The following is a 112217-nucleotide window of genomic DNA, read 5'->3' as shown; positions in this document are numbered from 1 at the left end:
CAGATTACTTCGCTTCAATCGCAAACAATGACCAAAGCGTTATTCAAAAAATACATTATTTCAATCAACTTTTATTGGTTTTCGGCTCATTCTCTTGGTTAGTATTAGTTTTTTATTTCGAAAAATGCGTATTTAAAAAATTCACCAAGTTTGAGAAACTAAAGAAGAGCACAGCAAGCCTCTCCTGCATCTAGATTTACTATTGATTTGTTTATAAGTATGTGTCTATGTCAAGTTTCTGTTGAATTTACACATGCCAAAAATGTATGTTTTTTTTCCTTGAAACGCATGGAAAAAAGTACATAGTTCAAAGAAAAAAATTTATTAACTTTAGTTCTTCGTGTATCGCATCAAAAATATATTTCACCCTTTCCTTTCACTTTTTCGAGACAAGATTTCAAGAATAGACTTTGTAAAAAGCAATAAACTAATGTTAGGGAAAATTTTATTAATACTTCCGCTCCCACAAAATTCCTTGCTAATAAAATATTTGATTTTTTTACCACAAATGAGGTATTTCCAAATTTAAAGTAATTTTACCCATAAGGTGTTTGATAATTCAGAACGCATAAACATAAGTTCATAAATTCAATTACCTAGAATAATTATTCTTTGTGAAGAATATGAATTGAATGTAGGTATATATGATATTATATAACACATTAAGCCGTGTTTACAAGACTGGATTACCTAAAAGTTGAAGCACATTATATTATATTAATACAGTCTTTATGATTAAAAAGCCCCTTAATCTAACTTATTCTCTTACAACGATAAAATTAATTTGAGCGAATTAACTTGGCAATTTACTTAAGTGATAAAAATTAGTGGTAATGCTTTCTATAGGGAAAGAGAAAATTGAGACTTGTAAAGTCCCAAGTGACCAATCTGAGTTTTCTGTTAAGCTTGTGCTGGGTTTCTTTCTTTAAATTACGGAATATTTAATCCATTCGGTTACAATTTAAAAATTTGTATCGTGTAAAGTAGGTAAATGTATTTTAAAATGATAATAATAGTTATAAAGTTATTTAAAAAAAAAAAAAAATGCAGTTGTTATTCATAAAACGACTTCATTCATAAAAAAAAGTATTTATAAATACATAAATTCACGAAATTTACAATTGTGAGTGGATTAATTAATATGATCTTGAAATTTCCCAGCGCGTTATGTAACCCTATAATTTTTAGTCATATCTGACAAACTTTTGTTCTGAGGAAGTTTTGGATTTTTGACCTATTCATCAGCAACTATCTTTAAAGTTTTTATAAAAACTGAGGAATCTTTTATGAGATCAAGTATTTTTTTTCAATTAGGAGCAATTTTATGGCATTCATTCATCCACGATCTACATGTTCGTTCATCGACAATCAACGTATACCCTCAGATAAACCATATATAAAATTTTTTTTATGGATTCGTGGACGTTATCATAATTCGAAAAACTTGCTTTGCTTATGAAGATTTGTTATAAACAATTGGTGGTGCCACATTTAGAAATTCCGCCTTTCTAAATTGGGGGATATATTCCGAATTGCTTCTCAGTTTTATACTCCTTAAATTTAATTACCTAAATATACGGATAAAAAATTTGGCAAACTTTGGGATCGCTTACTTCCAAAAATTATCAGTTTAACACTGGTAAAAAATAAATGCAATCCATGCGATATATGGTGCGCTTATTTATGTATACACGCAATGTATCTCCGATAAAAACGCTGAAGTAAAAATGGGATTATTTATGTACTTTAATTTGCTTCAGTTTTATTGAATCAACGTTCTAACTATACGTATATTATTATCCATATAATAATTATATGGACGTGATAATTGTTAGAATAATTTTGTGGTAAACATTTTCTGAAAAATTTTCAAAAAAAAAGAAATATTTTTCCTTATAATTGAACGAAAAAACATAAAAACAGCTAAAAAACTAAGTAAGTGATTATTAAAATCTAAAAATTTATTCGTAGAACTGATCATGTTTAAAATTTTGCTTAATAATGTTAGACTTGAAATAACTTTCAAGTCTACAGTGAATGAAGCCGTTCGGGATCCATTATATTCAAGGCCAGATTATTATAAATGCAACATAGGTTAGATTATCTTATTCATTCAAAGGGGTCCTAATTTTATGTTGATTGAAATTGTGTAACATATGGAATCGTAAATTTTTGAGAAAATATATGTATTTAATATATAGTCAATCGCTTGTCCATTTTCAACAAAAATGGGATAGAGAAATAGAGAAATAACTTTGTACTTAAAAAATACTTTAAGTAAAAAAAATTGTCTTGTGCTCCATATATGCCATATTAAAATACAAAGGGAGTTCTGACTCTCTGGCTATATTATCCATAATTGAGTACTCCTAGTTTTATAAGGCTGAGTCAGGAAGAAAATTATTTTATACTACTAATTAATTCATAGGAGATAGGACTAGGAAAACAAATAAATTAATTTAAATAAATTGAACGTTTCGTCATTTATTTATGACTTCCTCACCAACCAATATTATAATCAATAATGATTTAACAATCATAAAGTGTTAATTATAATTAAGACATAAAATTAGGTTAAAAATGGATACGAAAAATACTTTAAAAAATATTTTTAACGTTTGTCTGCTTGTCAGTTTGCCTGTCGAAAAAACTTTGGCACGATTTTTAACCCTAATCCCGTGATCCAATCGAGCTGAAATTTTGCAGGCAGACTAAAAAATTTAAAAAATAGAGTTAGTGCTCTAAGACTTAAAATGAAATTTTGGATAGCCGTTTCGAAAAATGTTCATTTTAAGCATATAGACTTCTTTTAATTGAACAAGAACTCAATTTTCCCTATTTTTATAATGTTTAGGCAGGCAAACAGAGAATTGCTACAAATAAAGGAGTTTTTAAATTTTCCTGAACCTTTTTTTCCTTTGATCAATGTTACAATATTTCTTACTATTTCAAACTTTACATCATACGTAGGTGACTAAGCTTGTATCCATTGTATTCTTTGAGTAGAATGTAAACAAATATTTTTGAGAAATTCCCCTGAATTTTCTTAATTCATAATGTTCTGTTATTACTAAAGTACTAAAATTATAATTTCAAGTAGAATAGAAAAACCATCAAATCCATTTATTTCCTATGAAATAATCTCAAAAGTACTTAAACGTTTGTATTTTAAGCACGTAAATGAAAATGTATTTATTATACAAGTACATAATCGAAATTCATTTTTAAGAATTTACCAAGCATAATTACTTATAAAGGATGGAACAAAGTAAAGACTAATTACGAAAAAAATGTAAAAAAAGTCTGTGTCGATTTTTCCAAACTATTTTCGTAGCGTCTTAAAATAGGTACACTCAAGAAAACTACTTATATAGGGTATTTTAATTGATCGCTATCTCATAATAAACAAAGAAGTTCATATAAACATATGTAAAAGAATTATTTATTACCAAGATACAGGAGGTTAAAAATTTATTTATCTAAAGTCAGATGTTAATTAAGTTCGAAATTAAGTAGCCGTGGTCTGAAAGGCTTTCAAACAAGAATCGAATATTGTTACTTTTCTGTTCAGCTGATTAAGAATCTGTCAATTAGTAATAAATATACAGCTTAAGTGTCCAATATTTTATAATTATGGGAGACAATACTAAGTGTTTCATTTATGGGGGTGGAATAAAGATATGGGGAAATGATGCTGTACACTGCTGTATCACTTTTTATTTTGGCACACAAAATTATTTTCTTTTCTATGACAAGATCTCGCCCGGATAGGCACCGTAAATTCAGCCACGAGCAAGTCGTTACTGAGTGACTGAGTAGTTATGGAAAACCTCAGAAACGAGTAGCATGGCAAAAAGGTACATATAGTAGTTTTAAATTGAAGGAGTGAAATTAGAAAGATTTTTCCCAATTTACTCTAGTCTACAATAAGATTTTCTTTTGATTTTGGAGTATATCATGAGTATCATGACTGTTTCTAGAAGTTAGTACAATAATGAGTGAATAAAATATTTGTATCGACAAAATTGTGTCATTTTTACTTTGGATTTCCACATTAGTATTAAAACGAGTGATTTTTGGGATAGGACCCCCAAATTTGATGTTGTGCGGGGCCCTGTATATTGTACTCTAGGTACTTTATCTAACCTTGTATTTCTTAAAAATTTTTCTGATCAGAATTTTTGGTAATATACGATTTGCCTTAATATATAATTTAAGAGATCCAGGGATCACATATATTAACAGACCTGGGCTTAGAGACACAGGGCCCTTAGACACTTAACATTTGGTGTACCCCAATGTCGTTGTGATTTTGGATATTAAGCGAATTAAATCCACTAGTACACAATATATAATTTTGATACGACTTTAATCAGTTTAATAAACATCACAATAATGCAGCCTTTGTCACCACTAGGATCCCTGGGCTGGCTGGGTTCCTAGGTCGGGACGTGTTAGGCCTAGGCGAAACCGGCGTTGTAGTTTCATAAAAATTATCTACAAAAAATTTTTCTTAGACCCAGTGGCGTAGCTCGCCTCGGAGGGGCCATGTATCAAAATTAGTTTGAGAGCCCAAATTAAGGATAAAGATTTCTCACAAATGAAACAGTAAATGCTTGCATTAAATTAAATTAAATATTTATTGATTATAAGTTATCACTTTCTCCAAGGAATTGAGCTAGACAAACAATTCAAATGAAATATATACTTTTTTTATCCTTTTTTAGGCAAATTGATTTATTAAATCATAGCTGAAGATGATTTCAGTTTTTCTAAAATTTCTACTTCTATAGACAATAGTGACAAGTCTAGTATCCTTTCCTGTCCCATCGAAGTCTTTAGGTAATTTCTTATCAGTTTTAATTTTGAAAAACTTCTTTCAGCTGTTGCGGTTGTATCTTGGAAGGGTCAAGAATAGAAAGCATGCTGTTATTACCTCCGGAAACCGGATGCATGGCTATTGAATTTTATCAGCAATAATTCCATGACTTCCTTAATGGAATGAATTTTTTGAATTTCAGATTTTAAGCATGTTTTCAGAGCAATTAATTGTTCATAACATTTTGCTTACACACGTTAGGGGTCTCTGTGGTCCGGGGCCCAATATTATTGATATGGCTGACACGGCGGTAGCTACGCCCCTGCTTAGACCATTATTACTGTTCGCGGACTCTATTTTTGTAATGACATGAAAATTGAATGATAGCCAAACGACAAAAAGCAAAAGTATTGAAAGATAATGAAATTTCTTTTATATCAAGCATATCGTGTATAAAGACCTTTATAAAAACGCATACTACAACTAGTATAAGAAAAAGACATATAAAAAAAACCTTGACCTCTACTCCATTGATGGTAATACTAATACTGCACTGTATAACAGGTAAAGTATATTTTTATATTAATATATAAAATAAAGTATTAATAAAAATATGTGTGTGCAGAGTTACATACTCGTATATTAAATAGTTAACTTTGAAGGTGTTCCTCATTTTAATTTCTATCCTATAACAGTTACAACAACAGTGATTTAAAAACTTTTAAAAAAATATACACTAACTACCATGTGCTATTGTTCTGCGATATTGTTGTGGACTTTATTGTTAAAAATTAACTATAAATATAAATAATATTTTATTTAACGATTGTGAAAACGAACAAGAAAGTTAACTATTGTGATTAGAGTTTATTGGTTGCAATGATCATAATATTAACATACTTAATTTCTTGATTTGTGATTTTATTATTTTTCTTTATTGTGTGACAAAGTTATTTTGTTTATGTAATATTGTAATAAATATTTTAAGGTTTGTTTTCAATTTGATTATTTTTTATTTTTAACTGTATTAAAAATTATTTTGAGAGATGTTTTGATATGAATCGAATATTGTTCTCGTACTATTATTACCTACTTTTAAGTGAAAGGGCTTAAGATAGTTTGACATTCTTCATTTAGCTGGGTCAATCAAAAATAATAGAAATTCAACCTTTAATTTTAATAATTAAATAAGTTGAAAATATAATTAGAATAAGATTTATATTTGCAACAAAAATTTGTGTACATGTAGTCCTTAGATACCAAGGCAATACTAGACAAGGGCAGGTTTGAGAGAGCTTTCAAAGTACACAGCCGCGCATAGTTTTTAATTGTGCTATCAAATAAAAATTAATGATAATTCGTAGGTATTTTTTATGTATTCTTAAAAGAGAAATTAATTAAATATAAGCAAAAATGCGGATAAAATGTTTTTTATGCTTGTTTTTTTGTTAATTTTTTTAAATACAATAACAAACACATAAATTTTAAACTGGTCAATTGCGTAATCCAAAATTTGATTAATGAACTTTGTCGCTATATATTCCGGCTGACTTTTTTAAGTTGACATATGCTTGAAACTCGAACAATAACTTTTAATGATAATAATGCTTCAAACGATAAATGTTGGATGTGTAGGCGTACATCTTACGCAGACATTAAACTTTACCTAGGTTTTCAAGCTATGAACACTTAAAATTAGAATTTATTGATTAAAAAAAGTTATATTTTTTGTTCGAAACATTTTTCCGATAAACGTACAGTTTAGGCGAACCGTAAAGTTTTCCGCAAACCGTACAGTTTAAAAACGAACTGAAATGTTTTACCCAAAATGATTTTTTTTGTATCAAAATTGCTATTTCTATGAAGTTATTTCTGTTTCTATAATTGTTTCTGTGAAGTCTAGGCATTATTCGAAAAAAAATTTTCACTTTTGAAACATTTTTGTTCAAATTGAGTGAACAAACGTAAAAAAGGATAGATTTTTGGTATCAATTACTGTCTAAACTATTCGGTTTACAAAAAAATGTTACAAACAAAAAATGTTAACGTATTTATAAAGAACAACTTTCTATTTTAAAGCGTTCATTTTATATTTGTCAGTTATAAATCAGAGTGTCTCTTTAATTGAATTAATTGAACTTGAAAACTTAGATCGAATCCGATGTCGGTATAAGATGCGTGCCTTTGAAACTAACATGTTTCGTTTCAAGCATTTTCCTCAAATAAATTTATTTATCGAGTTTCAAGCATATGTCAGCATAAAAACACACCCTGTATATGTGTGCAATGTTTTGCCCAGCTTTTGATCTCAAGTCAGCTAAATTACAATTTTTGGGCCAGATTTGCAGCTACCCACACTTGCCTCCCTCGGTACGCATATGATGCCTACACAATGCAGATTCATGATATTAAGAAAAGGTGTACCTATAGCAAAAAGTTTATAAGGGGAAAAAATAAAAAATTCATTGAATTAATTTGACTTCCTCATATTCTAAAAGAAATAATAAGAAATGGAAACTTTCATGTGTTATTGAAATTTTATAATTTACCAAAATTAATCTGTTTGTAATTAATCACAAATTAGCTAATTACATTGTCGTTTGTTAATGTGTTAAATCTTTTAAAATACCAATAAAAAATTATATTTTAATTATCATTTTAAAAATGACCTCATTTGAAAATTTATAATTGAATGTTTATTTTTTGGATTACGAATTACGTAGATAACTTGTTAAAGAGTTTTCCATTAAGAGTATTTCGGCCGCAGCTTCGCCGGTAGTGCTGAACCTATAGATCGGACTCGATAGCATATGAACGACGTTATTTGTGTTTAGGAGAAAGTGGTCTATAATGATCCCTTAGGGTAAAATGATCCCTCGTTGTTTTAAGTTAACCATTAAAGCCATCTACTATATTTATCGATAGATGGCTTCCACGAGATCAAGTTAATCGTTCATAGCAAAAATATTAATTTTATTGCTGAAGATCTATCTATGGTAACACAAATTCCAACGTAAAATTTCTTTTTTTGTGTTAGTAGTGAGTTAGTTCGCCGGCTGGTTGTTTTATTCTTGGCCTCTGTTGTCTCTTAATAATATTATAACTAATTTTGATAGCCGTATAGTAAATTTTAAGATCAGTTTTTATGACGATATTCAAATATGTCGTTACGTTAGTTATATTGGGAAAAATGTCCCCCCATAATGTGGCGGACTTTGAATGTGTTGATTTAGATGATTTTACTAGTGATATTTGTTTTCAAACTAATCGTTCATGCAATGTAAAAGATTGTAAATGAAAAAAAATGTAAAAGATACAATTAAGATTTTATGTGTACTGTTTGGTAAAGAATGCAATGGGATCATACTGTCAAAGAAGCAAAAGATTTTAATAATATCTCATATAAAACTTTTAAATTTAAGTTTAAAACTGGGAAACTCTTCATGGAAAACTCTTATAACTAATCATCATCGATATTTAGGTTTATACTCAGTTTGTAGAGTCGTAAAAAAGAATATAAATATTAATAAATCATCAGCTATGTGAGAGTAATAATATTAAATTAAGGGAAAGTATTGTGTCTTGAATTAAAATTTACAATTGTGTTTTTTTTAAAGTCTTTTTTCAAAACATCACAATGCATTTATATTTTTTTGTCGAACTCAATTTAAAAAACGATGGATACATACATGTAAGCCATGGTACAATACCATAATTATACCAAGGACACAAGGTAATGTACCTAGGGTCACCCCCACCGATTATACCTGAAGGCCCTTTCTTCAACATGTAATCGTTATAGCTCATTCTAGGGAAGAGTATCATATTATGTAGGTGATGAAACAAAGGAAACTGTGCAGGATTCTTTATAGGCTACTCCTAGTAGCGTCCTGCAACAGCTTTAGTATTTTATTGAATGGGGGTGAATGAGACTTCTTTAATCCATTTATACTTTGGGACTTCATTAAAATAGTATACTACGTTGGTAGATTCAAGCTTCTAAAAATTATATTTTAGTACCAATTCGAAAACAAAACTAAATTACCAACCAGTTTTCAGTCTGCCTGAATTCTTATAAAATCTCAAAGAATATGTTTTCCCTCTTTTCAATACAAATGTTGTCTAGTAAATAGCAAAATCTATCGAGAAACTACAGAAAGATTCATGGTACATTGTACTCTAGGCACTACATCCTACCCTATTGGAAGGGATATTGTTAACCGTTATGCTATCTTATATAGCAAGTTTATTGTTGCACTAACTGTAATAATGTAATTCGTATTTTTTACTTTGTCAAACACTATTTTTGGAATGATTACGAAACATTTACATTTATTCAATTACTTAAAATTGTTTAAAACAAATTTTATAATGGTTTATTTTTAAAATTAACGGCCAATACAAATAAATAAATAGCTGAAAAAGCGAATTTCGTAGGATTTTAGAATAACATATGATTTTTAGTTAGTCAAGGAAGAATATTTGTTCAAATCTTCTATAAATATATAGGAGACTTTCTATAGATATAGATAGTCACTCATCACGATATCTCTGGAACTATAAGACCTAGAGACTTGAAATTTGGCAGGAATATTCCTTTTGCCAAGTAGAGGTCAGCTAAGAACGGATTTTACGAAATTCCACCCACAAAGGGGGTTGCGGGGATGTTCATGAATAAAAAATTCATATTTTTCAATTATGGCTTTTAATAGTTCAAAACTTGGTCAGAATGTTTTAAATTACATTTAGAAATTTTTTTAACCTTCGGAGGGTAGAAAGGTCTAGCGAGAAAGTGGGAAGGAAATATCGAATATTTACAAATATACCTAAGTGGGGTATCAAATAAAAGAGCATGACGTGTACATTACAAAACTGTTATCCAACGCAAGGAAATGTGGAGGGAGGGGTGCAAGTGGGGATGTTGCCCAGCAAAGCGGGTAGTTCCCAGCTAGTATTTAATAAATTTCGATCTTTTGCCTCAATTTCCTAGATAAATTTTTGTATTATATAAAATATATTGACATAGGAAATTGGGACAAAAATCGAAATTTATTTCGAAATATTCTAGAGTTCTCATTTATTATCTTTGATAATACATATTTACTAGTATACAATGACATTTCGAATGCCAGTTTTCGAGATATTGAAATTTTAGTGATTCTACTTGCTCTAGCTTTCGTTGCCATCTAATACACGGAGTTGCTTTACGAAATTTTCAGATTTGCAATACGAAATAACGCTGAAATCAAATAAAAAAATCTATAATTATTGATATCGATGGTAAAGGGTACAATATTTGCCCCTTTCATTTGCTCTCTTCAGTAAATGATTAAATAGAGATTTCAATTTTTGGAAACAGCTTCGATTTTAACTATTTTGAAACTAGTGATACGAATTGCGTGATAGAATCTAGTATCAGAAATCGATTAGCAAAAGGATTGCAATAGGCAACAGGGTTGATACAAAGAAATGATATTGTAAAAGAAATATGGGAATTTTTCTCTTTTTATAAAGAAGAATCAGCCAATCGAATACTGCAAAGCGAAGCCCTCAAAAGTATTGGCATAAAGGGCGACTAGGCTTAAGTAAAAATAAGATTCTGGGTCCGAAAAACGAAAACGAATTTTCCTACATATTCTTTTAAGAATCTGAAGTTATTGATAAAATTGGAATAGCGTTTATTGAATAAATCAAAAGTAAAATAAAGTGTTTGAAAATATTTCGTATATCGTTTCAGAAATAAACTTTTCGAAATGTTTAATTAATTAACGATAAAATCTTTTATTTCAGCTGTATCGATTAATTTAAATAAAATTCTTAGACGATATTTATGTATTTAGACAATAATTTAATTTACAATTTACAGCAAACAAAAATAATTGATATTATGATGGTAATTGAAGGCAGTTAATATTGTTGCGAATGCTTTTCATATCTAATTATACTGCTATAGACTTTACACAATCACAAAAAATTAGACAAAATATGTTAATATGATTAGAAACTTACATATTTACATAAATAATATAATTTTTTTTTACCATTTTTTATTATATATTATTAAAATTGAAGAATCGCTATTTAATACATATTTCAAAAATCACGCGAAGTTATTGGCTTATCAGAAGCGAATTATCCTATAGCACACTGTATGCACAAGGGTGTGAGCGGCATCAAAACAAAGGCGCTATTCTATTCAAATAAGGCATATCTTCGAAAATTTGAAGGAAAAAAATTAGGAAGAAATATCTAAAGTTATACAGCTTATTAATAATCAATTCATTATAAGTTAATTTTTTTATATAAAAACTAACGTTTATCCGTGGCTTCGTTCACGTGTTTACACAAATGATCTATTTAAAATATTTAGACAATCTTGTAGTTTATAATAATACCCTAAAAATTTAAGGTTACCGGTGGTATAAATACAAAATTTTAATTTAATTATGAGTTCATAGAATCCATCATGAACAGAGGCGACTATAGTTATAGTAGTGATGATTGAAGAGCGATATTATCAAATTTATAAGCAGCACTTGCACACAATATATTATATACTTTTGTAGTTGCGTGGTATTGTAAAACCAAAAATAACTCATTAATTGACTACAAAGCATGTATTTGGTTTATATGTATGTACCGTGGAATAAACCAAAACTTTTTACAATACCGTAGTTTTACAATAACCTTAAAAGTAGGAAAATTGTGCATTGGTAAAATATAGAGTATATTTTTTTTTATTATCCGATATTGGGAAATATAAAAAACGCTATGAATTTAATATTAAAATAAAATTTAAAAAAAAAATTGTGTTCGTATGCGGCTTTTGTATATTTTCATGCATAAATAACCTTCGAATATTCACTATGCGTAATAAAAATATCATTACGTTGAACAATTCGCAACCATCAATGATAATAATAATAATAAAATTTATAATACTAGGTATTTTAATATAATTAATGTTTTTTGTTATTAACAATCATATTTATCATAATTTTAGTTTTTAAATAAACCACACTGGTTGTGTTATTTATCATAAGGCACGATAAAATGAAAAGAAAATCCTTGATTAATTGATGAAATAGGGAGTATTTTTTTTAAATATTTTTAATTCGTAGTTTACACCCTTATAACATAGTAAAAAAATATAAATACTGTTTAAAAATGCTGTAATTTAGTGTAAAAAAATATTTAAAATAGAGAATAATTTTGATGACGTATTAATACTCTCTGTTGATGACGTATTAATATTTGACCTGTCAATCGGTGACAGTTCAATGTATTGTTTACTACAGGTGTAATACCCACGTATGTAGTAATTATAGTATATATCTATGGTAATACAATACAAAATATAAGTAATTAATACCATACAGTGTGTCAGCAAGTCTGACAAGCAACATACTTTGACGTCACGTCCGTTTTAAAATTATTTTTCAGAAATTTCCGTTTCAGAAATTTCAATTTCTCTCACTGAATTTGTTCTTTTATTAATTTATTTTGAGTATTAGTAATTTATTTTATTTGCAAAGTATTTATAACTCGATTAATATTTAATGTATTTGGTCAAATCATTATCAAAATCGGGAAAAAGTAAATGATCTTTGAATTTGTTCTTAGTAATTTTCGATTTCAACACTTAGTTTTAAAGTTTATTCTCCAGAAATTCTAAAAATGTAAAATTTAACGTCTACCAAACGGAGAATGCAAGGAAATCCAAGAATTGACTCTTATTTTTCATAAATTTAGGGCGATGATATAAAATGATAGAGTTTGTGTGTCATGAAGCTAAAAAATTTGCTTTGATACCTGTTGTATCAGCTTAGCTTATGTTGATTTTCTTATCTCCAATGATTTATTACACTATCTGTATCTGTATGAATAAGTGAATTTTTATTTAAATACATTCGATTATAAGAATCATTTTACTAATATGTTTTTAATAGGAAAATGTTTCTAATTACAACTTAAACATGGAAAAATTTGAATATCAAATTTAGCGTATCTGAAATTTTTATCAAGTTTTAGCTAATGACTTAGTCCAATATCATATTTAAAAAAAATCAAGTCTTTAATTTAAAGAATTAAAGTTCCAAAGCTACTATTGTTCTTATATATATTGCTTTATAGTTCCAAAGCTACTAATAATAACTCCCAATAATTATATAATACTCTTGAATAAATTTAAAGATATTGGTTTGTAGAACTAGTTCTTTATATTTCCTCGAGGCTTGTAGTTTACTGAAAAAACATTAAAAAATGAATGTTTTGCTAAAATAGAATTTAAAAAAAAAAAAAAAAAAAAAATTGATTTAATAAAAGTTTATCTTATATCTACAATAACACTTTTCCATATGAATAAATTGCATTTGATAAGCAACTGGATAACCTTGAAAATCAAAAAACTATTTTTTTTTTTGTATTAAAAAAATATCTATGTTTGGACCCCACAGGTACAGACTACTTCCTATAACCTTTTGGTTAAAATTGTCACCAATATAAAGAAAACAAATGCTTCAATTGCATTGAAAACATCTAAACTAATTGCTTGTTGTAAAATTGTGCGTCTGAAGTAAATCCTACAACCTAAAACCTACAATAACTGCAAAGAGACAACTTTAAGCATACTTAAAAGCAGTACCTACACTTATATCCTAGGTGAACTTAATGCCCTTCTATGTGAACTTAATGCACACATCTTTCGCCGAACATTCCTCGCTTCGGTCTAGGACTTTCTAACTTCGATTATTCAACCAAATCACTATTCTTTCGATTAATACTTTAAATATTATTATCGACATTTAACGATAATAAATTTTCGGTATTAGATACCTTATATAAATAATTCAAATGCAAAATATTTATTTATATAGTATGTTTCTTTGTAAATAAGTCTTATAATTTATATTTCGATACATTCACTTATTAGACTTTTATTATCGAGACTAGTGTCATTAATACCCGGTTTTTCAAAACTTAGGGTATGGATATTGAGCTAGCATACATTTTTTGTGTAGGCGTAGTAAAACAATTCTGAGAAAGGGTGGTATTGAAGGATCTGTGTTTTTTTTATTTCTTGGCCCAGCAAAATTTGCAAATAAGTTAAAAAATTGTATGAAAGTTTTGTATCAGAAAAGAACTTTGTGCAAAAGTAACACCGCTGCTACGAGAAGGCATTGTCGATGAAATTGTACAGAAAAGTCGAAGATAAGGCAGGATTGAGATAATTGTGTCAATACTCGAAATTTGTGAAAAAAAATTTAGCAGTAGTGCAAAGGGAATGGTGAATCAAAAGAAGAACTTTGTGTTCATAACCGCTGGAGTTACTATAAGAAATTATGACAACTACTGTCATAGAATTCAATTGCGCTCATGTCTGACTTTAAAAAACTTCGTAAAGACAATCAAAAGCAAAGGCGTAGGGAATTGTTCTCCGCTGATTTAAAATAAAACACTATGTAAACTTAAAAACACTTTTAAATATTGCAATATTAGACCTTGAGCTCATAATGAAGCGAAATTTCTATCCATATTTTATGTTTCATTTAAAGGTTTGATAAAGAAAAGTTTGGTAATAATGAAAAATGAGTTTTTAATTGTGGCTTAATTTCGAATTTATGGAATTCGAGTTTTTGGATTTCCGTGGTTTTGATTGTCGATACGATTGAAAAATGGAAATTTTTTTATAATTGCAATCCACTTTTCAATCCTGTCGACAGTTTCAAACTTCCTGCAAGTTTTGCATGTATTGATTGTGCTGTCAATGGTTTTATTAAATATATGCCAACGACAGGCAACAAAAATCGAACAGCAAATAAATTGAAGAACTTGAATTCCACAATTTCGATAGCAGAGCCACGATAGCAAATTTATTTCAAGTTACACAAGTGTTTGCTGATTTTTTGGCACTCTCTGATCAACAGATTAACCATGACTCTAGTACCGTTGAAATTTGATTTGTGTGTATGTTATCGTAGGTGATTCGATTTACGTGTAATTTGTCGCTGGTGATATATCGTGGATGAAATAATTTGCGTGTGGATTGTTATCGGATGAGTTGTTACGCAGCCGAAATGTATTTTCGTTATGGGTTCACGGTCTATATATGCTGTTACCTTTAAGTAAAATTTATTGTATCTTATAATTAAAAGTACACGTTGCATTCTGCGCATGTGTTGGAAATAAATTAGCGAAGATAAAAAATTATACAATAGGTGGTATATGATGTATACTTATATTAATATTATTATTATTTTTTATTATTGTATTGATAACGAATTTGTAATGTTGTTTTGTCGAAAAGTATATCAACAATAAAAATAATTAAATAAAAATTATGTGAATAATAAAAATGATTCATTTTAAAATAATAATTGTTGTTAGTTTTGAATTAAATCGTATCAATCAGTAATGCAAGTGGAATTTATGAAAAAACAATATTTTTTATCAATTTATCTATACCTAAAATTAAAATTATATTATTTTGGTTTTTAATACAAAGTGATTTAAAAAAATGAATTTAAAACAATCACAAAGTGTTGATTCTGATGTAAGTATTAGTTTGGAGTTTTAACGTTTGTATTAATTTAGTGAGATTTCCGACATTTAAAAGGAAGTCTCCGTTTTTAAAAATTTTTGGTCCGGAAATTTGGGAATTTTCCATTTTTTATAAATCCCTATGTTATAATTATGGCTTTTTCAAATGACATTAAAAAACGGAGAACAAATTTATTAGCATTATACTCTATACTATTAGTTTTATTTTTGCCTCTCGAACTAAAAAAAAGGGGTGTTATAAGTTTGACCGGTTTGTGTCTGTGTGTGTGTCTGTCTGTGGCGAATAAAACGAATGAACCGATTTTAATTTTTTTTGTCTCGTTTGAAAATTGAACAGAGAGTGACAATTTCACTTGTCATATTTTACTTCGAAGGATTATTTCAACACCAACATTGTTAATTGGCTAAAGCCGATCAGGATTCAAGACCCCTTCACAGTTTTACCTGCTTACAAATTTTAAAGTGCTGAAAATAATTTTCCAACTGAAAACTGAGATGGCACCTTTAAAATCGTCTCCGGAAATACTCCACGACATATTCACCGAAATTTCATTGTTGATAAAGTTGTCGCGTTGCCGTAAGATAACGTGGAAATAGACATTTGCTTGTCTCGTCTTCATCTATGGTCTCTCTCGTCTTTATTCTAAATCATGATAATTTATAACAGAATACATATAGAAAAATGGGGGGAAGGAATTATTCTATTACCCCTACGACAATTGCAAGCTTTTCTTCTTTTGTTTCTACGAATTGTAATATCAGCGATTTTGTTTTGTTATAAACGATGTTATAAAATCTTCGAAATACTAAAATCGATCTATAAACTCAACACTATAGAATTACGATTAAATGATCATAAGCTAATAATGATCATATAGGCTTAAATAGTTGATAACTTAATACTAAAGTATAAGTATTATATTTATGTACTACTGTTGAAACTAAACTTTGTAGCAAAAGTTTAACTAAATCCTTTTAAAATCTTTGTAATTATTTGTGTATTTGTTCTATTGTTTAAATTATATATAGATTGAAAATTACTGCGTATTGGCAATGAAAAAAAAGAAATTTTCCTTAAATTTATTTTCACTTTTATTTTATATCACTGACTGATTTGTTGGCATCGATAAATTGAAGGTTAATGTATCAAATTTTATTTATAGAATTATTTTAATTACTACAATTTTTTAACATGTAAAGAGAACATCAAATATTTAATTAAATCGAATCTACTCATTTTAAGATTCTTTAACGTCTGTAATAAATAACTTTTTTTTAACCGTCGGTGGGTTTGGAACGGGGCCGATTGAAAATTTGAAATCGATGAGTGTCGACCCCAGCCAATTCTAAAACGTCATTAATTAATGGCATCCGTTGTATTTGGCATTTATTTGTTGAAAAATTACTCTGATCAAATAGGGGATAATCCTGATGTTGAATTGGGACTCATAAAAATGTAAAACAAGACTTGATGCCATGACAAAATTTGTAAGGGAAATTAAAACGAAGAAGTTAACAAAGATTGCAATCAAAGGTTGCTCATCTCCTTTTAGCAAAACCAAGTTTTAGAAGCAATCTCTATGGCGATACTCACGTTTGACGTCACTAGTGGGTTTCTTTCTCTTTGTATAATTTGGAATTTTTAACGTTCATATCTTGCGTTCATACTAGTAAAGAGTTTAAAAAATCAACTTCACTTTTCTATTCGTGAAGTGATAATTCTTCACTTGAAGTGATAAAAAAAATTTAGCCCGATCCCCTAATACTTCCAGTTATTGAGTCGGCTTACCACTTACTAAGTTACTAAGGTACTAGGTTAATAATTGTCTGTGGTATATCTCCACTCCAATCTCTTGATGGTTCTGAAAAAGTTGTTCATCATAAGAGATGTTGTTTTTGACAGCGGCAGCCTTCTTCTTTTATTTTAAAAGTGTAGGTATTTGCTAAAAAATTAAATCTAGATTCACTACAAAATCTCCACATTCATAGATATTACTGTGTATATGGAAGGTACGTGCCTTACGAACGTCCACGTGAGATTTCTGAAAAAATTTCTTAATTTTAACCAAAAAATAAAGCCTGATTAGATTAGTATAGATAAAGAATTTCAAAAATAATATTGTTTGTTCTTTTAATCACTGATAATCTATTGAATTCCGATTTTATAAATCCTAGATTTGTAAAACACCACTTAAATGATAATTTTTAAAAATATTATGAATTTATGGTATACAAAATTTTTTAGCATTACTAAATTTAAGCATATTTGCATTAAATTTAAAATTTATTCCCTGATGAATATTGTCAACTTTGCCCTTTATAAAAAATTGTCAAAAGGTCTAATTTTCTACAAGTAACAGCTAGATTAATTTCAGTTAGGCTATCAACTTGTATGAAGTTCAAACTCAATAAAAAAATTGAGTTAAGATTGGAATTCAAAAGAAATCAAATAAAAACTTCATTTTAGTTGTTTTGAGATGTTGATAGTCATAATAGTACCCTTAAAATTATTTCTAAATATTTCGAGCGCTTCACAATAAAGAGGAGGAGAAAAGAATCCACATACTAATTACTGGCAAGTGGCGGATCCACGCATATAGGCATGGGTGATGGTTATGCCCATCACCTAAATGATGATTTCATAAAATTAATAAAAATAAAATATTGAATCGGTTTAAATAGTTAGTCTATTGTTCCTAATTTCATACTAAACTCCCATCTGATAATTGTTGGGGGAAACATTTTTGTTTGTTTAAAAATTCGTTTCAAAGCATGTAGATTCCAAAAATCGAAAAAAAAATGCTAGCAAAATTCACGTTTATTATTTTGTTAATTCTTTTTCAAATAATAAAACTCTTGACTCATGTACCAAAAATATGATATTTTAAACAATAGCTACAAATAACGATTGTTTTGTTTAGATAAATGTTTTTAATCTAAACACTTTCTTGAAACATTAATCTGTGTTTATTAAAAATATTTTTAATTAGTAAAAGAATTAATTTGACCTGACAATACAATTGTTTTTTTTTGTGGTAGGTATTAAAACTTGAAAGTGTTTAAATTACTTAGAAATGACATTATAATAATATTTTGGTAACTACGCATTCATTTATAATTGTGTCAAATGCATACTTAATTATATACATAGTTAGTCATTTGAATCGATTAATCCAAAAGCTTCCTATAGTACACCAGCTACAAGAAACTATTGAAGGCAATAATTATTACAATTGAAAGAGAATATCTTATTAAATTTCTATAACAAAATTCTTGTAAAAGCAAAGTCATTATAAAATATCTTAAAAAGCACCACACGCTTTTTTACTTTAATATAAATTTTTTTGAATTAAAAGATTTATTTTCTATCTTTTAGTTCTACTAGTTACAAAAGCGTGTTTTTTTGTATTTTAAACTATTATTTATTCTGTATTTTATAAATATGGTGGGAGCGCATGTAAATGTATATAATTATTCAGATATGGTAATCGTTAACCCTGAAAATCTTGATCAGGATAATCAAATAAACTTATTAAATTATTGTATTGTCAATTTTCATCGGTTCTTCATAAGTATATGTAATTTCGAGTTAATCCGACGTTTTGAAAGGGATCAAAATCATGTTCAAGTTTTCCGTTACATACTAACATACGTATGAAGCTAATAAAAGCGTGTTAAAAATAGAAAATTTTACTGCATCAAAAAGCAACCAATAAAGTTCCCCATATATATGAATATTTGTTAAAGTTTGAGGTGCATAATTTATAGCTTAAGGAGGATTCTGAATCCTCCGAGATTCTTTCACTGAAATGTACAACGAAATTCAGCCTCTATACATTAAAAATTATTATAATTTCGAATGGATAATATATTAGAACTCTTACCCTAAAACCAGAATGAAAGAAATACTCTTACTAATGACCTCTAAATTGAATTTTTTATAAGTGCAACGATCTTAAAACTTTTAAAATAATTATATCTTTTATTTATTAGGAAGTAAAAACAAATGAATGTCATTTAGTGGGATGATTCATTTTTTTTGGTATATTTTTTTTTTATACATTATGACTTTGACAAAAGATATTTGCAAACTTTTTATTACCCGTAGGTATACGATCAAAGTCATATTTAATGATTTGAAAAGCAATTATTGGAATTCATTAAAGCTGACAGTCAAATCAGTGGCGGACTAAACAATATTTGGAGAGTATAAAAACATAATCATACTACAATTTATTAAAACTCATAGTAATTTTGTGTACAATAAGTTAAACTTTGATTTAGTTGATTTTATCTGTTGCCAAAAGTTTAATTTTTTCATTCATTCACACGAGCATGTTAAACTCCGAAGTCGGCCATTTACTGTATATGGATACATACATATTAGACGAAGAAACGAAGAAATAAAGTTACTCTTACTGTTTAAACATGGTTTTGAAGTTTTTGTCAAAATAAACTGTACGAATATCAAAACAAATAAATTTTATGTTTTCGAAACATACTAATCGATGTATTGTTTCAATGTGCACCTTTCGTATAATATGGAAATTAATAATTAAGAAGCATGTACAAAGTTATGATAAAAATCACGTAATAATAAATTCAAAGGGCCAACAGGGATATTCGTGTTCAGCGACCCCAAAAACCCCCTTGTTACAAGTTTGAAATCATTTTCGTCAAAATTAACCGAATTGTGAATTTAATATTTACGGTCAATTTAAAATGCAATTATACTAATTGCATATTTTTAATTATAAATCAAATTATCTCACAAAATTTGCTGACGCTCTAACGAATCGAATGCCGAAAATCGTTTTCAAATCCGACTTACTGCTCAAATTTTTCGGACTTTGATCATTTATAGTGCTTTGTTTCGTCTATACCTATATCAGCAGAAACTAAACATAGGCAATTTCAAAAATTTTTATTGGTGTTATTATTTCTCCTTTTCTCTTGGGTTTTGTATGAAACAGTATAATACAAATAAAAATTTTCTACTACAAATTATATATGAAGAATTCGACTAAGTGTTTTGTGTTTTAAGTCCGCCACTGATCAAGGTGTTAATTATAGCTTAACAAGTTTGTGCAGTTCATAGGTTTTTACACATAAATTTAAATATAATAAATAATATTTTATCGTTCCAATTGATATTTAATGCAATTATTATATTTACATGTGAAACATTTATTTTTTAATAATGATAAACAATTAATTAATGTTACCAACAGTAGCGTACTTGTAAATCTCAGGACCCCTCTATCAAAATTTATAAAGAATTTTTTTAAATTTAAATAAATTAAATAAAACAAGAGAAGACAAACAATTGACTGAGTTAATTCTTAAAATATTGTATAGAAAGCGTTGAATGTCAGTGCTTGCATTATTTTTTATAAATTATGAGAGTTTATAAAACCTACCCAATTCTGGAGGCCGAAAATTTATTCGATTTTCAAAAATTTAGAAAGTATACTACTAAGTTATTATTTGAGAACTTGGACAAAATAAATAACTAATAAGTTTCTTAATAATAAGTTAGTAGTATATTTTATCATGCAAGAATCTTTCACAAGATTACTAGTTGAAGTTACCTGTAAATTTTCAAGTCCCTATCTTTAATAGTTTAGGAGAAAATGGAGACCAAAGTTTTGTCCTAATTTGCGCCCTTACGGGTGGTGTTGACGAAAAAATGTTTCAACAAACAGTTGTTTATTTAATCTATCAAAAAAGCGGTCCGTTAATACGTCATACTTGTACCAATTACTAAATTATATCCACCAATTGTAACCCTTTCATGAGCAATTGAATGCACTTATCTGTGTAGCGGTTTTTACGCTACTGGTTATCAGTAACAAGCAATTTAAGTAATGTCAACGAAACAATCATACACACTTAAGATATGATATTTATAATTGGTAAGCAAACAGTAAATATTATAAAACTGTTATAAGGTAGAATCTCAAGGATAAAAAAAAAGTATGTACGAACTTGATTTCTATTTTTCATAATATTTAATTATTTTCCGTTGATTTGAAAATTCTGTATTATGTTGCTTTTAAATTGGTTCAAGTAAATAGCTCTAAAAATATGTTTTTCAAAAAAATCTCTTCTTGCAAAACTTGTTTGGCTCAAAGCGGAGCATCAAATAGAAACTTTGAAATTAAAGTCTCACCTTTGAGGTTCCAAATTATTATATATTTAATTCCGGCTCGAAATTGATAAGAACAGAAGAATATGTTAAGTTCAAAAGTTACTCTTTAAGTGCATTTTTTTTGTTTTTTTGTGTCATATTTTCGAAAACCATAAAAATTGGCAGAAAATTGACTTGACAAAAAGGATTCTACATTTATTTAAAAAAAAAACATCGAATTCAATCGACAATCATTAGGTCGGAAACAATTACCCTGAAACACAAATAATACATTTTTTTACAACTTTATGCTAATAAATAAAAAGATTCACAAATGAAATTTACAAAGTTTAAAAAGCCCGCGACAAATTTTTCGAGATTCAGAACCCTAAACTCGCACTTGAAACATATTTAAGAACACTTTCCATAAAATTATCCTTTTCCTTAGAGTCTTCTCAAAACTGAACCGATTTTGGGGATCATCGATTATTTTTTACTTGTTCCGTCGTTCGATGTTAAATTATCTTTGTAACGAAACAAAAAAATTGGTTCATTCGTTTAGGCCCTACGATGCCACAGACAGACAGATAGACAGACATACACACACAGTGATCAAACTTATAACACCCTTTTTTGGGTTCGTGGGTTAAAAATTATTTGAAAGCAAGGAAGTAAAAGAATTTCAAACAATTTAATTTTTATATACAAAAATGCGACTAAAACATTTTTCCAAAAAAAATAGCCTTGGAAAATTAAAATCAATATTAATACATAAAAAAATATTATACAATTTTAATTATCATAAAATGTTACATAAATTATTATTAATGCAATTTATAGTTTATTCATTAATTTATGATTGTTAATTAATTTATGTATTTCTCAAAGTCATAAGTTTATTATTTTAAAGAAAATAATTCTAAAAAATTTTGCAGCGTTTTATTATACTTAGGCATAAAAAAAATTTGGAATTTACCAAAACTATTAGTAATGATATACAGACAAACAGAACCAAAGCTGTTGATAAGTATATCGATATGTCAATTGATGACATTATATCGATATGTCATCATACATGCCATTAATAAAAGAATTCTAGTACAATAATCTTAAGAATAATATACAGACGTAACCATATGATTTTCCACTAAAACTTTGGTGACTTTTCACCCCCTCCCCCTCTGATATAATCATGAAAATAGCTGAAATCTTTTGTTTTCTTGCATACTAAAAGGATTTGATACTCTGGTCAAGATTAAACCACCAAGCTTTTTCGAAAATCTGGCATCCATGCTTGGTACGATGTCATCCTCAGGATTTTAATTCAAGATTGTGCCTGTGTTGGTTTTCAAGCCTGGCACGATGTTATCATTATGATTTTAATTCAAGGCTGGGCCAGTAAGGGTTTTCAAGCTTGACTCAATGATCAGAAATAAATTTCGATTTTTGCCCCAATTTCCTAGATCAGTTTTCTGCAGTCCTCCATCAAATTAGCAGTGAAGAAGTGAAGAAGTGAAGAAAGAACTTCCAATCTTGAACCAATATTGATTCAGTTGTTATTTTTTACATGGGAATTATAATTTTAAATATAAACTATCTTTATCAAACAAAAAAATACACTTGAAGGAATGTGTTTATGGGTATCAAAATACAATATTTGATCATTTCACCCTTAACCTACATTATTCAATTAACTTGAACGGTTATTTACAAATAACTGATTTCCTATAAAACTAATAAAGAATATTTTTACACAATTGTGCATGACAAATATAGTAATTACAGTAAAAATAATTGTTATTATCTTACTTACTAGATAATAAATCTTAATATAAGTAAGATTGTAGGTAAGTGCAATTTTACCTTGATTATACCTCTATAATTTTTACATGAATACCAAATTGAACAAAATGGATCATTAGAAGACTACTAGTGTTTGACCTTTGAAAATTTCATAGAATAAAATTGATTGCCTCAAAATTCGTCTAATTATGTTCTGTTGAAAGAATCCTATGTTTTGATTTTAAAACGTTTACCGGATAAAATAGGCCTAAAATTATGATTTTTCGTGAAATTCGTTACTCCAATTGGTTTTCGTGAAAAAGTATTTCTGTAAAAAGAGATAAATTGTATTTGAAAACGATGAAATTACAAAAAAAATTTATAATAAATCAATTTTAATACTTTATCATTCCATACAAAAAAGTTAAAAAAAGGAATACAGAAAGAAGCAAAAGCCGTTAAAATGGTATAAAATACAATAATACTTATAGCGTTATAGCTTTCGGTCTGAAATTCACAATGGAATTTGTACCTAATTTATCATCAAAATTGAAAATAAGATAAAAATAATTTCAACTCTAAATCTACCCTGCTCGTACATCCCTTATATGGACGGAGACACTTGGTTTTTTTCTTTTCTATGTCATTGGTAATATGTATACTTTCTATTAAAAATTTAAAAAAAAATTGTTTTCACTCATACCAAGTGAAAATTATAAAAAATACTTTTAAAATATGTTTTTGAGATTTCTCCATAAAAACAATGTATTTTAAGTCGATTTTCACTGATAATTCTCTTAAAAATTTGCACGGATACCTATGCTGAAATTCTAACCACATATTCTTTGAGTAAAAGTATGCCTATAAAAAATTTTAAGCCTTTAAATCAATTATTGTTGCCATGCTGATACATCCTTAAGTACAATAAATACCATGATAATATGAAATAACCTACCATAATAAAAATGATCATTTGTTTATTAGCAAACAGTAATTACTTGCAAACAATATTATATTTTAATTTGGATGACGTCAATGCATCATAAGTTTAGTAGACTTAAAAATTTATAAAATAAATATTCAAATAGTAAATTTAAAGCTAAAGTATTATAAATAATGTTATTGTAAACAAAACTTACTAATATTATATATTATTGAAATGAAACAAATGTGAAAATATACAGAGCCGCAAGAAGGTTGTGTAGAGAGAAAAAGAAAAAAAAATGAAGGTTTTTCATTTATCGTTTATTGAACTTTGTTTGTACACACAATGCGAGGACAAAGTGTATGTTAATAACAGATTATTATAGGTTAAAAATTATAAGCCATCGCAATAATTGTACCTCATATAGGGTACTTGAACTTGTTTATTGTATTTAAATTTTCTCTAGTTTGTGCGAGAGTTGGTCTAGGTAGAGAAACTTTAGTATTTGGAGCTCTCTACGAGCATTTTCTCTACATTCTAGCTAAAGAATGTGGAGGAAAAAAGCAGTTTCAAGATAAGAAATTTTTTGTGGAAATCACTATGTTAGTATCGGCGTAGTGAACGCCATACTGTATACTAAATTGAGGGAATAGTAACATTATCAATAATTATGGAGGATGAGTCAATGTGTCAGGCCTATACTGGTTGGCGATACCAACAATACTTCTCGTAGATACCCCTATTCAATACTGTAATATTACCAAAGAGGTTATATAACATAGAGGCTTAAAAGCATAGAAAAAGCAATAAGTGAATTATTAACCGTTAAAAAAGAGGCATATTACGGTTGTATGTTATTACTTCTATGAATATTACTTACGTTAACATGGATACTATAGTATTTGTTTCTATGCCATACAAGCATTGCAGTAAACGCCATACATTGCTTACCGTGTATATAGAAGAAAATAGGTTTAGTTATATTAATACAGCTCATTTCAGTATATTGTTAAATGTCAAAATACGAAGTAATCCAAAATCAAAAAAGACTTCTTAAAGAGCTAATGTTTCTGATCTTTTAGTAGCTAGATAGTTTATGAAGGAAATATAGTATATTTGAACACAAAATACAGAGAATACAAATGTCGCTAAATTATGTATAATATACAAAAATGTAAATTGTAAACTTAATAAAAATATAGAAAATTTTACATTTTTTGTTTAAATAAAAAGAACGTGTATAATATTATCTAACCTTCTAATGTCATTGTCAAGTAAAATGTGTTATGTCTCAATATTTTGTCTATAATTATTGCTAATTTTAGCTCTTTGGATTCCGTTTATCTAAATAAATTTTAAAACATTTTTAGTTCACACATTTATAATTATTTACGGTAATAGCATTTGTGTTATCTTGTGTGTCGTCGGTGGTAGAAGTTTCCCTTAACCCACCATTATTTCAACACACTTTTTGAAAAATTTAAATATTAAACAGAAATCGGTAAAAAATTATTCATTTTATTAATATGTGACTCATGGTACAAGACCCTAAAACCTTTCATATTGCCTTTTGAATCACCCCCACCGATTATACTGAGAACGCTTATTTAAAATAAAAATTTTACACTTCACTCTAACATAGGATGTTGGTGATTAAATTAAGAAAAGCGCTTCAAGATTTTCTCTCTTCTCTTCTCTGGGCATCCAGTAACAGCTTCTACTCCTTTTTTCATTATTGATTCAGGGTTCGTTTTTTGCACTTGTAAGGCGGCATGCTGATCTATAACAAAAGACAAAATAGTTCATTGATACACAGGGCGTTGTTTTCATCTAAGATACCTTTTACATTTTCAAGCTCCATCTAATAACCAAGTGAGTCAAATTATTTTATGAAACTTTCAGATTTATAAACACGCATTTTGCAGGCAAGTCATACCATTATTTTCGTAATTAAATTTTTCTAATAACTATTTCGATTGGTTAACAGTTAGGTGTAGATCTGTTCATACCGTATGAACATGTAACTCAATATGTAGGTAACTACACCGATCTGTTAACAAATCGAAATTGGTATCAGAAGAAAGATAATTTAAGAAAATAATGGCATAGGCTTGTCTGCAAAAAACCGTTCAAGGAAAACATTGATTAAAATTAATTTAATTAAAAATAGCCATGGACACTTTTCGATAGACAAGATATCAGATGTATGTTTATAAATCAATGAAATTTCATAAAAATTATGCCTCATCTGGTTATTCGATGGGTGATGATCGACCTTATTCTATTTCATAGAATATTATCTTAAACCACAAAAGAAGAACACAAATTCGAATGCAAAATTGTTTAATTAAGTTTTATATATTAGTTCATTATTTACAAGAAAATTTACTAACTATTTGTCCTCTATCTTGTAACATATCTATTTAGAGAGGTTAGAGATGGTCAAAGGGATTTATTATCTCGTTTAGTATAGTAGTAGGGATGTTAAAGTGATATCAGTTATCGCGTTTGATATTACATAAGTATTACTTACATATAATTTAATAAATTAAATTGAGAAAGTTATTGGTCCAGTTCTCAAAGGGCTATACCCACCATTGCTTGTTGACTTTCGTATGAATCTTCCTAGACAACCGATAACAATTTACATAATTATAAAAAAAATTCAATATTATTAATTAATTATTTGAAAAAAAAAAAAAAAAATGACTGTTGTGCTTTATGAATATTAGGAATTTTTTCAAACAAAAAAAAGAATATTATTTCAATACTTTTTATTAACTTCTATAGGAAAGTTATTGTAAGGGATCCGAAAATATAATTTGAAATTTTGAACATATTTCTTATATGTTTCATAGTCAGGACAATGTATTAACATCATTTTTGGATTGATGTCTGTATATACGAATGTATGTGCGTTCGTTGGGGGGCATTTATTCGTGATCTCGTTTTTGCGCCAATCGTTGCCAATAACAGCAAGATGTGCTGAAACATTGCGAAAAGCTGAGCATAAAAATTGGGGCGTTGGAGTGTAGGAGTAAAATAAAACTTTTTTCTGTAAATATTAGGAAACTGGAAATTTTGCTCATTAGTAAAGTTGTCGAAAATCAGTAAAATAATAATTTGCAGAAATATTTACAAATTCAATATTTATACTGAACTAGTTTGCCATTCACCCGCTTTGTTGGGCTTAAAAGTAAAGACCACCGCGTTATAGCCGCTCTGTTGCTTTCACTTATCCCTCTTCCATAATAATCGAAATAAGGGTAGAGATGTTTTATACGGGTAAAATATAGGTACCTACATATTTAAATTTTGTTTAAAATGTTATATAGTCTTGATTCATTGAGTGAATCAGAACAGATGGCCATGAATTGTATCTCGTTCAACATTTTTACAGAAATATTTAATTTATGGTTCAAAATGGTGCTCATAGATGGCGTAGTGAAATGTTATAGAGTAATATAATTTTTTTTTAAATATATCTTTAAAAATTATAGTTCATGTGTTATTCTGATTTATGAGCTATATTATTGTTAAGTTTCATTCAAATCCATTTTAAGTTTTTGCCCGAAAGCGTAACAAACAAACATCCTTACTTTCACATATATAAAATATTTAGGAATAGGGATTTTATGAATTTGTTTTGCAAGTACCAGATGTTGATCATAGAAGTTCTTGAATACAAAGAGCGTGCTTTTCGAAATCGTTGGCTTCTAAGGTATATATCTTCGAATATTATTATTTATTATCTGGGAAGTTAGTGATATGGACCATAAGGTTCACATTCACATGAATAACTTGTTATTATATAATTTTTATAATATTTATATATGTATATATGTTTTTTTTTTTTAATTCGAAGTTATATTGTATGTAATTAATATATCATACAGATATATTATTTAAAAATTTATTGACCTTGGTTTCACACAATATGGTTCATACGTAGCTTATAATAATAATACAATAAATTGATATTTATATTTTTTTTTTTTTTACAACAATAGTATGAAATTATTATTATTGTACTTTTTGTTTTGTTTAGTCGCATTTTGGAATCAGGAGATAAAAATCAAACACCTTTATTTGTATTTAAGGAGATATGCAAAGGATTGAATAATTCTAGGGATTTCAATAAAACTTTATAAATACATTTTTTGATTAACAAAGTTTCCAAAAATCTCAAAAAATTCCTAGGTCATCGGTCTTTTATTATTATTTTATCGTTCAAAGTTGGCTGAAAAAATGATGAATCATATAGGTTATCCTTTTCAATTGGATGTTTCTATATCAAAAAATCTAGAGAGTGTGAAAAAAAAACTATCTAAAATATATTTAGACAATCTTGTAGTTCATAATAATACCATAAAAATATACCTCTTTTCGCGCAGGGTCCTCGAGGTTGAAAACTTGATCAAATGCCATTTAACCGTCCCTGAAGAACATTCCAAAGTTTCAGTAACTCCAATTTTTCCTACCTGTCGGCTGGAGTAAATTATTTTTGTGTAATCCTGATGAATGACGTTTTAGTAAATATTTTTATATTTTGTCTAAACATTTTACCTTGAGTTTATCATAACTATGTTATTTTAAAAGTGTTAATTTTTTTAATGTGAATCATGGACTTGTTGACATTGTAAACAATTGTATGATAGTCAGTATTTTGAAGATCATAACTTAAAAGGAGATCAAATACTCTTTTTTTAGAAAATGCCAAATTCTTTAAAAATATATATATACAAAGTAGTTTTCGGGCTGGTTTACCTACACATTATGAGCTTCACATTAGTTGTTGATAATTTCTATTAATATAAGAGTTGTAAGTTATAACAACGTCACGAAAAAGTTGATTTTAAGCTATTTGTTTTTGTATGTATCGTAAAATAGGTAGGAATGCAGCCCATGGCACCTGAGCAGCAAAACTTCGAGACTGTACACACACCATTAAACACATGGATGGGATGTAGAATTTTACTATGGGTATACAAACAAACAATAGCATTTTTTTGTGATTGATGGAAATAATTGTGGAAAGTTGGGGCGAGCGAAATGTGTTTCGATTACTGTACGGTACCGATTATCGAAACTCTAGTGTACTTCGTACTATTTTTTAATTTTCACTTACCAAGTTGCTTACGTTAATCGAAATTGAAAATTTGATTCATTCGGTTAAACATCAAAATCGGTTAACATCAATTTAGTAAAAATAGCGCAGTGTCTGATCTAACTTGAAAGGTGGTTCACCTTTCTGACGACATAAATTTAAAACTATTAATCCATTGCTGACAATAAATGAAAAATTTCCAAAAATCAATAAATTTTATTACTTCTATTTAGAAATATAATTATTTTAATCCAATACTTATAAATTTTATTATGATTGGAGTGTTTAGTAATAAATTATATTTACAGACACTAATCATAAAATAATCAACAAAAATAAACTTTTAAAAGACTTCAAAAACTGAACATTAATGCATTTGATTAATCAATATCATAAAATTTATTAACTCCATAAAAAATTGTGTACCTATTATAATATGTTCTTAAAGCCATTCCTAATGATTACATGACATTAAACCATTCATAATCGTATTCCTTAACTTAAAAGTTGAATCTATCTGATTTACTCATATAAATTTTTGATGTGAGATATAAATCAATGAGTAGGTAGCTGAAAATTTGTCTATATGCGTTCTCGATAAAAAAATTAAGTTATAATATAACCCAGGAAAATAAAAAGTTTTTCTCAGTACCTAAGTTTTCAGTAAGTTTGATTTTACTGGTACTACACTTTCCCCCATATATATTATTTAATTTTATGAAAAATATTCATATATGTAATTCATAAATTCCGGTATAATTTTTAATCGTTTATTATACAAAAGTAATTGTATCTGATGAATAAAAATTAATTATTTATAAAAAATAAATATTTCATAAATATCGATGCATTAGATAACATACATCCTCATCTGCTCTAATCCTGTTAGGTAACTTTTATTAATATTTAATAAATTACTTCCTTTTGTTTTATTATATGAATTTTTAAATAATATTAATCTTCAAGCAATAATAGAGAAATTAATTAACTCTGACCTCCGGAAATGTAGCAATTAACTGAAAATTCGATTATAGGTTATATGAAAGGATGTACAATAGCAAGTTACGAGCATATTACATGGGGTTGTTCAATAAGAGGTTACCATAGTAATGTAGCATTCTATAGGTGAAAGAACTTTTAAAATCGGTTAACTAGTGAACTCAAAAATGACGGTTTATATATATTTTCATACAAACTTTCATCCTCTATTTCACCCTTTTAGGGGATGAATTTCGAAAAATCCTTTCTTATGTGACACGTACAGTATAAAATCTATATCTTCTCGACATTCCAAACTTCTATCATTAGCGATTGAGACTGGGCGTCGATATATCAGTCGCGACATTGCCTATCCCCCCTCCAGATTATTTCCCCCATCTGAAATGTTTTCTGTCATCGAAAAAATTATCAAAGTCGGAGCTGTCCTTAAGAATGGCTATTTTATGTATTCCTTTATCCAATTAAAAATTAGTTATAAAATTTCCTAAGAAATTTAATAAAGGCACTAAAAAAAGGTTATGACTCATTATTGTATCATTATAAACTCATAATTATCTACAATATCCCAGCCTGCGAAGAAAATTATGCCAATTAAAATTCTTGTTTACAACATCACGTACTTCCTATGAAATAAAAATAATTGAGATTTCATTTTTTTTGTGTGTTTTTATATTTATTTTCCTATTTACGTTATTTAGGTGTGTTTGATCAATTCTTTCTTATACATAATTCATATAGATTAAACGATAACCGGATACTTATATCTATATAACAATGAATAGAAAGGTTCTCACAGTTTTATATATGCAAATTTCGTTAAACTCGTGACAAATTTTTTCTAATATGTCTAACAGAAAATCATTCAGATTAATTTTTACATTATAATATTTGATTTAATGCAATAGCGTAAGAAAATAATTATATCCGTATAATATTTTTTATTTGGGCGTTTTGTTTAACTCTAGAAATTGTAATCGGTAAAATTTATTAACAAACTAGCGTGATACCCGGCCGCTTCACGGGGGCTTAAAAGTAAAAATCACCCCTTAATAGCCTCCACCTCTCTTGATCTCACTTATCCTCCTTCCATAACACTCGCAGGGATTGTTTTACATAGTAAAAATATATGCACAGTATATCAGAAAAGATGGCCATGGATTGGTTTATGGTTCATTAACTTTAAATGTCAAATTAACTTTAATTTTTTTTTTAAATGTATCTCTATAAATTATAGCTCATGTGTTATTCTGATGTATTAGTTATATTGTTGTACAGTTTCATTCAAATTCGTTCGATAGTTTTTGCGTGAAATCGTAACAAACAAACAAACAAACTAACATCCTTACTTTCACATTTATAATATACCTATAGGGACAAAAAAAATTCAAATTTTTGGTCAAAACTACTCTTGAACAGCTAATATGTAAAATTCAAAAAGCTCAATAAAATTTTTATAATTGTTGGGGTAGGATTCATTAACATTAAAAATTAATAAAAAAATAAACTAGTTTATAATTGCTAATTTATGAGAACGCTGGAGGAACTTATTTATTATGAATGAATGCAATATAATAAATTTAATGAGTTTTTCAGTGGCTCCAAATAATGTTGACTTGATTAGTGTTAGTAACTATGTTAGATATGAAAAAGGAAGGCAAACAAAAGCTCTAGTCGAACGCTATTAATATAAATAAGTTTGCTAATCAACGCTTTTTTTTTTAAATCGTAAAATTGAATACGCTTTCGTATCCTCAAGATTGAGTATATACCTACTCGGCTAAGAATCTATAGAGTTTGTGCAATGGCTCTGCGTACAACTTCTGAAATGGGTAAACGGCCATTGCCAAAAAATGAGCAGACTGTCATTGCCAATTCGCAAAGTTGCTGTTTTGGATTTCGTATATTGCTTGTCTTCAGCTCGAAGATGTCCTCAATCTGAAGACGAGTGCCAATAGTATGGCTCATATCATCTAAGCAGCTAAAATGTATGTTTTGTGGTACACTGTAAACTTCCAGTTTCGCTCGAATTGTGGATTCAGAAGAAAGTTGATTTTGACTTACTATAAAATTGAATGTATTAATAATATACGAATAATCTAACAAAAATGAAACAATGTTTCATCATGCAGTTATTTTCTATATGTTGCGAAAAAGAATTACCTTAATGCAAGGGATAAAATCTCTGGACCGGGCCAATAACTTCTGGCCTACACTAACAATTCTAGTTAAGGTTCTTTCCTCTTAAATGATATGCTATTGCCTGCCTTATCAACTTCGATTTATCTGTGTAACATTATTGAAAAAGTTTAATAAAAATCAATATTATAGCGTATTTCATAATTTTTTTATTGTAATTAATTCATATTTTGATATTTAATGCAACCAATTAATGTCAATTAAATATGGAACTTTATTAGATACTTAGTTTTTTTTTTTTTTATATAAAAATCATTATATTAAAATTCATAAAATCATGAATATTTTATTATGTAATCGTAGAAATAAACATATTATTCATAAATTTGAAACAAAACGGATAAGTAAAGGAATCCGTAAGTATACGAACATGTTTCATATCTGAACATAGGATAGGATAATTTGTAATTGCGCGACAAACTAAAAATTGATAAATTTTCATTGGGGGAAGATAGTTCAATAAGAAGATAATTACATAAAATTATTTTGTCTTACAATTAAGAAACACTATGGTACCGCCGTCCGGAGTCTTGATAATTACAATTTTTAAGGTTTCGTGCAACTGGTATCTCGTTCTCGTTCTTTTGAGTGTCACACAAAGTAATTTTTGCATTTTGCAACAGAAGGCTCAAATATTACGCCTAGCTCTAAATCTATTAGTTAACTCCTGGATTGTACCAACTGTATAACAATTTGAAACCAAAGATCAAAAAAGATACAATAGCGTACGACTTTGACTGATCTTTATTTTCCACTTTTTAACCACTGCCTTTCTCTATATATAATTATCAACCACTTCACAGAGATTATCAACCACTTCACAGAGAAAAGCAAATTTTGAACCCAAATTCAATTTATTCTTATCATTTCCTTTAAGCTAGCAGGACAGATATCTTCCTACAGGCCATCTCCTTTCCCGCAAAGAAATGTATCGTATGCTTTATTTGTTTAATATCTAAATCTCACGCGCATTTTTCACAAGAGAAGGAAAGGTTTATGGCTAATTTGGAAACAAATGTGTTGATTTTAACTAAACAAGATACTCTCAGATTAAGATAAAATTAAGATGAAAAGTTAAACTTGATGTGTGTATGTTTGAATTTACCTACAGACCATAAAAAATAGCTTTTCTTGAAATCATTAATAAAAATTCATATTTTCCATAACCTGTTCTAAAATATTAATGAGAATAAGATGTAATGAATGTATTTATTTTGTTTCTTTGAAAATTTTAATAATTTATGATTTCAAAACTAAATAAAATTTAGTTGTTTAGGAAAATAATAACAATTTTCGGTCGAAAATCGGAACTGTAAATTATGGAAATGGTTTAAGTATTTTCTAGAGAAAAAAATTAGTTTTATTAAAAATATACCATAAATAATATTTTTCGATGAATTTTCGCGCAAACTATCAGACCTAGGAGAATGAAAATTTTGATAGTATAAAAAGATGGTACCGAAGTGAGTATATTCTAGGCTGTTATCATCCTAACCAAAGTTCTATTTCTTGTAGATATTTTGAATATTCTATTTTGAATCGAGAGGGGTTACAAATTTTATTCTCTGATTCTTTTGTAAAAATGGACACAAACGCTGAAATAATATGAAATTTGAATTCGTTAATGATATCTGTATAAATCTTTATCAAGCTGTATAAATATTCACGGATGAACGTTGTAGTTTCAAAAGATAAATATTTTCTAAAAATTGTATTGCAATCAGTATGCAAGTCATGATTGGAGAGATGGCTAATTTTTACGATTTAGGGACCTAATTTTTGGTTCTGGATAAAGAATTTGATTAGAGAACCAGCGTAAATGTAGCGTAATTTACCCCAAAAAAACCCTCCCAATCATAAAAATCTCCTCAACTATAAGGAACCGGTCTTACTGAAAGCGCCTGGAGTAAAAATTGAAAACGTATTTATTACATAAAATGTACTTGTGATTTTGTTTTCATTCGAGAATGAAATGAAGAGAATTTGTATTCATTATTGTAGAGAGACGTCAACAAGCTAACTGATCTGCAATTATAAATTAACAATAGACTAATTATTATTTCACAAATTTCAAAGAACATAAAAATAGCATGAATAAGCATTAGGAGAGATATTCATAATAAAATATTAAGACAACAAACACATACTGAGCCTGTGAAGTAATTTTATAATTCCAATAAAATTTTTTTATAAAAACAATATAAATTATGTTATATCTTTGATTCATGGCCATTTGCAAATAGACCCGAATCCCATAATGAAATTTCTATGATTCTTTTTGTCTGAAATTTAGGGAGGATTGATAAACAAGTGTTTGCTTATAAAGAAAAAATTTTAACAGGGATTTCATTTTTCATATTTGTCTATACCTATTTAAAAAAAAGTAATTGGAAATAATAAATGGAAACAAAGGGAAGATGTTAGCAACTGTTGATAAATGGGTGGTAATTATTCGATTTTTCGAAATGATTTGTCAACCCTTTTGATAGTTGCAAACATCCTTCTCTTTGTTTCTATATATATTCAATGATCTTTCTTATATACATTTAAACCATTTAAAGGAGCAATTCTTGTATATATCTATCAGAAATCTCGAAAACGGCTCCAACGATTTTCATGAAAATCAATATGCAAAGATTTTTTGGAGCAAAAAATCGATCTATCTAGGTTTCATTTCTAGAAAATTTCGTTTTATCCGTGTTTTCAGGAAAATGTGAAACAAACTGCAAAATGCAACTCTTCGTGGCACCTATTGGTGTTTATCGTAGCTAGCGAAATAAAGTACAATATGCAATGCGGATTCTAGTGAAATTAGTTTGTTTGAATTCAGCTCTACTCTAAATCTATAAATACATATTTCGTCAAACCTCTTTGATGGGTAAAATAAATTGCTTACAACAAGTAATCAATTTTTAGACAAAATTTTCTATATAATTTTGTCTTTTTTTGACGAATATATGAATTCAATTTAAATTATAAATTTAAATTCGAAGTACCTACCTAAATGAATTAAATTGTAAACAGAAAATAATAATAATAATTTGTAAATTGTCAGAAAAATGACAAATATAATAGATATTATTAATTTAATTAGCTAATTATTTATTAAAGTCAATTCATTGAATAGTTATTTATTTCTTCTTGTTCAATTATGAAATATTTGAAAATACATTTACTTATGAATGAAATAAATTATTTGCGGTTTCATTCAATAAATTATTTGCATTTAGAAAATCTAAAATAGTAAATAATTAAAGACAATAAGCCAGTACTTTATTCAGACAATTTTTTAAGTGGGTAATATTGACTTTTCATGGGTATTTTTTGAGTAATTAATAATTTTGTACTGTTCATGCTGTAACATTTTAGTTTGCAATTGATATGATATCTTTGGTTTACTCGAAAAAATTTGATGCAATTGCTATTAAACGAAAAGATTTGTTTTGAACATTCTCAGAAACTACAGATGCCAACCGTCAAATGGGCACTACTTTCACACATAATGGACAAATATTTTCTGAAAAAAAGTAATTTGTTCAATTTTTTAGGTAAAATGATTACTCTAGAAAATGATTTTATGGAAAAAAATTTTGTTTGAATTTTTTAATTAATTATAGGATGAATAATTAAACTTGTAAATTGAAATTTTTAACGAGTCTACAAAAAACTAGTTTACCAATTATTATTATAATAAAATAAACAAATCATAAGTATCACCATCTATGAACAGTAATCAAAGGCTACCAAAGATCAGAACCACTTTGTTAATAGTTAATTGTACAGCTTTAATTATCATTACATACTTTGTTATATCCGTAGCTATATTCATAGCTTATATGCTTTCGATGATGATGACGTGGCATCACTGAAATGCTGACGCAAATCCAAAAGATTTTACCCTACCAAGAATGGTCTAACGCACCTATAGAAATTCTCAATTCAAAAATAAATTAAAATTAATCATAAATTTGATTCATTTACTTTTGCTAAGGATTAGGAATTATTCAAACTTTTTTTTTAGAAATAGACCTTTTTTGTTTTGAATAATTCAAAAAAATTATATCCTCGAAAAATTTCAAATAACTTTTTTGGTGTTGTTTTCGAGTTTCCAGCCTTGAAATTCCAATGCAGGAGGAAAAACTATATTGAAAAATCTGAGTAAATCTAGCTATGTCAATCGAAATCGGGCACGAAAAGCCCTTGAGCGCCTAGACTAGTATATCAACAATTTCAATTAAACTATTTTATTTATTTGATTTTATTTAAGCTATTAAAGTGTATTAAGTATTTTATGATATGCATTCAAATTCAAGTTAATAACCATAACTAAGTTCCGTGTATCACGTTGCAATACGACTTTAAATGTTCGTAATCAAAACAATATCTAAATTTATTTGTCACGTTTTGGATTTATTATTTCACAAGTTGTGTCTGTGGCTTCGCTTGTCTGAATAATCATTGTTTACACAATAATTATTGTTTAGGTATTTTAACTAGGAGTTTTTCAACAACTTTTTAGCTAGGATTTAATCAAGGACTTCGTTAGGCAAAAGGCGAGGAGGTTGGGGACATGCATGTGGAAATATAAAATTTATAGTTGTTCAAAAAAAATTTTTTTGAACATAAAATTCCTTTTGCTTCAATACAGTAGTTGCCTGATGTCGAATTTGTCATATTACGCATAAAAATGTAAAACTAGACTTGATCCCATGACACATTTTGAAAGTGATAATAAAATTGTTTAAAAAGCGAAGAAATTATAATAAGCATTCAAAGATTGTTGCTCATCTCCTTTTAACAAAACAGAGTGTTGTATGTATTTTATATGTATCTCTATAGTGATATCAGACAACGACGTCACTAACCTATATGTTCCTCTTTGTTTAATTAGAAATTTTAAACATTCATATTTGGCGTATTTCTAAGGATTTCCAAAAACCAACTTAATTTTTCTGCCCGTGCAGTGAGAAGTGATAGAAAAAATTTAGTCAACAAACCTATTATTGTATTCCCTTGAGCTTGTCATCATTGTAACTTTCCTACTGAAATATTAACACGATTTTTTTTTTTAAATATAGATGCCGTGCAGTGACCAATCCACACAAGTAAATTTCCCAATAATAAATACAACATTGCCACGTATAAAGAAACGATTACAACGTTATAATACAACGCATGATTTATGGGCACGGTCAGCACCCAATATCAATAGCAATAATAATGGAATTCGACATTCATCCAGAAGTACACAAATATTAAATAAAAATGGTATCATACAAAATGGTATCTTACAAAATGGTGGTTCATTAAATATTCCAACAAGTAACAATAACAATAACATACACAATATGAACAATAATAGCAATACTCCGCCAATATCTAGGCCTAGATCGTTAATATTACATACATCTAATTTGCAAAATATTTCAACACAAGCAACGGGTGTTAGTAATAGTTCAGAATTAATGACACCATCGACTAGGCAATGTGGTGCTTTGACACCAAACGATGCATCAAGTGTATCACTGGATTCAACACCATCAGCATCACGTTGTGCAGGACCATATTATGGACATGAAATACTTAGTATTGATAATGAAAAAAAGTGGCAGGGGCCAATATCTGCATACAATTTTGGCAAAGTAAGTGGAAGCATTTTTATGTTCTTATATTTTATTGGATAGCTTGTTTTTTACTATCGTAATTTTCGTGTCTGGCCAACAGGATAGCGGGCATGCGATAAGCAAGATCTGCTAGATATCACAACCAAAATTATCTGTAGAAAAAAATTTAATTTAAGTTTAAGAACTGGGCAACGTTACGAAAAAGTTGATTTCTAAGACGACTTTTCATATTTCTTTTATTATTGAAATTAGGTAGGAATTAAGTAATTTTAAAATAATTTAAAGAAACACAAACCACATACAATTACATGGCTAAACTATTCAGCCTATTTCCGTTCATCGTAGAACGTAAGAAATTTAAAAACTTTTCCATCACGAAAATGAACGTTCTTCGCTGCAGTTTGTTACAGCCAATGTCATAAATATTTGATATGTTATTTCCTTGTTTGGCAACTCAGTGCATAGATCGCTTACATGCAACAGTCTTAAACAGTTCGTTCATCTTTTCAGTACAAAAATGTACAAATTGGTTATTTAATGAATACTCAAAATTTGAGAAATAAACGTCTCTATTTCACAAATTCCCTTAGAATTATTGACGCTTTGAGCACTAGCCTCTACTGCTTTTGGTGAAAATTCAGCGCTGTCAAAGACAATCGATAATAATATTTTTTTATTTTGAAATAAAATACTTAATTCCGTTAGCTAAAAACTAAAAATATTTCACGACTCTTCTTCATGCTGACTATTATATCAAAATTATCTTTATAGCATACGCAAAAATAAATTCCAGAAACTTACGCTTTTAGACTCAAAAAATGATGTGTTTTTTTTAAAAGTCAATTTGTATTGAGCTCGTTAAAACTTACAATTTTTACTTATGTACAAAAGTAACCCACACTGAGAAATCGTGAACATACTGAAACTCACTGCATATACGTCTCTTATTCTAAACGGTCAAGGTTTTTGAAGTTTTTTACCCTGAAAATCGAGTTATTCAATTATTATTATCGATATTTAGTGTTTTAACCAGACAGAGATTTTTGGCTATATTCCAATACACGCTGTAATTTAAATCTTGAATCGTTTTCAATTTTAATCCAAATTAATTAGTATACAACTAAATATATATATATATATATATATATATATATATATATATATAAACGAAATATCACTCACTGATCGAGTGAATGACTGATCGCGAGATCTTTAAAGCTATATACACTCAATCGAAATGAAATTTGACAAAGTTGATCATTTCGCAATGTAGACACTCACTAAGAACAGAATTTTACAAATTTTACTCCTAAGGTGGTGAAAAAGAGGATGAAAGTTTGAATGAAAATCCATTATTTTTTAACTGATTTTCAAAATTCTTTGATCTATACAATGCTACCTTATGCACAAGTAACATGGGCTGATTTTATTTTCAAATTAGAGGTCCGCACCAAAGGATTAGAACTCATGAAATTGTGGGCAAAAGGAAAGATAAGTGTAGGCAAGAGAGATGAAGGCTATAACGCGATAGACTATATTTTTTAAAATTTCCCAGCACGGTTTATTTGCTTAGCGATATGTTTACAATAGTCTAAATTCACTAGGGAATTTTGTAGCACAACTTTACGTAATACCTACACAAGTTTACTGTGCGAAGAAAATACAATAATAAATATATCAGATCCTTATTTAAAAATGATAAAATAGCGATTTTTTTGCTCTATTCCAAGACACGTTTTAATTTAAAGTTTGCAACGTTTTTTTTTTATTACTATTATTATTTAGAATTCAAAGTGATACCTGCTTAGCGATAAGTATTAAAAAAAAGTAAATTAATTTATGATATTTGAGAATTGAGAATTTGGTGGCACACCTTCATGTAATAACACGAGTCTTTAGCGCGAAGAAAATAAAACAATAATAAATATGTCAAAGATTTTTATCTAAAAAAATATTGTACGTTATAGACTTATAGAATATAGATAAATCATCGGTGTATCCTCAAGGACACAAGGATGACTGAAAACAAATATTTATATTACTATAAACAATTATTTAAAAAAATATTTTTATTAATAAAAAAAATGTTTTATTATTAATAATATACTAGATTTATTATTGAATATTATGCAATAAATTTGAAAATAAATAATAAGCGTAAGTTTAATTCAAATAAGAAAGGTTTCGTAGGTTATTTTAATATTGTATTAAAGCTTCCAAATGTTGCTAACCAATTTCAATGCGATTCTTTAATTGGAACGTTTACAGCTCCTTCAGTCATGCTAAAGTTTTCGCACAAATTGAACTTTATCAACCCAGATGTTACGGGAATCATTGTGTTAAATTAAATTGAAAATATTGCAATGGTTTAAAAATTGATCTATAATCTTCAACTGAATCAGTTTATATATTTGAGACTTCAGTCTGTTATGACGCGAATCTTGGCTGACGCAATTCTATCGCATATGTCACTCACGAGTTAGCAAATTTTTCTGAACTCTTCTCTAGCGTTCCCTTTTCTATCAAACGAAATATTTTTCACAGCATCAGCAGTTCGACAGCCTCTCCAAGATCCAGATTTTCTGTTTGAAGTATTTGACTCAATGACAAAGTCAAAGAATGTACTCAAAATATGCATGTATATTTGACTAGTCAGTGGAAATGTGTTTCATAAATGGGTGCATTTACAGGATTATATTGTTAATTGAAATTTATGAGGAGATTTTCCCAATGGGACAGGTTTTGACCCGCCCAAAACTCCTCCCGTGCGCACGGGCCTGGAGGCATAACGTTGTTAGTGACACCAATAACGAAAACTGAAAAAATCTGGCAGTTAATTAGCTTGTAGAAGATTAAGAACGCGTAAAAAGTGAAGTGTGATGGCATTGTTTTATCGCAAAATTTCCAAAATTAAAAATTATGTAATAAGGAGCTATGACAAAGGCTATATTACTCATTTTTCTTATACTTTTATTTTTCATATTTTATTATTATTGAAAATCAATCACTTTTTAAACAATAAAAAAATTAATTTTGCCATAATGGAATGAATATAAACGAACATTAGATTATTAATCATAAAAAAAATACTTAAACAAACGAAATAAACAAATACTGCAATAAATTAAAATATCAAATAATAAATCAAATTTTTGAAAAAAACAAAATTGATTTATTAATTATTTGAGTGATAACATTTATTTAAATAAAAATGAAATAATATAATTGATACGTTTATGATGATTATATAAAACCAACTACCCACCTAAAGATACCTATTACTTAAATATTACAATATAAAGAAATTCTTATCTTTGAAATGATTACTTTTGATATCTAAAATATGAAAACTTTGGTATCTAAAAGAATTTTTAGGCAAACATTTTATTTTATACTTTTCGATTTTTTAAATTAACTTATCACATTTTTAAGAGAATGTTGCCCTTCAAAAAATAAAACCGTGACTTGGTCCGACAGTTTAGAAAACAAACTTACAAAGTAAACGGAGGCTAAAAAGAAGGTTTTGTAAATTTTCCGACAAAATTACTTTCCTATGCGACGTGCCAGAAAATTATTAAAAGACAAAATCTCAAAAGTATGGTAATAAAAAACTACCACTAATATTTATTGTGGTCTGTAACATTATTTTTAAAAGAACTTGGTTAGTCTTGTTCTATTACTAGTGAACCTCTAAAAATTAAATTATTTAAAAAAATTCATTTATTAATATTATTCATTAAACTGGTTTACGGATTGAGTAATTTTAATAGCACCCAAACAAAAACATTCTAGCGTATTTTTAACTTTTGTAATAATAGGATGTACAGTTTAGCTCAGTGCAATAACCACCAATAATTATAGTTCCGTTTTACTAGCAATTCGAGATTTGTAAATTTTAACTACAAAGCGTTGTAATCTTGTTTTATCAATCATAAACACAATAAAATTAAAACTGTCCTTGTAAAGATCGAAAATGAAAAAACTTTTAACAAAAAAAAAAACCGACTTCAAAAAAAAAACTATTCCAAAACAAATTAATATGTACTAAAAAGTAAAAATAATGCAGTTACAATTATTGTTATTTTTTGAATTTTTTTTTATTCAAAATGGGATATTGGCAAAATTTATCAGGAATTTGCTTTAGAAATTAGCTCTCAAAAACCGAGGGTCGACGGGTAATGTTCAACCCCCTTCGAGTGTCTGAATTCATGTAGTTTTACCCTCACTTACTCATCTTTCTGACTTGGTACATTAACTTCAATTATAAATCGTCTGCCCTTAACTCTATGCTGAGAATAAGACAATTCTGCGTCCTGAAGCTTTTCTCAGCGATACCAAGAGGTAATGTCGAAAAGAAGGACAGTGTGGTCTCATTATTTATATCGTAACTCACTATAATGCATCCGCATATTAAATATAATCAGATTCTTATATTTTGATTCGTTTTTTGTCTAGAATTATTTTTAATCCTTTCTTATAGGATTTTCTTATAGGATAATAGTATTGGATTTCTTATGGGATTGTGGCTCTAATTCCGGAGTGATATATACCTACGTTTTTTATTTTATTTTTTCATAAGATAAATATTACAATATTTTCGCGGTGTTAATTGACCGTCCATTTATTTTGAAAAATGATCTAACTTCAACTCTAAAATTTCTGGAATTTGTATATGTACTTAGTTAAAATCAAGTTATAATCAACTTAACGATGTTCCAGCATGGTATTTGCAGTTTCTATGTTAAAGCAATGGTACAATTTTTTTTTCGACAGAATTTAACGAAAAATTAAATTTAAGAATTTAATAATGCTTACTATTAATTCCCAAAGTTTCAGAAATTTTGACCGTTTAAAATGGGCGATAATTATGCCAACGTCCCAATTTCGATCAATTTACGTCAAAATTAATATCTCGAAAGTGAAAATTAATTTCTAAATTTTTTTTTTAGAATTTTATTGTATAAACATTTTTTTCTACTTTTTCTTCAATATATAATAATATCATAAAAAATAGTTGGAGAGACCGGACATTTTACATGCTTTAAATGGGACATGACCCTCAAAATCGCGAACTTTGTCTTTAAATATCTCGCGATCTAAACGGTCAAAAATTATGAAATTTTAGGAATTCATAAATAAAGCTATTATAAACCCGAGAAAAAAAATTCGGCCAAATCTGTCGAAAAATGATTTCATGCTGGTACTACCTTAAGTCAATTTCAATTGTTTCGAAACAAATAAAAATTGCATGACACTAATGGGATTTTTTTTCGATAATAAAAAATGTTTTTGGAGTGCTTTATTTATCATTTTTTTCCACTTAGTTGCTATTTTTGAAATGTTATATATTAATTTATGGAGAATCATTATGCGCATTGAATACAAGTTTTGTACATATTACAAAAAATTCAATGTACGTAGTCGGAATTTTGAAATACTTAAAATGAAAAAAAATTTAGAAGTATAGGTTTTGTAAGTACGTTTTGTTGATTTAAGATAAGAATTATTTAATTTTAAAGAAATCAAATGTCTACTTTAATGTAATATTTCTAGAAGTACCTACTTGGAGCTAATTATTATATGTTAATTGAAAACGATCTCAATTTTGAAACTTTATATAAAATCCTCTTTTCATTCATCACCCAAATTTTCCCGAGGTATGCTGTTATTGATAAGAGACAAATAACTTTAATCTTGAACTTGGTGACAATTCTTACTATAAAAAATCTCATCTGATTGTGTTTTCGAATTGGAAATAAAACACTCTTTTTAAGAGAAAAAATCGATATTCTTTATTAGTGGAGTAAATCTACCGGATTTGAATAAACAATACGGAAAACTTTGGGAGAGAGAAAATTTTTTTTAAATAGGTTTCTTTTCTTGTATAAAAACAGAGAAAGAGAGTTTTTCAGATCCGGAACGTTCCGCATGACTTTCTGCACGCGCTTTTGTTATATTCTTTTTTATTCGCCTAGATTCAATCCATAGAAGCAGAGATATCCAAGAAAACGTCACCAAAGAAAACTATGTAGAGATTCTCACAAAACCGCATGCAGAAGGTCGTGCGGAGCGTTCCGTAAACTCCTTTTCTCTGTTTTCTACAAGGAGACAAACCTTGTAAATTTTAAATAAGCCTTCTCCCAAAATTTTCCGAATGGTTATCAAAATCCGGTAGATTTACCCTACTACATTGAAAATGAAAGGTGATTTTATCCAAGTTATGTATAAAAAATAATATTATGTACAAATGTTAACCACCTACGGCTCCTTTTACAGACAAGCCGTTGAAGGTAAAATTTTCTGCTTTGTGGTGATCCAATTTCACGTGAAGTGTTCATAATTCAATTTTTTAGGTATTAAACTATTTGCAGATTGTTCACATCACACTTTGGTATGTACAATAAATTCAAAGAAAATAGTCTAATAGCCTTAGCAAGGGTTACTGAAAACAAATTCAGCCAAATTACAAAAATTTGCAATTGAAGCTTGTAAAAGAAGACGTGGTTGACATTTGATCGATCGGGCCAAAGCCAACACAATGATTTTTATCGAAACTATTGCTTTATTATTGGTATATTTACACCCACAGCTATGAACAAATGACAAACAGACCAATTAACAAATTTTATACACCCCGATTAGTTAATATATGATTTAACTACACTGATTATCATTTATTTAAGAAATAACAAGAATTCTGCTCTTAATTTTACTACGCAAAAAAATAATTTTACATTAAATAATTCTATTCTAATATATTTCAATTTCTGCTCTAATATTTTACTTTATTCCACAATAATTTTACTTCCAAAACTTTATACTTATAAGTATAAAATATTTATACTTAAAGATTTATAATTCTGCTTTACAGGTGAAAACTTTGTAGTCCTATTTTTAAATTCGTAAAACCCAGAAATGTGTCATAGTATATATGTCTAGTATATCAACTCTGGGAGCTATGACGATAATAAAATTGCTTACTCAATTTTTCGGAGACAAAATGCAATATCCTATAAGCCATGTCTTGGAAAGTATATTTTTTTTTTTTGCAAAAACGATAATCAATCGATTCTATCTGTTATTTTTGTAACTTTATATTGTCCTTTTTCGATCGAATGTACAGTTGTTGTGTTATCTGTGGAAAACTGAGTTTTTTACACATCTACTTATATAATAATATGACGAAAGTACTTTTCGTAAAAAGTAGCATATCTCAACCAATTTTGATGTCCGAAAGACGAATAAAAAATTAAAATGTCCCATAAATACTACGCCAGCTTAACTTTAACATTTAACTATTTTTCAGTTATAAAAAATTGAAATTTAATTTTCATTAGTTTTAATCTTCCATTTCCCAATTTTCCAAAAAATCTACATGACTGGAGCTTTAAAAAAATTTTCAGCAAGACACTAAAAATTTCAGCTCAAAACCTCTGTTGTCTGTACTATATATAAAAATACTAGATTTATCGTAATATTCTTGTCACATACCTAGATTTTAATAGTAAAATATTTATATATTAAAAAATTCTATAAATAGCAAATACTTTGCTTTTATTACAAAAAAAAAAAAATAAATAAATAAATAAATAAAAACAATAATAATTTTCTTATAATTACATGATTCCATGAGAATTGATTTTATTCATTTTATGATAACATTTTACACCTGTAATTCCAAGGTGAAAAAACTTATGTTAATAAGAGAACCTTTAATGTTATATTATGATGACATCAATTATAATATTAATGCTGTAGTTTTATAAAATAGGGGAGAGTGTATTAATAGGGAAATAGTCTCACCTTATAACATTATTATTGCTACATATTATGTTATCTTGAGAATTGAAATATTAAACAGCTATCGTTAAAAACGTATGATCCATGGAACAACATTTTTGATTCATGTGACAAGATCACATCCTAATATCCCTAGAATCGTCTACACAAAGACGCTTTCTTTAATAAGTAATCTTCCCTCAGCGTATATTAGAAGCTACAATTGATATTCTCATTGACTTAGAGGTGAATGCAACTTCTTTTCCTCCACTTTACCTATGCTAACATTTCCATTGTAACCAATAACAAAAGAGAAAATAGTTATTCAATTTAGCATCTATTATTATTGATCAATGGTACAGGGCGTTGTTTGATACATGACGAGGTGTCTTTCTGAACTATACTTTTTGGACATTTTACGTTACTTATAAAATTGAACTATGGTATAACAAAATACCTACCAAAAGGCAGTGATTTAGGTTGAATATGATTTTAAAAGTACAAACATAAATAACCCAATTTTTTGTTACTTTGAAACACTAAATGTTATTCTCGTTTACTTGCATTCTAGTGATTAAACTTGTTTTTCTTGGTTTCTTTGCTATCTCATAGATAGCATAACGATATCTGTACGAAAACCTTAAAATTGATTCAAGGTACATTGTATACGGAGTACTACACATTACCCTAATATAAAAGCCCAATGTTTTTTTCTTGATTTATTAATATTATGTTTTTGTAAATAATTAATTAACATAATAAAAATTATATTCATTGTAATTATACTTAAGAAAATTACTCATATGTAAATATATCATGTTTATTATTTTTTAATTAATTAATTTTTAAAGTGTAGTAAAAAAAATTTTACATACCTTTCTTTTAATCATTTTAATATTAATCAAAAAAGTTTATCAATTGGCTTCTTTTAAATCTCAAATTTATGAACCATAAACATTCACTTACCGGCACAAAATTTCGTCCAGATAGATCAGAGGTCCCAAAACTTTTTTGTCTCATTGCCCACTTTCTATGTTTTTCGGTTTTGCGTGGATAATTGCGGAGTAATTGTATTTTAGAAAATGCATCAACTTCAAATGTATTTTGACTGATTTCTAACTATAGTGAAGCGTAAAAGAAAAAAAAAACAATACAAAACCATATATTAATTTTTATATATTTATTAATGAGACTGAAACTAAATAAAATTATGTAATTCCTTTGTATTACATAATAAATATTCAGTAAAAATTAAAGTTTTTTGGTGAGAGGGACGACTCTGGTGCGTTGATAAACAATTGACAAATTTACTGAGATTTAATCTTAAATCCTCCCGATTAAATTATGTCCAGTTTGTCCCTTTTTTGTGTCAGAAGATGGGTAATCGCACTGAAACCTTTTTCCACTTGATACAAAGATATGAGAAAGCAATTAAATACTTTCTGGTGATATTTCATATAATGCCAGAATAGAGCTAATGCCGTTTTTAAAATGTACCTTGATTATCTATTGTGGTATAACCATATTTAAAACATCCTCAAATCTTTTTTTAAAGTTCGTATAGAGGGCTTTTAAATGTTGAATGTATGTTAAAACTTCATCTTCCTGGCAGTTTATCTGTGACAAATTCGGAGACTGGGAAAATTCGTTGAACAATCGTCGTTGGTCTGTTTGTTGTTTTCAAGTAAAAAAAAAGGCAATAAACAATCTATATGTGTGAGTCATTCTAATAATTAAAAGTAAAAATTTAAGTCGTAACAAGCCTAAGGGAGATTGATTATCGTGGACCCTAATTTAAAAAAATTGTCGCAATTTCAGATACCTATATCTACGCGAAATATTATCCGATTTTGAGTGTACACCGCTCTGTAAACTTGTTCTTTTCTCTATCAAAAGCACTATTAAGCGTTGTTCTACGAGCTTTTTGAAGAAGTTATTAACTGTCTAAGCGGAATTCACACTTTTTACTTTGAACTGCACAGAACTCCTGTAATTCTCGCACAGAAGTTTATTAAGAACAAATCGAAAGCTGAAGGTATGCTGTGAATCTTTATTCCTTGTATAATTTCCGTCTAAAACAATCAGTTGACTGAGTTAATTGTTGAAATATCATGTATAGACAGTGTTGATTAATCTATCACATTACACCTACATTCATGTCACACACATATACCTGATATACCCATATAATAAATACTATACAATTTGCGCATAATATTCGCTCTCACGAGTAAACAGTGATGTTTACGAAAAAATGTTTCAAACAAAAGCTGTTTATTATTTTATGCGAAATATTTTTTACACTTAAACTTTTGTTCTATCTCTAACGTTTAACAAGATGGGTCCTATGGACCCAAGATCCAATTGACCTATGTTGCTCATTTACGAACTTGACCTCACTTTTTATGTCCTCAGCACGCTATAAAACTTTCAGCTTAATATCTCTTTTCTTTTTTGAATACTCGTGATGATAGATAGACAGACAGACAGGCAGACAGACAGACCGGAAATGGCCTAATTAGGTGATTTTATGAACACCTATAACAAAATTTTGTTCATAGCATCAATATTTTAAGCGTTACAAACTTGGGACTAAACTTAGTATACCTTGGTATATTTCATATACATGGCATAACTAAACTTAGTATACCTTAGTATATTTCATATACATGGTATAAAATACCTAAAAAACATACATTCGATAAATTGTCTAGAAACGTGTATCGTGTTTACCTACAACTCAAAAATGATTTTTCTATAAAATAAATTGTCGGTAAATTGATGTTTGACATTGCATGACAAATTAAAAAAAATATCGATTTACATACATGGATGATACTTTATTAATTATTTACCAAAACCTGTTCAGTTATGTTGTTACTGCATGGTAATAAATAATAATAAATTAATAAATACATTTGTTCAAAGAATACCTTAAATTTATTCTTAGAATCATGTACGTTCTTTTCAGATCTTTGTGTAAATTATCTAATATGATCTCACCTAAATATTTCAATTTGTGGAAGGCACTCCTCATTAAATTATAATAAGCAAATCTAAGAAAATAATATTGTTTTTATACTTCAATAGAAGATCTTAGTTTGTATTTTCCAATAAAAACGGTATGATTGACGTATGAAGTAATCCAGCGGTAAAAGATTTATTTGAAGATAAAATGTGGAAAACTCAAATCGCATAATGAAAATAGGATTTTAAAAAAAACATTCTATACATCCTGCACATTATAGTTTTTTTTTGCGTATTTTTGGATTAGATTTAGATGAGAAAAAGAATGTCAAAATTTCCACAAACCGAAAAAATCAGGGAAAATGTTTGATCGAGAATTATTAGTGATATCAAGAAAATCTAAAAAGCGACAAAAAATCTTATAAACAAAAAAAAGAAGAAAAAATATACATCAATAATAAAAAGGTTGTTTTATGTTTTTGTGCAAGGCGTAGATAATGATATTGTCCATATTATAAACTTTTTAGAATTTTACGTACCTAAGTTTCTGATTTATAGTATGTTATTGATGACCTCTTGAAAAGTTAGAAAGAAATTTTTCTTTTTAACAAGCATTTCTCGAATTACTGCAAAAAATTTCCCATTGTTTTCCGAGATTTAAAAAAAAAATCGAACGCAAGAATATTATTTATATTTCTTACCAAATATTAAAATTAGTAATTAGTAATTAATTAAATTAGTTAATGTTGATAAACAAAACAGTAAAAAAATTATAAATTGTGCCTAAAGCACTTTTGGCTTAGTTGGTTCGGGCGCTTGGCATAAATCCAAGAGATTCGGTTTCGACTCCTGGTATGTGCTAGTTTTTGCCAATTCCCTTTAAATAAAGTATAAATATTTTGGAATGTTTTAATTGAATAATACCTACAATTTAGTTCAACTTTATGGAATGTCTATACAATTAAATCTTACATTTTTGACTAAGTTTTTGTTTTGATTACATGTTTGACTATTAATACTTGATCAAAGACGTCAAAACCTAGATATTAAAAACTTGTTTTATAACTATTCACGGATTCATCTTTTCACGGATGTAATGGAATTGATTATTTATTTTATGAAAAAAGTTCATTTGCAATATTTTTTTTTTTTTTGTAATAATATTTTCTTCGTAGTATTTATTTAAATAAGTAGATATTGGATATAGATAATTTAGGTACTGATTATGATTTATCATCAATAATAATAGATATCTAGGGGAAACTGGGCCAAAATGGTACATGAGTTAGTGTGCGTGATTGGTTTTCTGAACAGCGTCATATGTTTACAAACTTAGCCATTACACGTTTATTTTTTGCTATGTTTATTCATGTCAGTGAAAGCAAGATTGAATTCCTCCATTGAAGAGTTTTATAATAAAAATCTTCTGATTGATGAAAGATGCGTGATTTCCATGAATAGTTGGGACCAAAACTTTTGCGCTGGAGTTGTCTATCTTGTGCAAATGTTTTTCCTTTGATTTTTAACTTATGCTGCAAAACCGTTAAGTGAATATATTTCGAAAATCACGAATTGCGCCATCAGTCAATATGGGAATCATAAGCCGTGACCCATAACAACAGTGACCTATGAAATTATTAGACTATTAATTGAGTGGGCCCATTTTTAACTAGACAGTTCATTAATATATTTCAATAGTATTGTTGTAAATAACTATGGTTTCTTAATAATCATCTATTTATTCAACGCCTGCTGACACACAGCCTTAGCCCGCTATCGTAGATCTATTCACCGGTTGTTACAAGGGCAAAACGATTTTCTCAAAAAACTGAGAGCAGAAAAAATAGTACCACTTGACAAAAATTATTATATTTGAACTGACAACCTTTAACTTGTAAAATGTATCCACTTTTTCTCCCGAATTTCCCTCTCACTTCGGTTATAAGACAAGATGACAAATTCGAGTTATCAGAAAACTATGAGATTAAAGTTTCCGAAAAAAAGATGAATTTACTTTTCGTAGTAAGTTATAATCGAAACTTTGACAGACTTGGTCCGGTCTCCCCTACATATTAACACAAAATGGTTTTGAGTAAATATGTTAATATATGTATATGATGAATTTTTGTAATTTTATTCTATGAAAAAAATAAACAGAACTTTGTACTCAAAACAAATTGCTTAGCATTCTCTAATAAATTTAATTTTATTCATTCATAGAACACTAAATAATAGTTTGAGCAGCATATATCAACTTTTGCTTGAAATATTTTTTTGTAAACATCACCGTTTACCCGTGAGGACGTCCAAATTACAAAGGTTACCTTAGTTTTTTTTTTTGAAAATTTAATTAGCTTAATTTACGTGAATTGTTTAAATATAATGATTCATGATAAAAATTAATTTAAAAATAATGATAACAATGTTATTTTCCAAACTTAATTGTATTTTTTATTTTCCAAAATTAAGGTAATTTTTAAATATATCACACTTTGCCAAATTAAATTAAATAAAATTTAGATATCATCATTTTTTATACAAATTCTTTATTGCAATATAATTATATAAAAAGTTTGAAATATAGTTCCTCATAATTTGTCCGCAATCAAAAAATTACGATAATTAACTAAAAAAACAAAATTTACATGGTGTTGAATTTTCCAGAAAAACACTTTTTGCAAAATCAACATGACGGTTTGTATATATTTTCATACAAACTTTCATCCACTATTTCACCATTTTAGTAGATTAATTTCGAATAATCCTTTTTAATGTGACACCTTTAATATAAAATCCATATCTTCTCGAAATTTCAAACTTCTCTCATAAGCGATTTAGGCTGGGCGTCGATATATCAGTCATGACATTGCCTATTCCCCCTTCAGATTATATCCCCCTTTGAAATGTTTCTGATTTTAAATAATATACAAAAAGTGAAAAAATTAAAAAAAAAATCATCAAATGGGAGCTGTTATTGAGGACTCCTAAAGACTGGCTATTTTATGCATTCCTTTGTCCCACTATTAATTAAAGTGTAATTTTTTTCAATTTTCTTTAATTAAGATTACTAGACAATATATTTGTCAATATTTATCGTATGCATGATTAAAAGGAAACAACAAAAACAAAAAGTAATAGAGTGTAATTCTTCTAAACTAGAAATATTTTTTAAAAGAAATATTTTAAAGTCAAACTTCTTAAAAGTAGTTTTATTTAAGTAGGAAAATTGTGCAGTAGTAAAATAAAGACTATAATTCTGTCCATACTTCTCCGGTATCATCATATCATAACAATAACTTATAACCTGTGGACAGTTTAAAATATAATAAAAACATAATTGTGAATAAAATTTCGGTGAGTCTTCTAAAGAATTAAGTTTCTACCACACACAACAATAATTATTAAAATTATATGATACAAATATTTTTGTTTAAATAGGAATGACCATGTATTAAAACCTCATTTTGACCTTTAATTTTGATTTTAACAGAAAAAAAGTCTATAATTTACTTCTTAGTAATTATGATGTCATATATATACAGTCAAGACAAACCTATGCCTACAGTTAGATTCCGTAGATAGATTTTAGTAGGTATTAGGAACTTGAAACTATAAAATTTAATCGATCGCAATCTCACGCAAACTGCAAATTACGTAATTGGCAAATACCAAAATGGGCGATTCAGTAATTTAAATAATTTATTAAAGGATTTATTCAGCAATTCAAATAATTTATGATAAATTTTCATGAAGTAACAAAAAATAGTTTAACAATTTAGCATAAACTTAAATGAAAGCTAAAAAAGACACGCTAACATTCTTTGTTTCTCTATAGAATATAATTTTTACAGGCAACATGCAATCGAATCTGAGTGTTATTTTTTATCTTTTAAGGGACACTTTTTTGGATTGAACGGATGCCTTTCGAAATATCCGTGAAAAACGAATAAAATTTAGTGCTTCCCGCGAGTCAATTTATATTAACATGAAAAAAATAACTTACCGTAAAATGTAGTAGATATGTCTCAGTCAATTTCCATGTTAGAAAGTTGAATAAAAAATGTACAGAATAAAAATACGTCAGGCTAAACTTTTTCAGTTAATTTATAGCTTTACAGTTGTTGGAGGTTTTTTTTTCCCAAAAGCTCAAAATCTGCTAGTTTCTTGTCCTAGCAATTAGAAAATGATTTTATTAAATGCAAAATTTAATCTTTTTATATCGAAAGCTTTTGACTTTTTATTAGCAATTAGTATTAAATTTTTATACCTACTTGATAAAAATTTCTTAAAGTGATTACCTACACAATAAGTTACTTACTTTCGATATTGTTTACAAGACATAAGTTTTACTTACATTATTATGACAAATAATGTTACGGAACCCTAAACAATATTTAAAATTTTTTCAAATTCAATGAGTATTTCTCTAATTACACTAAAAATTATAATTATTTTACAATGCAAATAATAATTAAAATGGAAAATCATTATTAGTATGATTTCGCTTTTTACAAAAACGTGATAATGATATTTTTCTTTGAAAATAAGTAGATTTTTTATTTTGTTTTGTAAATTTGTTATTTACCGACCCAAACATTTACATAGTTAATATATACAATTATTATATTTATTCATATCATGTATACATTTACAATATTTAAAATAGCGTAAATTTTAATGGATAATTCGTTTCGTTTTTAGTTCAATTATAGAAAAATTTACGTATTTATAAACAGATTCTTTTTCAATTGTTTCTATTACTTGAGGATATATGAAAAAACAAGTGAAAACAAACAATTGACTGAGCTATGTGTTGAACTACCATGTACAGACAGTGTTGACTACGGAATCGTTTGTTTTTTCACGTCATGTAAGTAAAGCGAGATAGTCAGCCAAAACATACATGTCACGCACACACACATACTATACACTGATATTCCCATATAATACATACTATACAATATTCGAACCTAATTTGCGCCCTCATGGGTGCTATTTTTGAAAAAACAGTGATATTTTTGAAAAAAATGTTTCAAACAAAAGTTGCTTATTTTTTGTAAGAAACATTTCTTACATTTAAACTTTTGTTCTATCTCTAACGGTTTACAAGATGGGTCCTACGGAGCCAATTGACCTATGATGTTCATTTACGAAATCGACCTCATTTAGCCTGCTGTAAAACTTAGGAATTAGGTGATTTTATGAACGCCTATACCCAAATTTTGTTCGTAGCATCAATATTTTTAAGCGTTACAAACTTGGGACTAAACTTAGTAAACCTGGCATATTACATATATGCATGGTATAAAAAGTAAATGACTGATGATTTAAATTAGAAAATTAAATGTTTAAAAGATTAACGTTTTTTACATAAAACATTTTTTCGAAAATCGTTAGCTTTCGGAAAATATGTCACTATTGCATTTAATCGAAAAAAAACACGTTTGCTACAAAAAATGCTTTAACCCAAAGTTGTCAAGGGCAATAGAGGACATTCGCCTGTTTCATGACTTTGACCTGAAATTCGAGTTTCAAGATCATTTCACCTTGACCTTCAAATGATCTTGAAAATTTATCTGGGCTTAATAGTTATTAACACAGATGAATGACCTTTATTGTCCTTGATAATTTTTTTCTAAGAAATTTTTCTTAATAATAATGAAATATTTTTATTTTTTCCTCCGAAAGTTAATGATTTCCGAAAAAATGTTTTAAATTAAAAATGTTAATTTATTACGAGGATTAACTTCCTCATTTTAAGTATTGACTATTAAAGCAACCCGGAGAACTAAGTCCAATCATATGTCAGAACGTGATGTCCCTCACAGTAACATCTACAAAACCAGCTATTAGTCATAAAAGATTAATGTGGTTCACTCTGCATAATAAAGGGATAAATTTCTGTTCAAATTACCTATTTTCGGTAAGGATAATAAGTGCTTTCTGGGTGGCCCTGTTAAAAAATTACAAAACCATTAGGGAGGTTGTAGGGATATAAAAATTAAGGGGGAAAGTTTATTTGAAAAGCCATAAATTTTAGGCAACGTTGGCCATTGAGCCGTATCTACGAAAGGGAACTACTTAAAAAAATGAAATGACTTGAAGAAATTCAAAAAATTAAAAGCTAATTTTAAAGCAAATAAATAATTTTTTTTTAAATTTTTTTTCCTTGTGAGAAATCACGTTCCGGAGTCGGCAGCTGATTGTTAATTTAAATTTATTTAAAATTTTTTTTGCTTTTTTATGTTTGTTTGTAAAAAAAAAATTATCGATTATAAAAAATTAATACCTAAAGATATTGAAAATGTTAATTCATTAAAATTAATAATAAAATAATAAATTATTACATACCTACATTTATTTTATTGAAATGCTTTTTAATATTGTTTACCTAATTATCAAAATTTTAATTAATATAAATAAAATTGATTGAAAATATATTTAAACAAATTTATTTAATCATTTATGGTAATTTAAAATTTAATTACGTAGATATTTTTAATAACATATTTAGAAAATTTGCATTGTATGAACATTTAAAAAACTAAGCATAAAATGATAATGGTTTATGGCAAACATTGGCTTGGAGGGGAGGGGGGGAGCAAGGGTGCGTAATGTCCACTTTGAACAGTTTATTTTCCACTCTAGAAAAATGAAATGATTAATAAAATGAAAAAGTATAGCTTTCATTTTTACCGGACATAAGTGAAACTTCGTAAGCATTGTACCGATTGCAAGCATCGATTTATCGAAGCTTTGAAAATACAAAAAATTGGAAAGCTATTATTGAAATGAGAATTTAACATTTATATTAATTCATTTTAATTTTAAAATTGCAGATCAAAAGTTATGTTTCTCAAAAAAAATATTTTTTTAAAAGACAATGAAAATACTTTTCACTGACGGGCAACTCACACTAAAAGTTCGAGTGGAAAAAGCAATAGCAATGCTAGTTTTTTTGAGAAAGCCTAAACCGAAAATAACGTATAGCCAAGGAATATGGTGTAATATTTTAGTAACTGAATTTTCTTTAAAAATATTATTATTAAAATTTTCTATAAATATGTCAACGGTAAAATTGATTGAAATTTTACACGTGAAAGAATATGAGGAAAACCGCGTATTTTCCCCTTTCAATGATTATATCAAATAAATAACTTAGAATTACGTATAAAAATAAGTATCTATTAATAGATACTTACTAGAGGCAGTACCGGATTAAGATTCTTTTTGATGTTGTCCTTGTCACCATCTATAATTTTTACTTATTTAAACTATGTTTGTTTGAGACAATTATAGATTCTGGATTAGGTATCCATAAACTGTTAACTGGATGGAAAATGCAAATGCAGTTGTCTTGAAATAGAAATGCAAGGAGGGATGGCAACGATATTACGATACTAAAAATAAAAAATGGATTCATTGACTCATTGATTCAATTTCTACTGGTTTCATATTTTTGAAAAAAATATCGAAATAAATTTGTATACTTAACTATCTTCTCTCATAATTCTAAACCCGCCTTTGATTTTATAATAATAAAGTCACGTTTATACTTTGTAATATAAATTTTAAAAGTAAAAAAAATCTAGACAGCAAAGAGGAGGATTTTTGCAAATCATGTTGAAGATTTTCCCAATAAATTTAATTGAAAACAAGAATTAAACATTATTGTATTGAATCCAAGTGTAAAGTGAGACGTATTGTTGAAAAATTAAGTGTTTGTTCTTTAGAGTTATAAAGTTATTACCTAATTCTATCAATTTATAGAGTTCAAAAAGCGTTCCAATAGAATTAATGGAATTTTAAATACAGTTTATTACAAGGTAACAGTTTTGATTCTTAATTGTTTTGTTTGGTGACTGGATCACATATCACAATCTTAAATTAATTCAATCAAAATAATTAAAAAATATATATTTAAATAAATAATTATCTCAATTGATTAAAGGGTAAACAATTCCGTTCGCGGTATGCTTGAGCAGCGGGTTCGATACCGCCGTCAAAATAAGAAATAATTTAATTAACAATTGTGATGGACTCGTGTAGCGCATGGTATATGCATGAAGGAGATGTACTTAGCCTCTCAGAATAATTGAGGAGCTCATAAATGAAATTATAAGCGGAAAAGGGGTCGTAAATTCCGCGACAAACATAACTGAATTTTATATCTTTATTGTACAAACATTAAGGCTGACTGACCAGCCCTGTTCTAGCATTTAACTCACTGACTATCATAACTGTTATTTATATGTAATATACAATATGTATAACAATTTTCAGTAAATTCATTTAAATACCACGGAAATCATAACTGTTTCGATGGCATATATCTGACCCCTGCTCTATCGTTCGCTTTACTGAACGCAGTATGTGTGTGTAGACAACTACTAAAATCAATCCTCAAATGATCAGCTATAGTAAATTCAAAGAATTTTATTTGGTCTGGCTCTTAATCCATTATGTGGTATCACAAAGAATGTCTCTCGCCGACAACCAATATAACCTGACCTAAATCAATTCTCAATAGTTTTCTTATTATTCAGAAATGTTAATTATAACATAAAATGCAACTAAACAATTTACGATAAAATTTTTAATATTATTAACATTATTGTTATCAAGGTAATTTATTGTTTTGTGAAGATATAATATTTTTTTAAATGTAATTAACAAGCATTGTTACTAGCATATATTATTTCGTACTAATTAACTAGATAATAAATAGGTATCTCTACCTATTTAATGATGTTTTAATTAGTTTGTTGTTACATTTTTTCAATTGACATATTTTTTTCAAATCAACAATAATATAAATAATTGTTAAAAATATAATTAATAAAAAGTCTTGAAGAGTACAATGCAGTTAGACTGCATATTCAATAAAACCGACCCTTCAAAATCGATAACAAGCTTTCATCTGCCTTTATATGCTGAGAAGTTTGTTTTTGGGTATGTTGAAACATTTTTGAGAGCCAGTTTTAGAAGCAATCGCAAAATTTGCGTCTATTTCACATTTCTTACCTCGAAAACTACTCCTTATGTAAAAATGATAATAGTAAGTACAAGAAGGCAAAAATTATCATTGTTAGTGCACAAAATGACTGAATGTTTACTAGTTTATCGTTTATAACAATTAAACGATAATAACGTCAGATAGATTTCTACTCAATAAAATTAGTACTAAGCATGTCAAAATAGTCTTATTTTTACTCGCCAATATGGAATGTATGTCATTTACATGAATTTATAAGACACATATAAAAGCAAAAAGAAAAATATTGATAAGTATACAGGGATTGATAAGAACTTTTCAAATAGAAGAAAACCTTGTAACAGAATTCTTACTAATATTATAATTGCGAAAATAGCTCAGTCTGTCTATCTGTCTGTCTGTTACGCAATCGCGCCTAAGCTAATAAACCTATTTAAATGAAAATTGGTACAGAAATAGTCTAGAGCCTGAGAAAGGACATAGGCTACTTTTTAATGCGAAAATGGGCTGTAAGAGGTTGAAATAAGGAATCCAAGTTTCAGAGGATTCTACTAAAATGTGTTATGAATCGATTTAAATGAAAGGTACATAGATAATTCAAGAGGCTGAGAAAGGACATTGGCTACTTTTTAATGGAGAAAAAGGGTTGTAAAAGGTTAAAATAGGGAATAGTAATAAAATGTGTTATGAATCGATTTAAATGAAAGGCAATCGTTTACCATCTTTAATTGAAACAGATTTATATTTTTTCTTGACTTTTCTTTGAAAATATAGCTCCCACAAATGACTATCTGAAATGATCTTCACATCTACAATTGATTATTTTTAAATTACAAACCAGATTTTCAACCATAATTTTTCTGATTACATATTATTAAGAGCACTGTTTAAATTCTAATCCTTAATCTAAGAAAATTACTGAGCATGTTTGTACAATAGTTTATTTATAGGTATGGAAATATAACACAACAGTCAAAACGCCAATTATGCATATGGAAGGAGCGGATACATTATCAACTCGATATATGGAAACATTGCCAACTGCAGGAAACAGTACGTGTGGTTGTCAATGTCAATGTGGTGATCGTTTTCGTGCTAGGCGTGATATAACAACTGGCATGGAACCACCGTGGATGACTTTACAAAATAGTAAACAGGATAGTCCTGAAGGTTTATCTTGGCGCAGATTGCATATGTCACGTGCTAAATTGAAAGCAACCGCTACTACCTCAGAATTATTATCAGGTAATTGTAATTTTTATTTATTCGAAATGAGTATTATTTACGAATATTTATGCTTGAGTGAAAAATTGTGGAGCTAAAATAAAACGCTTAAAACTGGACAATTGTCGATTTCGTGAGCAGCAAGAATAGGCATACGATTTTTGCATTCGATTCGTGAAGGCGTCTACAAACTTTGTGAACAAAAGTGATGAGGGAAAAATGAAAAACTAGAAACTAAACATAGATGGAAATGAGTCTAATTTTGGTAATCGGGGGTTTTTGGGATCTCTGACTCGAATTGGGATCACAACTAAAATGGCCTCCGACGTACCTGGTGTCCAGGACGGACAGTAAACACCTCGTCTCTTGAAATTTTAAGATAATTTCTAACATAATTTTTCCCTGGGCGCCCTCCTTTCGCCCTTCTAGGGCACCAGGTGCTTCTGGACTCATTTTCGTAGAAATATTTGTTTTTAACGGCCCCGAAAATTAACGAGTAACGAGTTTCGACGAAACATGTTGCATATTCTCGCAATACTCGAAGATACGAGGTGTACACTGCTCTCCCTATGCACCAGGTGCCTCAGAGGCCATATTCGTTGTGATATTCGAATTCAGCAGCCCCAAAAGCCCCCGAGTAACAAAATTAGTTTAGAGTTTTTCATTTCACCAACATCTCTTTCGTTTTCAAAGTTTATAGACACCCTCACGAATCGGATGCCAAAAATCGTATCCCGATCCGTCTTACTAGCTCACGAAATCGACAGTTCTTTGATTTAATTCTTCGACTAAGCCCTTTGGTCACTTTCAAACTTTAAGATAGAAGAGAGAAGTTTGTTATGAGTTGTTAGCAGTAATAACGATCAAAATGCTTGAAAGAGAATTTAAAATTTATTTTAACCACTGACAAAGCATTTTTTGTATTTAGTCAACCCACCCACTATTGAGAGTAAAAAATATCTAAAATCCGAATTAAGTCTAGTAAAATGCCTGTTAAACTTAATCGGTGTAATGTTTGTAAATGATTCCGTTATTTTTCTAGGTTTTGCAATGGTGGCGATGGTAGAATTACAAATCAATGAACCGACTGAAGTTCCTGAGTGGTTATTTGTGATGTTTAGCGTATGCACGACTGTGTTAGTTGCTGTTCATATATTTGCGTTAATGATATCAACATATTTACTACCAAATATTGATGCAATATCAAAATTGGAGGTAGCAAGTTTAGTACATGAAAGTCCACATGAACGAATGCGTGGTTTTATTGAATTAGCATGGGCATTTTCAACAGTATTTGGATTGTTTTTATTTTTAGTGGAAATTGCAATATTATGTTGGGTGAAATTTTGGGATTTTTCATTTATTGCTGCTATGGCAGCAACTGTTATTGTGATACCAGTGTTATGTGTATTCGTTGCATTTGCAATACATTTTTACCATTCATTAGTTATACATAAATGTGAATCCTCTGTTTCGGAAATGGAGCAATTAGAGGATATGAAACGTAAACTTGATAATGCTGTAAGTCCTGTGTAAATAAATCTAAAAGCATTGTTAAAGTATTTGATATAAATTTATTTAATGTCGAAGAGGCGGCCCTATCAAGTTTTAAGCATGGTGCGAGATTTTATTTTGGCACTCTGTTTTTCAAATTTGAAACATGCAATATAAAAAAGTTGTCAAAAACCTCTAAAATTTATAGATACAAACCTACATATAAAACTTGGAAAATAATTTGTGTTTTCAGTGCCCCTTTATAAAGACTTCTCGTGCGAGAGCACCACTTGCAAATCTCTAGAATCGCTTCTGTAATGTCCCACCGGAACATTTGCGACATAATTTTGAATTATTTACTTAATTCATTGTGACGGATTCTTTCTGCAAAAGCTTGGAGGATAAATTAAAAAGCGAAAAGCTTTAAGCATAAAACGAAAAGTGTGACTTCAAAATGTGTAGACACGTTTTCCTAGGCAAACCTGATCCTAGTAACAAAATACTTATAAAATCGAATTACCGAGGAAATAAATATATCACGTGGATGTTTCTGTAAATTTCGGGTATTCATCAGACATATTTATGTCCAATGAATAATTGAGAATAAAAAGTTTATTGAGAAAAATGGTTATGACAGCAATACCACACAATTATTTTTCAATGAAAAACCAACTTTTTTAAATGCTTTCTAAGTGTATTCACATGCAAACTAGTAATAGTCATTCGACAGTTTCAAATTATTACTAGAATTTTCAATAATTCTGTTTCCTTATTTTCATTTTTAAAAATTGCCCATGATCTCAACATGTAGGTATTAAGCCATGTATTCGCTAAGCAGTAATTTAAGCACAATGAAAGCTATGTTATATGTTTGGCAAAGTTGATCAACTGTACGTTTTCAAATAGCTTCCGTTTTGTCTCTAAACATATCATGTAGACTTCGTGCTTAACATATTGAATGTGAATATACAGCTTCAAAGGTAATCAATTAATATTAAGACTTGTTAAGTATCGGAAAATTGTTTTGTTTAAAAATTTTATCAATACTAACGAATGTAATGGTAGACTTTATATTGTATCTATAAAAAAAAGTCTGTGAATAAAACGGTATAAAAAAACAGGCGTTTATAACACTGTGATATAGTAATTTCAATGTTAATATTTTGTTTTAAGAGATTATTTAACTTTAAAGAATAATTTTAAAGTAAACTTTATTATATAGACTAGTAATGTGAATCTTAATTAAAGAGAATTGAAAAAAATACACCTTACTAGGAGTCGAACCCGGTTTCTTTAACTGGACCATACGAGCGCCGGTTATAATTTTTCAACTCAATTTGTTTATTTATTTTATTTATGTTTGTTTACAAAATTTATACAAACGTAAATAATAAAGAGTAATTGTGTAATATTTCGTACTATGACGAAGTAGCAAAAGACGTGTCTTGAAGTATCAACAAAAGTCTCTTGAAAAGTTTGCTACTTTAAAATAATAAAAATTTCTTTTTCACTGTCTGAAATATTAAAAAATGGTCTGATCACCAGAACAAGCAATAGTAATAGTACATGAGCCAGGTATAATAATTAGTGGAATGCATCAGCAACTAGTATAATAAAGCCTCGTGAACGTCAGTTGCGGTTCCCTGGGGGAGGGGGATGAGTGGCAGTAGCCTAATGCATCAGCTGACGGTCTTTGCACAGAAATACGGCGAGCTGGAAAACATATCTATCCACAGCATATAAACTTTCATCAGTAAATTTTTAGTTGAGAGAAAATCATTGAAAGTAGTATAATGATAGACCATGCTAAAGTCAGCTGATTTTTTTTTCTTCTAGATAATGGGTACCATTCTATTTTTTTTCTTCACGCGTGGCAGCCTACCGAAAGTCATATCACCCCTCCCCGGGGACCGCAGCTGACGTTAAAGAGGCTTTATTATACTATTTCCTGATGTACTCCACTAATTATCGCTCGAGAGGAACAATCAGTAGTGATTGGTGCTTCCGTTATTTAAAATGAGTGAGAGAATTGAAATCAGAAATCATAAAATTCGTATGATAGCATTATCATTATTAGTCTATATGTTACAGTTAAAGCTGATTATTAGGTCAGGATGAGTTTGAATTGATAATATTATTTTGTCTGGACAAAAGTATATAAGTTACCTTCCTAAATTGTCTTTGTCTATCAAAAATCGACCAACACGAATTGGGGCAAGTAATGCAGGGTCAAACTCTTTTTACAAAATCAACATTGCCTAGTAATCATCAACTTTGGCTGTAATATGTATAGATATAATTTTTCAATAGACCATTTTCCTGAGAGAATTGCGACCAATTAAAAGCTAGATGGCATATAGGAGAGCATTATTTAATCACTTTCTATTGATTGCCTAATGTGACTTGATTTGACGTTATTGGTTTGAATAAATGTATAAATATGTATGATGACATTGTAAGTTACATGGAAATAAAATTAACCAACCCACTTGAGATTCCAATTGTGGGTTATAAAGTCTGACCTCAGTACTTGGCTATGGACATTAAAAAACTCTTTGTTCCTATACTTGTAGCACTAGCAATAACCTTGTAAATAATATTTGCGAATTTTAGGAAAATGGTTCATTCGATTAAAGAATGAATATCGATTTTGATTTTTTAAATAAGTTATAAAAGTGTTTTGATAGAAAATTAAAATTGTTCAAAAACAGTCAAGAAATTCTATTATACAAATATTAAGTAAAAAATAAATTTTCTGTTGGCAAGAACATTACACATTATACTTTAATTAAAAGACAAGATCGTTACCTTATATTCGATAAATTACTATCGTTATTATATGCGATATAATTCATAAACACAAACTACATCGATAAGTATTTTAAAATTAGTTTTAGCAATTTTATTCTAATAAATTATAACTTATTTGTTAATTTTCATAATAAATGTATTAGAACAATAATTATATATATATATTTATTTTCTTGACCTTATTTTTAACTCCTGAAGCAAAAAGCGGGATGTTGTAAGTTTGACGGCTAAGAATTTGTTTTTTTTTTTGTCTGTTTGAAAGGAAATTTAATGGAGAGTGTTTTTAGGTATGTTTCCAGAAAATCGATCCAGTTTGGAGAGAGCTACAAGAACAAAAAGCATTCGTCGGGGTTAATGGAAAAATTGATTAGAAAAGATATGTAATAAAAATTTAAGCTTGATGTAGTATTTCTTATCTTGATTAAGTGTTTGTCATGTTGACAATGACTGCGGATACAGATAATTTTTTATCGCATATTAACGTTGTATACCTTGATACTAGAAAAAAAAACACGAAAATCTTATTCATTTTACGATTGAACGACATAGCAAGAGCAATTGATATCACTCTTCGTATACGATTTTAGTCGATATCTCAGAAACAACTCGCCTGAACGTCAAAGGAACTCGGTTTATGTATTTTTTGGGTTAAAATACCCTAGAAAATTATATTTATTCAAATCGGAGACTACAAAATGTTCCTTCCTTACTTTTGGAGGGAATAGGGGTGTTGCCCGTCTCTCGATTCGCTCTTGGAATTGTATAAATTTAACACGAAGTTATTCCATACTGAATTGCAACACATGCTACAATGTTTTTCATGGTGCTTCGATCAGTTTCATATATGCAATAGCATTTACAAGTAAACATAGGCAATTGCTATGCCTATGTTTATAGAGCAAATAAAAACGAACAAAAACATCAAAACAAAATATAAAAACTACGAAAACTAATCAAATCAATACCCATAGTAATTTCAAAGTTTATTAGTTTTATTTAAAAAAATTATGCTTATCATTTGCACAACGAAAGTAAATGTTTATTTTACAAGAAAATCAATTCATTTCAGTGTACTTTTATGTGGCAAAAATATGTTGATATTGTCGAAAATTTATTCTATCCTGTATAAGGTTTTACTTCTTCGCATTGGTTAATAAAGTTCTTTCAACATTTTAAAAGTTGAGAAATCATATCTAACTGCATATTACTTCTATTCAATTATTAATTAGCTAGATTATTCGCCCACAATCAAAAGATATCTTTTTTATGTAGAAAAAATTAAAAACAAAATTTAAAAAGAAACTAACAAAAAAGATTTATTCTTCATCCATGATTTACAATTCTTAGACAACTTGAACATTACCAAACAATTCGACGTCTAGGAAAATGAACAGGTTTTACTGGACTTGTTTCTAATTGAATTCTAGCTATTTCTTTTCGTAATCTTTCTTCTTCCTGTTTATATTTTTCAATTTGCCTTTCTCTTTCGATTTGTTCTTTTAATTCCGCATGTTTTTCATGTAATACTTTATTCTGAATGCATGCGTCTAGTTCTTTTTTGCGTTCACTCTTTTTTCTTTCAATTTCTTCTCGCTCTCTTTGTAATTCATTATTTGCTTCTTCAATTTGACGCAACATATTTTCCTTTTCTTCCACTAATTGCTTTTGTTGTTTTATTTTATTTTGTACATTTTCATCAATTTGTCTTTTAATTGTATCTAAAACATCACGAAATAAGTCATCGCGTTGTTTCTGTTCTTGTTTCCAAACATTTTCCTGTTTTTGCCAAATTGCTTTTGCCTCTGAATCAAAAACCATTCCCATAAACTCTTGTCTTTTTAGTTCTAAATTTTGTTGTTCTTTTAAACGTTCAATCGCTGTTTGTAATGATTGTTTCAGTTCAAGTTTTTTGGAATATTCTGCTTTGGAGTCATTTTCTTGCAATTTTAAAACGTCTTCTAATAACTTCTTTTCTTCGGCTACATCATCTGCAATAATTTTAGCACGCCTTCTTAATTTTAATCTATATTGATTTAAATTGTATAAATCATGTTCTAATCTCGAACGTTTCATTTGCATTTCTTCTCGCTGCCTTTCAATTTCATCATAAATATTTTTTTTCCTAATTTCCGCAGCTTCTTCTTCGCGAAGAAGCTCTGTCATTTCTTCTTTCTTTTTTAATTCTTCCATTTGCTTGTGTATGACTTCGTAAATATCTTTTTTCTTTTCAGCTAAAGTCTCTTCATACCTCTTTTCGGCCTCTTCTTCCTCTTTAATTTGTTTTTCTCTTTCTTTTAAATATCTTTTCATTTCTTCTTCTTCCTTTTCTTTTGCCATTTGTTTTTCAATTTGAGCGTCTAACCAAGCAACTTTTAAATTTGACTGTCTCTGATTCATTTCAGTTTCTCTAACGAATGGATTATTTATTCGCCAATGTTGATATAATTTTTTTTCGGCTTCTATACGTCGTGCTGCTTCTTGTTTAGCTTTCAAATCTTGATTTATATCACGTAAAACATCTAATGGAATTTCTTTATTTCTATAAAAACGTTCTTTTCGTTTTCTTGCTTCTTCTTGTGCTTCGATTTCTTCCCTCTGTTTTTGTTCGAATAGTAATAAATCGCGTTTATTACGCTCTTCTTCCATTTCTCTTGACTTCTTTTTCTGCTCTTCCATTTCTTCATATTTTTTTAAACATTTAGCATTCATTTCAGGAGAAGTCCAGCTTTGAAATTTTTCATTGCTTCTTGTATATTGATCGTAATACTTACATTGTGAGTTCCAAGTTTGTAAACGATCGGCTTCTTGATCACGTTTACGAATCATTCTAGCTTCGAGGTGGTAACCTGCTCTACGACTTGCCATTTTTCTGGAATAAATAAAACAAGAATCTTATTACTTGAATACCATCTTTAAACAAATAACCCTAGAGGCCGACTGGTTGGAAACTAATTTCTAACTGGTTTGCAACCTAACTTTCAATCATGTGATAAGGGCCTAACACTGCTAGCTTGCCATTGGTGTAATGTTAAGTAGTGAAAACTAGTTTTTGACTGGTTTGCAACCTAAATTGCAATAGGGTATCGGGCTAATTTTTTTTATCACTTCAGATGAAAAATTCTCACTGGACGTGTAGAAAAGTGAAGTTGGTTTTTAAAAATCTTTACTAGTGTGCAACATATGAACAATTAAAATTCCTTATTAAACAAAGAGGAAGATACCCACTAGTGACGTCACACGATTGCCATAGAAATTACACATAAAACTTTGTTTTGCTAAAAGGAGATTGGCAACCTTTGAATGCAATCTGTGATTGCTTATAACTGCTACGTTTTTTAATCAATTTTAATTTCACTTCAAATTTTGTCAAGCTATCAAGTCTAGCTTTACATTTTTATAAGTAATATGGTCATTTCGACATCAGGATTATCCCCTATTGTGTGGAGAGTGCCTTAGATTGAAAAGTGAAAAAAAGAATAGTTCATCTTGCAACTATTATTTATGAATTTTATCAATTTTTTTCCCACCAACAGTTTAACGAAACGTAGTTAGGGACCTGTATTATACGTGATTCAGGAAAGACACAAAAAATTGCATTGTCGCGAAAATGACTGAATCATTCTCATCACCTTGTATCATGATTTATGTAAATAGAAAATCATTCAAAATTTCTATACTAATTCTTTTATAATAAGAATGCTATTCTAAAATATTTATAAAATACGTATATACGTCGTTATTATATGACGTAACATTCACGAAAATAGATCTATTTGTAAATATAGCTTATGAATAGTAACAGCCGTTGTCCAACAAATATTTTTATATCTTAAACATATATTATCAAAAATACATTTTTTTTAGAAAATAATTTTTATATTTATTACAATTTTCTTCATAGATATTTTTATTAGAGTGAAAAGGGGATAATTCATTTCAAAAAGAGATGTAACTATAAATTTAAAAAAAAAAAGTCTAATAAAAATGATTTTAAAAATTAATTCGATGATTTTTACGAAACGAACAAGCCGTGGTGGATATGACCCAGAAGAGGCTAAATAAATAGATTTCTGATAAAGTAAATTATTGTATTCATGGATAAATTATTTAAAAGCTTGCTTATCATGAGGCAGGTCCGTGAGCAAGAAAGGGGTTTTGGGAGGGTGGTTTAAATTTTGTAAATTTCACTTGTATCTTAGATTATTCGTTTTATTTAATTTTCTAAAATATTAAAGATAAGTCTAATATGATCAAAGTACCTATTATAATAAGTAAATATACAATAAATTTTTTTAACTCCTCGCCGCTTCCATCAGTTTGTAAGAGATACCAAAAGATTTTATTATGCCAGGCTAAGATTCAAATTGAGAAGGCATCGTTTTTTCCGTTAGTTATCACGTACTAAAAATTTAACAACCGATAAACAGACAAAATGTGAGGATATTTTTATTTCGGTTTTCGCAGTGAATATAATTCCTTTCTATTAAAAAATTCAAAACTAATGCGTTATACATGATGCGCATTTGTAACTATATGATCTTCAAAAAACGTTTTCAAAAAGTTATTTTTAAATAACGTAAATTTAAACACATTTGCGAATAAGAATATTGTCAAAACGAGTGGTTTTGTCACATTCTAATGAAACTGTTTTACACAGACTTGAAAAGTTATTTTATTTCAACGATATTATTGTCCACTTAACGGATACCATTGCGCACAATATAATTTTTTTGTTCGTATGATTCTGTACAATTGTGAAAAGTTGTCTGTTTATAAAAAGAAATTTCAAAAATTAAATTCCGTTCATCATTAAAAGTGTTGTAATTTCTTAAGTGTGGTTTATTTTTAATTAATTTAAGTGATTAAATTTTGATAATTTAATTTTTGTAGAAGGTAAATTCTTTATTACATATTTTTAAACTTCTAGGGAGAAATATAAAAAGAATCTGCATGATTAATATGTTGTTAATAAAAAGTGAACCCATAAAATTTAAAATTTATCACGTACTCAATAGGAATTACCATATGAAACACAAATTTTCCACCATATAAACTAAAATTTCTGTTGAGCTATTATCATTAGTTTATTAAAAAAATTTTTTAACATGCATTTTTTAAAATATTATAAGTAGAAAAAAAAGAAAAGTTTTCTGTTCACATATTTAAGAAATAACAAATTTAATGCTCCAAATTAAACATTTTGACCTAAAATCAACGTACAATGTTAAATATTCTGATGAATAAATTATTTTGACGATGGTGGGGGGTGTAATCATAAATTCCGGCAAATAATTTTTTACAAGGCGATTATTTATCAAATAGGGCATCACCCATACTTTTACTAGATGGCTGAAAATAAAAACACAATCTGAGAAATTTTAAGTGTCGTTATATGATTTACAAAATATATTTATAGAAATATCCAAAAGACTTGAGACTATAGACTGTTAAATTAGGGAAATCAAATGTCAATGTTCGTTGAAATGCTATAACTTTGAATTATAGATCTAGAAAGCCAAAACATTGTGGACATTTAGATCATGATCCAAAAGAAAAAAAATATATTTAAGAAAAAAAATAATAAATATATTTTTGGTAAAATTTTATAAATACTATCTTTAACACTTCATTTCAAAACTAGTTCACTCGTAAAATATTGCCAAAAATAAAATTCGTAGACTTTTCTAGCCAAAATAAGATGAATCATTATTTAAAATTACTTTATAGTACGCCTCAAAATATTTTTTTTTTCTCTATCAAAATAATAACAAAATAAATTTTTAAACTACATGATTCGGAAAAAAACACTATATTTTTAGATTGCTCAAAAGATGAGTGTTGTATCTAAATCACATTCCAGACTGGAAAATAACTTGTCTGTGCATATGTATTCGCTCCGAGCGTGAATTTCGTTTCCATGACAACGATACACTACTTTAATTATAGAATTAATGGATGCATATATAATTGTGTGGATTGCATTGAAAACTTACATTTAAAATTTAATATTCTTGTTTCACAAATTTAAATAAATAATTACGATAATTAACATTTGAAAAATAATATTTGTACAATTTGATTTCTTATTTTCACAATTTTTAATGCATTAAGTTTAATTAATTAGTGTTTTTCAATCATTTTAATTTGACAGTTTCTATATCATTAACATGTAAATAATTGCAAATTAGTCATAACAGCCCACTTTATCTCCAAAATTTTTCACTTAAAGCGCTGGCATCGATTTTTTTATCCCTACCATGACTACGCACACAACGAATACAGTGTTGGTAACATAACGCTGAACTTATATTCCGCACTAATGACACAAGCGTGCATTGTTTTCATAACATTTGTAGAATTCACAGCCAAAAATAATAATATGTATCTAGAATATTCTATATCAATTTTAATTTCCATTGAAGGCAATTAACCATCCACATCATGAAAATGTAATTGTATATATTCGAATGTGTTTGAAATAAATAAAGATTAAAACATAATGATGTGGGTGGCCTCTGTTAGAGACTTAAATGTCTGAGGAACGGAGGTAAAACCCCCCATTATTATTATAATTAACCAAATTTAAACCTAGTTACAGAGCTATAATCAAATAACCACGTAATTAATTTTTTTCCATGCCTTGTATATCACAGATTTTTAATTATTTTGCAAACTTTACCCCCTTTCAAGTTTGCAAAATTGTTGGAAAGTTAACTAATCGCAAGCAATACATATGTAACTGATATTCCTAACTCGCACCCTCGTGGATAAACAGTTCTGTTTACAAAAAAAAATGCTTCAAACAAAGGTTAGTTAGCTTTCTCTATAGGTTTACAAGATGGGTCCTACGGACCCAAGATCCAATTGATCTATGTTGGTTATTTACGAACTCGACTTCACTTTTTTTGTCCTAAGCACATAAAAATTTCATCTTGATATCGTTTTTCGTTTTTGAGTTATGTTGTTGACACAAACGGACATACAGACAGAAGGGCAGACAACTGAAAATGGACTAATTAGGTGATTTTATGAACACCTATATACGAAAATTTTGCTCCTAGCATCAATATTTTTAAGCGTTACAAACTTGAGACTAAACTTAATATACTATGTATATTTCATATATGGAATAATATCAAGGTAGGGAAATAGATAGTGAATATGCACAGTCACACAGTATTTAAGGTGACGAAGTACTGATCGACAAAGACAGGGTTCATGGATTCGATTACCGCTCACGTGCATGTTGCTTCACGTGTATGTTGCTTCAAATCAAATAATGCCAGTGTAACTTTTACTCTATAAACAGAGTCGACCATTTTAATCTCAACACCTAAATATCTCGTTTTGTAGTAAACTAATCAAAAAATAACTTAAACAAAAGTTGCATAGTTTGATGAGGAGCATCATGTTTTGATATCAGATTTCACCAAGGTCTTCGAAAATAGAATAGAAGAACACTTTAAATCAGAAAGTTGATCCTCATAAAAGAACTAACAATGTAAAAAAATATATATTTTCGAAAAACGTTAGCTTTCGCAGGAAATGCGACTTAAAAAGATGTCATTATTGCATTCAATTGAAAGAAAATACGCTTAAGGTTTATCGATAATTGTAGGTCAAAGTCATTGACAAAGGCGAATTTTCTCTATTTCTCTTGACAACTTTTGACTAAAGCATTTTTCCGTAGTTAGCGTGTTTTCTTTCGATTAAATGCAATAATGACATATTTTTAAGCCGCGTTTTCTCCGAAAGCTGACGATTTTCGAAAAAATGGTTTTAAAAAAAATTGTTAGTTTTTTATGAGAGTTAACTTTCTAATTGAAAATGTTTTTCTATCTCTTACCGTTTAGGATCTAATTTGGCTATTAAAGAAATCCAAAGAACTTGGTCCAATCTGATGTCAGAACATGATGTCTTCCATCAAATTCATTAACTTTTATTTATATTTTAATTTGTTAACTAGAAAACAAGATATTTAGATGTGTAGATTAAAATGGTCCACTCAGTATATAAAGAGAAATGTATTATGCTTGTAAAGAAAGGTTTTGAACAAAAGTACGTTGCCATGATATAGCAATTTGAGTATCTAACACAGACAATCAAACATACGAACTTAATTATTTTTACAAAAGTTATGATCCAGCCAGATTCCATACATACAATTTATTATAAACAGGATATTTAAATAGGTATCTTAGCTAGTTTTATTAAGGGCATAAATTTCAAAGACTATTATCAAGTTTGTGCCCTCAAGTAACATTTCAGCCATCTACACAGACTGTAAGTTAAATTTAAGAAACAAATAATTTTGATTCTATTTTCATTTTTAACATCATTCGTAAAATTTCGAATATAGATGCAAAACAACTTTTGAACGTAACTAAAAAAATTAAAACAGAATGTTCCTGTTTCATATAATGTAAAATGCATCTAATGGGCAGAAGTGTGAATATATGACAACTTTTGTTTTAGTGGGTTATTCCTCCGCTTCCAAATTTGAAAATTACGTTAGAATTGAGGATTTTACACTGACGAAAGTTTCTTAAATTTTGTCGTCCTTGAAATGAGTTCTCGAAAGTGTTAGAGTCATAGGACCAATGTACTAAAGTGTTGTTGAAGTTGTCTGATAGTTTATTGACTTATTTCTTCCAAAGTTTGTCTTAATTATCTTTATTTATCAAAAAATGTTTTATCATTTAAGATCAAGGTCCTATATACATGCTTACGCCGGATTTATTAATTCATTGAAATTAATAATCTTGAACAATAAAGGTTTTATCGCGCTAATTCAAATTATATTTTGGTATAATTCCAAAAAATTATACACAATCGTAAAATGTTAAACACTTTTTTTTTAATAAAAAAAATATTAAAACACTTCAATTGCCAAAAATTTTATTTTATTATTATTATTTTTCAGTTGTATACAAAATCGCAAATTGAATATTATAATTTATTATGAATTTTTAAGGATTTAACATTTCTATTGACCTAACTTCTAGAAATATGTCATGGGTGTATGTTGAAAAAATAAAATCTTATTAGTTTCAAAATTGTCACTGTTTACATTTTATTATTAATAATAAATATTTCGAAACAACATTTTCAAAGTTTATTGAATATTTTAATAAGCACAACTGAAATTGAGGTTGTCGGACACTGAGCATCATCTTTACTAGGAAAGAATGTCATGTGCACAGTAAATTAATGTAAGTTTATTCTGTCAGACTTTTCAATGATCTGAAAGATGCAGAGCCTTTATTTAGATTTGATGTACAACATTAAACTATAGAGAATACAAATGTACCGACTAAAAAGACAAAGTAAATGAAGACTGTCCAATACCACGGCACGAAAATATTTTTCTTGTATGTTTTGTCTAAGAGAAAATACTGTAAGCAAAAGAACTGTCTAATATTTCTTAGGCAAGAAATGCACTTATTGAAATTCAAAGCTTATCCGTTCTAGCTTATCTACTATGAGAAAGGAAATATCTGTTCCACAACGACGTTGTCATAGTTTGCATGTCTTCTTATTGCCACCAAGAAGGTAGGAAATAAGGCTGCGTGTTTTTTGGGTTAATTGATTTGTATCCCTTTTCCTCTTGGGAATTGGTGTATGGTTATGTTATTCATTACTTTATGTTAGTCCTTGTAGTGGTATTCCTAATAAAACTTTGCCTTCTAAGAGAAAATACTGTAAGCAAAAGAACCGTCCACTATTTCTTAGGCAAGAAATGTACTTATTGAAATTCAAGTTTATCTACTATGAGAAAGGCTATATCTGTTCCACAACGACATTATCACAGTATTGCATGTCTTATTGCCACCAAGAAGGCAGGAAATAAGACTGCGTGTTTTTTGGATTGATTGATGTGTATCACTTTTCCTCCTTGTTAATTGGTGTATGGTTATGTTATTCATTATTTTATGTTAGTCCTTGCAGTGGCATTCCAACTTGAGCTTTGTCTGATCTGGTCTCGTTAACAATAGCTCTTTCTCGCTTATCTCAACATAAAGTGTACTAATTAAGTTTGAAACTCGAGCTTTCTTGTTAACGAATCATTCCACCGCAACTTTCACCCGCCCATTCTTCTTAGGACCAGTGGGCTGCTGTCGTTAATTTCATTTCTGGGTTAGCAGTGTCGAATTGCATCTGCCTAGTGCACTTACAAGTCGTTATATTTGAAGTTTTAACTGTCTGATTGAACATGTATGCTGAGCAACATTTTTTCTTCTTAAAAAGTATGGAGAGAATATTAAATTTATCGTTCTAGCCATGCTAGTCTTCTAGTTAAGATTAGAATAATATTTTAATCTTAATTCAGTGTTTGATTCAGATAACATTATGCTCTTCTAATGAAGTAATGCGCCGTTTTGCTTCCAATGAAACGTCATTCGTAGTCCTTACTAGAGAAATAAGGAGTCTGTTTAAATATCGCTCCGCAATTTATATATTAAGTGAACAGATAATGTATTTACTTAACTTTCCCGTATTGTAAACAGATACAATCAAACAAGCTAAATCTCAATCGATGAACCTACAGTATACTTACGTTAAATGAAAGTTTGATGCTTTACGAAATCGGTACTAAGAAATAAATATTATGAATTGTTTGGAATAATTTATAAAATCAATTAATCAAAAATAAAATTATTTTGAATCGAATGTGACGTGTTTATATGTCTTCAATTCTAATTATAGAACTCAATATTTAAAACGCCGCAACCTTGTTCAATGACGCTCATTGCATTAATAATATTTTGTTGGCGTTGAGGCTAGATTTCAATAAAATACTAAAAAAACTAGCTCATATACATAGAAACATATAAAATTTATTAATGTAGGATGTAAAATTATAAATTACTAATTTCATTTCAACACAAAATAAGTACTTTTCCCACAATATATAGGGTGGGCTATTTGATTTTAAACATTAAACGAAGAAAATAACAAAGGAAATAGTAGCCATTATCGTACTTCGAATTTTAAAGTTCATTTATATCTACGCTTCCGAGAAACAATTTTTTTGTTATCAATGATTAATAATGTTCCCGCTGATTAATAAAATGCATCAAAAAGTACTATTTTGGCAACCGGTTTCATAAATGATACTCAACCGTCTCCCAAACGATATTCCGAAATTATATATAAGTCATTTCTATTGAAAATATTACACAGTTTATCACAAATTTAGTGTTTTAATTGATAAAAATTGCACAAAAAAAATAAAAGCTTCTTCAGCAACTATGTATTGGTACCATTAATGAAACATGGTAAATTTTAAATAAAGAAATGATATTGAACGAAATTAATCTTATCAAATAGTAAAAATGATTGTAGTTTTGTAAAAATGTAGAAACGTTTTGAAAAATATCAGAATGGTATTGCTATCAGCTAAATAAAAAAGCCAAAATATTAAACAAACTTATCTTGAGTAAGGTAGGTTGTTAGTTTATTTGTGACGCTTTCACCCAAAAACTACTGAATGGATTTGATTGAAACTCTACAATAATATAGCTCATACATCAGACTAACACATGAGATAAAATTTATAAAGATTTTTTTTTTAAAATAATTAAATTTAGTCTGAAATTTCACTGCGCCATCCATAAGCATCATTTTGAACCATAAATTAAATATTTCTGTAAAATTGAAACAATTAAAAAAATACAAATGGTAAAAATACAATTCATGGCCATCTGTTCTGATATACTCATTGAATTGTGATTATTTAACATTAAATAAAAAAAATTTTAAAACAGTACATATATTTTACCTGTGTAAAACAATCCCCATCCTTGTTTCGAGTGATATGGAAAGGTGATAAATGAGAGCAAGAGAAATGAAGCCTATAACACAGTAGTCTTTACCAGTTTTTACTTTTAAACTCAGCGAAGCGGGCAGGTATCAAGCTAGTTGTCATAGAAAACTGCAATTTTTTTGTCTAGAACACTGATTTATCATTCAGTTTCTGAATTATCGCCCGGTACGAATTAATCACCGGTAAGCATACTAGGCTACTCTCCTCTAACTGCAAAATAATGTTCGTATGGCTTTCAAAAAGTTTTGTTTTTCCAAAAGAAATCCATGATAGAAGCACTCACTAAAGAAATTCGAAAGGAGGTAACTTTTGTTTGACACTTTACTCTCTTTGCGTACAATTGGATTCTCAGTATGCGAATACAAATATCCAAATATATTACATTATTTAAAAAAGTAACAATGAAGAACAACGGAATCCTAAGATTGATTTACAAATTTTTATGTTTCAATTTTTATCGATAATATAAACGTTGTCAAGAACCAATTTGAGTAGCAAAAATAAACAATCGTTAACTTGTTATTTCGAAAGATTCTAGTAATTCACGTAACTGGCGTCTAGATAAGAGTCTCAACCAGTTTTTCAGATTAGGGATTGGTCTAAAACACTTTAAAAGTCAAAATAATTCTTATAAACTTATTAAAATAGAAAATTATTAAATCATTTGGCATGTATTCCAACATAATTAGAATAGAATAGTAAGTGGGAGTTCTTTCCCCTTTTATTATTATTTTAAAATTTTATTAAAACATTGTTAATTATCTAAATCAAGTATATAATTTCATCTAACGTGCAGGCAAAATTTGGGAAACTTTGCTTCGTTTCATCCCCAAAAAATTAAAAAATAAGATTGATTTGATAATGTGAAAGTTTTTGAGAAATCTTAAAAAGGCTGAGTTAGTTAATCACTCCTAGTTTGTAATGAAAACCAGAGGAGATTTCCAATCAATGAAAGTAAGCTACGAATTTTACCTGCCAATTTTCCAATTCGTATTTAAAAAATACTTTCGTTAAATTACAGCCATGTCAAGCCTTTTTTAGCTCGATTTTTAACTAGTTGCATAGTTTTGGCCATGTTTAAATAACCCTAAAGCGAAATTAACGTAAAAATTGGAGCAACATATTTATTTTCCAATTTTTCCAATTTTTTTTAAAAGTAGCTCTTTGGGAAAAATGGAAAAAAGGTTATACAAAGTTTGTGTAAAAATTACAAAAAAACAAATTTATTTGAGTGTATTGCGTTATATTTCGAGAACTATAATACGGTACGAACCATGATTCGGAATGTTACTCAGTGGCATTGTTTTCGGCAGAATTAAGTCAGCTTCAAATGTTTAAAGTTATAAACTTTGGTTTCACGGTTTTTTACCTCTAAATATAATCTCTTTTAGCAGAAAAACCAACTTTTCGAGCATCAGATTTTACAAATTTATAACTATCACTTTAACTAGGTAACTTTAATTGTAGAAATGAAACTTTATAATTTATTATGTCCTTGACACCATATTTTAATACAAATTCGGTGTAAATATTCAGGTCAACGTTCTTTGCTAATGATATCGTTAATAGGTAATATGAGTCTATCGAAAGACAGCTAATTAGTTAACACAGCTAAGTATGTGAGATAGTGCAGCGTAACAAAAAGTGTGCTTATTTTTATTCAATGTAGATATTGCACTAAAATCTCTATTAATTTGAAATGCATGCCAATTATTTCAATGTTTTAAAAATGTTTAGTCTATATTAGATATTAAAATCTATAGTACAACCACCTGCAAATTTGAAATAATTTTTCAACTTTTGAGTAAACAAAGATTCCAGAACTTACGTACAGTAAAAAAGCACTAATTACAAGAAAATATATTCTTTTAATTATTTTCCATAAATTAAGAAACCTTCGTATGTGCATCAACGGCGGTATCCTTATTAATCAGCGGATTGGCCAATACGCATGAGTTATAACGACTGGAAACGAGATATCTTGAAATAAACAGACAAGAGGCGAAATTATTTTAAAAAGGTTTTTTCTCAATTCCCTAAGAAAATTGTTCTCCCCAATTTTTACGAAAGCTTCATATTAAGCTAAGTTGAATCAGACGAAAACAATGCCATTATCTTAAATTAGATCAGAATTTTTATTCTCTTGAAAAATCAGTCTCACAGAACTTTAATTTAAAACCCAATGATATGACAACGTCGTATCTTGAAACAGCCAGACCATACAATCAAATGACTCAAATCTTCGAATCTAAATGACCTTAACAAGTGAATTTTACATTGAAGTTTTTTTTTCTTTATTTTTACATTTTAAAGAAAAAGGTAAAAATTGGATTTTAAACTAAGGTCTCTAAACAGAGAAGTAAGTAGTCAAACTATACAAAATAAATAATTCAACAGACTTTTTATTCAAAAATCAAAAGATAAGTAGTCTCTTAAGTGTATATTGACATAATTATCAACGTTAATTTAAGAAAATTTTAACACAGTTTATTTTCTTTAGTATAAATCTGTATGATATAATTAAACAAAAATACAAAGGTCATGGAAAGATGCCCACACATCCTACACTAAATTACTACATTGACAATTTTCATCAAAATGATTCGATAAAAAAGAATGCTTATCTATTTTTATAAACAAATATTTACCTTTGCTTTAATTATAATATTTTCATGTACTAGTCATAAACCTTTAAATAAGAGTACAAAGATTATATATATTTAAAAAATAATACTATCTTTTCAGAACATTAAACAAATCGGAAATGCCAGCTGGTACAGGAGCTGGCGGATCCGGTAATACGGCAGGACGTACAGTATTTCGACCACCATGGGTAAAAGAAGGACCTACACCTATACCAACACCAACTGCACCTTGGACATTAAAACATAGAGAATCCAAAGGACAGGAAGATGCTCCTCCAGCACCAAAATTCAAACCAAAACCAATAGAAACAAAACCTACAGTTGATGAAGACAACCCACCATCAAAATGTAAATGAATATTAATTAATTGGTTAAGTTTTATAATTTACCTGTGTTTTTTATTTTTACAGTCCCCGTTCAATTGAGAAAAACAAGTGGTCCACAACCAAAAGAAAATGGCAGAACTTCACCAACTATAAAGCCAATAAAAGATCAAGTAACACTAAGGCCTACGCCAAAAGATCCAGTAAAAATAGTACCAATTAAAAGAGAGGATAGTAATGCATTTGAAAGACCCAAATTGGTATCACAGCGAACACTCAGAGACAGCAATGATACATCAAAACCACCACCTTTACGAAGGGAACGACCGAAACCACGAAACGCTTTTGACGATGTATGTTTCTTATTTTTCTTTCTGAAGGATATTTCAATAAGGAAGCATGATTTAATTTGGGAAAATGTAGTGGAACAAAATGTCAGATCCTGGGCGATAGTCTCTCGTACGTTCTTTTAGGACATGTTTAGTGCGATTTTTGATTACCTGCTTCGCCTGCCAATGACAGTTAAATGATTCTGTCAATGGCTTCTATCAAATTTAAGTTTACACAAATAACTCAAGGATCGTTCAAGACATAATGAAAGAACCAAGTTGCGTCAAGCGAGTAAAATTATGCCTAGGGTGTTGTACTCGTCATTTTCTAGCATAATCCAAAATTAATAGCATTTAATCTTTTTTCCAATAAATTTTGCTTTTTGTACAATAATTAAATTTGCGTTATTATTGAGAACGCTTTTTATAATAATGAACTTTTTATTTTAGGACATACCTTCGTCGCACATATTACGGAAGCAAGATAGTATATTAAATATAATACCACCGGCTCCGCCTGTACCACCAGCACCCCCATGCCCTCCACCACCACCAAAAATAGTACCAGATGGATACAAACCACCAGATACCAAAAAAATTAAAATACTGGAACAATTACGGTAAGAACAAGAAAAATTGCGTTAAGTACATGCAAGTAAAATCTTAAACTTATGTTTGATTCATTTTAGACAACGTCCAAGAGCACGACCAGATTGGGGTACTTTACTCAAAGATGTTGAAGCAGGAAGAAAATTGAAACATGTCGTTTGTAACGATCGGTCCAAACCATTGTTACCTTTAGCAAAATGTAAAACTAAAGAAGGTCAATTCGTTTATGATAGTGAGAAAAAAGAATCAAATGTTCACAATATACTTTTAAAACAGGTAAATATCACGAATATTTGAGCTTAAAAATAATAGTTGTAAGTAGGTAAGTTCAAAAATCTATAAGCACAGAAAGAGTTACCGAAAAATTCATTTTATGGATGCATAAGTCATCCAAAAAAAGTTAATGTAATTCCATCAAGTCTAAAAGTCCAATGTCGTGTTACAAAAATGCTACTAAATTTGTATTTGTATAACTCTGGCTCTAACTTTGTATAGCATGCCATCTAGCTCAATTTGAGACCACAGCCTTCAATATTTTCTAAGACAATCTAGTTTGCTTGTTTTACATTGCCATTAATAAAGCCATACTTAGATTTATACAGGTCTATCTTTTTCCTTTTCTTTATCACATTTCTTCGTAGATCAGAGAACAAAGAATCAATTTCAATTTTAATTATACTCAGTTTTTTATCAAACATTTTTACTAAGACATTGGAGTCTCATAAATGAAATGAAGTCGTTATTATCTTTAAAGTTATTTTTTTATTTTCAAAAGACGTTTTGCAAAACTATTTTTACTGACATACTAACCGTCACTCTGTCAAGAATTTCCAAAACTTCAAAATCATTATATGCTACATTTTCATAATTTTCAAAAATATCATGAATATGTCGAGATAAATCATTAAAAACCAGGTGCACAGCTTATCAATGTCAGATGGCAATCGTATAATCTTGTCGGCTTATCTAAAATTCTAAATTTATAAGATAGTTAGTAGACCACATAAACACTTTCAATTGAAATGGCCATGGAAACTTATTTTATGCGTGTCTTAATATTTTTATTTCTAGATTCAAGGTGGTGTACAACTAAAAAAAGTTCAAACAAATGACAGAAGTAAACCAATATTGGATGGTTTACGTAAATTCCGTAGACAAATGACAATCGAAGAACAAATACAAAAATCACAATCATCAGTCAAACTTGGAGCTGCACCTGACGAAGAGGAATTGATAATAGCTGATGAAGTTGACGAGATGGATGATATTGATAAGTTACGTGACGATTTACAATCAACGAAACAATTATTAGCACTAGAATTACGTAATAAAGAAGCACAACAAAAAGAAATAAAACGTTTGCAAGCACGAATATTAAATTTAGAAGTAGAATTAGAACATGAAAAGGGCAAAGCTGCAGCATCCGTTACGCGTAGTGTTATGGCTGAACGAATAGAAGATGATAAATTAGTATCAAGTTTGAAACAAGAAGCTGATGATGCGCGTAAAGCTGCAAAAGAAGCAGAGAAAAAATATTTACAAGCAACAGATACGTTAGACACTACCAAAGGAGAATTAGATGAAGCTAAGCGACAAAATGAAATTCTAGAAAGGAAATTAGAACAAGCTTTGAAGGTAATTGAAATCAATACAATTTCATTTTGCTTAGTAATCTTTTGAAATTTTAATTAGGCATTAAGTGGTGGTGGAAGTAGACGTCAAAGTCAAGCTGTTGGTAAAGAAGAAGGTGAGGAATCTGAAGAAGAGGAAGAAGATTCAGATAGTGACGATGATGATGAGGAGGGTGAAGAGACTGAAGAAAAGAAAGAAAAGCGTGCTAAGCGTGAATTAAAAATGTTAATGAATAAATTGAAAAATGTTAAAACAAAGAAAGAAAATGCACGTAAAGAGAGGCAATCATTGAAACAACAAATGAAAAAGGAGCAAGATACTATTAAGTATGTATGGCTTGTTTTTATTTTATCCATTCAAAGTTTTAAATTTTACATTTCTAAAAAATATGTTTACCCAATTTACCTAATGAACATTGATACAAACAAACTGCCAAATATGTTTTGTTTATATTCGTTTTCTGTCTACTGTTCTAAAAACTTGGCCAAATTGGAGTACTTTACTGGCGCTATCTGACTTTTAATTACAAAACATGTGAAAACAAACAATTGAGTTAATTGTTGAAATACCATGTATAAACAGCTTTGATGGCGCAATCGTTTGAAAGAAACATTTCCACTCTTAAATAGCCATACACACATAACTGATATTCCCATATTAATACAAACTACAAAATTTTCACATAATTAGCGCCCTCGTGGGTAAACAGTGATGTTTATAGTCTAAGATCCCAATTAGGATCGACCTTCACCCATCTGTTTACCGGATGAAAGTTATTTTTTATGAAATATAAAATGTTAACAAATATCCCTGCAATGGGTTGCCTAAAAAAATGTGGTCCAGACTACTTTTAGTGAAAATATCAAGAGTAAAATTTTTAGAAATTTTTCACTGACTTGCAAATCTTACGAATTTTGATCTACTCGAAAGTAAAAGCCATAAAGAATATGCAGAAGCTATGTTGTCTGCCTTTTTTCGTTCACTATAATCGCATTTATACAGGTTGTGAATAGTAATTACGTTCATCTGTTAATTCATTGACTCGCATATATAAATAAAGATAATTTTATTGCAAATACGGTGCTATATGATTGTCCACAAAATCAGTCAAAAAATAATGTTTACAAGCTTTCCCAGTTTTGATATTTTTATTAAAAGTTGTCTGGACCATATTTTTTAAGGCAACCCACAACAGGGATATTTGTAAATATTTTACATTTCATAAAAAATAACTTTCATTCGGTAAGCAGATAGGTGAAGGTCGACCTTAATTCGGATCTTGTACTATTAGGAGAAAATGTTTCAAACAAAAGTTGTTTATTTTTTATAAGGAACATTTTTTACATTTTAACGTTTGTTCTATCTCTAACGGTTTACAAGATGGGTCCTACGGACCCAAGACCCAATTGGCCTATGTCGCTCATTTACGAACTCGACTTCACTTTTTACGTCTTAAGCACACTATAAAAATTTCAGCTTGATATCTCTTTTCGTTTTTGAGTAATCGTGATGACAGACGGACAGCTAAACCAAAATTTTGTTCGTAGCATCAATATTTTTAAGCGTTACAAACTTGGGACTAAACTTAATATACTATTTATATTTCATATGCATGGTATAATTATAGGTAAGTCAACTATGCGCATGACAACACATTTTATAAAATAGTTGAGTTCCCTTATTACTTGTTCTTATGGATTTAATTAGGAAGATGGAAAAATGTTGCTGACTAGGCTAATATGAAATTTTATTAAAAGCCTTAACTAATGAAACTATTTTGGAGGTATTGAACAAAATAAGTAAAAGGAAATTTCATTTTCAGAGAAGAAAAGAAAAAATACAAACATTTACAACGAGAAGTAGACAAAATGGCTGAATTAATGAAAGAAGATGACGATGAAAATGCTGATGATGATGGAGAAGAAAAAGAAATTGATGAAGATGAAAATGATAATGAAAGTGTGGAAGAAGAGGAAGAAGAAAGTGAAACAGAAACAGAAAGTAGTAGTGAATCAGAAGAAGAGGAAAGTGAGAGTGAACCAGAGGATGCACCATTTGACAAAAGAAAAGAAAACTATACATCACGCGTTCGCCGTTATGAAAATTGTTTAGCTGCATTAAAAAAAGGCAACTATTTGCTTAAAGCAAATATAGATCGATTAAAAGATGATATTAATAAACAAAGAGAAATGTCAATACAATTACAACAAGATTTAGATTCTGTTTTAAATGATTTAGGTTAAATATGATTATCCTTCGGAAAATCTTCTGCTTGGCTTCATGTTTTACAGCTTTCAAATGCTCAGCTCCAAATTTAATTACAATAATTAAATTAAGAAGTATCAAAGCTCAATTAATACGAATAAAAAAATAACAAAATATCGCTAAATTAATAATAATCTGAAACCTGGGGCTGCCTGAAAGACGATTGATGTCCTCCAGGCTAAATAAATCGGTTGGTATAGTTGTATTTGTCAAAATGGGTAGTCAGCAAACTAATAATGTACAAGAATACGACTTAAGAGTAAAGTTGTTATAGAATTTTTATTAATCCATCAGTACGAAAGAAATAAATCAAACTAGAAAAGACCCAGCGCAGACAATTTTTCAAAGTTTATCGGTGATATTTTATAGATAGAATTATTTTTTCTGCGAATAATTAAAAGACAAATTCTACGTTCACTATTGCTGTACTGAATTGCTGAATACTCACTCTTACTCCTTATTCCACAAATGTCGGTAAATACATTACAATATATTTATCAGATTGAAATGATACAACTTAATCGCAGATTTTTAATAAAATTTAAAAGTGAAAAATGGTTTAGGTTAACTTTGCTGTGAATTTCAGCGGAATTGGGCACATAACAAAATATCTACTTCCAACGAATTACCAATTTTATTTTGTTCTGTTTAATTTTGGGCAATAACTTATGACTTCAAATGTAGAATAACTTATTATAGGAACAAAGCTTTAAACTATAATTGTAATAATAAAATAGATTATCTCTTACTAAATATGTTATCTAAACTCATAATTGTGGAACCTTAACCGAAATTGAAAACCTTACTTGATCTGTTGGACAGTTTCTTTATCAAATAAACGAATTAAAATTTGGCTCTTTCTTTTAACCCTTTTAGCGTATAGTACTGCATCCGTATATTTTTATATAAATGATTAAATTTTTTAATTATATTCTTAAAAATACATTAACTCGTAAAGAAAACATTTTTTCCCAATTAAAACATTATATCGATCGAAGTTGGTACTCAAAGGGTTAATTATAGAAATTATTAATAATACAAGCTAAAATGTTGCTTTGATTATTACCGAAGCGCGTCCCAAAAACCTCCATATTGTGATCTAATTTTCAATTACGTGTAGATAGAAACCGGTCATTATTATTTGCATTTAAAAATACAAACGATACCATTTGCTGATGTATTAAAAAGCTTGTACAAATTAATTTTATAGTACATTAGAAAATATAACTAATAATAAAACCTATTTACTTGCTGCAAGCAGAATAAAAATCAAATTAACGATTACCCACGTGAAAACTAATTTTAACCCATATAGGAATTGTATTGTGCATTAGAATTTGAAAAAACGTAATCAATATTTGTAATGGTATCTTGTATTTAAGTTCGTTTTGTAATTCGGATAACTAAAATTAGAATTTTATAAGAAAATTTAAGAAGGTTTTTTATACATTTCTGATTAGAAGTAATGATAAGTAAAAGCTTCAGTCATAAAAAATAAAACATTATGAACTTTCTCTCCAGATAACTTTATATAAAACTTTTCAGAAGATCCAGTTTCAAGTATAACTCAATCATTTTGACACAAAGTGGAGTAATTACTAATATGTCGTACACCTTGTAAAATGTAATTACTTCATTACACCCTACTTATAGGGGTTAATAATTGAAAAAATGTATTAACCTCACAATTTTTGAAAAGTATGTATGAATAATGGTAAAAACTAAATTTATAATAATTGGTTTTAGTTTAATAAAATATTGTTGGCGAGTATTTCTAGTCACTCATTCATAAAATGTCTTTAATTTCATGTTTCTTTTGATATTTCGACTGTTTTAAATTATGTTTAACATTTTAAATATTTATGTACTGATATTAATTTATTTAAAAATCATATATCTATTAGTAAATAAAAAAAACCATTTATTTGACCAAATTATAAAATGATAGTAGTTTATTTATTACTGTTTTTTAAACTCACCTGAATCCTTAGTAAAATTCAAAAGACCAAAAATTTTTCACTACATGTCAAAATTTTACAATAACAAGAAGTTTGTAATTTGTAAACAAAGTTTATAAACTAACTGCTAAAATAAAAACGATATTTTAGGACATCTGTTGGTGTAATAATAAACTTGAGTGGAGAATCGACATAAGTACTCTCCATTTTATCTACGAAAGCCGAATTACGACAACTAAAAAGCAAAGAATTCTTCAACGTAATTGATGCCATTTTATCTTAAAAGATAACATGGTTTTGGTGCGGATAAAATAATTATTTTTGGTAGAAAATTTCGTTTGACCTTTCTATTAATTGAAGTGTTAAGACAACTCAAAAGCAAAGAAAACAAATTCTTCAAAAACCTCCATGCTTTTTCAATCGAAAAAAAAATATTCAATCGAATTGATGCCTTTTTATTTTAAAAGATAATCTGATTTTGGTGCGGATAAAATAATTATTTTTGGTAGAAAATTTCGTTTGATCTTTCTATTAATTGAAGTGCCGGCTGAAAAATAATTAATAACTGACGAAGTTGGCAGAATGGATCTACTTTATTACACGAAAAATTACCAACCTTCACAAGTATTATTTTGTATACATTAAGCATCTAAAATTTCATGGTTGTTTCGTAATGTTTCTTGAAGTACCATCAAAAAGTTATCAGAACTTCCCAATGGCAATAAAACAATAAGCAAATTAGCAACGACTAACATACATAATAAGAGTAATTACGATTAGTTAATTCATAGTGATCATGACTACTTGGTAGTCGAAATACGTATTTATTAAATACAAAAAACTTTATCAAAACTTCCCAATGGCAATCAAAAAATAAGCAAAATGTTTAAATATTTATTATTTGCTTAGAAACCGCTACAAAAAATGTACAAAAAATATGTTTTCGATGGCTTAACAACTATTTATTGAACATAATTTTGATTACAAATTAAAATTAAGTTATAAATTCTAAACTATCCGTTGAGTCTTGCATTTTTACGTTCATAGTACCGTTGAAGAGCATCGTCAAATACATCTCCAACAGTTCGTTTTTTCCAAATGTCAACTTTTTGTTTTTTGATAACCGGTGGTTTAACATCATCGTTAGATGATTTCTTTTTACTTTCCGGTTCAAATTCTAAAGGTGGGTCGTTTTTGGATTTTTTAATTGGTTTTTCTTCTTTATCACTATTCGATTCTTTCTTTATTTTTTCTTTCTGATGTGATTTCTTATCTTCTTTCTCACTATCAGTGGATTCAATACTGAAATCAGAATCAGCATCTAAATTCGATTGTAAATGACGTTTCTGTTTTGAATGATTCTCAGACTCTGAATTTTCCGATTCAGATTCATCGCGTTTTCTATATTTTCTATCTTTTGTGGTCTCTTTTTTGCTCTCCTTATTTGATTTACTATCTGATCTTTTTTTATCATTTGTTTTTTCTTCCTCGCTTTCTGACTTATCGGAAGACGCTTTCTTTTTCTTATCTTTGTCACTTGTATTATCATCATCATCACTGTCTTTTTTCATTTTCTGTTCGTATAAATGTCTATAGAATCCTCCTAAATCTTCTTGTTTTGTAACATCACCAATTTTTTCCAAATATTCTTCTCTTTTTTCTTGTTCTTCTAATTCTCTCAATTCTTCTAACTTTTTTCGGTAAGCAGACGTTACAAACTCTTCTTTATCTTTATACGTATCACCTTCAGCAAGCCTATCTTTTTGTACTTGCCTTTCAATACGGAGCTCATTCTCCCGTTTTCTTCGTGCTGCTGACTGTAATAACCGATTTATATACTTTGGTTTTTTCTCAACATCTTTACGAGCCAGTTTTGATTGCTTTTTTTTCTCGTCCATTTCATCGTACACTTCATCATATTGATACACGGTAGGATCTTCTTCTAAAGCTTTTTGTTGAGCAATTAAGTCTTGTCGGCGTATTACGTTTTGTTGGGCTGCAGTAGGCACATTTTTTTCTGCATCATCGCCTGAATCACTATCAGATCCAAACACTTTGGGTTTTGAATCTGAATTTTTCCCTGAAGTGATTAAACCGTATCTAAAACAAAACAATTTGTTTACGTACTTGTGTAAGATATATTTATGACTCTGGTAACTTACTGTTTGGACATTTTATATTTTAAATTAAAATAATTTTAAAATAGCGATATTTTTAAGGTTAGTATAATGCTTTACTGGGAAAACTTCAAAACCATATCATATTTTGATAAAAAACCTAACTGATTGAACGAGCTTCGTACACAAACTATTTCAGATAATCAAACAAAGATGGCAGTACACAAATTATAAAAATCTTAACTACTGCTTCAGTATTTTGTTCTATAGATGACACTAACTAAATCTAATTCACTCAAATATAAACAGCAAAAATTCCATATCGAATGAAAAATATATGGTCCCGATTCATTTTTCTCCCCTATCCCCTATTCAAAAAGTAAATGAGCATGTCCAGGTATCTTATAAAATTATTTATCGAAGCTAAGTAGTTTTGAATTTTCTTAAAACACACACATGTGCGGATGCCCCTCTTTACCGTCTCAAAAATAATAAGCTAATGAATTTTATATTCCATGGATTTTAATAAAATCTATAAATCTGCAATCACTCTAGCGAAAAACTATCGAAGGAAAACTCCAGCAACCAATATCATTGTAACCGGTGGGGTTAGTTTTGGCTAAGTACAAATTCAAAGTTTCAGCTTTTCGTAAAAATTAGAAAAACAATTTATAATCGAAATTTCAATTTCTTATTAAATTCATTTTAATACCATTACAAATTTTCAATCGGAATAGGTACATAGGAATTAAGTGGAAAAAATATCTTTTGTTTCGTTGATTCCCATTCGTTCCATTGCCGTAACGGTTCCCGGCCTCTATCACTAGACTCAAGATTTTTTTAGCTGCCGTAAATCAATCGCCGCCGTTTTAGGTTTTTAGGGTCCCCTTTTACAAAAAAACTTGCTTCCATCGTTTACCTTTTTATTTTTAATTAAGGATTTTATATTTTATTATTTTGTAACCTTCTTTTTAACCTTCGTTAATCCACTGCTTGTCTTTTAATCACCAAAAGTCAGCGGAATCCTCAATTTTGCGGGACCTGTAGCATTTACTACTCTTTTATATGGTTATAAAACGATTTATTTAAGCGCATTTTTGGTTAATTTGATGAAATGATATTCTCAGTTGATTAAATTTTAACTTTGAACTCCGTGAATCTGATATCTCGAGGGTCATAATTCAAAACGGATCGTAGTTGTAGGTAACGTATGTAATTGTTTTCGCCAAATTCAAATAAGCGATGACGTCTCCGGAAACATATTTTGTTCTAATATACCTAGATATACTGAAAATATATCAAATATTTCAAATAAAACAAACGTGACTCAAAAACCACTAAATTAACCATTAATTTACACATAAATGCCTTACTGGTATTGCAAGTAATATTTGTTATTTATCGGCCCCTCAAAATAAAATATACAATCTTGCATAACAGACTTATAATAAACCCCCTAATAATAAATATTATACATACAATAACAATACCTAAGCAAGAAAAGTTTATTCAACCGAATATTGATACACATTATATTATTTATAAAATAAAGATTATTAAGAGAGTAGGTACTTCACTTAGAAATATTTTATACAAGTTGGTGACTTTATAATAGACAGAATTCGAGGAGTAGGTAAATAGGTACAATTGTCGAAATATCTGTAAATAAATATATCTTAATAGTTATAGAAAAAAGCGCTTCTGAAAAATAACTACCTACTCTAAAAGAATATTTTGAAGAAGTACATTTTCAGATAATACATCCTCAAGATAGGTACAACTAAGGTATCTGAGGTAAATAAGATCTAGACGGCAATAAGGCCCACATTTGAAATTTAGCCGTAAAACAATTTCACACTTCATTATTTACGCACACATGATCTCAGTCGCTGTAAACCATTGACGTTAGAGTTATATAAACTGAGTGTCAAACGATTTTAAACATGTCAACATCTGGGGTAATTGCTTAGGTCCAACCATTGTAGATTCGTAAAGTGATACGTGATAAGTATTTTTTCTAGCCAAAAAGCGAAAAAGTTCAGTGAAATCATGATGTTTTTTTGAAAATGGGGGATCATTTTATCTATTTTAATTTTACACACAAAATAGGAATCATTTTAGCTTATATAAAGGGGATCATTTTACCCGCAACAACATATTTGAATTTCGTCATAAAAACTGACCTAAAAATTTATTATACGCCTATGAAAATGTGTTATAATATTATTAAAAGTCAACAAAAGCCAAGAGTAAAAACAGCAAGTCGGCAAAAACTAATACAAAAATTACGATTAATTTGATCGCGCGGAAACAATCTATCCATAAATATACTAAAAGGCTTTAATGGTTTACTTAAAACAACGAGGGATCATTGTAGACCACTTTCCCCTACAATTAGACCATTTAGACAGAAAAATCATTAAATATGATAAAATTCCGTAACATAAATGAAATTATCACACAAAAATTTTTAATTTCTTTTAATCGAAAATAATTATGAAATAGTTTTTAGCTCCTGTATCAATGATTAAATTCCTCCTTATATCTCCAGAGCGTATACCCTCTAATATAAACAATCTAAATGCTGAATAACTTCTACTGATTTTATGACTATACCACTATTTATTAAACACCCTATATATCATATGTATGTAATATAATAATAAAGAAAAGTATTTTCATCAAATGAAATATCTGTGTAATGTCCCTTGAAGAAATCTAGATTAACTGTAGAGTTTAAGTCAACGTCAAAACAGTGGAAAAGATATTTCAAATGAGAAATTTCAAACATTTTTATACAATAGGAATGTAGTGTTGGTAATCTATAATACAAGCGTATAGTGTAGGGTAAGGTTTAAGGTCGCGGATGTACTTTACTCAAAACTATATGGAATCATTCCATACTCTCTTGACAGATATCGTTTTATAAGGAGATTGCAACTATATGAAGGCAAAGTTTACTTACTTAAAGGCAAGCAACCGAGATAATAACTGATCCATGTGCATTGATGGATCCATCTTGTAATATTCTGTTTTTGTGTTTTAATTAAATCACTTTCTTTTTGAATCCTTGTTTATATTGGTTGATATGTTTTGTTTTGCCATATTTCCCTTTTAATCGTTATATAAAATATTGAGATGATTCAATTTGCAAAGACGCAAAGCCGTGTACCTTGAATCAAACAACATAATTTACCACTGATTCATAATAATAAATATTAGATACGCAATAAAATTAAAAAAATTTTTTGTTCTCTTTTACTTGATTCCCATGTGTAGGTATGCGTAGTATAAATGGAACAAAGAATTATCATTTGCCGCGAATCATTAAGAATAATTGTTACTACAGAAATAATTGAAATTGTTACTACAGTTACTGGACGTTTAGAGAAGAGGATATCTTTAAGAAGAGACATTTTCCATTGTTATTTGTTCAAAAATTGCTTTATAAAACAGATAAATGTAAGTTTGGATCCTTGGTTCTACGCTCTCTCCTACCATGTACAGTAACTATAAAATAAATGTAACACAAATATTACATTTATGCATTTATCCAGATGAACAGGCACCAGGAATATTACTTACTTGCTGCCTTACCCCAGATTTATACAAAATATTAATCATAATCATAAAATGTATAAAAAATAAGGAGAAAATATTTATTCTATGCCAAGTATTTTTTCCTTGTAATATGTAGAGTTGTTCAGGGGACTAAAGAATATAAAGTGACTTGTACAAATATTTCCGTGATTCCCGGAAAAATTTCTCTTTTTTTCTCAGTTGTTGGTATCAATGAAACGATCTTTAATATTACGCCAAAAAGGTAAAAAAAAATTACGTTTCGTTTAACAATTAAGTGTGTTGTTTTCGAAATATTATCTAAAACCCTGTACAAAAAACTTTTATTTCCAAGCGAATATGGAGATATGTCGTAAAATGCTATTTAAATTATTATAAATGAGCTAGGTTTTTATTTGAATCATAATTCCTTAGAAATAATCCATGGAACCGAAAATCTGGTGATTATATACGATTTAACGACAAGTTTCTGAAGTATTGACAGAAGAAATTGCCCCGGACCATCAACCTGTGCATTCAATTTTTGTTGATATACGTCGAACATTGTTATCCAAATTGGTGGCAACAATTGTTTAAACTTTTGTAAGGAAAACCCCAAAAAAATCGACAAAAATTTTTGAGATATTATTTCCAAATATCAGCTATCTAACAGTTTAATGTATTATGGCTAGGCAAAGAAGTTATTAGCTAATAATTAGAAATGGTTGCAACTGGCAGGCTTACGACTTATTTCACGCTAAATAAATTTTTAGGGTGTTTTAAAATAAATCTACCTCCTTTAAAATGGACCAAGTATAATGTTAAAAATTGTAAGTTCGAAATAATTCATTTGCACTTTGCATTTGTGCTTTTAAACTTTACTTAATTGAGTGATACTTTTAGAAAAATTATATTAGAATGGTCCAATATTTGTGTTGCTTAGAAAATTTAGATAAGAAATTAAAAATGTAGTTGTTACATTACAGAACATATTTGGAAATCATAAAATCCTTATCTTATAGGTACTTTGTGCGTAAACTTTAGTGTACGGATAAAATATAAACAGTTACCAAAATGATAACAGATGTGTAAAATTATTGTTATTTTAAATAAACGATCTAGTAGTGTGCATACCGCTCGCTGCCTCTCGTGAATGGTTAAAGAGATGTATGACGGATCCCAAGGGTCCAGTTGAACTGACGATTTAAAGGGCTCGCCTAAACTAACTCACTCTTCTACCCTCTTATATGAAGCCACTATTTATACATTATGTTCATAATATGATTCAATACAATAATAACTACTTTTGTTACTTCCATGTATATTTTCTACAATGTATTTCAGTATTAATGGAGGGTTTGTGCAAAACATTAGCTTTTTCATATGATTTACATAGCGTCACATACAGATTTCGAGCTTAAAAATTTTAATACTCGCTGAAAAAACATGCTAAAGTTGCTGTCACGTGGAGCTTTTGGAAAAAAAAAATTAAAAAAAAAAGATAGTTTCACTGCAACAACTTGGAAACTATATACTAACTGAAAAAAATTAATAATAAAAGTGTACCTGAAAAGTTGAAATAACTATGTGAGCATTTTGAAGAATCTTTGTTCACTATTTTAAAGGCCCTTTGATTTTTAACTAAATCACAAACCATTTTTCCATTATTAAATGTTGAATAATTCGACTTCAGTTGTCGACAAATAATATCCGAAATGCATTAACTTTCACGTTGGACTCCTTCTAAACGAAGTATATACCTTCGGTGACAGCGTATGATGAAAATTCCTTCTTAAAACTTATTAATTTCTTATGAACACCAAAATGTTTCGAACTATTTTAGAATAGACTCACCAAATTAAAAGCGAAATTTAGGTATCAGTCAGTGGACGATGAAGTTGTATAAATGTTGCAGAATGTTTTAGAGAGGCTTGGAACTGTTATGAGTTAATTCAAGAACTAATTAAATATTAAAATACCAGAAAGACGAAAGTGAACATTTAAACGAAAATTTAACGATTCTGAAAAGTTTTAAAACTTATTCGAACAAAATGGCTAATAGCTAATCTTTATAAACAAAAATCAATTGTCACAAATATTTGTCGGGGCATTATCTCAAACCGACTGCACTTATTTGGCTAATTCTTTTTTTGTATTATTTGCAATTGTTAGGAAAAGGTTTGTATGACATAGATATTTGGAAACCTCAAAAGAAGTTACTGAACTGAAGTTATGCACCATTCGCCACAGCTGAAGATCCAAGCCAACCCAAAGGCCCTCTTGTTGATCAAGAAATAGAAATAAAGTTTGTGTTTAGCTGGTGGTCTAAGCGGGACCAAGCATAGTATAGATAGATATTAATGAATTGGGAGCTTTAGGTTAATTGAGATTAGTAATCGCTGATCAAAAATTATAATCAAATAAATTGTAGATGGATCGAAGTTCATCGAGTCGAAGTTTTAGTAACTAGAATATGAGGAAGTTTTTCTTGTACATAGAGGCAGTGTGGCATTCAAATTTTTCTGTATGTAATGTTCAAAAACCAACAATATATGTTGTTTGGCGATGGTTATATGATATTGCGAATGTGTGGACATTGATGAATTGGTATGTTTAGTAAATACTGTTTAATTATTTAGAACAAATTTGTTATGTTGTTTTTGTTTTGCTGGGTCTATTGATTAAAGTCAAGAGCCCCTTATTCTATGTGTTTTTGTTGGTAGCATATCTAGAACTTTGTTTTAGATAAAGGTAATTTTGAAGCTAATTTACGATAAATATGATGTTATTATTCAAAAATTAACATTTCGTTAATATTGAAAAGTTTTTTGATATTATATCTGACAATGATATATTTTTAAAATCAAAAGCTTGTACGTACGTATCTTTTCGGCAAGGAAAAGGAGCCATAAAAATACGTTGAACTTCTTGCTACAACAGATTATCTGTGACTGGATGAGAATCTGTGGTGAAAAGATTATTTTTTATATGAGTTCCAAAATATTTCCGAATATTTTAAAATTATCTCATTATTCGATAACCATAATCTTTATAATCGTTTTCTATGAAATTCATTGTCATACCTAATTAAAGCCAAAATATTACCGAAGAATTGGTTAACATACTGAATTATATTGAACTTAATAATTCAATAATTCATATTTTTTATTCATCTATATTTCTTAACTTAATTGGGCTAAGAGGGTCCAAGGAACCTAGGTATGTTTATCACCAAGTTAATCGATTACTAAAAATTTGATTGACACAACTGGCGTTTTCGTAGTAAAAACATTCACTGTTTATTCTCAGCAAGCAACAACATCAAGTTGAATTACAGGGTGCGCATTTGTAGAGTGTAACTTTGTAAAACATCTTATTATAATATGGATAATATTTGTGAACTATGTTTATATGAAATATATCAAGTTATACTAAGTTTAGTCTCAAGTTTGAAACGCTTAAAAATATTGATGCTACTAAAACTTTGGTATAGGTGGTCATAAAATCATCTCATTAGTCCATTTCCGGCTGCCTCCCGTCCGTCTGTCAACACGATAACTCAAAAACAAAAAAATATCTCAAGCAGAAGTTTTTATAGTGTGCTTAGGACGTAAAAAGTGAGGTCGCGTTCGTAAATGCGCATCATAGGTTAATTGGGTCTTGGTTAATTAGTCGCAAATTATATAGTATTTATTATTTGGGAATATCAGTTATATGTGTGTGACATGTATGTATGCTTGGCTATCTTTCTTTACTTTATGGCGTTTAAAACAAACGAATGCGTAATCAACCCTGTCTATACATGGTATTTCAACAATTAACGCAGTCAATTACTTGTTTTCACCTGATATATTACAATTTCATTAAACTATATTAAAAGAAGATAACTAAAAATAAACTAATTTTTCGATGGGCTCTGATATTTTGAGAAAATTATTAACCCCAACTACACTCTAAGTATTCGAATTAAGAGAAACTTTTTGAGAAATGTTTTTCTTGCAAGTGCGTCACCTCGGTCAGCCTACTTTATTAGAAGTTTACATTAATATTCATACGCTTTCCTACTTGCCAAAAAATGTTTGTATGAAATAAATGATTACTCATTTTCTTCATTTAATGTTTTCTTAAATTCTAATTTTTCCTGCTTTTGCTAGTCACTTTTAGTAGTATATGAATAAAACTTATAGAAACATAAGTATTATTGAAATCCTTTCCACGAACGAAGTCGCAACGTGCCTAGTAAGTATATAGAAGCTGTTTTTTACAGATATCGGCTAACTTCTGGAAGTTAAAGAGGACAGAAAGAGGAAGACTTTTCATTTCTACCTAACCGATTAGAAAGTTTTAAGATTTGAGAATGTGGTAATTTTTGAGTATATGGTGTCTATATAACATTTTTTGTTAAACTTTAAAAAGTTTTGGTACTTAAAATTTGAGCTAAAAAAGTTGGTTTTGATGTCCCCTACAACCTCTGAAAATTTATAGGTTTGTTTAAGAAACATCCTGTATAATATGTTTAAATGATGGGGGTGCGTTTTATACGCCGCGGGGTCTGTTATCAACACATGTCAGCTTGTTTAGATAGATATGTTCAACATATATAACAACAAAAACATACATACTTGGTGTAGTACGTATATTTATGTACGTATTTTATAATCGTTTTTCTATAGCTCAATACACATTAAAGAGGGCCCTCTCTACAACTTATTGTTACAACATCGATGTATATTTGAGAATATGTTGCTCAAAGTTGAGAGTCTCTTCAGTTAACCATATTATTGTCATCAATTTGCTAACTCCCTTCTAGAAATATTTCTCTATTAACAATTTTTTTTTAAAAGGTTACTTTTTTTTTTACTCTAAGGAGATAATTTTATTATTGATTGAAGCTCATTTTTTTGTAATATAATTTTATAAAAATAGTAAACATATTTGAAGTACATAATATATAAGATTTTAGGAAGAAATTTATTTCCCTTTGCAAAACTCTTAGTCCAACAAGGAAAAATCTGGGTTAGCAATTGAAAATAACATATTCTCGAATGATCTGTGAAAAAATAGATAGTACCTCCAATTATCAAATTCGTTAAACATTTAATTTATAAATAGCTAACTTAATTTTAAGTTATTCATCGTTGGAGTGCTACATCCCATGCTGAGTCTTGGCTTGCTCCAAAATTAACGCTCACTTTTTGTTGTATTCTGGTATAGTGTTTGACATTTCTGAGGTTGAAATCTTGTGTGTTTTTGTCAACCTGCGGTCTATTTCTTTTTTCTGTTTTTTTCCTGTTCTATAATATCATGATCAGTTCGCATTATATGACCCGATTGTTGGAGTCTCGACATCTTTACATAGTCTGCAACATTTCGTCGTCTAGTCTTGTTAGTTCAAAATTCTCCTGCAACAAATTCCTCTATCTTCCACAGTGACACCCTGTTTATTCATTCAGATTTATATATTTAAAGTCATTATAATTAATTTTTAAATCAAACGCATTGTTTCCATTTTTCTGAAAATTTATTTTGTTATCTGTTAAGTATTCTTAATTGTAACTAAAATAGTCTCAAAAATCACCGGTATGTTCTCCAGACATGGCGATTTTTGCATAAGTAAAATACTGAATATTCCGACTGGCTCTTTTTATACTATACCTACATTCTTTCTTATACTTTGTTACTTTTTACTACATTTAAAATTGTAACTATAACTTTACAGAACTTGGTGGTAAATACACCCAGAGAAACTAAAAGAAAATATTGCCATATCACACTGTTATAGCATGTTTCTAGTTTTATACTTGTGAAAACTAAAAAACGGTGTTGGAAAACTCTTATTCAAATTAATTCAATTTTTTTTAAATATGTCTTATTAGTGATATTTTACGTTAAAAATTTTCTATGTAGGACTGCACAAATTTCTGGTAATATTTGCAACTTTGAAATTGCTTGAAAAACAGTTGAAGAATTGTAATGTATATTTTTTTGTCTTTAATTTTGTAATGTATATCCATTTTGTGCGTCTCTGAATCCGTTTTGATCAGTTTCGGCATAGTATCTGTATAACTCAAATTCTATTAGGCGTAGAATATTAATATTTAAAATTTGAGATTTTTAACCGACTTCAAACAAAAACGGAGGAGGCTATCAATTCGTCTGTATTTTTATTTTTTATTTTATTTTACTTTTTTATGTGTGTTACTTCAGAACTTTCGACTGGGTGACCTGGTTTTGATCATTCTTTATCTGTTTGAAAGCTGGTGCTTCCCGTGTGGTCCCATTTCATTTTCCCCAGTTCTGACAACGACATCCATGAGAATACTATAAAAGTCTTAAATTTGCATTAAGTATGCAAGACGAATAACTCAATATCAAGCCAACCGATTTCGATGATTCTTTGTTTAGTGACAAATTAGTTAGTGTATATGTATTTCCAAAATAAATTAATATGCACTAAAAAGTAAAAAAATAACGATGATATAATGTATAGTTCAAATGATTGCTATTTTTGGAGTCGGTGTCAGCCAAGCTAATGTAGCAAACTGTTCTGTCAGAGTTGTTTCCTTTGCTGACACCGACTCCAAAAATAACAATAATTTTAACTACATTAAATTATCGTTATTTTTTTACTTTTTAGTGCATAATAATTTATTTTGGAAGTGCATATTAATTCAGTTTTTCTTTTGAAGTTTCAGGTTTTCTTTATGTTAACAGTTTTTTTTTTAACATTTAGTTGTGTATTTCTCGTTTAGTACTTCCTTATTTTGACTAGTTTATAAGCGGACAAGGATGTAATGGATTTTTTAATTTCTTAAATTATTAAATTTTTCATGTCGTTTTTAATTTTCCAATATAGATTTTTAACCAGAATGTGTTACAAATACAGAAAATGATAGAAATAGATACATTTAGTAAAATTTGGGTGGAATTGCGAGTTTTAGGCGTTGCAAATAAAAAGATATTAACAAAACAGTCCCAGATGTTTTTCAAAATTTCCCTGTATCAATTACATATAATATTAACTACTTTTTTTTTCACATTTTCCATACAATTGATGATGAATATTGAAAGGAAATAAAATATTTATAATTGAAAATTAATTTCTCTTTTACTATTATAAAACACATTTCCATTATATAAGTTTTGTTATGATAATAATTTCTCGATCAATTGTTGCTTTATCATAATAATAATAATAATATTATGTAAAATTGTTACGAATATATTCAAAACATGTCTAGAAGGCATTTCTGAATCACTTACGGAGTTACACCCCTTCATTGGCAAACAAGCGGTAAAACAACATATATATATACCCACCAACGAAATATTATAATATAGAAACACGTTCGTTCTAACAGAATACATTCACTGAAAATTTCTATAAGAATATATATGTAGAATGTAGACGTCATTTTATGTATATAATGTGAAATGCAAAATTATTTGGTATTCAGTATAAAACTATGGATTGAACAAGTGAAAAGAAACAATTGACTGAGTTAATTGTTGAAATACCATGCATAGTCAGTGTTGATTTCTTTATCACATAACACATACAAAAATGTATAGACAGTGTTGATGTGCAATCGTTTGTTTTTTTGACGTCACGTTTTAACAAATGATATTCACTTTTAAATAGACACACACACAACTGATATTCCTTTATTAATACATACTATAAAATTTGCACCTAATTACCGCCCTCGTGGGTAAACAGAGATGTTTACAAAAAAATGTTTCAAACAAAAGTTTTTTATTTTTTTATAAGGAATATTTTTTACTTTTAAACTTTTGTTCTATCTCTAACGGTTTACAAGATGGGTTCTACGGACCCAAGACCCAATTGACTTATGATGCTCATTTACGAACTTGACCTTACTTTTTACGTCCTGAGTACGCTGTAAAAATTAGCTCGATATCTTTTTTCGTTTTTGAGTTATCGTGTCCACAGACGGATGGACGGACGGACGTACGGAAATGGACTAATTAGGAGATTTTATGAACACCTATGACAAAATTTTTTTCCTAGCATCATTATTTTTAAGCGTTACAAACTTGTGACTAAACTTAATATACTATGTATATTTCATATATGCATGGTATACAAATATTTGGTGGAGGTTATCTTAAGGCTAGGTTGTAGAAACTTTATAAGTAGAATATATTTTTTTTAGAATATATTTAGATCATAAGGCCCATCGTCGATCTACGGTTTAGTTTAATTTTTACATTTGCAAAAAATTTGTTGATAAAATTTTATTTTCAACCCCCGAACTAAAAAAAGGGGGTGTTATAAGTTTGACTGCTATGTGTGTGTGTCTGTCTGTCTGCCTGTGGCATAGTAGCACCTAAACGGATGAACCTATTTTAATACTTTTGGTTCCGTTTGAAAGGTAATTTAACGAAGCGTGTTCTTAGCTATGTTTCAAGTGCGAGTTTAGGTACCCGAAAAAAAAATTGGCCACGAGCTTCAAAATGGTTTCAAGAAAAAGGTAATTTAATAGAGAGTGGTGTTATATATGTTTCAAGTGCGAGTTTAGGTTATCAGATTTTCCAATAGATCGTTTGATCGATTTTGTACTTTAACTTGTCGATTGGTCAATCTGGCAAGATAGGCAATCACGTTCGATCATAAAAGGTACATGGAGCGAGATTAGAAATTTTATCTATCTCAGGCCATTCCGTACCATTTTAATTTCGTTTTATGTGAAACCATTCAATCTTATTTATCCACATCTCCCGTTAAAAATTTATATACTCGACTTCTTATTACAAAACAATTAAGTGTGTAAAAAGTTGAAATAAAAAGTAACAACAAAAATTTAAGAACATCGGATAACGAAGAAATACATTTATTATAACATTCTCAAATTTAAGCTCAGTGCTTGGTAGTTCAATATCCGCAAATTAGATATTGATGCTCTAGGTAGTATCTAAAAACATCAAGAATAAAAAAAATTTGGAAAATAGCCCTTCTTGATTTGTTCGTTAGCGGCAATGGAGATCAAATTTAAATGAAAATTCTCCTTTTTGATTATTTTATGCGAAAGTGAGACAAAATAAAAGTTGCACATACACATACAACTCCCGAAGTTGTGAAAATTCTCTCTAACTTATGAAAATTCTGTATCAAAAACATTCTAGTACCTACCATTGCTTTAATACTTGTAATCATCAGTTAATTAGAAAGTAAAGGGACATTATTTCGAGAAATATGAATATAAGGGACAATTTTCAAAGACCCTTTAATTTTTACAAAGAGATAGTTATCCCTTTTTTAAAATTTTGGCGAAAAGGAAAATATGTGTTGTTTGGTTGAGACACCGTTTTTTAAAATTAACAAATTAATTTCCCAATTTGTAGGTATATCTTTTCTATAACTGCAATAAAACTCAGGGTATATCCTTTTCGTAAAATTTTTAATTATTATGCATTAATTATTAATTGGACATTAAATAATCCCTCCCCCCACCCAATTTCATTTTTTCACCATATCCTGGGTCAAGGGCCAACTATTTTTGGAATTACATGTAAATCTAGATACTTTTATGCATACTCAATGTTTTAAAAGTATTTGAAATCAACCACTGTATACAACAACCACTCCACTTTCTTCAAGTTTTCATCTCTTCTATAAAATCTACCCTAACCCAACAATACCTACCTCAGAATCCTCAAGCAAGCAAGCTCAGTCATGATACTGTTGGATTTTGAATTTAAATCCTCTATAGCTGTATGGATCAGAGTTTGTGTCCCTCTTTTATTTTCATTTTGTTTTATACATATATTCTTGTAATGCATACTATATAAATATATGATGCTTATGAAAATATTTCTATTTTTGTCTTTCATATCATTTTTGTGAATTCATCTGTTTTTGTTTATGAAAATTAATTTTCATCTGCTTCAGAGAATTTAAAATTTTTTGAATTCAATTCTGAGAGATATTTAACTGTTGAAAATAATTATAAAATCCAACGGTTCATTGTTTTGAAAACCTTAATTTTTTTTTTAGATAATTGTAGTGTTTCGAATATCTTATACATGCCAATCCTGAACAGTCTTCCAAAACTTTATCATTATACGGCTTGCTGTTCTTGTTTTATGCGAGATATACACAGCGTAAAAATGACGTGGTTTTCATATTTCAATGGAAATAGATTTTGATCAATTCGGCATTAGTTTTAACTAGTTTATAAAAATCTGCCAATGAAAATGGCCCAATTTTTGTTGCATAACTTTTTTTAAAATTCAACTTTTCTTGTTCACGAAAAAAAAAAAATACTCCAGTATTCGATCACTACACTTCTTGCGTACGGACCTGTAATTTTAATATAAAATATATCATATTAACACAATTGTTTCCCTGACAAGGCCAATTTAACGTATTCACCACAAAAGTTACGCGTTAGTCGTTGGCTAACAAACTGGTCGAATTGAATTCAAGTATAGTCAAAATGGATATTACCATTACATTGTGAAAATCGAAATTTCTTAGTACAATGATATGTAATCACTAATAGTCCAAAATCCAAAATTTCTACATTATACGCCTAATGTTTTGAGATAAGCTTGTTCCTCATGTTTTATGTACGCACATACGTGTGTAAAGACGGAATTTGATTAGTTCTTAAGCGTAAAAAGTTAGTGCTTCCTCTTTTTAATTTTTTGTGTATATTTTACTAAAAATAAGTGAATTTAACGTTGTTTTTCAAAATTCTGATTTTTTAAAACCTCTTTTTTTCTAAACCTTCACGATTTTATTGTTTTTGTTGCATTTATTTACAAACACAAAAAATGAAATTTTTGATAAATGCTAAAATAAATCACTGCGTACTTCATAACATGTTATGAAGAATTTTTATCAATGACTTCACCCATACAATTTATATCATATCATATTTACTTATATAAAGAATGCACATCTATATTTTATATGAATTACCGACTTGAGAATGAAATCCTCTGATGAATTGATACTCCAGAAAAATAACATAACACAGATAAACAAATATACATTTGAATGTGTGTTATTGCACACCTACCTATAGTGATACAACATCTGGTTAATGCTATCACTTGTACGTGTATGGTTTAGTTCATAAACTATTTAAATGTACAGGAATATGACGAAAAGTTCGAGTTTTGGATTTTCCAGTCAAAGTTTGTGTATAAAATTTAGTTTTTGGGTGGTCAAACGTGCGTCGTAGCCTGGGCATAAAGTTTAGCTTTGACTATAGTTCACAACTAATGAAAATACCACATCCCCCTCTCGACTGTTTTGTCTAATATGGGTGTATGTTCTTAAAAAATTTTTTAGTAAAAGAATCTCTATCGTAGTTTTTTTTATCGAAAAGTGTTCATGGCTATTTTTAATTTAATTTATTTTAATCAATTTTTTCCATGAACGTTTTTTTTCAGGACAGCTTATACTATTATTTTCGCAATTAAATTATTTTTCTTCTGATACCCATTTCGATTGGTTATCAGATCGGTGTAGTTACCTATATAAAATTACCTGTTCATATGGTATAAACAGATCTACACCGATTTGTTAGCCAATTGAAATTGGTATCAGAGGAAACAAAATTTAATTTTGAAAACAATGTTTTAGGCTTGCCTGAAACAAACCGTTCAGGGGAAAAAATTGATTAAATTTAATTAAATTCAAAATAGCCCAGATTAAATCCAAAATATATCTCATCTGGTTAGCAGATGGATGAAGATCGACCTTATACTGTCTTTTGTACTATAGTTTATACATTTCCGATTTTCGATTGCAAGCTTTAAAACCCGAATCATTTAGTGTTTTTGTTAACATTTCGATTTTATTAATATTTTCGTCCGTCGATTCCTCAAAACAATAAAATATCAAATTAAATTAAATTAAAGTTGATAAGCTTTTACAGTAGATAATGGAAACATGGAATAATTTAGAAACTATACATACCAAGGACAATTAATATCATTCACAGACCAAAGGGACGTAGAAACAGAAGACAAGTCGCTTGCTCATGGAAATATATTGGTCATTATATCCTTAAGAGGATACTCAAAAGTAAACAGTTTTCATTGAAGAAAAAAGTGTATTGCTCGTGTGTCTGGTCATTCATACCTGACAAACATGGACACTGACTGAAAAACTGCTATAAAAATTTAAAACATGTCAGAGGACAGTAAGATTCTATAACAAGAGTGGTTTATATTAAAGAAAGTAAGAGAGTTGAAATACAGATGGACAGGACATAAGACAAGAGAGGGCTGGATAAAATGCACAAATAGTCTTCAATTTTCGTAATATCGTCTGCACAGCTTTTTAGTTGTCTGTCTCTTCTTTTGACACCAAGTGGTTTCCATTCAACTGGTTGGCTTGATTTGGCATCAAGTTAGTGGCTGCAACCACTTGATTCCAAAAGATGAAGAGGCAACTTAAAGGGTAGAAATGGAAAGGAATGGAAAAAGTTGGAAGGGGCCTTTGTGTCACTTTTAGTTGAAATTTTTAATGTAATAAGCATAAATATTTTCTAAGTTTAGTTTTCTAGCATACAGACATATTTAAAGCTCTTAATTTATATACTGCACCTAGTTTTTTCTCTCCAGCTCTTCAGTTATTCAGACCAAATCAGCTAAGAATCGAATTTTCAGAAAATATTCTTACAATAATAGGAAATCAGTGAATGCTGGTGATGCTGCTGTTGAAGATGATCATATCATCAATTCATTTCGAACAGAATATAAACCCACCACCACCGTCAGAGTGAAGTGGAGCATCACATCATCATCATCTATGATCAACATCACTTGTTTGTGTGAGTGAGTGGTATGGAAAGCAAACGAAATAACCAAACATAAGCATGATCGGGAGGTATAAGCATGGTGATGATACGATTCGTTGACGATATACACGGTGTCACAGAAGTAACGAGACGGCAAAATTAAACTTTTGAGGCGAGCATATTTCAGGCGAACTTGAAATGATGATTTCAGGCAAACTTGAACTTGAAATACCCTAAGAAGGTTAACTGCCAAATTTTAAATGGGAACGCCGTCTTTTATTGCCGGATGCGTGTAGAAGAAATATAACATTATTAGGACAGCCGTTTTTCATTCTTAAGTATTTTCAAAAATTAATCTAATGGTAAACGTAAAAAATTTACGTTGACATTCACTGGTTATTATTGTCAATGGAATCGATAGAAAATTTAACTTTCAAGTACTTTTTTCGATCACAGATTAAGAACTTCTTCTATTAAAAAAAAGATCGAGAGGTGTACTGGGCATCCGGTAGGAACTATATTCCTTTCTTACCTTGGTACATGTACATGTAGCGCATTTTTTTTTAATTTAAGTTATTTAACTTAAGTTATTTTTCTGAAAATTTAAGGTATTTTAGAAGTCAAATACTTGTTCGATTCTTAAAGAATTTAATTTTATGGCTACTTTTAGTTTATACTGTATGAAATAATTGTAGTGTTAGTTTAAAGAAGACATACTTCTGATTTATTAGTAAACCCAATGTGTGAGTATAGTACGTTGGGTTTGATCAGGATATTTATTATGATATAACATAAAAATTGCATTTTACTTACTTTAAATTATGTCTGTTTTCTTTAACTTCTGATAAACTTCACAACCCAATTTTTTTAAATGATAAAACATAAAATTTTGACAAAAAATACAAATTGACAGTTACAAGAAGATTTTTGCATTTTCTCAAAATTCAAGGCAACCTGATTCGATTGAAAAAGTTTTAGTTTCTTAGGTAACCTAGATTTTGATTTTTGGTGCCTGTTACATTTTCTTCTTGGTTTTAAATCCAAACTAGCAAGCAAATATAGTGCGAAAAGAAACATCTTATTCTAAAAGTCAGTTTTAAAATATTCAGTCATTCAAAATTATTTAAGAAATAAATTGAATTCTTGAAAAGTGATTCACCTTAAAAAATATCCAGGTATCTCACCATTTTGCAGATAAAATTTTGCATACACTTTCTGTTGAAACGACAAAAAAGGGTGGTACAAGTATGCTCACTAAAAATATTTTGTGAAATTTTTCAAAAAAAAGCTTGCTTTAAAAAACATATTCCGCCCCGTTACTTATGTGACATCCGATATTTAACGTCGTATTTGATACGATACGATGATAGTGGTGTTACTACGTATGGAACATCGAAATGATGATAGAAAGAGATAGGATAAATATAGAAGATAGAAGATTGCCTTGTTATACTCCCTAAACAACCCTCAATGTGTCCCCACCCGCTTACACATATCATGCATTTAAATAGCCTCATTAATTGTCTAGTTTTCAGACCAACAATATTCGTAACGTTATATATGTGTACTTTTTCTGTATATTCTCACATCTATACGTATCTGTTTTATCTACCTTATTGCTTGGTAGAGATAGTTTACTGAATCTTGATCCATTTTTTTGGGAAATAGAGTGTGACGTTAGGATATTATTTAACATGTTAATAAAACTAGTTATCCGTAGATTAACAATCATGTTGGCTTTGTTTCTGATGTTGAAACTTATTGAGAGGAGGCCAAAATGTTCCATGTTCATGAGGAGGCCAAAATGTTCATCCATACCAATTTTTATTTTGTTAGATAGAAATTCATCACAAACATACGAAGAACATTACTGCCCAGTCGCTTCCTTGCCCCCATTTTACACCACAATAACATTAGCCTAATCTTTGTTATTTGTACAGCACTTCAGTCTACAGGCTGGGTATGTTCTTTGCCAACAAAGTTCGTTTCGCTTGCAATATTGTGTGGGCATTACATATTCAGCCTTTAACGCCAGAATGCAAAGAAAAAATATAAAAATGGGAAAGTGAGTTCTTAGTATACTATAATCTCCAACATTTATAGCTCCATACGTATCAAATTTAGAATAAAAAAATTCCTTTCTACAAAAAAGTTACTATTTATTGATAAGATTCGATTACCCAGAACTTTGCGAAGTTCAAGAAGTTCGTGATGATTCATATTTTCTCATTTCAAATCAAATGATTTGCGTCACGTAGCTGTCATCGAGATATTTATTAAGCATGTCTGATCCATTTACTTTCTTTCTTTTTTACTATTTTAGTTTCTAGTGCTTTTTCCTGCAGCGTTTAATGCTAGAAATGCTTTTAGGCCAAATCTTTCTCAATTTTTCTGAAATAGTTTTTGGTAAACTATAAAAATAAACGTTTCGAATTGAAGAGAACCATTAGATCCTGTATGAACTCTAAATGAAATTACTATCACTCTATACATTCTATATAGTATAAGTATTATTGTAGGTTATCTACCATTTGTTCCAAATTTCATCATACTTACTACGCCCCACGTGGATCTTTTAACACATGAGACGAACTATACTTATAGTTACTATTACTATCAGAGAGTGTTGTCTTTGTGTATGTACTATAATGTTTAAAAACTTTCCAAAGAGAAGACCGGTGGGTTTTCATAAATTTTCCATGAACATTATCTTCATAATTGTACAGTAGTTCAGCCTTGTTTGATTATAATTTTTCTGGCAAGAATTTTAAAGTGTAAGCAAAGAAAACTTTGCGATAATAATTTTTAAAATTGTGAAAACGAATGTAGTAGGAAATTCTTACTGATTATATCTAAAAAAAATTACATCAAAAGTGTTTTTTTATATTTGGCCAATACATATATTATTTAAATTATTACCAATAATTTTTTGTTTCTACTCTTTATTCCTTTATGCCTTATTTCTCTTGAAGAAACTGTGTGCAACTTATTGATGAAAGTTACTAAAACCAATACAACGTCGGTGAATCTAAGATCGATTTGACCGATCATTTGACTTCTAAAATTACTTCTAATATCTTAAATATTCAGAAAATATCTTGTAAAAAAAATAAGCTCTACATTTATAATGTACGTACCAAAGTACAAAAGGAATATAGTTCTTTCCGAGTACCCCACGACATCTCTCGATCTTTATTGTTAGTCCCTATTGTTTGAATATTTTTAAATTTTCAAATTTTGGTACCAGTTGATCGGATAGTTACTTTTTTTCCCATTTATCAACTTGTTCAAACAATATTGTACTCCATGGTAAAAGCCATGGCAAATAGTTTTTAGATTTGATCACATATCGTTTGAACTTTGTTCCTGTTAGCAATTAATCACTTTAGGAAGTTAATTAATATTAAATAACAATAAAATATTAATGAAAATGCATTTGTGATAGTAATGAAATTATATTATTTAATTCAGTAATTTTCACCAGGGGCACTAATTATGACTATGGGTATTTCAGAATTTGGAAACATGGTTATTCAAACAACAACATTTAATCATTTAAGTTGGACAAATATGGTACCATACCTCCTACAATGGGATTGATGAAGTACTAAATGTTTAACTAAATTAAATGACTAATTTTCAGGTGTCTATGTCAATCCTGCATTAGTCTTTTTGAACGAAATTCCTTGAAAAGGAGCTATTGCTTTCTTACCGATGATCAAACTAAATTATAAACTGCTTCGATTTTAGACCTTCTTTTGCTACTGTATGGTAATTATATTTCGTCATTTAAAAGAAAATTATTTAGGAAATAATAGATAACATAGAAAATTGTTAGCGCTATAAAAAAATTTGAGCCACTTGGTGAAGCAGGTAGTTAGAGCTTGTAGTACTTCGTCGTAAGCAAACTTTTCTTTGGAAAATAATATTACATAGTATCATCACTTTCAAGATTTCATTTTGTTTTCATTCTTATGAGACTTTCCATTTATGTTTCCAATTTTCTTTTTCCCTTTTTATTTTTTTTTGTTTTTCTGTTTTTACTTTTAAAAGAAATTTTCTTTATTAGTATTATCGTTCTTTTATTTCATCTAGTGCTGAGTTGTTTTACTTCAAAATGTAATAAGTGTGAATTGTTTTTTTTTTGTATATTATAGCAAGTTAATTAATTTAGTATGTAAAATGAGAAAAATTCTTCTGTAATTGTCAAATAGAGACTTTCTTAATCTTGTTCAATGCTCAATACTTTAATTGTAAGTAGTTTGCGAGAAAATAATTCTAATCAAAGTTACCAAAATATCAGCATCTATTTAATTTTGCACAGAAAATTTTATTAACTAATTCTAAGCTTAAATGATCATTTCTGTCTAGAAATTACGAATTTGTTTTCTAAAACCAAGATTTTATAAAAGCTTGTTAACTGTATACAGGGGTACGTAGTTTTAGCTGTTTGTTCAAGCAACTAAGAGAAGTTTTGTAATCGCGAAAAATTTGCTGGTGGGAAGGACATTTTTAGCATATCTGAAAACCTTTGAATAGTTTCGGCGTGACATGCGGATTGTAGGTGTTTACGTATTCTACTATATCATTTGTAAAATTAAAAAACCAATAGTCGGAGAATGTTAAAATATTGATTTCCTATAAAAAGGTATGCAAGCAGGTATTGTACGGAGAAAAACCTCATATTGACCTACTTAATTATTAACCTACCATATATTCTACGGCAGTGAATTGATATTAAACATAATTTTTGAGCGGGTTTTGCAAAATACTCATACACAATTTTGTAAACATACCGACGGGAAATTTATTCATATTTTTCGAATTTTTCAAAGATAGCGAAGACAATCAAATTTATGAAAAGTGTATAACCTTTAAATAAAGAAGGAGTTGAAGGATTTCCAGGATTAAGTCATTCTGTGAATAAGAAAAACTGTATGTTTTCCATGCGCAAAAAAATAGGGGTGTTTTTTACTGTTGATGAATTACTCTGTCTATGACTTCAAATCAAATATATGGGTAAAAAAATCAGATTTACATTTAATTTATTCTAATGTTGTATTTAATATCGTTAGAAATGTTTTTGTTTTGCAAAATTAATTATTATATGCATTTAAAACTGGCCAAATGTTTAGCCAATTAGATTATGAAAATATGACTGTGGTCTCTTGCTTGGTCTACAAATCTAGCTGCAACATACTTTTAGGATTGGTCGGTATGGAAAGTAATAATTTAGCTTTTTAGTGAAATTTCAACGTAATATAAAAGAACCAACGATAAAGTGGAGGCGTCTATTTTATCAGTTCGATCAATACATTTTATTATATATTACATGAAAAAAGGAAGATGTTTACAGTCATATAAATAATATTTCCATTATGAAAAACATATTTATTTCAAAACAAGAATATTATTTGTTCCTTTTTTACTCTATGTCTATATTATAAATATTCGAACATAGGGGAGAAAGTAATGCCAAGTATCATTTATGAGTTTAAAAAAATAACATGGGAAATAGTCTTTAAATAACCATTTGTACTAAACACTTTGCATACTTTATGAGAATTTAAATATAAAACTGCTATCGATAAAAACTTATGAGCTGTGATTCATGATACAAGATGTGTGATTTGTGGTACAATATCCTAGTGTATCACTCTAATGTGTCTATAATCACTCCATCAACTTTAGCCAACGGTACTCTCTTCAAGACTTTACCTTCAGAGCTTACTCTAAAAGACAGCACGATATAATTAATGTGATGGAAAAGCTTAAATGCCTGCATGATTATCTTGCAGTCATCGTCTTTTCAGAACGTCCAGTAACAACCTCAATTGGTATTTTAATTAATTAGCTATGGGTAAATTAAAACTGTTTTTTCTCCACTTTTACTAGTGGTGTTATTTCCATTATCTGTGCGCCCTGAAATTAGAAGTATTATTTTGCACATATGAATTATTTTAATTTTTTATTTCAGTCCAATAGGCTTTTGTCCTAAATTTGAAAAATTGGTTTATACGTTACCTTAGTATCAGTATCTGATTTACACCAAAATGCTTTGCATTAAGTATTTTGCATTTTCAAAAACCAATTCAAATTTACTTCGAAAACAGTGTAGAGTATCATGGCACCTTGAATGACATCACGATGGTATCAAACAATCATTTTTGGGTATGCAAGTTATAAGCACTTGTAATCAAATAACCTGCTTTGTTCTGTAAAAATGTGATGTTGTTTACATTGCATTTGTAATGGCGTGACGTAATACTTTCAATACTTTCTGATTGGCGTTTGTTCTTACGTGACCGTATGCCTAATTTTACTAAAATCATTTTCCAAAAATAATAATAATCCTTAATCTTTATAAAAATAATTTAGATTAATCATTAGATTAGACACTTTTATTCAACCGATTTGTGAACTTAAACCGATTCAAAAAATGCTCAAAAATTTGATATATATATAATTTTGCTCAAAAATGTCTGTCTCATCTCAAAACAAGTTTCCAGACGGTATTTATTAATTTCGTTTCAGTTTTATATCTCTTATCGACAATATAAACGGCGTGATTTTTAATCGGAGAAAGGAATCTAACAGTTGAGCCGGCCAGATCGGAATTTTGCACTCAGAACTTTACAGAGTGTTTATTTTAAGGTACACACTATCCGAGATACTGTACATTACCCTATTATACACGAAAAGTATACTTCCATACGGGTTACGTATATACACTATGTACGTACAATTTGCATATATGTACGAGATAATAACGTATTCTCTCGTTTATAAATAAAATTTTTGATGTAGAAACTTCGATGTATATATAATAATGTTTGCCAAACATATACATATATAAATATATGTTGAAATAGACAAAGAGTTTTTAAAAAATAACGAAAGAAGCAAGTAAATCTATGGAGTAAAATTAAGCAACTAATATTCAATTGAATTTCAATAATTTTTTGGATTTTTTAGAGTAAAGAAGGTCCATAAAACAAAAAAATCCGATTCTTTTACCAACTGGATCAGTAATTCTCGAAATATGGCGGAAAATCTTTTCAAAATATTAGTATTTCATACAGAATTTCATGCGATACCATAAAAAGTATTCCACTAATCATCAAATGAATGTGATTTTTCTACTATAGATACTTCTAATGTATACATTTCTAACAAATTCTGAAACAAAAATTGTTCTTTATGATTTTTTGGGTTTTTTACAAAGAAAAAAGTTCAAATAATCTAAATAAATAACCATTAAGAAAATATTAAAAAAATTGTTTTCTCTCTATAATTTTGATAAAATATCGATTAGGTAATTTTGACACGAAAATCCCAAATCGGGTTCATTTTCGAATCGATTTCACAATTTTTAGAAAATATTTGTGTTTAATGGCAAATAAACTGGATTGACGTGACTTTTGCGCCTTATTGCTGTAGAAAATTCTTAGGTTAGGTTATATTGGCTGTCCACGAAGGACACACTTAGTCCAGTGCACGTTCTTCATACATATACCTACGCCAGTCTAAAACAACTATTAATTAAATTAATTTTGTTGCGACGGCGGGAATCGAACCCGCTAGCGAGTAGAATTGAAAATTCTTAAGGCAAGAAGAATTTTTGTTAGTTTTCTTGCATATTTTAAGTTTAAATCAATTAATGGTTTGTAACTATGTTACTATCGATAAGTACATATTTTGAAAGCTTATCTTCTGCGTAACGTTATTGATAAATCTACGTCTTCTTTCAATTTTTATAAACACTTTGTATAATATATTATACATTATATGTATAGATAAAGAATATATCGTTTATTTAAAACATGCATGTAGATATTTCGCTCGCAGGAAATTTGTAATTTGATTTTTCTATGCAAATTTATCCTTTGTTTTGAAATGAGAGTGAATCTTCTTTTATTTTGCACATGAAAATATATTACGTACCTATTTCAACAACATACTTTAATTCAAATGAAAATATTATAGAGAAGAACTTTAAAAATACGTATTTTTGGTAAAAAGTCATTTATGATTTAATTGAATTTGTATTTAAGTTCATATTCATTTTGACAAACAACTTGATTTTGAAAATTTATGAAAATATTAAATTTTTGTTCCGAGAACGGACATACTTTTTTTACATTCTGGTAAAGTAAAATCTTTTTGTGGCTACACGATTCAATATGTTTCAGAAAACATTATAAAAGAAACAATTATTTACTAAAATTATTTAAAACAACATCAAAGAAGCTACGTAAACTAAGTGAACTCCCTATTAAAAATAATCAAAAATTAATTTGTCTATTGCTGCTAAAATCAATTGATAAATTAATTATAGTTTCTCATCACTTTGCTTATGGTAAAAATTTCCATTTTTTTATAATATTAAACTAGAAATAAAAAAATTCATCCTCACTTTTAGGCGACTTTAACCGTCAATCATAGCATTTCTTATACCAAGATCAAACTTAAATTCCTGCCGCCTGAATTCGAACATATATTTAAATAAAAATTACGGCCATGTGATAACCAAATCATTTAGCCATGTGATAACCGGTGCCTGAAAATATACCTACTTTAACAGACCTTAACTGGGTTTCAGAAGGCGATGAATTGATAGATATTTAGAAACTATAGTAATTTATAACAATACTGTTAAAATATACGAATTAGCTAACAGATAAAAATAAACCATTATTTTACTAGTCATTCTACATGAAACTATTGATTCTTTTTTTGAACTGCAAGTCGATTTTAGTGACT

General features: G+C 28.7%; 4 protein-coding genes across 4 annotated transcripts; 2 read left to right on the top strand and 2 right to left on the bottom strand.

Annotated features, from left to right (window-relative positions):
• Nucleotides 1-15245: 15245 nt before the first annotated feature.
• Nucleotides 15246-62446, top strand: LOC123300222. Its single transcript, XM_044882750.1, has 4 exons — nucleotides 15246-15371; nucleotides 37597-38160; nucleotides 58834-59128; nucleotides 60150-62446. The coding sequence occupies exons 1-4, from the start codon at nucleotides 15336-15338 to the stop codon at nucleotides 60641-60643; spliced, it is 1389 nt and encodes a 462-aa protein (XP_044738685.1). The 5' UTR covers nucleotides 15246-15335; the 3' UTR covers nucleotides 60644-62446.
• Nucleotides 62447-64657: 2211 nt separating this feature from the next.
• On the bottom strand, nucleotides 64658-85080 carry LOC123299553 (trichoplein keratin filament-binding protein). Its single transcript, XM_044881778.1, has 2 exons — nucleotides 85022-85080; nucleotides 64658-66281 (listed from the first exon to the last, which is right to left on the bottom strand). Exon 2 carries the CDS (start codon nucleotides 66275-66277, stop codon nucleotides 64772-64774), a length of 1506 nt encoding a protein of 501 aa, XP_044737713.1. The 5' UTR covers nucleotides 66278-66281; nucleotides 85022-85080; the 3' UTR covers nucleotides 64658-64771.
• On the top strand, nucleotides 68048-84865 carry LOC123299552 (DNA ligase 1-like). The gene is made up of 8 exons (XM_044881776.1): nucleotides 68048-68305; nucleotides 77985-78232; nucleotides 78295-78560; nucleotides 78987-79156; nucleotides 79226-79421; nucleotides 80217-80780; nucleotides 80838-81103; nucleotides 82600-84865. The coding sequence occupies exons 2-8, from the start codon at nucleotides 78004-78006 to the stop codon at nucleotides 83018-83020; spliced, it is 2112 nt and encodes a 703-aa protein (XP_044737711.1). The 5' UTR covers nucleotides 68048-68305; nucleotides 77985-78003; the 3' UTR covers nucleotides 83021-84865.
• Nucleotides 85081-85909: 829 nt separating the features above from the next.
• On the bottom strand, nucleotides 85910-87298 carry LOC123300296 (nuclear speckle splicing regulatory protein 1). The gene is made up of 2 exons (XM_044882849.1): nucleotides 87163-87298; nucleotides 85910-87100 (listed from the first exon to the last, which is right to left on the bottom strand). Exons 1-2 carry the CDS (start codon nucleotides 87171-87173, stop codon nucleotides 86014-86016), a joined length of 1098 nt encoding a protein of 365 aa, XP_044738784.1. The 5' UTR covers nucleotides 87174-87298; the 3' UTR covers nucleotides 85910-86013.
• Between the last annotated feature and the right edge of the window lie 24919 nt (nucleotides 87299-112217).

The sequence above is a fragment of the Chrysoperla carnea genome, chromosome 5 (genome assembly GCF_905475395.1).
Source record: "Chrysoperla carnea chromosome 5, inChrCarn1.1, whole genome shotgun sequence".
NCBI classification, from domain to species: domain Eukaryota; kingdom Metazoa; phylum Arthropoda; class Insecta; order Neuroptera; family Chrysopidae; genus Chrysoperla; species Chrysoperla carnea.
This window is presented reverse-complemented; position numbering and strand designations above follow the sequence as displayed.

Excerpts from the sequence above, each read along its gene's own strand:
- LOC123300222 (XM_044882750.1), top strand. The coding sequence starts at position 15,336 with ATGAATTTAAAACAATCACAAAGTGTTGATTCTGAT. Across the intron at positions 15,372-37,596 it reads CACAAAGTGTTGATTCTGAT|ATGCCGTGCAGTGACCAATC; the intron begins GTAAGTATTAGT and ends TTTTAAATATAG. Across the intron at positions 38,161-58,833 it reads CTGCATACAATTTTGGCAAA|GTATGGAAATATAACACAAC; the intron begins GTAAGTGGAAGC and ends GTTTATTTATAG.
- LOC123299553 (XM_044881778.1), bottom strand. The coding sequence starts at position 66,277 with ATGGCAAGTCGTAGAGCAGGTTACCACCTCGAAGCTAGAATGATTCGT.
- LOC123299552 (XM_044881776.1), top strand. The coding sequence starts at position 78,004 with ATGCCAGCTGGTACAGGAGCTGGCGGATCCGGTAATACGGCAGGACGT. Across the intron at positions 78,233-78,294 it reads AGACAACCCACCATCAAAAT|TCCCCGTTCAATTGAGAAAA; the intron begins GTAAATGAATAT and ends TTATTTTTACAG. Across the intron at positions 79,157-79,225 it reads AAAATACTGGAACAATTACG|ACAACGTCCAAGAGCACGAC; the intron begins GTAAGAACAAGA and ends GATTCATTTTAG.